Below are 138,626 nucleotides of genomic sequence, written 5' to 3' on the forward strand. Positions count from 1 at the left end.
ACACTGAGGGTGGCAAGACACTGGGTCCGGTTGCCCAGAGAGGTGGTGGATGCCCCGTCCCTGGAAGCATCCAAGGTCAGGTCGGACGGGGCTCTGAGCAACCTGATCTGGTGGAAGATGTCCCTGTCCATGCCAGGGGGGTTGGACTAGGTGGCCTTTAAACGTCCCTTGCTACCCAAACCACGCTGACTTACGACTCTCCAGCTCCGACCGCCTGGGCTCGGCCGGGGCCACCCCGGGGCGGGCCGCGCATGCGCGGAGGCGCCGGTTGGCGGCGGCGCTGCCGGAGGCGGCGGCCGCGGGAGTCGGCGGCTGCGGGGCGATCGCGGGCGAGCGGTGAGTGCGGGCGCAGCCGCCGGTCCCCTCCCCGCGGGCAGCTCCTCTCCCAGCCCTCCGGGGGTGGTGGCGGGGGGAGACGCCCCGCCGTGGGGGATGCGGCACGGCTCTTTCTATCCCCCGGGGAGCCAGCTCCGGCGTCCCCGCCCGGGTACCGCACCGCGCCGCATCCCCGCCGCGGCGAGGAGCATCCCTTCCCCACGGGGAGCCGGGTCACGCAGGGGCAAAGCGAACACCCCCGCGGCCACCCCCAGGGTGGGTCCCCCGCGGGGGTAAAACACGCATTGGACCTCGAAATGCTGGGGCGGGGAGGGATGCGTGATCTTCGCCCCCGCCGAGAACAACCGGGGTCCGTCGAGGCGGGGTGGGTCCTGCAGCGGGGTGGGCGCTGGGGAAAGAGCGGGAGGAGAAACTCATTTTTGCCATAAAATTCCCCCCTGACCCGTATCTCAAGGGCTTCATGGAGGAGAGAGGTGGGCAGTGGTTGTCCTCCGTGTTTGTTTGTAATAGCTGCGGGTGGCTTTTCCTTGCCTGACTTTGACCCTTGGGCTGTTGTGGAGGCCGTGGCGAGGAGCCATGGCGTAGTTTAGCCCTGAGCTGGGTGAAGAACCAGCTCCTGCCGTTTGCTTCCGAGCTGGTACCTGCCCGCTTGGCTTGACGCACCCCAGCGCATGTCTCGAAAGGGTCAATTAAAGGTTTTTCCCTGCTTGTCTTCTCCAGGACGCTTTGGGGATTGTTGGTCGTATTCCCCTAATTTCCCATCTGGATTTTTCCTGAAAACACCATGAGCATTTCACTTTTTTGGGGGGGGGTAAAAAAATTGCGGGCAGTCTTGAACCATTCTGGTTTTCATTGAGAAAAAAAAAAAATATAAATAAGTTTGGGCAAACACGGAAGTTGTTTGCTTAGTGTCAAACCGACTCATCCCTGGCATGAGCAGGGTTGAGTACGGAACCTCCCGGTCGCTGTGCCAGGGCGGGAAATGCTGCGGATCAACCGGCGCTGGGTACGCAGGACCACTAGTCCCGCATCCGCTGCTCGTTTAATAACTGGGTAGCTCCAGCCCTTCATCGCCAGGCTGCTTTGGCTGGAGCACGTGGCTTTTTACTGCGCCGCGGGATGGAGATGCGTGGTTGTCATCAGATGCTGCGGGATCATCGGGAAATGCCCCAGCATGCTTTAGGTGCCGTGAGCTGGGGTGGGGTGGGGGGAATTGCCAGCCACGGGGTCAGGAGGAGGATGTGTGTGATGCCACCCCAGCAACGGTCGTTGAAAAAGAGTGAAATCATGAAAAGGTGATGAAAAAAGATGAAGCCCGTAGGCAGGAGTGAAATCCAGCGGGTCTAAAGCCTGTTTTTGCTCTCTGCCAGGGCAGGGAGGGGTGAGCAGCCCTGAATTATACCGTCAGACCGTGTCCCTGCCTTCATGTTGGGGTGTGTGTGTTGGGGGGGTGATACGTGTTGCAAACAATTCCTAGAAACCCTCCATGGGGCTCTTCGGGCCAAACCACAAGCCGTTACACACTTCCTCCCGCTCTGCCGGTGAAGGTGTGGGTTAACAGCCCCGCTCGCTGCGGCATTTTCTGTTTTCTGGGCATCATTGCTGTTATTTATTGACGCTGAAGCCGTGGCCAGAACCTACGGGCGAGAAGAGGGTTGTGTCCCTCCGGACTCAGGGAGGGAGCTGCCATCATCGGGTCACGTGATGGCACTTGCCGCTACTTGCGCTTCTTGAGTCATGCACCAGCTTAATTTTTAGCTGCCGGTGTACGTGATAACCCCCGCTGTCGGGGTCAGGCGAGCGGTCTTTCCATTGCAGTATCCATTTATGCTCAAGAAATTCCTCCAGAGGAACAAATTCCCAGAAGGCTCCTGGAGGCTGCGCGTTTGGTCTGCAGTTCGCCATACCTTGTGTCCTCCATCCTTCCAGAGCGACCAAGTGTAAGCTTGGTCCCGGTTGCTTTTTTATTCCCCAGTGGATCCTCAGGACCGAGTAGAGATGTATTCATGTGGATGCAGCACAACCCACAGCCCTTGTTTGGGAGGGAATCTGCCATCTGGTCCTTGCTGGGAGCTTTGTAGCCCCCCGGAAGGGCAGCACTGCTGTCATTGCAAACCTCGAAGCTTGCTGGGAGAGGCCACGGGATTAAATAGGAGGAGGTCCCGGATGGGGACAGACTTTTAGTGCAGGGAAGAGAAGAGCTCGCAGCTCCGGGGGGTTGGCACAGAGCTGCAGTCTCTCCCCGGCAGCCTGCTCTCTGCCCGCAGCAGCGGCAGTGGTGTGCATGATTTATATACATTTTTTTCTAATGACCGAAGCTCTAAAATCTGCAACCTTAAAAAAAAAAAAAAAAAAAAAAAGATGTTTTTGTGCAACAGGCTTTTGTGGAGGACTGCAAAGCTAAGCAGTCTCAGCTTGTAGGCTCTGGGACACCTTTTGGCAACGGTTCGGATCCCCAAAGAGCGCACGGCCAGTTTGGTTTGGTGGCTCTGCCTGCAGGCAGACCGCTCCTGGGTTGTCCCATCAGCGGATAGATCTGAGCAGGGAGGGATTTGCTGGCTCGTTGCGGTCTCCCTGCGCTAGCAGGAGTTCCCGTCTCCAGCAGATCTGTGCTGAAAGATTTGTCCCATGGGTGGATGCTGGTCTGGTGGCTTTAGGAAAGGCTCACGGCAGTGACCTCTTGCTCGCAGGGTGTGCATGCAGAGACTTGGTGGTTGAAGGGACGGGTACCGTATCCCACAGACCTTGCAGGAGGAAATTTTTAAGGTGAAAGCAGGATGCAGCTGAAAAAAAAATAATCCAGGGTTCTTTTTCAGTCAATGGGGGGAAAAAAAAACCCAGGCACAATTCCAGCGTTGGCATATGAAGTGGGTCAATCGTCCCACTCCAGCGGTGGTCCCGGCACGACTGAATGCAGAAGGCAGGGACCAGTGTGGGCGGCTGGAGCGAAACTGCCTGGGGGTGCGCTAACACTTCAACCACCCAATGGTCGCAGGTCACTGATCAGGACCGTGCCCTTGTCTTTGATTACTCGGTCCCACCCGGGGATCTCGCACCCATCTGAAATCGAGCCCCAAAGCATTGGGGGCTGGGTTAGTTGTGTGTGGGAAAAGGAAGTGGTGAGCTGCTCTGGAAAGTGCAAACAGCAAAGGTTTCGTGAGATCAGGAGGAAAAGCTGCGGAATATTGCTGTGATCTGGGGGAGCTGGGGGTGTTCAGCCTGGAGAAGAGGAGGCTGAGGGGAGACCTTCTCGCTCTCTACAGCTCCCTGAAAGGAGGGGGTAGTCGGGGGGGGTCGGTCTCTTCTCCTGAGGAACAGGCGATGGGACAAGAGGAAACGGCCTCAAGTTGTGCCAGGGGAGGTTTAGATGGGATATTAGGAAAAAATTTTACACTGAAAGGGTTATCAAGCATTGGAACAGGCTGCCCAGGGAAGTGGTTGAGGCACCATCCCTGGAGGGATTTAAAAGACGGGTAGAGATGGTGCTGAGAGATATAGTTTAGTGACGGTTTTTGTCAGAGTTGGGTTGATGGTTGGACTAGATGATCTGAAAGGTCCCTTCCAACCTAGGCGATTCTATGATTCTGTGATTCTGTCTGAGCAATTTTTGATAGGGGAGGGATAGATTTGCCAGAGGAGATAATTCTCACCCAGGGTCTATGGGTAGAAATAACGAATATTACCATTTTTGCAGCTGGTGCTGCAGATGGTTTCCTTTTTCACACATTGAGTGTAGTGGCTGTGTATCAGTAGCCTCGCCAGGTTGTAACCCTGGTTAGGCATGAAGAAACTGCAGCTGTGTTTATTGCGGCAAAACAGAAATGTGCCGTGGTGACCCACACCATTCCCCAGCATGGTTTGGGCGTTAGCACAGTCCAGAAGTTCTTCCCAGCAGACAGTTTGCATCTGGCCACCCATTTCACGGGTGTTGCAGCATGGGAGCATCCATGCCAGCCCAGCTGGCCTCAGAAACAAGGGCTTGGTGATGTCTAGCTCAAGGTTTGGATTCTCGCTGTAAAGCCAGAAGCCTTGTCAAGTCTTTGGTTTCCTAACTTTGGATTTCCACTGCCCTGCTGTGACGACACCAAATTGGGTGGGAGTGTTGGTCTGCTTGAGGATAGAAAGCTCTACAGAGGGATCTGGACAGGCTCAATTGATGGGTCAAGGCCAACGGTATGAGGTTCAACAGGGTCAAGTGCCGGGTCCTGCATTGGGTCATAACAACCCCATGCACCATTACAAGCTTGGGGCAGTGTGGCTGGAGAGCTGCCCGGCAGAAAAGGACCTGGGGGTGCTGGTCAACAGCTGGCTGAATATGAGCCAGCAGTGTGCCCAGGTGGCCAAGAAGGCCAACAGCATTCTGGCTTGTATCAGGAATGGTGTGGCCAGCAGGACTGGGGCAGTGATCATCCCCCTGTACTCAGGACTGGTGAGGGCCCACCTCCAATACCGTGTCCAGTTTTGGGCCCCTCACCACAGGAAAGACATTGAGGTGCTGGAGCGTGTCCAGAGAAGGGCAACGGAGCTGGTGAGGGGTCTGGAGCACAAGTCTTGTGAGGAGCGGCTGAGGGAGCTGGGGGTGTTCAGCCTGGAGAAAAGGAGGCTGAGGGGAGACCTTCTCGCTCTCTGCAGCTCCCTGAAAGGAGGGGGTAGACAGGGGGGTGTCAGTCTCTTCTCCCAAGTACTAAGTGATAGGACAAGAGGAAATGACCTCAAGTTGTGCCAAGGGAAGGTCTAGGATGGATATTAGGAAAAATTTCTTCACTGAAAGGGTTGTCAAGCATTGGAACAGGCTGCTCAGGAAGGTGGTGGAATCACCATCCCTGGAGGTATTTAAAACCTGGGTAGATGTGGTGCTGAGGGACATGGTTTAGTGGTGCTTTTGTCAGTGTTAGGCTGATGGTTGGAGTCGACGATCTGAAAGGTCCCTTCCAACCTAGACGAGTCTATGATTCTATGCTTCGCTCCCCCAAACAACTGCAGGACCTTGGGGGCTCCTCCTTCTTGGTGGGATGCTGTTGACCCCCCTCGGCTTTGCTGCAGGGATGAGGTAGTTGCCAGCAGCTTTGTTTTGCTCTGTCCCCTCCGAGCACAGCGTTCATCGCTCCATCTCCGCTGCTCTCATCCCCTGGACCCATCCCAACGCGCAGGCAACGCCGAACCCATGTCAAGAGGCACTTGCTGCTCAGCACGGCTGAGCTGGCTGCCGGCCCGGCATTGCTTCCAGGCCAGAAATTGCAGGGGAGCTGACACTGCCATGGCTTCCGTGGGGGATCCTGCCACCTCCCGCCGGCTTTAATGGCTCATCTCCCAGCATCACGGGACGTTGGTTTCCTGATTAATACATGCTTGGACAAACCCGGCTTCAGCTACACGCTCTGTGTGTGTGTATATGTGTATATAGAAAGGTAGAATTTGAGCCATATTATTTTATTTGAAATTTTCTACAAGGTGGCTTTGACCCTTTTTCTTAGAACGTAAGGTTATTTTCAAGCGTGTTCTTCCAGGTCGCCAGTAAATCACATCACATCACCTTTTACCTTCCAGAGCATCCTAACCCATGCAGAGTCCCTGTTGGATGAGCGCTTGTAATACACCCATTGGGCTGATGTAGATGTGACTGGGTATGTAATTGAGTCAAGAGAAATAAAATATTCTGTGTAATGTGCTGTTAAGTAGTCCCAGCGCTGCCTGGTGCATTACAGCAGTGCATTAAGAGCCCCAAATCTAGTTCTCATTATGCAGATGAGGACTGGTATCCCCATTTAATCGATGGGGAGGTGGAAGCCCAACTTACACAAGTCCTGAGCATCTGGCCCCTCTCTGGTTGTGGGGATTTCCACTTCTCCGATGCTGGAGTGTAAATCCGTCCTTCATACCCTGCTGCCTGCTCAGGCAGGGCTCATCCCTGGCACAAACCACCAAATGCCACCTCTTCCAGTTTCTGGCCTCTGTGACACCCTCCTAAATCCCAGTAACTCCCTGCAGAGGGGATCTGAGCGCCGTGTGAGTCTGTCGCAGTCAGGAGGAAGGTTAATGCTGGCAGGTTGAGGTGCAGCAGGAGAAGGAAGCAGGAATCCGCAGGAATTGCTGCGACGAGCCGGTCCCTGGTCTCTTAGTTCCTCATCCCTGGTGGAGCCTTTCCAAAACACCACTTGTGCTCAAGTAGAACCAGCCTGCAGGCAGCAGGCTTTGGGATGGGGCTTATCCACCACATCTCAGCTGGGTGCAGCCTTGGTGAAGCTTCTCCCAGCCCTGGAGAGGCGAGCTGAGCTGCTCTCTGCCATCCTGGTGCTTGTAGGAGCTGCGACACCAAAGTTAACCCCATGTAGGAAGGGGTCAGAATAAAACCCCAGGCTTCAAAATGACCTGGAGTCTCTCCAGGGAGTTTTGCTCCACTCCCAGAAGAGAAGGCATTCAGGAATTAATCACCTGCATCTCTCAAAACTGGCCTGTTGCCCACTGCTGCACGATCACTGCTGTTATTTCCATGCTATTCACAACCACTTGTTTGGTTTTTTTTAAATGCAATGCATTTATTAAAGACTTCCCCACAGGCTGAGTTCCCGGGTCCTCTCTGCTTTGTTTACCAGGGATTACTGCCTTTTTGGAAGCCTGTGTTAACCTCCCATGCCTGAATACTATTCTGGAAGCAAATATATCACGTTGGTACTGTCTCAGTCCCAGCCAGTTAACGCTGAGGTCAGACCGGTGGGAAAATCAGCCGTACCCTGTAGGAAATTTTCTCATTCAAACCCTTCCATCAGCCTGTGACCAAAACAAGCACAAGAGCTGGGAAAAGCTCGGGTTTCCAATTACTCGCTTCAAAAGGGAGAGGGAAAAATTGGAACGGGATCGTTCTCCTCCTGTGCGGCGGTTCTTATTGTGGCTGTCATGATACAGCCTGGCCATCATCCACCCCCTCCTTCTTGCCTTGCAGCTCCCTCCCCGAACAAACGATACTTGGTTGCCGTTAATTGGGAACAGCCAAAATAACTGAATCCCCCGGAGATGGAGGGGGGGGGGGCGCGGGGGGTGAGGACAGAATCTCAACGAGACACCCTGCGGATGAATGTGGCTTTCAGCCGCTCCTACGCCCCCGTGAAGGGAAAAGAATAGGGGCTCTGTGAAAGTGAAACAGCCAGTGCTGACCTTGGGTTTCTGGGTTGGGTTTTTGTTGTTGGGTTTTTTTGTTTTTGTTTTTTTTTTCTTCCCCTTTCTCTTTTTCTAACGTTAATTGCTCGTCGCTTTGTCCATCACATGATCGCTGGAAATTGCCAACTTGTTCTCAACTCGTTAATGTCACAAGTTCGGTTTAAAATAAGCGCTCTACCAGGTTCCTGATTTAGCACTGTTTATCCCAGTATCAGATGTGTTTCTTGTGATTTTGGACTATTATTTTGAAAATCTCTGACTCTCCCTCAGCTTGTTAAAAAGTGGCATTTTCCAGCTATGAAAGCCTGCCTGGAAGAATCTCTCCCGACTGCTGGTGTCAGGGAGACCTGCAGTGTCTAACCTCTCCCTAACTCTGCTCAAAGGCGACGCTCACTCTATACACGGAGCTCTCGGGATGCGAGACAGTGGCAGAATCCTGGCGCTAGCCCACACCGTGCAAGCCGGAGCCAGGCTGTGCCTGGTACAGAAGCTGCCTGTCTCTCTCGTGTCCTTGTCAGCATGCAAAGCAGGCAGGCCACGGATGGTGGAAGGGGCGACGTGCCCCTCACATTGCCGTGCATCCATACGCCCAGGCTTGACTGCCATCTTCCCGGGTGTCTTCTTGGTTGCCTTTGCTCTTTATGGGCAGGTTTCAGCGTATTTCTGCCTCTCTGCGGGAGATGAGTGCTCCAGCCCTGCTCCTGTGCAGTTCACCTGCCCAGTCTGTGCTGTATCTGAGCTGGTTTTTGGTTCCTGATGACCTGGGATCCACGCTGCATTAGCCTGTGTTCTCCAAGAGGTGGGGAGCTGCAGCATGCCCTTTCTTCTTGTACCTTGCCACCATGATCCCCATCTTCACCATCAGTGTCTAAAAACCTTTTTGGAGGGTTTTCCAGCATCCTCCTGGGATGAACGGGGATGAAGATTCAGCACTGAGCCCCCTGTAGTGGGCCCAGATCCTTGGACCACATTTAGTTAAGGGGAAGCTGGGAGATGGTGAGCGTGGGTCTAAGCCCTCTTGCTTGGGTTGTATCGGAGCAAATGCTGGCAGAAGTGTAAAACACATTAACAGGTTAACAGACAGGGTGGAGGAGCTTAGGACACATAAAACGTTTCAGAGTCTGTACTCACACCTCTGCACAGGGCAAAACCTGTGCATAAGGCCTGGAGATCATCAGCTGGAGACGGCAGATGTCTTGGCATTGCAGTGAAGGAGGTGCAGTTCGACTTGGGCAGGGAGCTCTTGCCTGTGCATCTAGATCAGGAAATCAAACACTGTCTTAGTACAGACACGTCCATGAAACTTCCCTGTCTTTCCCACCCCAACGTGCGCAGCTTCCAACCAAGTTCTGGCCAGATCATCCAAAGGAGATATAGGGCAACAGAGGGTGAGTATTACATTGCTGCGTGGCCGAGGATGGTCTCTTTGCTTGGGCTTTGTCTTATCCTGAAGCTGAGGTCTAGAGTAAGTTGGATGAATGAGCCTTTCTTTCTCCGTTGGCTATAAGGAGCCAGAATAGACTGGCTGTTGCCCCTTTTTCACAACATCTCCTCCTAGGAGTGCCCCAGCGTCAAAATTTGCCTCGCCTTCCTAAATTTTGGCATGTGTCCCCAAAGATACACAAGCTGCTGAATGAACTGCGTTTCCCCATCACAGATCTGGACCCCGCAGACCCTTAGGAGAGAGAAACAAAGCCTTTGTGAACGCGCGCAATGTCAGCTTCCCCTGCAAGAGTGCTATCTTCAGTCTCATGCATCTGCAAAACTAAAATACCATTTGCAGAGACCATCTTCCGCCTTTTGTGGCTAAGGCAGCTCCATCTAACTCAGAAGGCAGATTGCCCCGTGGCAAACAAGGAAAAAAAACCCAGCCCTGAGAGGTGCTAAGGGAGAAAGCCTGGAAAGCGCAGGGCGAGAGAGAACTGGCTGGAAAGTGTCACTCTTAGTTATGACAACTGCCATCTGCTAAAATACGGAAGCAACGTGAAAAATATTTTGTCTGTTATCAGTGGCTTTGGGTTGCGAGAGGAAGTGGGACTTGCAACCTGGTTCAGAGTCTGCTCTGACTTTGCTCTTTGTGCTTTCTCACCCTGGGACTGTTTGATAGGTCCCGTCTCTGCTTTCACTCTCAGTGTTTAACACCTTCCCATCCCCTATACCTCCAGATGGGTCTCCCATCATGTGCCCATGCAAACTATTCCTTTGTCTCACCTCTGGCAGCAGTTGGTATCTGATGCAACGGAAGAAAAAGAAGCCATTTGCCACACTTGGGCAAAATACTCATTTGCATGTACTTATTTTTGGCCAGCTTCATCCACTGCAGCTCTGGTTGGGTGCATATAAGCACAGGAGGCAGGCTCCAGTCCTGCAAACATGTATGTGTTGGCTGCACGGGGGTAACCACAGCCCTACAGAGTCTGGTGGGGCTCCGTCAGCATCAGATTCAATTCAAGCACGGGCATCTGTGCGATGAGCTCTCCTCTTTTTTTGTGCCATAGCAGGGAAAAGAAATATCTAGGGTAGAAGGGGAAACAGAGGGTATTGGGAGTGAATGCGATGCTGTGAGGGAGCCTCCAGACGTTAGGATCCTGCTGTGCCCTGAAGCTGAATCTTTCCAGCCAGAGCTTAGCAACTCCGGAGGTTGCCAAGGAGCAGAGCAGAGCAGGCAGAGGAGTGCCCAGCGCTGGGCTTTGGCTGCTCTGAGCATCCAGGCACATCTCCTCCGGCAGCCCCTCAGCACGGCTCCGTGGATGCTCCCAAGGCTTCGATGCTATACCCAAACTGCGGCCAGCTCTTATGCGGAGCCTCTCCTTTCTCCGTCACCTCCCAGTCCCGCTGCTTTTTACACGTGAAGGAGGCTGCAGGTTTGGAACTGTGGGCTTCTCCCCTCCTCCCTCTGCCCCACTCACCTGCTACCCGCGTGCAGGTTGTGTGGCAGGGGAGCCGAGCTTATTCGCAACCTCCATGGTTTCGGTTGGGACCCTCTTCACTCAGGTGCAGAAAGGCAGGTTATCCCTTAGATGAGTAATTACCCCTTCAGTTTTGTCCCTGAGCAGTTTGTTCTGGGGAAAGGGGTGAAAAATCCCCCCCGCAAATCATCAGGTGCTTTCTTGACATCTGACTTCTTCTTGCAGCCCCTTATTGGCAGCTCCTGGCTGCTCCTGAACATGCTCCAAGCTGAATGCCTGAGGAAGTGGGGAAGAAGGGCAGGCTTGTGACATTGCAGTGCCCATCGGAGTGCAGGGACAGGGCTGTGCCATCTTTCTCCATGCTGAATTTGGGTCTGCCAAGTCAAGAAAAGCCCCTTTTCCCTAAAAGCAGGGCCAGCATCTCTATAGTGCCATGGCTCATCCCACCCAGGAATATGGCTGCATGCTCTCCTCCCTGGTGCATCACTTTTAACATTTCTTCTTTCTCCCTCCTTGCAGGGCACAAAGACGACATTCCCCAGAGCCGGGCTCACGGCCATCGTACGCAACAAGATGACAGCCATCCTGGAGCGGATCAGCACGCTGTCCCTCAGTGGGCAGCATCTCAGCCGTCTCCCCAGGCTGCTGGAGGATGGCTTCCCCAAGATGCCTTGCACGGTCAAAGAGTGCGAGGTGCCGCAGCTCTTCCGTGAGCCATACATCCACACTGGCTACCGTCCCACCGGCCAGGACTGGCGGTACTACTTCCTTAGCCTCTTCCAGAAGCACAATGAGGTGGTCAATGTGTGGACTCATCTCCTGGCAGCGCTGGCTGTGCTGCTGAGATTCAAGACGTTTGTGGAGGCTGAGCAGTTACCCGTGGATGCGTGGTCCTTGCCTTTGCTCATCTTTGTCCTCTCCTCTGTCACTTACCTGACCTGCAGCCTCTTGGCTCACCTACTGCAGTCCAAATCGGAGCTGTACCATTACACCTTCTACTTCGTGGACTACGTTGGAGTTGGCATCTACCAGTATGGTAGTGCCCTGGCTCATTTCTACTATAGCTCTGACCAAGCCTGGTACGACAAGTTCTGGCTTTTCTTTCTGCCGGCAGCTGCTTTCTGTGGCTGGTTGTCTTGTGCCGGCTGCTGCTATGCGAAATATCGGTACCGACGGCCTTACCCCATCATGAGGAAGATGTGCCAGGTGATCCCAGCCGGGCTGGCCTTCATCTTGGATATCAGTCCTGTCGCTCACCGGGTGGTTGTGTGTCATCTGGGGGGCTGTGAGGAAGATGCTGCTTGGTACCACACGTACCAGATACTGTTTTTCCTTATCAGTGCTTATTTCTTCTCCTGCCCAGTCCCTGAGAAGTACTTCCCTGGCTCCTGTGATATCGTTGGCCATGCCCATCAGATCTTCCACACCTTCCTGGCCATCTGCACCCTATCACAGCTGGAGGCCATTCTTTTGGATTACAAGAACAGGCAGGAGATTTTCCTGAAGAGACATGGACCTTTCTCCGTTTATCTCTCTTGCATCTCTTTTTTTGGCCTGGTGGCTTGTAGTGCCGTCACAGCTTACATCCTGCGATGCAGGATCAAGGCCAGCCTGGCTAAAAAGGACTCCTGAGAGTCGTGAACGTGGCAGGCATGACATCACCAGGGTGGTGAAAATCAAGAAAAAGGGCATAACATATTAGAGACTGTCTTACTTGCCTAACACACTGTGACTAACCGGGACCCTGAACTCGGGTGGAGGGCTGGAGACTTCATGCTGGATGCATTTTCACAGCAGGGAGTGCCTTTTGCCGTCCGGGGGGACATGGGGTGTTTTAAGCCAGAACAATTCATTTAACCAAGGATGCTGGAATAGGCAGAGGTTTCTTGTTCATTCTGGTAAACCTGTGGGTGATATCTTGCTGAATGTCAGGGAGGGCTGTGGGACTCTAGAAGGGTCTGCGAGGGCTCACAACGCAGTGGAGAACTCACCATGAGGACCACAGCTGGATGTGGTGACCTCTCTGGGTTTTGCCATCTCTGCCGTCAGTGGGAAATGTGTTATTATCAAAGGCAGTAGCAAGGTTTCAGGAGAAGTCTGCATTTCTAGGGTTCAGCTGCAAGGACATGTGTGACACAGTGGCTGGTATAATCCTTCTCCTGCTCCACCTGAGCTAAGCCCGGTTCTCTCTACGGTCCCCTTGTCAAGTATCTCAACAGCAGGTTGCTGAGGTGCCTTTGGCAAAGCATGTTTGGAGACTTAGACCTGACCTGGGGTCCTCTGGGGCGAACTGGGTCTGAACCTGAGCCCTCTGTCTGCCAGTGACTGGTGTGGGTCCAGCACAGGTGGAGATGCTAGGTCAGCTCCATCTTCTATTTCTGTCTGACTGCGCCATTTGCAGCGGAGCTGCTCATCAAAACCAAGGAGTCAGTGTCTTTGGGGTCACTGGGGTCTTTCACAGAAGTTTGAATCTGACCTAAGGTAGTGGCAGTGCTGATAGCTGTTTGATAGCCTGTAAGACAGGTCTTCGAAGGCTCTTCATTTCCATTTTAAGTGCTCCGTTGCCTTTGAGGAGCTGGGCCTGGGTCAGGTTGGAGATGGTTTTGAGCCTTCCTCAGTAGCAGTGGCAGAGGTTGAGCACCCCTGAGGCCATCCTGGCCCCAGGAGGGGACATGCTTTTGATGCTGGGTGTATTGTTTTGGCTGCTTGTGTGATGGGTTCATGCATTCCTTCATGGACTGGCTCTGTGTCGTCTGTCTAGGAAGTCTGACTGACCTCCAACATTGTCCATGCAGTGTTAGAGTAACTTGGGTGTGACCTGTCTGATACGGAAAAGGCTCTGGGCCTCCCATGGCCTACTGTGGTCATGGCCAAAAGGGTATGAAAGTGAAAGGGTGTGAAAGGGTATGAAAGTATGAAAGTCTTTATTCCCCTCTTAATGGTGCTTCCAGGACACCAAGCAGTCCTTGGTGGGCCTCGTAGGAAAGCTGACCTTGAAGCTGCAGGGCTGCTTTTCTCTGACCAATGGGGTTGTGAATCTGGCATGTTTTTATCAGCATTAGATGAAGGTAGAACAGCAAAAGGCAAGAGCAGGGTGAGAGTATCAGGGTCCTGTGCAATCTTGGGATGGGTTTGTCCTTGAGACTTGGTGGTTCTTGTGTGGAGTAGCAAAGATAGCGATCAGGGACACCTAATGTTCATGGGTCAGTCCTGTCCAAGCTATAGAAAAGGTCGGTTTACTGCATCCCCCACTAGATGAGTCTCTTCTGTGCTTGCTTGGGGGGAACATCAGACATGGAGCCACACTGTTGCACTGAAGTTGGCACCACTTGCAGGAGAGGATGCTCAGAGCCAACGCAGAGATACGGTCCCATGCAGCCGAGATACCTTCTGCTTGACCCACTGCTTGCTTTCCACAGTAAATCCTGGCACGGCTCCTCCCAGCTATACACCATGCAAGACCCACAGCCTCAAAGGCCTTGACATCTGGCAAATTCCTAGGAGGTATAAATCTTTGCTGAAAGCAAGGAAGTCATGGGATCTATTCCAGCCACAGATTTGTCTCACTGAATCCAAGGGCAGGCAAATGAATTGTGATTGCGGGGTCTGAGCAGGCAGAGTTTAGGGTTGGGGATATGATTTGTCACGACAAGCACTGATTTCTGTACTTGATCTGTTTTTTAACTATTGAGATGCGTGTGTGTTTGTGTGTGTGTGCGCGTGCATGATTTATTATACAGAAAGGCTTTGCCTCTGGCTTTTCCTTCTGCAGAGCCTCCTAGTTGGGTCAAGATTAGCCTGAAGGAGACAGTGCTATGCTGCTGGAGGAGCAAGGTGGGCCAGACAGCGGCATCTCTGATAATAGGTGCTTTGCTGTGTCCTGTGTTTTGCGGACAAATTTGAAACTCATGACCCTGTTAACAAATATTAAATACAAAGGGGGAGGGAAGTAAGTTTTGAGTACAGGAGAAGAAATCACTGGAATGCCTTCAGGAAGTCATCTAGTCCACCCTTTCTCATTACTCTAGGCCTCCTGGTTTACATCCAGTCCAGCTTAGAAATTAATTACTTCATTTCCTACGGTGTGTTCTGACGGTGTAGCCATGCTGACCTAACAGCAGCTTTGCCTCAGGGGAGTGGCAAGTGGGGATGGTCCCACTTACACCTCGTCATTCCCCTTCCCTTGCACAGAAGCTCATCTCGCCACAGAGCGAGCCGGTGCCGGGCGATGGACCAGGGGAAAACCAAGCCTACTGAAAAAATGTCAGTAATTTTCTGCTGGTTTTAATTTTCAGCCAGCTTGGACAACACTGCTGCCTGCAGGGAAGGGCCGGAGAGGAGGCCAGCAGCAGTTCCTTCTTGCACAGCAGCTGGTTGCTCAAGTAGCTTAACTCCACTGATGGATGGCTCCCCCCATGATCTCCGTGGCTTTGCTTGTGGGTCTTCCACCCAGTTTGGGGAAAGACTTCCAGTGGGAGCAGTGCTTTTCCGCACAGCCTAATTTGCCTTTTAGGTAAAGCAGAATAAGGCACAGAGCGTGGATCTGGCTGGATGGTATCAGTGGGCTCCTGTGCAGGAAGGGGAGTAAACCAGGCTGGTCCAGGGCTCTTTTCTGGAATAAAACTGAGAGGGAGTGGGCACTGCTGCTAATAGCAAACCCTGCTCTGCTGCTGCCTAGAGTTACACTGGCACCAAAGGAAGGGATCACCCAGCTGTTTCCTTTTCCAAGGGTTTGAAAATAGATGACATGTCCTGCCCTTGTCAAAGGAGCATGAGTACAGTAAGGCCATCTAGTTCAGGGACAGGGAGAGGAGGTGTCCACATGGCTCTTCTGCGGTATTTCTGGTCATACGTCTTCTCCTCCCTGGTCTGGCAGAAGTGAAACTTCTCCTAGAGCAGTTGTGTGATAGTGGTGGTGTTTTTACATATTCTCATGTTGCCCCTCAGGTAAAGACACTCACGTCCCCGTGTGGCCCTGCACTCAGGCCTGGAGCTGACCTCCTGGTTACTATGATGGGTTGATTTAGCAGGGAATTTCAATACAGATAACTGCTGCTGTGAGGATGCACCCTTGTGTCACAAGGGGCTCACCAACACTGGAGCTTTCTTCATCCCCGTCTCCATCCTCCTCCTCTTCCTCCAACGAGCTTATTTCTTTCCCTCATCCCCGAACTTCATCCTTGTGCCTTATGCAGCTGGCTGCCTAACTGGGCGGACTCCACATGCCGTGCAGTCTGCTGCACCTCAACTGGACCAGGGACTGGAAAAGTGGCTGCCAGTGCCCTCCTGAAAGCCCCACCGTTGATCTAGGGGAGACCAGGGCTGGGTCCGGAGAGAGTAAAAGTGCCGCTGTGATAAATGCTCAGCTTGTCTGAGAGCCTCTCAGGGCCTTCTCCTTGGCTCACTGCTTGGAGCACACCTCCTTCCATCCCGGCGTTCCTCTAAGGAGGCACGGCTTGGTAGGGGTGTACCAGTGGCAGGGCTGGTGAAGAGCTGACCACCAAAGGTTGAGCATATCCGAGATCCTGAAGGGACTGAGGTCCTAACCCTCTCCCCTAGGAATCTCTGGTCCTGAGATAGTATTTTTGCAGATCTTGCAACCTGGATCCGCACAGGACAACTCCAGAGAATTCATCCCAATGTGCCTTATGCTATTTCTTTTTGGGATTCATCCTGAAGGAACCTGAGGCTCAGAGGCAGCCTCTTTGCAACCTGCTGGTCAATGGTTGCTCTTAACAGCCGATACCCACTGACAGGACTTTCTGGGTGTATGGAGCAGAAGGGGAGGATGGAGAGAGGTGCCTTAAACTTGTATTTATGCCTAATGATTTGTGTTAACAAGGCAAGGATGGGTTCCTCATGTGCCTTGCAATTTACGTCTTTTACTGACAAGATGATTTTTAAGCACTGTTTGTTACTAAACAGAAGTACAAAAGAGTTTGTATTTTTTTTTCCCTGGGAAACAGGGAAGGGTATGAGTGTTACATATTAACTCTCCCCTTCCCAACTCCCATCTGCTGACTTTGTATTGTTGAAAACATTGACAACATTTTAAGCTTTGTACTGTACTGATCATTATTTAAAAACTTTAGTAAAAAAAAAAAAAAAAAAAATCTGTAAAACCAAAACGACTGGTGTAGTGTGAAATTCCCAAATGCACAACTACAGAAGGTTATGAGTCGTTAGGAAGAAAAGTGGATAATAATTATAGAGCGGATATATTAGAGTGGATAATAATGATATAACAATAATGAACAATAGGGTGTGGGTTTATCTGTGCATCTCAAAGGACTTCCCAGGTTTCACAGTAGCTGTGATTTTCATTCCCTTTTCACAAGGGAGGTGCAGAATGGCTGCCCTGACACTGATTAGAGGGATTTAAGTTCATCATCTACAAAAATATTTCAGTGTCCAGTTTTCCTTAGTTTCTGTCAGAGGTGAGTACATGGTGGTTTGGTGGCCTGGCCCAAAGCATTGCAGCTTCAGTAGCCAAGTTGTGAACAGAGGTGCCTGTTCAAACAAATCATTTGAGCGTGTGCTTAAAATTAAACCGAAGAGACACAACCATTGATCGGCAGAAGAAGGATATCAATCAGTTAGACGTGAGCCTACATGAAATAAGGCCAGAGCTTCTGTTCTTTTGTGGTGTAGAGTCGCAGAATTGTTGTGGTTGGAGGGGACCTCTGGAGGTCATCTAGTCCAAACCCCCTGCTCAAGCAGGGCCACCTAGAGCCCGGTTGCCCAGGACCATGTCCAGGTGGCTTTTGAGTATCTCCAAGGACGGAGACTCCACAACCTCCCCAGGAAACCTGTGCCAGTGCTCAGTTGCCCGCACAGTAAAGTCTTTCCTGATGTTCTGAGGTGGCCTCCTGTGTTTCGGTGTGTGCCCATGGCCTCTGGTTCTGGCACTGGGCACCAGTGAACAGAGTCTGGCTCCATCCTTTTTGCCCTCTCCCTTCAGGTATGTATGTATGTTGATGAGATCCCTCCTGAGCCTTCTCTTCTCCAGGAAAATCAGTTCCAGCTCTCAGTTTTTTCTCATAGGAGAAATGCTCCAGTCCCTTCATTGTCTTCATGGCCTTTCGTTGGACTCTATCCAGTATGCCCATGTCTCTCTTGGACTCCTGAAGGCTGGTCTTGCTAGTAAAGACTGAGGTGAAGAAGGCATTCAGTACCTCAGCCTTTTCCATGTTCTGTGTAACCAGCTCCCACATCTTGCTGAGCAACGGGCCCACATTTTCCCTAGTCTTCCTTTTGTCACCTATGTACCTATAGAAGCCCATCTTGTTGTCTTTGACATCCCTGGCCAGATTCAATTCCAGTTGGGCTCTGGCTTTCCTAACCTCATCCCTGTGTGCCTGGATAATGTCTCTGTGTTCCTCACTATCCGTGTCCTTGCTTTCACCCTCTCTATGCTGTTTCTTAAATTTTGCCAGTAGCTCCTTGTTCATCCATGCAGGCCTCCTGGGATTTTTGCCTAACTTCCCGATCATTGGGATGGACCGCTCTTGAGCTTGGAGGAGGTGATTCTTCAGTACCAGCCAGCTTTCTAGGGCCCTGTTTCTCCCCAAGCCTTATCCCATGGGACTCTACCAAGCAGGTGGAGGTCTTTGAAGAGGCCAAAGTCTGCTCTCCTGGAGTCCAAGGTTGTGAGCTTTCTACCCTCCTCCCTCCCCCTGGGATTCTGAACTCTGTCATCTCATGGTCACTGCAGCCAAGGCTGTCTTTGACCTTCACATCCCCAATGAACCATTGTTGGTAAGTACAGCGTCCAGCAAAGCACATCTCCTTGTTGGCTCCTCTGTCACTTGGAGGAGGAAGTTATCACTGCACTCCAGGAAATTCCTGGCTTGCTTATGCCCTGCTATGTTCTTCCTCCAGCAGATGCCAGGGTGGCTCAAGTCCCCCATGAGGACCAGGGCCTGCAAACATAAGACCGCTCCTATCTGCCTGGAGAAGACCTCATCCATTTGTTCTTCCTGGTTAGGCAGCCTGTAGCAGACACCCACTACAATGTCACCCATATTGGTCTTCTCTTTAATCCTTATCCATAAGATCTCAGTTGGATCATCATCCAGGCAGACCTCCATGCACTCCAGCTGTTCTCTCACATAAAGGGCAGCTCCCCATCGTATCTTCCTGACCTGTCCTTCTTAAAGAGCCTGTATCCCTCCACTGCAACACTCCGGTCATGGGAGCCATCCCACCACATTCTCCCTGATCCGAGCAAGATGATAGTCCCACAGATCTCTAACTCATCATGTGTAGTTCTCATGCAGCATGCATTCGTCTACACGCGCTTCAAAGACGCACCTCAGCACACTGATTTCCCAGAAGGGATTTTGAGTATTTCTCCATAATGGTGCCTTGTAGGCACTTCCTTGCTTGCATGCAATTGCTGGAGGTGACCTCGCTTAAACCCTGTTTTGTTGATTTTGTGATCCCTTTCGTCACATCCCTCCAGGCCCTCTGCTTATCAGCCTTGTCCATCACTCCCTGACAGGGCTGCTGGTAACTGTTCCTCCCCAGTCAACTAGTTTAAAGCCCTCTTTACTGGGAGGATCATGTGCGATCATGTACATACACTCGGTGTGAATTTCAGTCCTCTAAAAAATCTGCTCTTTTTCCTGCTATTACCACCACACTCATAATTTTAATTATTATTTCTTAATATGCAGACGAAGGCTTCCATACCGTTGTGGTTTTACCCACCAGAGGGCGAGATGTCTTCATCTGCGGCTGCAGAGAGGCCTCCAGTGCCACGAAAGCAGAGCCTTCAGCGCTAGCTCTCCAGACAGGCTTAGGAAAAACTGCTCCCACTCAAGCAGGCATGCGGCCAACTCTGCAAAGAGATGCATTTCTGAGCGAGGGATGTGCTCTGCTGACGTCTCGCCGTCCGTGTAAGTGACAGGGATTTCACCAGACGAGTTAGGCCAAAGTTTTAAGTTTCCGTGAAGTAAAAACTGGAGAGGAATGGGAGAAAATACCAAAAGAGAAAACCAGGGCTGTTAAACTTTTTTAACTAGACACAAAAATAGAGACTTGTGGTATGCTAAGAAGAAACTGCTTGGTGATAGTGTTTTAGGGGACATATTTACTACATGCCCGTTGTTATCCGATATTACACACACAGATCCTTGATGCGTGAAAAAACAGAGATGGTTATTAGCAAAAAAGGGAACTGGCCTATCCAAAGCACATGAAGCCAAATGCAAGAAGTAAAAGCGCTTCCAGGTGAGAGGCATTTTGTTTTGGTCATTTTGTGTGTCACCAGCCACAGAGGAGAGAATGTGAGAGAAGGTAACGATTTTTACTTCAAGCACCAGATATTGCAGCAGCTAGTCGCATCAGAAGAGGTTCTTTTACCCAACGGCAACCTTTATCTGGTCTTATCCTTGCAGCTCACTGATAATGTGGGCTAAGAGGCAGAGCACTACCAAACAGCTCTAAGTGAGATAGTTCCTTCTTTGTTCTGTTAACCAGCTGTTGACGATGGTCTCAGAGACTGGGTCAGGGGAAGAATTACTTCCCAGTGCTGCTCCTGTCAACTTCAGAGAGAGAAGTGGAGCCTTAAGAGCCCTGGAAAAAAAAAAAAACTGAACTGCCCAAAGTTTATGGCATTAAGCTGCCTGCTGTGTCTTAAATTCTGCAGCTGTTCCCAGTGATGGCTTATACTTTATCCTGTAGTTCTTTGCTTTGTTCTGGCTGAAGGTAAGACCTACTCTCAGTCCAAAGCAGTTCCTCTTGCTACGAAGTGAAGAGCACTAAACCCATTCCTTTGCAGTATCCTTTCTAACACACCTGAAACAAGCATTTGTCCCTTGGGGGCCAATAGGTGGGGTGGAAGAAAGGAAAAAATCCAAGCTCGTATTGCTTCAGAGAATCACAGAATGGTTCGGGTTGGAAGGGACCTTCAAGATCATCTAGTTCCAACCCCCCTGCCCTGGGCAGGGACACCTCCCACTAGACCAGGCTGCTCAAAGCCTCATCCAGCCTGGCCTTGAACACCTCCAGGGATGGGGTATTGGCAACTTCCCTGAGCAACCTGCTCCAGTGCCTCACCACCCTTACCATAAAGAATTTCTTCCTGATATCCAACGTAAATCTACCGTCTTTCAGTTTGAGGCCGTTACCCCGTTACCTTCATCAAGGTGTCTGTTGGTCAGTTGGACAGATGCTGGCTACAATGACAAAGCAGTGTAGAAAGTGGTGTGGGAGAGCAGTCTGATCTCTGAATCCCTGAATATTTCACTAGATGTGTGGATGCTCGGGTAGCAATTTCAGCCTACTGCCAACAACCCTGGGCCTCTGAGTGTGTTTTAAGAGACCCATTAGAAGTAGCCCTTGGATCTCTCAGACCACAGATGGGGCATATTGAAACAACCATTCCTCTTGCATGAGGAGTCACAGGTTGGACTTTTATTGCTGCGTATTACAGTAGTGTATACACACATAATAGCACAGTCTTTCCTCTAAAATGCATAAGCTTTAAACAGATAAGAGATAGGAAATCTTGATAAACAGACTTCCTTTTCTCTTTCACAAATACAGAGTAGAGATGCAGGAAGCTAAAGAGGCTCGTCTTAACCTTGGCAAGTTGGACTTGCCTGTACAGAATTTGATGTCAAAGATGATGCTGAATCCAGATGTTCTGAGTTCCACTTCAATCCTTATTCCCCATTTCTCCTCTCTCCTGCTTTATGGTCACTATTCCTAAGAAAGCACCGACTTCTGCTATGCCTCTCCTTAATCTTCCTTTCTTTATTCCCATCTCCCTTAAAACACCCAGGAGGAATGCACAGGGGCCACAGTCTTCTGATCCTGTCCCTGCGTATATCCAGAGCCTAAGATACTATTTTATGACCCTGGATAAATCCCCTGGCTCTAATTCCCCACTCACGCAAAGAGCAAGACAGCAGCACTCCTGCCCCATTGCAAGCTATGCACAGGGGCACTCTGCCGCACAGCCTTATTAAAAAGTTGTTGTCACTCTCCTAGAGGATGACCCATGGCCCATGGAGGCAAGTTTCTTTCTCTGAAGAAGGCTCTGGTTCTCGCTAAGTTCAAGAAACTTGCTAAACAGTGCTTGGATATCACAGCAGGAGAAATCAAAGAGAGTGCTTCGATCCCAGCACCTGCATCTGAGTCAGCAGTCACATTAGCAGCTCACTGTCTTTCAGATCCAGCTCTTTCAGCCTGGCTTGGCCTTCAATCTATTATTTTCCTTTCTAAGCTCATCAGACTCATTCTTTATCTCCCACCGGCTGGCTTTCTTCTCTCTCCCACACTGTGCTTAGACAGACAGTCTGGCTGCATTTCGCTCTGCTTGACTTCTGCTTACAAAACTCTCAGATCCTGCTGCCTGCCCTTGAATCGCAGCCTGGCATGTCTTGTGTACTCTTGATAAAGAGACCAAGGGAAAGACATACAAACCCCTGTTTTCTCCGTGGCGATTGGCTTGGCTTCCTTTTATCTCTTACATTTGGGAGTGACTTTTGCACAACCACCTTTTCCTTGATGGCCCTGCTGCTGCTTCTTTTTTTTTTTCTGTTTCCTTCAGGAAGAGATAAAAATGGTGTTTAAAATAAATGAACTGTGGCAGTGCTACATATGAAAGAACGCTCTATTCACAGCTAATATACATAGTATATACATAATAAACCGTAACTCCGGTTAAAATGTTCTGAGCACTGCAGCTATGGATTTGGTCCTCCATGGCTGCTCCTCTCCCTAGGCACAGCAGCAGGCACGACTCACAAAAGGCAGCCCAGATGCCACGACCCGTTTTGGAGATTTTAATAGGACAGACACAGCCCAGCTGTGCCGAAGGAGTGAGGGCCTGCCAGAGGCACTACCGAGTTGACGCTGTGGGATGCTGAAAGGCCTCGGATGGGCGTGAGGGGGGGGAGGAACATGGCGGCGGGCTGCGTTGGAGCAGGCGGAAACGCGCTTAAATCCGTAAGAAAGCAGGATTAACGCTTCCCACCCCTCCCGAGACTGCTTCCTTTCCACACTGCGGGAACGAGGGCATCCTAGGCCCTCCCTTCCCAGCCTGCCGGGGGCGTCCCGGCCGCCCCGGCCCCCGCCCCGCGGCCCGGCCAGGCCCCACCAGCCGCGCTCCCGCCCTCAAGTTGCCACGGCAACAGCTCCCCGTCGCTCCCCGCGCCTGCGCGGATCCGCGCCCTGCCCCAGTGCGCATGCGCAGCCCGCCTTCGAGCGCCTGCGCACCGGGCGAGCCGGCGGTTGCCCTGGAGACGGCGTCGCCGGGGCCCGCGGAGGGAGCGCCTCCGCCGCCATGAGCTCGGAGCCGTGGCCGGGCCTGCCCTTCCTCCCAGGCTGCGCCTTCAGGGATCTCATGGTGAGCGTAGCCGTCCTCCCGAGGACTCCCTGCCCCCATTTCCCCCGGGACACCCCCCAGCCCCGGCCTGGCCTGGCCTAGCACAAACCCCCCTGAGAATCCCCCCTCTACACCCGCCACCTGCTCTAGGGTCCTGTCAGTGACATGCGACCTGTCCGGCTTCCCCCTTGAACGAACCGCCAGGGAACCTGGTTCTCCCTCAGACCCTCCCCTAACTCCTCAGGAGACCTAGTACCCCTAAACTCACATAATATTCCCCCAGGGGACATGTTACCCCACGAACCCATCCCGAGGGAACAAACGATTCCCTCAGACTACTCTCTCATTCCCCCAAGAGCTCTGTTACCTCCCAAATTCACCTAATATCCCTGAGGGGACTTGATATCCTGGGAACCCATGTCCTCAGAACCCACATCCTGGGAACCTTCAAACCCTTTAAACTCACCAAACACCCTTCAGGGGACCTGGTGCCCTTTGAAGTGACCCCCAAGGGACCTGGTGCCCTGTAAACTCACTTGATGCTCCCCAGCAGATCTAATTCACACTGAACTCTCCCCCAGGGGACTTGGTGTTTCCCAATGCCAACAAATATCTGCTGAACTCATTTCTGGAGACCTGAACTCTCTGCACCCACGTGGTACCCCCTGACCCCACCCACAGCAGACCTGGCACTCCCTAAGTTCTCCCAATGTAATTTAAAGTCTGTTCCCAGGGGACCAGGTATCCCTGAGCCCAGCCTTCAGGGGACTTGGTACTCTTAATCTTGTCCCCAAGGAACTCATTGCACCCACCTGATAACCCCTGAAATTGTCATGATAGCTTTGGAGAGTTAGGTTCCCCCAGCCTCATTTGAGACACCAAAAGCTTTCCCTATAACTGCAGAACTACTATCTGCAAACCCATCCCATGAAGATCCAGTACCCCTGAATCCATCCAATAGTTCCCCTGCCAGTTCATGTGGTACCTCAAGGGAAGAAATATCCCCATATTCACTTTGCAATCTTGAAACCTGATTCCCCCAGGGAAACTCCTGTTTCTCTGAACCATCTCAGTTTTCCCAAAGGGATGTGTTCTCAACCTCTACTCATTCTGATACTGCCCTGAACCAGGACCCTTAAGCACACCTGATATCCCCTCAACTGACTTGATATACTCAGGAGAACGAACACTGTCCTGGACCCACCCACCACCCTTAGTGGGACAGTTACACCCTGAAGTCACCAATCTCCTGAATACTCTCCTGATACCTCCTCCTGCAAAGCTCTGATAGTTCCACAGATGGTCTCCCAGTATTGCAGGGAGAAATGAATCCTTGATAGTCCATACGGAACTAATGGTCTGGAACCTGAGAACATGATAGTCTTCAGAGAACTGGTATCCTTCCACAGAACTGATACCCCCACAGCCTCCAGGTTCCTGCCAAGGAAGTGAGACACTCTCAGCTTCTCCCAGGTTCCTTGGAAGAAGTAGTGTCGTCCTCATCCTCCACACTTGAATTGATACCTAGATGAGGAAGCAAGCTGTCCTTTTCCCCATTCCCAATGGCCCCCACATTGAGGATCTGGTAACACCAAGTCCTTGCAATATCATCTTGAGGAAGCAGTACCACAGATGAGAACTGATACCCCCTGAGTTCCTTCCAGTACTGTTTCAGAGCAGCTGACAGCTCCGCCCTTCCTTCTCCCTGGGGAACTAATATCTTGGGTCTTGACACCATTGCTCAACTTCAACTCAATGCTACTAGTGTCAGTTTGAGAACCCAGTACCCTGACTGCTTCCCTCAGAAGCAATGCTCCCAGACTTCTGTAGCGAACAGGTAGTCCAGGGCATGCCTTATATTTCCCTGAAGCTTAGTATCTTTAAGAACAGGCTCCTCAGTTTCCATAAGGCTCCGTCTTCTGAGTGAGGTCCCTTCTTCCTCCTGCTCCCTGCCAGTACATCCAAGTTGCCTGGTCATCGGGCAAACAGGGCCCCGGTATGCTCTGGTATTGTAGGATAAAGAATCTCATGTGAACATTGAGCATGTGAACATTTGTCACGGGACATGTTCTACTGCAAAAGAAAGACATAACCTTGGGACAGTAGTCCTTGTCCTTGATATTCCCATTGAAAACTGACACCTGCAGTACAAGCACCTCTCTGTCTTCCTGATATGTCCCCTAGATTGTACAGAAAAGAGAACCTCTTACCAGTACGGTCTACCCTTTGGCAAATCTTCTCAAGTGACGGTAAGCCCCGCTGCAGGTCAGCCCACTCTGCTCTTCCCATATCACTCACAGAGCCTCTTAACTTCCTGGGACACAGACTTCATACTTATTTGACGTTTCAATGGAAATGCTTATTCTCCCAAATGAGGAAAGCTTCCCTTTCATCTCCTGCCACCACAATGCTCATGATATTTTGAGAGGAGTCTAGAGTACTTCCTAGATACCCTTGTGACAGAAATTTCTATAGCTCTTGTTTGCTCCTCAGATGGAGTGGGGAAGAACCTCTAAAGGATTTTAACAACACTGAAGGGATCTAGTGCTCCCTTAGGAAGATATTGTCCTATGTTTCTTAAACCAGTGGTGGTATTGTCACTAATTCCTGTTGGACAGACTTGTTCTTGACATGATGTGCTCTTGACAAGGACTGTGTCATGATGGGCTTTGGTAAACCCAGTCCGGATCATTCTGGATGCTTTTTTGAGAGCCCAGTTTTCTCTGTTTTCCTAAATAGGACCCTCTCTTTTCCTTATTCTGCTTTTGTGTGGATTAGGATTACCCAAGGATAAATTTTCACTGTAGCAGTCTTAGTGGTGTCTTCCAGCATGAACAGTCAAACTGTTTTCTAAGTCAGTGACAACTGAGTTCTTCAACAGGAAGTAGAGTCATTTACTCATAACAAATGCTCCTAATCATGCAGTAATAAAAGTTATCTCAGAATTATTTTAACAATAGTATTTCCTCAATATAATTTATAACATCTTGGAAATCTGCAATGCAAATTTCTGCCCCTAGCAAAATATTATTCCCTCTATCAGTAAAATCCTGCCTGCTTTAGTCAAGTGAATGCTTGTACTGACTTCAGCAGTGCTGTGTGTATGTAAGAAACACCCACGGGACTTAGCAAAGCAGATCGTTATTTTAGAGTAACTTGAAGTGTTGGTAATATTTTAAGGAGATGTGGACTCCAGAATTGGTTTTGCAGTGTTCCTCAGGATGAGCCCTAGTGAGTGCCAGCAACCCACTTTGCCTCAATTTTCCAGTCTATAAAATGGGCATCAGGATACTTGTTTCTCAAGTGAATGCTAAGGAGTGCTGAAGAAAATCTCTGTGTTCAAATAAGATATAGTATTGTCATTGCTTAGTGTTCAAGTGACAGAGGAACAGAGCCACTGGGAGGGGGAACGGCGTTTGTATGAAGTGGTATAGGCTTGGCAAAAAGAAAGACTTAATTCAGTGGAACTTCTTCAGATATGGACTGGCAGCAACTGAGATTAGGAGTCTACTTTCTGGGTTTTCCCTTTTAAATTTACATTAGTCACCTGATACTGTGAGATGTTATTGGCATCCATGCTCACTTGGGAGACCCTATCAACTTTGGGAGTCTTATGAATTTATGAGGTGTTTTCTTTAGGTGACGGTGGTCCCTTAAAAGCCTGTGCACTTCTGACAAACACTGATATTGCCCAATTTAAAGACAAACTTCCTGGTTCTCCTTGAATATTTTTCCCACAGCTTTCCCTTGGTATTTATTTAACAGAAGGAAATGGCAGTTCTGTGGCAGGGCTAATGTTTATAAGACATTCCATTAACATGTCTTCAGTAAGCTCTCTTGTTTTCACCTGAACCTGTTTTCCTAACTGCTCCGTCCACAGCATTGCAAGATCTGTAGTACCAGTTTAAAGAGAAAACAGGCAACTATGTGAAATTCAAGTGGGGCCTTCAAGGTATAAATAAGATTAGAGGCTTAACCATGAGGGGTGAAGGAGGGGGTGGAGACGTGGTTCATATGCTTGATGTTGGACAGATTGCAAGTCTGGGTCTGTAAAAGGAGATGAAGCTTGTTCCTTCAGCGCTAGAAATGCGTACAACTCTGTTTTACTTGGCAAAAGTCGAGGTAAAGTCAGGGATTTTATTATCAGGGACTCACCATTTCTCCTGCTTTCTACGGAGCATTAAGTGTTGAAAGCCCAGTGGGAGCAGCCAGGCACGTGTTATTTCAAATGCTTTCAGGGTTGCAGGCTGGGTACCAGGCGTGATGGATTGAACAGCAAGTTGCGTAGCTTGGTGTCACTCAAGTCTGATCCTAATCTTCAGTAGTGAAGAACGGGACTGGGCTGACAGAGATCAGGTCCTTTTCACTGACATTTTCTTGTTGTGTGTCCTTAAGCAAAGCAGGGACCTTCCTGTGCCATCTGGATAATTATTTAGCTTGAAGAATGGCTCAGTAGCTGGCATCAAGCAGACAGCAAAGATAGATGAAAGGCTCCAAGAAGCTCAAAACCAAGGTTAAACCAACAAAAGAAAAAATAGCAGGCGAATCCTATAGCCAACAGTATACAGTACTCCCACAAATAGAATTCTTCTTGTCTTATAAGGTCTTACACTGTGGTAGAATAGAATAGAATAGAATAGAATAGAATAGAATAGAATAGAATAGAATAGAATAGAATAGAATAGAATAGAATAGAATAGAATAGAATAGAATAGAATATTTCAGCTGGAAGGGACTTACAATGACCATCTAGTCCAACTGCCTGCGTGACCCTTGCATAGACTGTGGAGAGAGATGATGAAACAGCTAATGTCCTTTGATACGTTTCATAACAGCAGTGCTGTGAGCATGACACACCTTGATTTAGCTCAGCGAAGAAAACCCTGTGGATATCATCCCCAGGAGAGGGTTAACAAAATAAATAGTGATGGAAAACACAGAAGGTGTACAAGGTGTAATAGTCAAGGGAGGACTGTAAGGCAAGGACAGGTCCCATGGTGCTCTGTACTGTCATAACACAGAGTAGGGAACAAAGAGTTTGTGAGATAAATACTAGGGCAGATAAAGTGCTGTCACCCCATTCTGGGCACTGAGAATGGTGGCAATAGGGAAAGTAAGCCATTTATGCTCTTGGGGAATCTCTGTCAGCGCTAGGATTTGAGTTCACTCTGATGCTTTCTTCCTCCAGCCACTCACTGTTTTTTCAGCCTTCTTGATCTAAAGTAAAATCTGTAAAATCAGTAAAATTTGATTGTAAATAACTACTGCAGTAGGTTCTAATAAAATGCTGGGGGGGGGGCGGAGATTCCGGATATTACTCCTTTTTACTGTTTTTCTGTGCTTTCAGTAGCCGTATCTACTAAGTGCATGCAGTAATTTAACAGCTGGATTTCCTTCCACAGAAAACATCTTTTCATCGGTCCCAGACACTGGGCTACAAAAATGGATTTGCCTTTTCTCGGCTGCCAACAGTGGGGATTGGCGGGGAGCGACTGTATGTGAATCAGCTTTCTCAAGCTGAATTAGATGAATTATCCAACGTGAGACCCACGCTGACCTATGGGCAAGCCAAGCAGGCTCCACCTTCAGGCTTCATTCCAGCACACGTGGCTTTTGACAAAAAGGTATAAAGAAGCTTATTCCAGGAATATCGCTGGCCAAGTTCGGAGACATAAACAGTCAGCTCCAGGGTTCATGGGACAGCGTACAGCAGTTTTCAGATGCCATAGCCCTTAGTCAGAGACAGCTGAACCCCAGACTGAAAGAGGCTTTCTTTACTCGGGAGGAGGATTATAATACGTAAACGATGTAAGACATTCCCCACAAGTTACGCTAGAGCATTTCCAGCAGGCGCTGGAAAAGAGGTTTGATTAACTCTGAAAAGCTTCAGTTTATAACCATTGCCCTGTAAACCACAGCCTGGCCTTCTGTGTTTCCAAAACTATATTGAGATTGTAACTGAGTTTAAACTGTAAAGGACAGTCTGCAATGGGGACCTTGTGGTCTATCTATTTGTGCTTGTGTTTGTCATCACAGCGTGTTACAGCCTGTGTTGCTCCATTAGTGCTTTCTGCGTTATATCTTGGTGATTGTATCAGACTAGAAGGTGGCTGTGTGTCCGCTTGGAGCAGCCCTGAGTTGACCCTTGATTTTTCCATGTGCCAGCGGCAGAGGCTGGAAGCTGGCGAGTACAGCCGCAGCCGTGGACAGAGCAGTCGCTGTGGAGCGTGCGAGGCTCAGCAGATCTGAGCACATGCAGGGGTTTGGAAAGGCAGCCAACCCTCACCCCATCTGTGAGACAGTCTGGGGAACAGATGTGCCATGTTAATTACTGAGGCTATTCCTTCGGAGTAATGTAGATGTTGCTGTTTAATCTGCCAGATACTTCTCTGCCCCTTCATTCAAGCCAGAGTAGCAGCAGGAGCCCCAGTGCTGCTGGGGGAAATCATGGACCCTTTTGAAGCACTTTTGCTGGATAGCAGGGACTTGCTGCCTTTATCATCACTTGATTACCTAGGCCTGTGGGCTGATGTAGGCTGCGCATGCAAGGCCTGATTGGTCTGCAAAGCTGACGATAGTAAAGTCATGTACATCAGAAAACTAGATTATTGTCAGTAACCAAGCCCTTGGCAGTTGGTGAAATAGCGGGTGATCAAGGAGGAGCAGGGAAAAGGCTGTATTTTTTCCCCCGTCTCAAGACTACCAAATTTGTAAAAGGCAGGTTTTGATAAAAGCCCTCACGATGCCTCTGCCATCGGTCACAGATTAGGCTGCAGCTGGCTTTGATGATTTTATAGATTATAATCCCGTAATTTTGCATTGCCAAAGCATATTACAAATAAATTATTTGTCTTAGTAAACTAATGATGGTGTTCAAATTGTTCCTCTCTTTCTCCCTTTGGGATATTGCCCCTTCGGCAGATTTTGAAGTTTGATGCCTATTTCCAGGAAGATGTTCCTCTTTCCGCAGAAGAGCATTACCGGATCCGCCAAGTGTGTATCTATTACTATTTGGAAGATGACAGCATGTCTGTCATAGAGCCTGTTGTGCAGAACTCTGGTCTTCCTCAAGGCAAACTTATCAGACGCCACCGGGTGCCCAAGAATGACCATGGGGATCATTACCACTGGAAAGATCTGAATCGGGGCATGAACATCACCATGTATGGCAGGACGTACCGCATAGTCGACTGTGACCCCTTCACACAGGTGTGTTGCTTTTATGGACAACACTGACACAAAGAATCCCAGGAGTTATAGGGGGACAGACTTCTTAGAGTCCAGTAGTCTGCATCTGTAGCTTTCACAATATGGTTGCTCGAAATCTTTCATTTTGCTTCTTGTGAAGGCTTCTTTCTTCAGATTAATGGGGAGTTCAAGGTATGATATTTGCTGTGGGCATATAAATTGCTCAGTATTTTTGCCGCAGGACTGCTGGGATCCCATCCTTTGCCATCAGGACTTCTCCTTACAATGCAAATTCTAAGTTCATTTCCGTGTATACAACAGTTTAATTGCTTAGAGTCCAGATGAAACATTGTGCATGCATGAGAGGAAAATTACTGATCCTAAGTCTTTTCTGATTTCATACTTCTCTGTTAGGAATAGGGGAAGGGAATGCAGTCAGTAACTCTGCACCCATCTACAGCCAAGCCACAGGAGCAGTCATGATCTGTGGGTTGAGAATCGTGGTATGAACTGACCTTTCTAAGAGAGCTTACTCATTGCCTGCTTTTCTATTTCTGGCTATTTCTGTACCAGTAAATGAAATAATAACAACCCAATAACAAATAATAAAAAATACTAGTATAATGGTATCCTGTTAGGTTGTCCCTGGTATAATCTCAGCCTTGGTTGACTACTATTCTTCCAAGCAATTCCCAGGAGCAGTTCAGCAGATAGAATGCTCCAGGGACCATTCCAGATAGGTGAGTTATGTGCAGCCAATCTGTCCTGGAGGCTGAGAGAGTTTAGATGCAGGCGGTTCCTTGCCAATTGTCCTGAGCGCCCAGGAATGTTCCCAAGCATGTGTAATATATTGGTATATATGTGGGTGTTGAGAACGTGTGGGGCCAGCTCTGCTGGTCAGTCAGTTGACATCAAATAAAGAGCTGGTTCTCATGTTAATTTTGGTTGGTTGACGGAAAACATGAAATGAGCTACATGGGTCTACATCTCAAGGCCATCATTAACTGGCATCCTCCAGACAAGAAAATAGTGAGTCTGGAAATGTGAACCTGCCTTGTGAGTCTTCAGGGTGATCTCACATGCCTGGTGTAGGTGTTTGCATAGGTTCTTCCTGGGCTGAATGTTTTCACGGGCCACTTCCCAAGGCCAAAAAGGGAAGAAGTCCATTGACTGAGAATTTTGGGTCACTGATGTGAGTACACAAGTAATACCCTAGAGTTTGTTGATGCATCCGAGGTAAGCAAAAAATCTCTTTATAAACAAACAGATTGTCCTCTTTCTGTGGGAAAAGTACTCCTCCTGAAAGACAGACTGAAGGTGCCACTCTGGCACATATCCTCATGGCCTGAAGGGCCTTGGTAGGCGTGGTATGGGTAACACTAACTTCCACAGTCTGACATAATGGGGTCTGACATATAGGTCTCTTGCAAAATCAGACTGACTACATCCACAGTTATGCACTAATCTAATCTTTTTTGTTCACGCGAAAGAGGCCAACAGTTATCCTCTATTTAAGGCCAAGGAAAACTGTGCTCAAGTAAAGTCTGAGTTAAGATTCTGAGGACAGGACTGCGCTAAGTGATTGAAGGGTGAACAAAGTTTAAACAGAAACATCTTGGTCATCTTCTGTTGTATTTCCTATTGCAGTAGAACTAATACTCCTGCAGCCTGGTGGTCTGTGAGGAATGAATTGCAGTGTTCTGTCAACGCTCATCTCAGCTCACCTGTAATCTCTAATTATCTCTTACCTTCAGAACTCATGGCAGCATTAATACCTTAGATGACCTTCCTAGGTGTTCCTGGAGAGCCAAGGAATTGAACTGAACCCTCCAGAGGAAATGGTTTTTGATCCTTACACTGAACTGCGTCGGATGCCTGCGCGCAAGTATGTCACACCATCAGATTTTGACCAACTCAAACAGTTTCTGACTTACGACAAGCAGGTGAGAGAACTGGTAGTGATCACCCACGTTACAGACTATAAGTGTTATTGAAACCCGAGTTTTGTGATTCTAAAAAATCTCAGTCCACTGAACAAAGTCCTATTTTTCTCCTTTCTTGGCTTTTGTAAGAAACAAAATCTTTTATCTTTTTACTGGGCTTTATGCCTTGTGAGCAGCTTCTCTTTGGATTGCAGAGCCTATGCTCTAGATCCTCCATCTCTCTCTTGCTTTCTGTTGGGGTGAGATAAGCCACCTGCCGCAGGAAGTTAGCAGATAGGGCCAGATGCAGTTCTAATACGAACGGGCATGGTGCATCCACTCCTCTCTTCCCCCAAAACATTGATGCCAGGTGCCAGAGTGGACAATTTCAGACAAACACAAATGCCACTTGCTCTGACTGAATTCTCCCTGTGCACACAGTTGACTAACACTCTCCTGCCTGCTCCTCTGGATCCTCTTCATCTAGCAACAATGTAAGAAACCCTATAGACTACATCTATACTAGAAAATAAAACAGGCCCAGGACATGACCTGAGTTCTGCATATTGTTCCTGGCCATCAGCTAGGTGTTAGTTAGCACAGGTCAGGATCGTATCCAGTTGCCATTTTGGATATGGTCCCCCGTTTAGAGGGGAGGAGACGGTTTTGCTGCGTGGATGCAAGCTGGGCCATTCCTGCCATTTTACCGCCAGTTTAGCCTTGGTGACTCAACTCTGCACTGGGCCAACTCTGCCTGCAACAGCCATTGGGCTGCCTGTTTCGGAGCTGTACCTTGGGGAACTCTTATAGAATCATAGAATGGCTTGGGTTGGAAGGGGACCTTAAAGAACATCTAATTTCAACAGCCCTGCCCTGGGCAGGGGCACCTCCCACTAGACCAGTTTGCTCTTAAGCATTGCAGTGTGAAGAGTTTTATTTCTGTGGCATTACAAGATGATATTTCCACTCGGCAGAAATAAGATGGGGTCTGCAGTGAATGCAGCCTACCCAGGACTTCCGAGTGCTTTCCCCTCTGCCTTCCTCAGCATGAGAGTAGTAACAAATTGGCCGTGAAACCTCTAAGAGGTTTAAAAGTCAAAACAAGATTCTGTCTTGCTGTGTTAAATTTAATTTTAAAAATCACTTCCCTTTGGAATACTTCTCTACTTATTCCTGGGCAATTGTTTTCTGCTACTTTTTCTTCATTCCCCCCCCCATTTTTCCTCATGCTTCCTGAACTAAGTATCATGCCTTAGCATAAGCTGTTCTCTCTCATTTGCAGCTTTCAAGGTAAGCCAGGCCTGTCCAGCTCTCCAGACCCCTGCTGCCCTTCACACTGCTGCCTCAGTAGCCCATTCCTCCTAGTACCCACAGTACAAAGGCTTGGTTCTTCTGTCGCTGGCAGAGAAGTTTGCTGAGATGCCTCCAATCACCCAACCCATTTCAACCCACTTTGTTTGGCCAAAGCATTAGTAATTCTAATCCATGGTTTGTTTTCTCTGTCTCTTTTATCTCCACTCTAGGTCCTCCGCTTCTATGCCATGTGGGATGACACTGACAACATGTTTGGTGAGAATCGGCCTTATATCATCCATTACTACTTGGCAGATGACACAGTGGAGGTTCGGGAAGTCTACAAGCAAAATGATGGTAGAGACCCCTTCCCAATACTGATAAAACGCCAACGCTTGCCCAAAACCTTCATGGAGAAGAAAAGTAAGTTTAGATTGGCCAGCAAATCTGACTATGCTAAAGTACCTTGGTGGGTAGACACATATGTGGTGGCTGTCTCAGAGGTATCACTGAGTCTGGAGAATTTTTGCTGAGAAGAACAACGACTCCCCAAGTGTCGTTGGTTTCTGGCCAAAGAAAAGTTCTTTAAATGATCACTAAATTCTTTATATTTTGGGAAACAGTGGCAGTACTGCAGTGCCAACAGCTTGCTATAGTATCCCTTTTCACCAGGAAATGCTAACATCTACCTGATTGATTTATTTTTCGTTTTGCTCTCTTGTCCTTAGAGACCTTCCCAAGCTGTGTGCTGGAGATCTCTGATCAGGAGGTGCTTGAGTGGTACACAGCTAAGGATTTTGCTGTCGGCAAATCTACCACCCTCCTTGGACGCACCTTCTTCATCTATGATTGCGATGAGTTCACACGAAACTTCTATCGTGACAAATTTGGCATCACAGACTTCCAGCCAGTGGAAATAAAGAAGAAACCACTTGAGGAAGTTCCACAGGTACTGCAAACAATTTCTCAAAGAGGGGGATGAAAGGATACAGTAGGTATACACTTTTAGAGTAAAGTATAGTTTCAGCTCAGTAAGAACCTATAGTAAACAAGTTCAGCTTAAAGAAAAGAGCAAATAACTTGAAAAAGACAAGGCAAGAATGGTCATAATCGATATTAAAGTGAAAGTCCTCTGAAACTGTTGATTTCTGATGCTGTAAAGGCCAAAGCACTTGTTAATAGTGATAGAAAGATCTCTGGTTATGTCTATAGTAGAAAATTAAACAGTGTCAGGGTTTGGTTTTGGCTCGGAAGCCAACAGGCACAGTCTGGCTGCACTCATACTACTAGTCTCCCTCACCCTCCAAAACAGGGTTGCCAGGCCCAGACTGCCTACTGGGGATGGTCACAGCCCTTGTTACCTCCCAAACCGAGCCTAGGAATGGTTTGAAGAGCTAGCTGGCCTGGACCACAAAAGCGATGGATATTAGGTTAACAGTGTAACCATATAGATTGTTGAGTTTCTGTTTACAGGAAGGTTTAGTTATTAGCATAGCCATAGTCTCTTTATTCCAAGAAATTACTTGGCTTTCTGAATTTCAGATTTTCTTAATTCTCCTAATTATTTTCTATAAGTGAGGGGTCCAACACATAGCCAGGCTAGTAGCATCTCTGCTGGGCAGGATTTCACAGCTATTGCTATCTGGTGACAGAAGATTTCTGATAAGCTGTCTTGCAAACATTGTCTTGTTCTTAGTTTCAGCTGCTTATGCTTGATATCTCCTCTGCACGCAGGTAATTCCTCCCTATAATGGTTTTGGCTTCCTTGAAGACTCTCTTCAAAACTGCTTTTCTCTGCTTCCAAAGCCTCCCCGGAAAGATATAATTAAGATGCTAGAGAATCACCACAAGGTGCTGCGATACCAGGTGGCCCTGGTAAGTGCTTTCCTTGATAGTATAGTGCCAGTTCATGTTGTCGAGTCAGGATGGGAGGAACAGCCTGCTCAGACAAGGCTGTTAGCAAATTCTCCTCTGTGCTGGTGAGAAAAGAGAGTTCCCCAACCCAACACGAGTGCCCCTCGGGGGATGCCGTTGGGTTATTGCATACTTGCTGTGACAATTAGTAGCACACAAAGGTAGAAAAAAGAAACCCACAAAAAAAAAAAACAAGGCCAGAAAGTACAAACCAGACATGCTATAAAACCACAGCCATTTATGGAAAAACTCCCACTGACATCAGCACGTGACAGATGGCCCTAACTGAAACAGCATTGCAACTGGGCACTGCGCCTCTGCCTGCCTTCAACCGCCGCCACAAGCGTCAGCTTCCTTTCTCTCTGCTGCCGGCCCCCAGCACCTTGTCCTTCTCCAGGCTAGTCCTGGCCACAGCAGCCAGCCAGGGGCTGTGCTAGCAGAGCAGCCACGTGCCAGCGGAGAAGCCAGGGAGTCCACGGGGATGGTGCTTTCCACCCACGGCAACGGCATTCAGGCCCTGGCCTTTGTGCCAGCTTTACAGTTGGTTTATGCAAGGAGCCGCTGGCACGTCCAGCCGTAGCGATGGCATTTCCTGTGCTGCCTGGTGCCTGCCCGCTCCAAACACTCAGGGTGAATAAGGGCTGATTTCTTTTTCCTATTGTGCAGGAGTTCCTAAAGGTCACAGCTGACGAGTTCAGATCCACTTAATTTTAAACTAAGCACGTAAAGCCACTGATGTGTCAGGGGAGTGTCTTCCTGTGACTAAGAGCTGGCATGCTCTCAGGCACCCATTATAATGAAAAATATAACTTTAATACTGAATTTTACAGCCAGTCTCTCTCTGTGATGAATCATTCCATATAGGATATTCCTTTCTCTTGGGTTACTCAGCCTGTGGAAACATTGAATATGTTTGGCCACTGCGGCCCAGATTCTGCTTCTGTTAGCCTGGCGAGAGCAAGTAACCTTTGAAATTCAGATACTTAACGCTGTCTAGGGCTTTGTTACACTACGTCAGCATATCTGTAGCTTTTTGCCTACATCAAACGCTTTGTTTAGTCAGTTCTAAAGAAAGCTATGAACTCTGAGGTGCTTATGAGTGGGTTACTAGGTGCTCCTAAGCACCCCAGGAAAGAAAAACCTGGTTGAAATGTTCTTTTCCAAAGCCACTCCCTTTCCTCCAGGAATCACCAAACCCCGAGGACAGAAAACGTCGTTTCATCCTCTCTTATTTCCTCTCCAATGACATGATCAGCATCTATGAACCCCCAGTCCGTAACTCTGGCATCATTGGAGGCAAATACTTGGGAAAGACAAGAGTTGCCAAACCAGGCTCTACTGCAGACAATGCCATGTACTATGAGCCCTCTGACCTCACCATCGGTTCTACAATTGAAGGTAAAATCCAGCCTGGATTGATAATACTCTCTGAGCATTGGTTTTCAGTGCCTGCTCTGGTGTGTCATTTATTGCACGGACAGTGCATGAACTTTTCTTCCCTTGAAAGATCTGTTCCTTCTGGCTCTCATCACATTTGAGTTTCCAGACCACCAGCTGGTGTACATTGATATAACTCTGTTATTGTCACGTTTGGACCCTTGACATAATTGGGAGAAGAGCTAAGTTTTCCATCGTATGTGTTCAGTTTACATTTTCAGACCAGCCAGGATTCAGAGGCTTAAAGCTATGCCAGATGACTACCAGCAGCAAAGGCCATAAATCTACCCTGTAAGGAAAATAAATGTAATACTGAAATATTTAGAAACACACCAGTGCTAATGGGGGAGTCGTAGGCCCAAGCATGGGGCTTTTGCTCTCAGCAGCTGCTTTTCTTGCAGCAAAACTCCCTTTGAGTCAGTGAAACTATTCTCAAGGACGGAAACAAATAGCAGAGCTCGCACAAACTTGAGCCCAGCCAGAAGAGAGAATCTGTGGTCTCTCTTGGATGATGAAGTGACTTACCCATGCTGAAAAGCAAGTAACTCTGCTTTCTTTAATGCCTCTTCCCCAGTGTTTGGCCACAGGTTTGTTATCACTGATGCTGATGAGTATGTGCTTAATTATATGGAGAGCAACGCGGAGAGTTTCCCTGCGGCCACACTGCAGTCCCTGAGGGATCATTTTCGCCCACGGCAGGTGGTAAAGGAGACTGCCAACAGGTAGGCTTCAAAGAATGGTGTTGTGGAGCTAAATAAGACTCAGGGTTGACATCTAAGGGCGTTTCCAGCAGCCTCCATGGGCTCCAGCCCATACCTAATGGCTGCTCAGCTGGTTGTTCAGCTCCAAGAGCCTGTGTTTGGACACATACAGAGGGGGTCAACTGTGTACAATGTAATGTACGGCTGCTGATGATCCAAAACCCTTGTGGGACAGCTCTGGCTCAGCAGCAGAGATACTTTTGGCTAGAAGTCATCTTTTCCCAAAAGACAGCAGTTAACTGTAACAGATGCTGCTAACAGTATCTGTGTGAGCCACTTCAGAGTCGCAGGGTCAGGTTGGTGGAGCCTTTTTTTTTTTTTTTCCATTTGCTCTGGCTGTGCTTATCAGCCCATCAGAGCCCAGACCAATTCCTCTTTTTTAGCTGTCTGGACCTGTTTTGTGTGACCCAGTAACAACCCTATTACCTCTCATGACACTTTAGAGTCAGATAGTATCATGGTAGTTCAGGGGCTCTGGTTGAAATTGGAGTTGCATACAGTTCCTGGGACTGTATGGAGCGCACAAGGAAACGCTCCTTGTTCCAGAGCACTTGCAGACAAAAGGGGCGTGGGGGAAATGTCCTGCAAAGGGAAAATAGTTTACCTAATGCTCCAAGATGAAGACTGAGCTTCATCTCCAAGTTCAAGCAGGGATGAGCTTGCCATAAATACCAAGCACCCCAGAAGCCTGCTGCCTATTCAGAAATACAGTCTGGTTAGCCATGGTGGGCAGCCAGTACCCAAGTGTCACAGTAAAGCTGCCAGAAGTAGCTTTTACATGGAGTCCCGTTCTTCCTTTCTTCTACAGTGACATCGCCACGATTGGGACCAGCAAGCAGGAACTGGATGAATTAATTAGGCAGGTTCAGGAAGAACTGAAGCTCCATAAGTCCTTGAACAACAAGAACATTCGTGAGGCGTTTCTTCAGTGCAACAAGGATGGTTCTGGCATGCTGGACAAAGCCAAATTTTTAGGCCTTTGTGACAGCTTGGGTGTGCCAACCAAAGCCTTTCTGGTTAACAAGGTCAGAAGGAAGGGGTGCTCTGCATATTGAATTCCTCTCTTATAGTTCTTCCAAAAGATTTCTTCTAGAAACCAACCCTAGCCAGGCGAGAACGAAAGCTGCTCTACCCTACAAAGGGGAACAGCTTCAAGAAAAGGGCAAGAGAGCCCCAATTCAGAAAGGCCTCTGAGCTGTTGGACTGACCCCGTGTCTTAAAGGAGGAGATAATAATTGCTGTCCTCTAAGTAAAGGGAAGAAATGTTACCCAGGTTGCCCCCAAAACGAGCAGCCTAGTGTTTGGCTACGCTGTTATGTGGAATCTGAAAATGCCTGCTGGCCCAGGGCTGAGAGATGAGCAGAAGAGGTTGTATATCATGATAGAGACCAGGCATAGGCTACTGCAGAGCTATGGAGTATCTGTCATGACTTAAGCACACCTGGGCTTGAGTCGAGATGACACTGAGGTGCTTTAGGGGTCAGCCTTAGGAAAGCTTAGACACATTCTGGATTTAACAGCAACTGAATTGAAGATTTGAGAACTAAGTATTGTACCCAAAAATAATAATCACATAGAAATCAGAGTCATAACCGCTTGGTTAACACAACTAAAACATAGGCTTGCTGGGCACTCTGAGCATTAGCACATGGAGATCACAGTCTGCATAGCAGAGAACGTGAGGGAAACTGAAGAGGAAAAAACTCCTGAAATGGGGATGGAGGATCCTTTCGGGAATATGACTGGCAAGGATGCTTTCTTAGCATAATGTGATACGCAGTAGATTAGTGGCCAATAAAGGCAGACTCAGAGTTTAAAGAAATCTAGAAACCAGAGGGAGTATTTCCCCTGCTAAAAAAAACCCAAAACCCACAACATGAGCACCGATATAGGCTGGGCAGTGACTGGCTTGAGAGCAGCCCTGAAGAAAAGGACTTGGGGGTGCTGGTGGACGAGAGGCTCAACATGAGCTGTCAGTGTGCACTAGCAGCCCAGAAAGCCAATCGTATCCTGGGCTGCATCAGGAGAAGCGTGGCCAGCAGGTCGAGGGAGGTGATTCTCCCCCTCTACTCCACTCTGGTGAGACCCCACCTGGAGCACTGCGTCCAATTCTGGAGCCCCTATTACAAGAAAGATATGGGCGTGCTGGAATGTGTCCAGAGAAGGGCCACGAGGATGATCAGAGGATTGGAGCACCTCTCTATGAGGACAGACTGAGAGAGTTGGGGTTGTTCAGTCTGGAGGCTCCGAGGAGACCTTCTAGTGGCCTACCAGTATCTTAAGGGGGCCTACAAGAAAGCTGGTGAGGGACTTTCTAGGACGTCGGGTAACAGTAGGACTAGAGGGAATGGATCAAAACTAGAGATGGGTCGATTCAGACTGGACGTTAGGAAGAAGTTCTTCACCATGAGGGTGGTGAGACACTGGAACAGGTTGCCCAGAGGGGTGGTGGAAGCCCCATCCCTGGAAGTTTTTAAGGCCAGGCTGGACAGGGCTCTGAGCAACCTGATCTAGTGGGAGATGTCCCTGCCCATGGCAGGGGGGTTGGAACTAGATGATCTTTAAGGTCCCTTCCAACCCTAACAATTCTATGATTCTATGATTTTCTAAACCAGCCAACAGTAAGCATCACAGCTGTGGTTAGAAAGGTGCACAGGCAGGCTATTTATATCTCTGAATGTGCGCTGAAAAAAGGCCTTTGATGGGCACCCAGGGATTATGCTGTATTAGAGTTCATCGGAGACCACTCTGCCCTGAGGAATTTACAACATGGTGACAGTCCTTCCTGTTCCTGCGCCGAGAATGGGAGATGAAGTGACGTGCCCAAGAGCATGTGGGGAACCTGTGGTAATTGAGGCTGAAGCCCCGTGTTTGAATCCCCACCTACTCATTAAAAGCATCCCTTTTCTCTCTTTAAATCTTAATAATAGTTTGCTCGGAGCCCTCAGAATTGTGGCAGTGCTATTTATGAAACATATGGCAGATGATAGTTAACTACTGTCTGGATTGGCGAGGAGCACAGCTGTCAGTCACACAAGAGCAACCCTAGTAAATCTGTCTCCAAGCGACAAGGGGAAGAAGAATCCTTTCAAAGAACTGTGATATTAGACCTTTTCCATCTCCCTGGGTGTCAGAAGGAGATTAGTTATGCAATTAAAGAAACAAAACCCCTCTTTCTTCCCCTTAAACATACAAAGGCTATAGCTCTGTAACACAACGCAGGGTCAGGCACGGATACCAGAGCCGGCTCATTAGCATGGCTGCGGCTGAGCTCGATTATCTGTGCCTCCACTTTATGCCATGTGCACACACCAAAGTGACACCACTGACCGGTAACTGTTCAGATACGCTGCCCCCGTCCCACTTTTGGCAGGGATTTCTCTGGGGTTTCTGAAAGATTTGCCGTGGCTTATGTCAGTCTGTGGCCATGCTTCGGTTTTTTTTGTGGATCTATTGCCACTGTGGTGATACTCAGAAAGCAATCAGGATTAAACTCAAACACTTTAATTCTTCTCCTTGCATAGATTAGTGTCACCTATAAGCATTCAAGCTTATCTGTGATTCAGGGCTACTGACGTGGTAGGCTCTTCCACACATGGGAATCAGATCTGCTCTGTCACACAAGGAGTACTTCTGGGCACTTTCCCCTAAAAAAAAATATTTGTAACTTCTTCCAACTCTTTATGGTGTTTGTTTGTTGTTTTTTTCCCCCAGCTGATTGACCTGTGTTCTTGTGAAGACAAGATAAACTACCACGACTTCCTTAGAGCCTTCCCCTCGTGATCTTCACCCAGAAGTTGAAGCACGAGACCAGCAATAAAATTCTTAGCTGAGTTGACTTGAAGACGTTGTACCTCAAAAAGGATGCTCTAGTTTTCACCTTTGCTTCATTCGTTCTCTCCCTCCCTTCCTTCCCAGCTAATTTCGTGCTCACTTTTGTTAACCTTTATTCCTTCCTAACCTCTACCTGCCCTTTTAGTCATCACCAAACTCAACCTCACAACTGCCGGATATTGAAATGAAACTCCCGGCAATAAAAAATGCAGAGAACCAAAGCCAAGTTCTCCTGTTGATCTCTCAACTTTTTAATGCACTACAGCAAGCCTTGCTAGAGCTAAAGCCCTCTAAAGCCTGGAGTGATAACCACTTTAGATTTCTCTTACAGAGTCGAAAGCCGCCTTTCACCTTCAAGCAGCGAAGACTGCCACTTTAAATTGTTATTTGCATTGCGAGAAGATCTAAGAGCCCTGCCACGGACCACGATAAACTCACGCTTGCTAGTCTGAATGTAAGCAAGTCATGCATGGCTGCTATAAAAGTATTAATAAATCTGCTTTAAAGAGAAGTACTTCGATGTCTGGAATAGCCATGGATTAAACTAAGGGGAAAAAACCCCACAAAACTGTGATTCTGGGTTTACTTGAAAGGGAGTGGTGAGTTTAGCTGTCGCATAGCTATGGAAATAGCAGGGGTCTGTACACAAATTGCTGGCAGCTGCTATACATTTTTTAATCAAAAAGGTTGGGAGGATGGTTTTAGGGCTGAGATATTATCTAAACCCATCTTATGCAACCTGTCACCTTACCAGACAGGTCCAGTGAAAAGGGAAAACTAGCGATTGGCACAGCAATAGAGTTATGACACTCGGGCTCTACTTAGAATTACATTTCTCATCTCTGCATGAAGGTAAAGGTGGCAGGGACCTTCTCACCCCAGATGACACCTGCCAGGTGTTGCCATTGAGCACGCATGAAAGGCAGCTACCATGCACGCAGCAGAGAACAAAGCTCTTTGGAAGAAAACGCTGATTTAAATCAGCTTTTGTGCTGTGGATTCCCACTTCCCCTCAGAGAGCTGAGAGTCTCCACATGACAGCTCCCTCCTGCCTGCTCCGAAAGGTCACCACTGTTCTTCCTCTCTGGGCCCGTTTTGTGCTGCTGCTCACTCCGACCAAGAATCGTTACGGCTCTCTCTGGTCCACCTGGGATCTCAAAGCATGGCTTGGCACTGCACAAGGTGCCTTCCATGCAGCAGCTGACAAAGGTGAACTTCTAAAGGCCACCGTAATCAGCTTTTCCAGAGCCCCAGAACTTAAGAGATGAAATTACTGGAGCTGTAGGCTGTGGAAAAGAAAGTCAGAAACTGTTTTCTGCACATGCCTCGAAACTGTAACCTAATACTCAGCCGAATGATGTAGCATGCCTGGGGCCAGCTGCAGAAAGTATACAGTTTGGCTCACCATAAAGTATGCACCTAAACCACATCAGACAAATCATATCCTACAAATGCCCTCATCCTCCCCTCCCAACGATGAAAGCAGCCACAGATAACTAACTCAGAAGCAGCTGCCCGTGCTGTAGACATGGGAAACGCGAGAAGATGAACCCCAGCTGTGGGGAATCCGAGGACACCGGATTTAGAGGCTGCACCGAAGGGAACAGACTGGTCTGGTGTGACAAGACGGAGACAAGTCCAACCCATCACAGCCTCCTTTGGAAACTCATAGAGCTTAGCAGGGTGATAAAGCATCAGCGGACAGCAGCAGTGGAAGAATCTAGGCCTTTTATTCATTTATTTCAGAAAAATACTTTTGTTGAGTTTATCACAAAAGTCATTTAACAACAAACAACAAACAAACAAAATCCATACAAAACTTGAAGTGACAGGAAGAATGAAATGAACGGGATAACATATCAGAGACTGTTACTTCCCCCCACCCCCTCCAAAATTAGGAAATTTGCACTAAAGTATAAATATGGAAGAACAGAAATTTTCCTCGAGTTCCTTTGCCGAAGTTTGGTCCATCGAGTTCAACGTATTCAAAGAAAAATGACGTGCCTCCGCCTGGCTTCGACAACAACCATTCTTCCCCGCTGCCAGCAAAACCCCGCACGCAGACGCAAGGCGAAGTAACATACTTCACAGTTTGAGTACAAAACCCGCCAAACCATCTATTACACACTCATGAAGTTGACCAGGAGGCTGCAAATCAAACCCCATAATCTCCATCTACTGTTGACGCAAGTCGGGGTCCATCTAGCAAGACTTTAGCTAAGGCAAGAGGGAGAGGCTGCTGTAAACCCCCATGCGCTGCAGTAAAGGCAGGGTATCTACAGGCTTCGAGAGTCACTTGGAGGCAAGGGGGAGGCATCCTAGAGTAGTCGTTCTTCCCTCCAACCAGGAAGCCTACCAAAAATACATTTTCAAATGGTGAATTAAAAGTAGAGGAGACCTACAGGGCAACTGGAACTTGTCTTCTTGACTACCAACCCAAACACGATGAGGAAAAAGAAAGAATCCTAAACAAAAAAACCCCAAACAACCAAACAACCGCAACTGTAATGCCCCATAACACAAGAGTCACTCAAAAATTATATGTGAAATGCTACATCTGTTCTTCCTCTGCCCCTTTCTCTTCCCAAGCCCATTCCCCAACTAAGACAAAAAGAGAGAACTACTGCTCGTATTCCACAGCTCTTCTAGGCTAGGGCAGGAAAACGCTATGTTTCACACCAAAAATCACAGACTACTTGATCCCCGACCTTCTCAGGTTGGATAATGGACACAGACTACAAAAGCAGCCTCAAGCCCATGGGAAGGGTACAAGCAATAGCGTTACACTGAAAGTAAAGGCTTACACAGTCTAACACTTGCTGCACTGTGCTGGACAAGAGCTCCTGGTTGGGGTTTGATCTTTTTGGCAGAAGACACAGGGCTTGAGAAGATGGGGCACTAGAAGAGCATCCACTCAAAGAAAGTGGACTTACGGCATCTTTGTACGCAGAGCGGTCAAGGAAAGACTGACCACTAAAGGCTTGCTATGAAAATACTCCGTTTGGGAAAGAAAAAGCTCTTTGGGCTGAAGAGAAGTCTCGGTCTGCTGAGAAATGACGTGGACGTAGAAGCAGCCAAGGGATGACGAGAAGACAGACAGAAGCAGCCCGTGGCAACCCCTCCAACGGAGGGTGGATTGCAGACCTCTGGGATGACAGCGCATATTGCCTTGCAGCAAAGGCTCAGCTCAAAAAATAAAAACCAAAAAACCTGCCACATTTGGGCACAACAGGAGAAGGATGGGGATTTCTGAGGACTAAAGACAGGAGAGGGCAAAAAAAGCCCCACCATCTACAGGTTAAAATAAAAAATTAAAAAAAAAAAAAGAACACATGGAAACGCTTCCAAAACAAACTGTCCCTTTTACTGATAGCTCTATCACAAAGAAAACAAAAAAACCACATAAATGTAGCATACGTTGTACATACGTCGTAAAGAGGGAGAGCATTCAGCTACTGATATAGTACATGGATCAAGCGTACGAGAGACTACACGGCAACATAAGGCACTTGGGATACAAAGCATAATTAGCTACTTTATGAAGACGCAAGGATTGTGCAAGTGGAAAAAACTGCCTGAAGCGAAGCAGGCAGGAGGAGGAATCATTCAGCAGCCAGTTTTTTTGGGGGACTGTATGTGTCACCTGTTAACAGAGTCAATATCTCAGCTGCTGCCAGGCACCAGCTTTGCAGAACGGACCGGCTGAGGCTCTGGAGAGATGCCGGCCAGCAGTCGCTCTCGGAGGGCACGTGGCAGTGGATGGCTGGGGATGGGAAGAGGCAGCAGAAAGGCAAAAAAACCTCTCACACTGGACCTTTTCCATGTCCTCCCTAACTTAAAGCTCTTTTCCCCTCGCTTCTCATCACGTTGCACTGCAGGTACTGTCGCTTCCTCTGAGCCAAAATGTGTATTATCGACCCAGCAAGGGCGACAAGGAGCAATGGAAGATACCACCAAGGACTCTGCTCCAAAGTCTCCTTCCTCAGTTCCCCTGAAAAAGGGGTAATCCCTCTCCTGGAGTCCTGCTGACATCTCTCGTTTGGGACTCAGAGGTCGTGGGGATGGAGGAACAAGTAGAGTTTGACCAACTGTCCCTCGTGTCCCTGCACATTTTCTCCCCAGCGTTAGCTGGGGCTCAACAAGGAGAGGGGGAGGAAGGGAGAGAAGACACCTATAGAAGGAGGAAAAAAACCTGACCCAACTCAAAGAGGGGCAGAAAAATCAACTGTCACCCGTTCCTCAAAACACAAATGATGCGAAGGATGACTGCGCCAGCCTCAAGCTAGAATTGCACTGAGAGAGCCAGAGTTCAGCTGCCCAAAGGGCTGAGCAAGAGGGACACGAAGGACCACGTGCTCCCCTCACCTGCAAGGAAGGTGGACCTCAATCCTGGCTTGCATATCGAAGAGTACCCGAGCTCCCCATAACCCTGCGCCCCCTCTTCTCGCCCAGCCAAGGGAGAACACCACTCGCCTGCTCCTGCCATGGCAAAGAACAAAAGCTATAGCCGGCTTTGCTGCACAAGAGGCACCAACAGCAAAGCCCAGCTACAGAAACTGCCCCGGAGGAGAGCTGTGGGGTGAGAGGTGCCCACCTACTGCACGCCTACCAAATCTAGATGGGTGCATGGCACCCCGAAGAAGCTCGGCGAGCTGGCACTGACCCACAAAGCCCTGGACAGGAGATGCTGCTCCCCAGCAAAGAGGCAGCAGGGGACTGAGCTGGCGGGATCTGGGGTTCCCATCAATCTCTTGCCACCACGTACAGGTGGCAGTGGGCAGGAGCAAGAGGGGAAAGTGGTCTGCAGCAACAGATGGCCTCTGAGGTAGATTTGAGACAACTCCATCTGCCAACAGCTATGCGTCACAGGTCAGGCTTTTCCTAATATGCAAGCTGCTCCTTGCAGCCCCGGCTTCCTTCCCCTTCCCTGTCATCTTGTTCACAGCTCAGAAAAGGATGAAGGGGCTAGGTTTTTTGGAAGAAACCCTGCATTTGATAGCACCTTGGGTGGATACAAGCTCTGTATCCTTTGGAAACAAAGAGTGAAGCTGGTGGCTGCCGATGACACGGCTGGACTGGTACAGTAGGGATGAGGAAGGCTGAGGTGACAGCCTGAAGGGCACAGTCCCATTGATGCAAAAGCCTTTACAGCAGCCAGTTTGTCATCTGGACGTGGTCGCAAGTCATGAGAAGACCAGGTCCACGAGGCACAAGAAAGCTGGCAAAGGGCCTGGGCAGACAGGCGACAGGCCAGCGCTCAGGGCGGGGTGGGACTCAAGGTTTCACGTGGACCTGAGGATCCTGCTGCCCCACGACAAGGCACTGCGAGCTGCAGAGCCCTGAGCCCAGCTCTTGGGGCTGGGAGGTCCAGAACAACTACGGGGCAGCCCACCTCCCGCAGCCAAGAGGGACCCAGTTGTACCAGAAGAGCTGGGGCAAGCAGAAGCTAGGACATGGGTCCTATATGAAAAGGGAAATTCTCTCCCTTCTCTGCTGCCCAGCTCTCCAAAATTAGCTCAAAACCAAGGGTCAGAAAAACCCCACTTAACCAGAGGTCCACCATGAGACAAGACGCGGTTGAGGTTCCTCCCTCAGACCCTGGTCTCTATTTGCAGCATCACCATCCTGCGGCACTTGCCAAGCACTGGCCAGACTGTGCCCCAGGAGAGACAACCCTCGCCCAAGAGCACCCCTGAGCCTCAGGGTCAGAGAGCCCCAGCGCATTCCCCCAGGAGCCTGTTCCCATAACAGACACGTGGTGCCTTCAAGCTGCCATAGCCCTGACCCCGGGGCTCAGGGAAGCACCACGGAGAGAGGGGAGGAACATGCTGTAGAAGAAAAAAAAAAAAAAAAAAAGGTTTGGAACCATCTATGATGCATTTGTAACAATAACCCAAAATAACGAAACACTAAAATAGAAAAGAAAAAAATTGCACACTGATTTACAATGAAAGAGAAGAAGGCAAGATCAGGAGGGATGGGAAAGGCTCCTACAAGGGGAAGGGAGCAAGGGAAAGGGACCTTTTTGGTTTTATTGCAAATGGTTCAAGAAAGCAAGAAAGGAAGGGAAGAAAGCGAGAGACACCTTGGGAAGATGACCGGTTTCCAAGCCGTTCAAGACGACGCTCGTGTGGACCGGGAGGAGGGGCCGCTTCTTAGTCCCGGTATCTCGCCCTCCTCCCCAGGAGACAAGCCTTGGCTTCTACGGCGATTTCAGTTTCTTGGTTCGCGGCGAGGTGCCGTTCTCCGCTTTCACCACTCCGTTTTCATGGTAACCTGGGGATGGAGAGAGAAAACATCGTCCCTTGCACAGGCCAAAACCTTAACCCTCCTGGGGCTGGCCCATAGATATGGGGAAATACCCCACCATGGCACGACCCAAGGCCAGGTTGGACGGGACTTCGAGCAACCTGGTCTAGTGGAAGGTGTCCCTGCCCATGGCAGGGGGTTGGAACTAGATGATCTTTAAGGTCCCTTCCAACCCGAACCGTTCTATGATTCTATGACCCTGCTGGGGATCCCCTGGGCTCAGTGTAGAGCAGGAGGCACCACCGCAGCATCGCCTGTATGGGCAGCAGCCTGCCCGAGGGGATGCTGAACCACAGGATTGATGCCTCCCATGGTGTCACCCCATGGCACGCCAGCCCTGGCACTCACCCGAGTCCCTCTTGAGCGGCTTGGCTTGCTGCTTAGTGCCGGTAGCAGCTCGCTTCCGACTGCTCTGCTCGTTCCAGTACTCCCGCCAGCGCCGCAGCTGGAAGTGGATGAAGCGCCACATCACCGAGGCCTGGAAGAGGCACACCAACAGCAGCACACTCATTCTGGTAGGGGCGGAGAAGAGGCAGGCTGAGAACAGAGGAGCGAAGCCACCACCAGCCCAGCCTTCCACCCACACCAGGGCTGGTGGCCAAGGTCTCCCTGGGTGGGAGGTGCCGTCCCTCCAGCCACGATCTCTGCTTTCTGCCATCTCCTGAGCTCAGGGCAGCCACTTCCCTTTCCCTCCTCACTACAAAGCTCTCAGGTGCTCAGGGCATTCCTGGCTCCTAAGACTTTAGGGCAAGAATGGATGAATAGGATCATCCCAAGCAGCACTGCCCAAACCACAGTCTGCATGATCAAGGTAAGATGTCCCCAGCTGCTCTGTACAACTAAAAGGTGGATGTGGTTGGAAGTGAGCTAAGGAAGTCCCCCAAATCCTCAGGTGCGCCCATAGTCCATAGCTCCAAAAAGCTTGGGAATGACCAGGCACCTGTCCTAGAAACTTCTGGACTGAACCTACAGCTGCTGTATGGGTGAGAAAGGCTCCCACTCTTGACAGACAGACTGCAAGGCATGAGGAATCCATCCCGTCCCGTCTCCCACGTCAACAGGCAGCAAAACACACCCAAGCAGAAGGGAAAACGCCTTTTCATTGGCTGCATCCCTGTAAGCGCAGTTATGGGTGCAGAACAGAAAGCCTGTAAGCCTTTCTCTAAGATAGGCTCATGCTTTATAACTTCACTCAGTGTGCAACTCATTTGCTGGCTTTGCCCTCCTGTCGTGGCTCCACAGCCTTTAACCCTTCCTCGCTCCCTCCACACCCTCCCAGCTTACAAGGACCTTCCCTGAAGAGAACCTAGATCAGAACCCCACTGGCATTTCCAAACTCAGCAAAAACCACCTTGGGATAGCACAACCAAGGAACATGCCAAGGGAGGAGATTTCCACAATTCAGCCTTCATGTGAAAGGGTGCATTAAAAAAAAAAAAAAAAAAAAAAAAAAAAAAAGGTGGTAGATATGATAGGGAATATTCCTACCTGAAGAGGATATTGTTGAAGAGAAAGCTGAGGAAGTTCCCTCTCTCGGGGTCGAGGGCCTGGTTCTCCACCCGTGGCAGCCCGAAGCCAATGACCAGGATGTACAAGGTGAGGGTGAACAGCCTGGTGACCACGAACACGACGGCCCAGACATTAAACCTGCAGGAGGGCAAGCAGAGGTGTCAGCAGGAGCAGCCTCCAGAGCTGAGCTGGAAGATGAGAGCAAGCTGCCATCATGCCGACAGCTCTCCTCGGCACCGAAGGATGGAAGCCGTAGCCAGCTCGCCTGCTTACAGCTTCTCGTTGTTCTCATCCGTGAAGTAGACCAGCCGGGCCATGTGGAAGAAGAATTCGGCTAAGTACTGCAACAGCAAGAGGATCAGCCCCAAGCGGGTTAAGCTAGGAGGTAATAGAAGAAAAAAACATCACTGGGCTGGGTCAAGCTTGGTCCTTCATATCCAGCAACAGCATCTCCCCTGCTATCCCTGAGCTGCAGCAAGCACCAGCCCAAAGCCGGACCTCTCTGCAGCAGCAGGAGTGGGATTGTGATGGGGGAATCCCTGTCCCAAAAACATCATAGAATCACAGAATGGTTTGGGTTGGAAGGGAACTTTAAAGATCATCCAGTTCCACCCCCTTGCCCTGGGCAGGGACACCTCCCACCAGACCAGGTTGCTCCAAGCCCCATCCAACCTGGCCTTGAACCCCTCCAGGGATGGGGCAGCCACAGCTTCTCTGGGCAACCTGGGCCAGGGGCTCACCCCCCTCACACCAAAGAGTTTCTTCCTAATATCTCACCTAAATCTCCCCTCTTTCAGTTTAAGACCATTCCCCCTCGTCCCATGGCTCCCCTCCCTGCTCCAGAGTCCCTCCCCAGCTTTCCTGGAGCCCCTGGAGGGACTGGCAGGGGCTGGAAGGTCTCTGCGGAGCCTTCTCTCCTCCAGGCTGAACCCCCCCAGCTCTCTCAGCCTGTCCTCCCAGCAGAGGGGCTCCAGCCCTCCCAGCATCTCCGGGGCCTCCTCTGGCCCCGCTCCAACAGGTCCAAGTCCTTCCTGTGCTGGAAGCAGCCCAAACCAGTAGCAGAGCTGCGATGGGTCTGACACAAAGCCCTAACCGCTGGCATTGCTGCTCTGTGCAGAGGAAGGATATGAGCTTGCTTACCCGTGCTGTGCTGGGAGAGCACCCCAGGGTGCTTCCCACAGCCAGGGGAGATGCACCCATCAGCCTGGCTCCCTGGTTAACGTTTGCTTTGCAGCACCTTGTGAACAGAGACCGCCCATGCACTCGTGTAACATCGCTGAACTCCTTCAAAACTCAGCTCTGTGGGTCTGGGCAAACTGTTTCCCTATCGCCCCGCAGTCGGAGGCTCAACTTTGAGACCATCTGCTTTTTACACACTTGCCTTTATCCCCCCTTTAAGCCCCGCACTTGGGTGACTGGCCCTGCAAAAGGACCTGCTCAGCCCCATCCGCGGCGCGGGACAGGATGCCAAAGCAGCCGACTCACTTGAGGAGGTAGGCGCCGGCGATGTGTACCAGGTAGAGCGCGATGCACCGCAGCTGGCGGGGAATCTCCTCCTGGATGGGCCAGAAAGCCACGTTAACCCCTCGCCCCTCTTCGCCCACCCTCTCCCAAAGCTTGCTTTCCCCAAAGCCCAGCGGGCAAACCGCCTCAAGCATCCCCGAGGCACACGGGAGCACCCACCCGGCTCTCACCTTGCGAACTTTTTGGAAGTAGAGCTCCGGCAGGGCGTGCAGCCAGTATGCCAGCTGGCACAGGTAGAAAAACTTCACCTGGAACCTGAAACGCAGGGACGAGCCGCGTGAGCCAGCCCAGGGCACGGCAGGACCCCGGGGATCCCGACACCAGGGAAAATGCCCAGCCGCACAGCGCCAGGCAATCCCTCCGCCGCTTTGAAGCCACGGGATTTAGGAGGCATCATTTCAGGGCTGAAATTATACATTGAGCCAAGCTAGACATGCCTGGAATTTACCCAGATGCTTGCGCTGCGGTCTCCGTGCTCTCAGCAAACCTCACTCGTGCAAAAACCCAAGAAGGGTGGCTTATCCCCCACTTCGTTTCTACTATGAAAAACGAACGGCAAAGCGACTTGCCCAAGGTGATGCGGGCAGGAAGCATCCAGGAGGAGGAACCAAGCCCACAGGACCCTCCTCATGGAGGAAACCCTCCGGGAACACCCTCCCCGGCGCCACAAACGAGATGTCCAGCGTCCCCTGGGATCTCACTGCGGTGTCCTTGCAGCAGGGTGCTGCGTGCAAAAGGGTGCTGCGCTGTCAGCACCCTGCTCCCAGCCACAAGGAAAACCATAGAGAGGAAGGAAGTGGTCAGCCCGAGAACAAAATGCCCTTGCGAGTGCTTACGGAAGATAAACATGCGGGTAGTTTTCCCACAAACTCCGAGGGTTTGATATGTATCCTTCCTGCAAAGAGAAAAAAGATGCAAGCCTTCAGCAAAAGGAAGAGGCAGCGCATGGTTACGACGGGGCAGGTTAATGCTACAGTGAAACAAGGAACTGGGGATGACACCCCGAGTCCTTTCGGCCTGCAGTAAAAAACTGCGTGCCCTGCACAAGCCAGGGCTGAGGTCTCCAAAGCCCAGCCACATTCACAGCTCTCTACCGCCCCGCTCAAGTTTCATGTCTGGGGGTTGCTTGGTTGCACAGAGGGCCCCAAGTTGAGGATGGGATGTTTTGGGGTCCAGGCAATGCAAGAAGGATGCTCTGGAGGCGTGGGGGCAAGATGCCAGCATCACAGCTACAAGCAACCACGTACATGGTCCAGGGGTGCTTCTTCCCCACTGGCATTTCCAACCCAAGTATCACTTAAGCAAAAAGAAGTCCTTCTGAAGAGAAATGGGAACAGAAAACGCCTACAAAAATAATTTAATATGCACCACGTAGTTTAATTTTGCACCTGCCTGCATTCCCCTACAGCCTCTTGCCTTACGCCCACGGGGCAGGTTACAGGATGGGGCTCCCTTCTCGTTCCACCCCTGCCACAGAGGTGCTGCACTGGGCTTCGCAAAGAGACGTTGGCATGGAAAACTCATCCTGCCCAGGACCTATCTGTCACCATCGCCCATCCTCTGTCTGCCCTAAGCCCTTTTTTTGTCCGGGGAGCCCCAGGGAAGTACAAGCGCTGCAAAGAGTGACCTACTTTGCACATGTGGAGCATTTGTGGAGCTCTCGGTGGCAACGTGGCTTTGCACAGGAGGCTGCAGCCTCAGAGCCAAGAGGGATGGATCTGACACTGGGCAACAGCAGCCCAAAACCAGTGGCACTGACTTTTTTGCCAAAGCTTCCCTCTCCGCAGCCCTACGGGACTAGGAGCAGTGCCAGCAGATTCCCAGAAATGCTGGCCTGGAGGGGGTAGCAACCCTCTACGGAGGGCTGGCAGGACACCCGAGCAACAGGGAGGGGACCTGCCCCTGAGCATCCATCGCCAGTGCCACCAGGAACCACAGCTGGACCTCAATGGCCACCGGTAGCAAAGCATCAGCATCCCTTCACACTGCCAAAATAGTTGTATCTCTCCACTGCTGCCTGTTCTTCCCTCCTCATTCCTCCCCAAAACGAAACATTTCCACTTCCAATTTTCCTCCCAGAGGTTACAGGTTGAAACACCCTCAACACAACCCAAGGCACGGCATGGTTTCCCTGCTCTCAGTGTTCCCCTCACCGCCAGCTCACCAAGAGAGGGATCACAGAGAGAAGGATCACAAACATCTGCCCGTTCACCCCACACTCCTGTAAAGGGCATCCAAAAACCCCAAGGCACTGAACTCAAATAAGGAGGAAAATAAGGCTGAGAAAGAAGGCAGGTCCCAGATGGAGATGACAGGGTCAGGCAGGATTTCTGGGGTCCAGCTCCGAAAATTTTTTACAGCCCATTTGTTTGTTCCTTGCATGAAGCAGGAGAAGGATGTCCTGAAACTGCCCTCACTCCATGGCTGGAAAGACCCACCACACTTGTAAACTAAATTTGCTGAAGTGTGCCCCATCTTGGACCAGGGACTGGCTGGGCACTCCCCGCTGCTGTTGGGGTTTTGCGCTTCAGAAACCCCAAATCCCACCCAGGGAACCCAAATCACAGCCAACCCCGTGCCTTACCGTCACCACGACGTACAAGCACCAAACCATGGAGGTGAGGTGGAAGGCAACCAGCTGTCCCGATTCATTGAACTTGCTGTGTTTGACCTTGGAGAGATGGAGACGCCTGTTGATTTTCTGGGAAGGAGCAGAGGGAGAGAAAAGGAAGAAGAAAACGTGAGCCACTGGATCAACAATCCTCCCTCCTCCTCCTCCCCATCCCAAGCAAGCCCCAGAGATGAAGGCTAACTTATCACCCAATGGCCCCTAGAGATGAAGGCTCACTCATCACCACCTCAACCTCCACACCACCCCCGGAGCAGCGTTAAATTGCAGCAGGACCAGGTCCCCCCAGGGTATTTGAGATATTTTGGCAACTCGAGATGCTAAACAGCACTCACGTCCAGGGCATACTCCTGCACCACTGCATGCAGGATGATGGCGATGAAGATGTAGAAGAGGATGGTGACCAGATCTTTCAGCCCGTAGTGATACTGGACCAGCTCCCCGTCTGCAAAGAGACCAAACGGTGGGTCAAATCCCCGTGACCCAAACAATTTCCAGTCAAGGGCTTAAGGGTTAATGGAAGTTCAGCGGGGGCTATTCCCAACATGCAGCTTGGATGGGGCCACCAGAGACGTAGAGGGAGAAACAGGTCGTGACTGTGCCAGTGGCTGCAGGGCTGGGAAAGAGGTCTCTATCTTGGGTCAGATAATTGGCAGAGGGTGGATGGTTCCGCCTCTAATAGTTACACACCTCAAGGGAGGTGACAATCAGGACGCTTCAAGCTTCTCCTGCCAGACGTGAGGGGCTGGGGACAGCCTGGCTGCGGAGATGGGAATTTATCAGGGACAAAGATATGGAGGCAGCGCTGAAGCAAGTGATGGGCAGGAAGAGCTTGCTGTCACCTTCAGGGACACCCTGCTGGGACCACTAGGGCTTGGGATGGGATTTCCACCGCCCTCAGATATCATCCAACACCCTTCTCTCCCACTCAGCCCCGAGAGCTGCCGGAGCAGGATTCAGCTGCCTAAATGCGGATGCCTTGTGCTATTAAGAGATCTGAGACAGCAGCACGGGGCTGGCGGATGAGAAATAGGACCCGTGGGAGGTCCTACTCTTTCAGAGCAACAGGAGACCCAACAGCACCCAAAATACCCCAGACATCTGCATTTAGGCAACTCTTTGCAGCCCCGCAGTTTACGGGGAAGAAGCAGAGTCGGGAAAGCTGCTGCCCTTGTGGCACGCTGCAGAAAGCATCGCGACGCGAAGCTCAGCCCACCCCCCAGCTGCTGCTCTCCTTTACCCTCATCCCGGCCATCCCCTCCTAATATCAATGCTGGGAAGTGACTGGTCTGTCACCGACCCCGTTTACCCTCTAAGATTCGAGAGGCACGAATGAGGTTTGAATAGGATTTATGGAAACACCTGGCATAAGGATGTGAAAACGCTTGGTCCTTAGGAGCCCCTCGGCTGGGCACTGTGAAAACCCAGAGGTAAAAACGTTGCCTGTATCACAGAGCTCATAACCCCTGCATAAAAGAATTACAAGGCTAAAGGAAATAACACCATGCTGTGTGCGGCTGCCCTGCCTCCTCTCCTCTCTCTAGGGCATTTCAGAAGCTGCTCTAGCAGGAGCTGTGCGTGCGCTGAGCACGGGAGACGAGAGCGAGATCTGCCGACTGCCAGGCAATGGCATCCTTGTTGCGAGGGACGTGAAACAAGCCTTTTTTCAGGTGAGCTTTTTCAGGAAAAAATTCAGGTGAGCGATAACCCTTCCCACGAGCAAGCTCGCTGCACCAAGGTCTCTTTCCCCACGGCCTCAGTTAGCTCATGCCCTGTATCGATATCCCAATACCTGACCCTGGCGAGGCGGTTATGAGCCCCCCCCCTCCCCGAGATGTGTGGTAGCAGGAAAGAATAAATCACTTAACACAAAAGCAGCGGAAGCTGTCTGGACTGTGCCATAGGGCAGCGCGGACCACAATTTAATCTGGGTGATTTCTTCAACCATGACATTGATAAGGGCGGACCTTTTATCTTCCTCCTAGGATGTCTGCCTCATCCTAGTTTCACTAATCCCGACAACCCCGGCTCTTCCCTTGGATGATTACTCAAACACTTCTAATTAACTGCAGTTTTCTGCCACCAAGCCAAGCTCCGTTCCCTGGGCGTTTGGCTCATCCTCAGCCCAGGGCTTTATCCAAACCACCTCCTGCTGCCCTCACACCGGTGCTCAGATCGCCGCCAGCCCCGCAGGGGCTCTCAGCCAGGAAGGTGACAACTAGCAGCCAAAATACAAACAGGGACCGAGCCTCCAGCTGCCTCCTGGCTGGGAGCTGAGGAACATCTCCTGGTCCACGGGGCTCGGACCTACGCCAGCTCAGAGCCTCCTTGAATTACTCCCCATGGGCGCCAGGACCATAAACTGCCCGGTGCAGGGATGCTGTCGCACCATGTGCATCTCTGCACCCTCACCTTGCCCCATCCCAATAAATAATGCGAGACGGGAATTATCTGCGCAGCCCCTGCTGCTCAGCAAAGAGCTAAATCCCTCCTGCTCCTGGGCAGGGCACAGAGCTGCTCTGGGCACGCAATCAGGCAATTTGATCTTGCCTGACCAGCCTTGGAGGTGGATCCTCACCCTGCAGAGCACACAAAGCAGCCTGACCACGGCAGGAACAGGAGAGGAAGCCCTAAAACCTCTGGAAAGCATTTCTTCCCAACCCCAGCCAGCAGCAAGAGGGCTGGCAGACAGGATCAGTGTGCTCTGAGCCACCCGAACTTTGTTTTTTCCCCCACGTTTCTTATTTTTCAAGTCTCCTTTAGTACCAGACAAGGGCCTGTACAGTGTGCGTCAGCAGAGGGCGAGTCCAGGCCAGCTGGCAGCGAGGGTTTGGGGCAGACCACGACTCGACCCTCCCTTTGGGGTGCCCACAGCAGAAACATCTCTTACCTGCTGTAGGGACGCTGACGTTATACTGAGGTAAGATAAACAGGAAGGCAGTCTTGGCTGTAACCTGTCAAAGAGACACGGGGGGGGGGGGGAAAAAAGCAAATCAGTTGTTGAATCTATTCCTGTGGCACCATTAACTCCCCTTTCCTACAGCACTGGGAAAGGCAAATCGTCCAGGGAGATGTGCAGGCACCAGCTTCACTGGCAGAAAAGCCTTTCAGCAAGGAGATTGCTAGGGAAGAGGTTTGTCAACAGGGACTTGGGAAGGAGAAAGAGGTGGATAAAAGAGGGAGAAACCTGAAAAAGGAATGCAGCTGCAAAAGCCACCAGCCAGCCTGACGGGGGAAGCTCCCCGCTTCCCCTCCAGGATGAGCATCCCTCCAGTAGCATAGGCCACCGTCACGTGCGACTGGCTGCTCAAGGGACCCCAGGAGCCTGACCCAGTGGGCTGTTAACTAAAATCATCCCTCATTCCCATCCGCTCCAGGCAGCCACACAGGGAGCCTGGCCCAGGTAGGGATGGCAGCACCCAGCATCCGAGCAAGCTCAGAGGCTGCAAAGCACCCAGGGCTCCGCATGGATTTAACCCCTGCATCTTTGTGGAGACTTTTCTAGTAACATCAGCCATGGGACCAGTGAGGCTGGACCCCTTTAGAGACCACTCAGGTGCTCAGGAGGGTCCCACGGGGCAGGCGAAAAGCAGCTTTGGCAAAAGTGCTGAACCTTATGCTGGCCACACAAGAGATCCCAGATGCATGTCCAGCATCGCAGGCTGGTCCATAAAGTGAAAAAAAAAAAGCCTGGGATGAGACACCAGCCCCCCTCCAAATCAGGGCTGTGCTGCTCGCCCTTCATTTATTGCTTTGAAGTCAAGGGGACGATCCTCCCCAGCAGTGAAGCAGGAGGCTTTGTGGGGATGGGGCAGAGCATCCCATCCCATCCCATCCCAGTGCGTCTGCAGGACGCCCCAAAGCAGCATCTCTGAGACCAACGCACCCTCGAGCTGGAGCCACAGATGCCTGACACCAAAAATGCCTTCATCCCATCCAACCCCATACCAGCAGCAGGTCACCAGAGACTTTTACCTTTCCGATGGCTCCTCAGCCACCCTTCCAAATGCTTTGCAAGTGCCCAGCCTCATACGCAACCAGCCCCAAAAAAATCCCGTGCCCGTCCAACGCCGATGAAGATGAGCCGTGTTTCACACAGACATAGCTGCAACCGTTTCAGAGCTGCAGGCTATTAAAAACCCGGCTGGAAATATTGCTTCACGTCTTGCGGGATGTAGCTGTGGGGGGGATGGATGCACGGGGGCTTTGCCAAGCGTTCCCATCCCGCCCCCACGAGCATTGAGCAACCGGCCGGCGGCTCCGCTCTGCCGGCGCAGGCAGCGCTGCCCATCCTCCTGCAGCCTCGGCTGGGGGAAGGTAAACTCCACGGCGTGTTTTCATGATGTTTGGGGATTATCTTTTTTTTTTTTTCCCCCACACTTAAAAAAAAGGAATCCCACATGTTGTGCTCTGCTTGTGGAGGAGTAGAGGTGAGAAGCACTATGCCGAGAGAGACCACGGGCAGAGTGTGGGGTGGTAATGGAAAAAGCGCGTCGCCTGGCCTCATGCTGGCTTAAGGAGACACTTCTGGCTCTTGGAAACCTTGCTGGCTAGGAAAGCAAAGTTGCTTCATCCCAGAGCGGTACGGCACAACCAGGACCTGGACTTTATATCCAAACCTCATCACAAGCTGGCGCAGGGCATGAAACAAATGCACGCACCCAGTGGGGGCCGTGATGCTGCAGGGATGGGTGGCCGTGCCATGGATGTGCTGATGGCAGCAAGCCCTGAAGGTTTTACATCCTACCCGAGTACCCGGCTGATATCCAGAGGTGTAAACAGCTGGAAACAAGGCATCACCTCCAGATGAAGTCTCTTAACCTGATGGAGGGGCCATAAGCCAAACTTGTGGGTCGGAGAAAACCTGGAGCATCTCCCAGCTGGGGAGCAATGCCCACACGGTGCTCAGCCCCAACGTGGTTTGCAAGGACTCTCCTAATCTTCTTTTCTAGAGGGCCTGGTAGGAAACCTAGAGGTTTCCTCCATCCACTCAAGGATCAATCAATGCTTTGTCCCATCTCCACACTTGTCTTTGCTTCCCGTGGGCCAGAGGACCACCAACAGCTTCAGGGGCCACCTCTGCGCTCCTTCACCCCTCCACCTTTCACTACAGAGAGGTAGCGGGTTGTTTGCTAAAGCCTGCATAAAATGTTTTACATCCTAAGATAAATGTAACCTCCTGGGTGTAGGCATGCTCCAGACAGACTGACTTCCAAAGACAAACTGCCTCTCTTCTCCACCTGATGGATGGGGAGGCCCAGGCACGCACCTGCCGCCACTCACTGAAGGCTACGACAGCAGCTCCGGGGGCCAAATTTGAACCTCCGGGCACCCGACCTCCCTGTCCACCTCTGGACATCTCACAGACCTTATGTGGAGGGAAGGTCTCCTCTTGGGCATCAAAGGCATTCCTTTCTCCTGCAAGCGGTCGGGAAGTGTTCACACTCACCACAGAAACGCCTGAACACATGCAGGATTTCACCCTTCGCCCTGGCGCAGACCCCAGACACGCTCTCCTGTGGGCACCAGCAGGACTTTAATGGCCAAGGCAGCATTTTCAGAGGTGGGTCCCTGGCCTTTCCAAGGGCTCAAAAGACTGGTCGCATCTCATTTTGTGAGCACTTGCGCCTCCGTGCTTTCCTTGCTGCAGTTCCACAAGAAACCCAGAACAACGCACTTATCATCCAGCTTAGCTCTGTCCTCTGGGACTCACCACTTGAGAAAGCCACCAGGGTCCTGATCGCATCGCGCACCCTTGGCTGGGTCACCTCCATCTCCTTGCCACCACTGCGAGGACATCTCAGTCCAGATAGAAAAAGAGCTGTGGTTTCCAGCAGCCGAGGCAGATGGAGCATGAAATACATGGGACGAACCACCTTGAGCAGGACACTGGTGTCATCCCTCCAGCCTTGAAGGTGAAGGACACCCTGAACGTCTATGGAGGGACCTGCATCTTTTTGCCATTGCGCACAACACGCTCCTTACTGGCAGGCATGGAGGGATAGGTGACTTGACCGAGGTTGTAACTGAGCTCCATCAAGTGAGCACCAGGCTCCAAAATCCCACACTGTAGCCATAAAGCTCCCACAGCATGTCCTCCACCACATCAACTGGGATCACCCATGGTGCCCCCACTGCTACACAGCCCTGCGTAGCACAGAGAGACAGAAACTCCACCGAGCAGCTTAAGCCTCCAAGAAAATGGGGAACACTTGAACCACGACCTCCAGCAAGGCCACCTCCAGCTCCCCTGCAAGGCAGAAACCAGGTTTCCCCCGCTCGGGAAGGAGCGACGAGCACCAGCGATGGCAAAGCTTTAGAGCTCACATCGAGCGTTTCGCAGGCAGCCAGAGAAAGGAGAAGTTTGTAACGGGAAGAGCAACGTGAGCGTTATTCAGAGGCACAAGATGCTCGCTCTCTGTTTGCTCTGAGACAAGATGTTGGTACGGGAAAGGAAGCACCAGGCACCCTCCTGTCTCGAGTAGAGCCGGAGCTGCCACCAAACTGCCACAGGCAGGGGTGGAATTGGGCCTCTCCAGGTATTATTATATTTTTTTGGTTATGCTGTGAGGCCAGCTCCTCAACCTGCTTCTTTGCTTTTCCCCTCTTATCTCCAGCCAGCCAGCAGCCCAAATCCTACAGAGCATCACCGTGACTCGGGGAGGGATTTTTATAGGGTGGGAGAGGGATTTGTATGCATGGGACCATATAGGAAAGGCTGTGTTTTCCTCATTCGCTCCCTGCCCTGCATTAAGGGCACCTCTGTGCAACCCGCCGCTGCCCCAGGGGGTGATGGGGATGCTCCTCATCCAGGCCTCATCCTGCCTGGCATGACAGATGTGCCTGAACCAGCTAAATTTGGGAAGCAGTTCTCCTGAGGGCTCCCTACAGCCACGCAGAGGGAACAGCATCTTCAGCAGCGAATGGGTTTCTGGTGATTTATGACATTAACCTGAGGACCAAAGGGCAGCTGGACGGCGAAGAGGCAAAACCCAACGCATCCATAAGGACCACGGTTTCCCGCGATGCTCAGAGCAGCCGGGACAGGGTTCGGGCTGTTTCTCAGGGAGCAACGCCAAATCAGTGCATCCCCCTCGCAGCCCTCGATGACGGGACGACGGAGAAAGCCCAAACAATCCCACCAAGCTAATGCACCTGTTCCCCGATAACGCAGCGCCTGGAAAAATCCACACACCCCCGCTAGCCCGGAGTTTGCTGCCTAATACAAAGCAGCAAAGCTCCCCCCACCCTTTTTAGAAGACGCTGGGTTTTTTTCCCCACCACGAAACACTCTTAAGAGTCCGAACCAAAAGTCCCAGTCACGCTTTCGCGGGCACGTGAGTGGCTTTTAGTAAATTCATCATCCGAGCACGGGCATCCCGACAGCTTAGCACCTCTCCCAAAATCTACCCGCTGCCACACTCAATCCCTGACATTTTCCGGAGCGAGGGGTAATTTTTGAGCATCCTTCGCTGAGAGGTACCAGGTCACCTCTCTGAACAAAAGCCTCAGCTGGGTGGGGGATTTGCGGGGTCTGGTGCCGTCTTCACCCGAGCCGGGATCCCCCAGACACGGCGTCATCCCCACGGTCCTGCCTGGGTTAAAACAGCTTCGGAGGAAGGAAACGGCTCCAAATCTCTGGCGGGGGAGGCTGGGGGAGTTTCTGCAGGCTGAGCTGGGAAAATATTTCCAGGGCTTGAAAAACAACTCGAACTAATTAAAGATAAAATGCTGTCCGAAGGCTTTTCTCACAACTTTGGGGTTGTTTTTTTTTTTCTCCCCCGGCAGCCCGAGCGCTTATTGAAAGAAAAACTTGTTGATCCACGGTATGGATTGACACAAGCCCTATATGTAAACTCAAGAACAAACTTTGGACCAAAGCCTTTAAAAGTAAACAACCAGCTTCGACAAAAAAACCTTCCCGAGGGCAGCACAGCCCCCCTGCTCCCACAGACACGCTGGTCCCCCAGCACGACACCATTATCATTGCCTTGTTTATTCCCTTTTTTACAAAACAGACCTAAATTTTACTCCACCCCCCGCCCTCCCCCCCCAACTATTCAGCCTTTACGCCGCCTGCGTGCCTCAGTTCCCACATCTGGCAGAGAGCGGGAGAGGCAGAAACACGGTTTGTTTTCCTTCGTTAACGACGGGAAGGCCTTAATTTTTGCAGAGTACTACGGAGGGGACCGGGGAGGGGAAAGTATATTTAGCAGGAAGCCTGGAAATAGCAGCTCATTCGTCAGCCGCCTTCGTTTGACGGTGTCACAACCCGGTGTTTGGGAGACCGTGACTCACTGCCGTGGCTCTGCACACAGGGGGAAGCCCGGCAAGGGCACGGCATCTCTTATAACATAACGTTTTATAAATTTTATTACCGTCACCCCATGTATAAGCATCGGGACCTGCCCCTCTGCTTTGTCCCTGAGCTCATGGCAGCCACTTTGGGGCACAAAGGAGAAATAAGATTAAGCCTGTTTCCCCCATCTTAAAGAGATGATGACAGCAGCCACCGCCTAATATAGAAACCCCCCAAACCAGCAAGGTTTGCCCCAAACTCAACCCCCATGGAGGCTGATGGACCCCACACCGTCCCAGACGGGACACAGGTCACCAGGCAGCTGCAGGTTAAACCCAGCCCGGCCTTGGCTTCATTTTTCTGCAAAGCAGGGTGGAAAGAGATATGCAAAGCAATTTCTGCCCGAGGATGGAGAGCACCTGTTTTGCGTTGCTATACCCGGTCACTTAAAATGGGTTTTAACCAAAAAAAAAAAAAAAAAAAAGAGGGGGGAGGGATTTTTCTTTCCGGGCTCCAGCTCGCTCGTGGATGAAGCAGCTGCACACACGCGGCAAAATCCCTGCCTGGCCACCACGCAAACTTGCACCAGGAGTGTTTTTACACCATGAAGGCTTAGGGCTGGCTGGCAAGGCAGAAAACCCTGTGGCGCCCAGCTCAGGACAGCTGTTTTTGGGGGGGACCTCCTCCAAACCCTGGGCTTCCCTCCCTGACCAATGCTATTATCACCTTAAAAAGTCCACAAGACTCGAATCATCAAGTCCAACACGCCCGTGCCACTGGCGAGCAGCACACCTGGATACCCACCCACATCTGCACACACCTACTGCGCACATCTGGATGTCTGCCCATATCTGCACCCACCTACCACGCACATCCAGAGACCCACCCACATCTGCACACACCTACTGCGCACATCTGGATGACCATTCACATCTGCATCTCCCAAATCCCCTTTCTGGAGCCGAGACGGTGCTAGCGGCGCAGCCGGGCATCAAGCGAGACGCAAACGCTATCTCCATCACGACTGATACCCGCTCCCCGCTGCGGACAAAATACCAGGCTGGCAGAACCCATTGATCCATTTGGATGGGGAAGAGGTTGCGCATCCAAAAGGATGCTCAAGGCGTATCTCGCGCCGCATTTTGGGATGGGGAGACCCCCAGCAGCCCTCAAGCATCACCAGGAGCACGGTACCGGAGCAAGCAAGCACTCAACTCCCGGGGGCCGCTTGGGAAAAGGTTAAAAATCCCGGCTGTGCTCCCCCAAAGAAACCTCCCCTGCAGGAAACGGCCTATTGTGAGCAGGATTCGGCTGTTTCCGCTGAGCCTGAGCTCGGCCGTGGCCACTGGCATTGGGGAAGGTGGGAGCCCAGCAGTGAGCGGGGTGGGCAACAGGGTGGTGAGGAGGAGGAGGAGAAGGGATGATGACATGTCCTGCCCACCATCAGCGCTGAAAAGGTGTCAAAAGGCAGAAATATCTTGAGCTGCCACCAAAATTCCCTGTAGAGGTGGTGCAAATGGGCAGGGATGGTTTGGAGAGCTGGGGAAGAGCAGAGCCTGATTTCTCCATCAGGGGAAAAGCATCACAGGGACCAAAAGAGTTGTCCCAAACCCCATGCCGAGGGGAAGAAGAGGGCAGATGCTACGGATGGATGGTGCAGAGGGAGAAGGGCCGAAAGCCACCCCAGTACGGCACGCATCGTGTCCCTGAGGTCTGCCGGGAGAGCGGCGGCACCAGCAGGAAAGTGCTGGCTCTCAATCAGGGGAAATTTAATAAAAAGCCATTAAAAAAAAAAAATAAAAAAAAAAAATCAGAAAAGCCACAAAAGTCTCCCTGCCACCACCTCCATGGGGAGGGTTTCACCCCATCGCGTTTCAAAACCGCCCTCGGAGCATCGTGTCAACCGAAAGCCCTCGCAGCAGCGAGTCCAGGTACCACCTCTCCGGGACGGGATTCCCGACACACAACCGCAGGCGCCAGCACCCCGAAAAGGACAGCTGTAGGGAGAAACCCTGACAGAGATGCAACCTCAGTGACTTTTTGGGTGTTTTTTTTGTTTTTTTTTTTGTTGTTTTTAAAGAACAACTACGAAACTTGCAGCCCAACTTCGCAGCATTTGCATGCGGTTCTGGAATCCAGCTGGCTCTCTCGGGTGAGTTTTGAAAACTCCCCGATCCTTAAACAAACATATATATATATATATATGGGCACAAACACATCGAAAGGTTTTGTGCACTAGAAGCGACTCGCTCATTCAATCCGAAAAAAGAAAAAAAAAAAGAAAAAAGGGGAGAGGGGAGAAAAGAAAAAAGAAGGGGGCTGTCACCGGGAGGGTATTAAGGAAATGGATTTCCTCCTCTTGCGATTTGCTACAGAAGGAGCCTTTCCTCCTCCGCCAGGCCCCCCGGCCACCCCTTTCCCATCCGGATTTGCTTTGAAACGTGGCACTTGCGCCGAAGGGGAGGGTTTGCGCGGGGGAAGCAGGGAGCGGGGGGTCCGATCCGGCCGAGCTGATGACCACGGCTCGGCTCGTCGTCGTAGCCGCCCGAGGTGCTTCGGCGTAGGGTGCCGGGAGCCGAGGGAAGCTGCAGGGTGGTGGTGGCCTCCGAGCCCTTCCCCGTCTCCTCCCCGAAAGAGGAGAGGAGGAAAAAGAAAAAAAAGGCAAGCTGGGAGGGAAAGGAGAGGGAGCAGGGAGAAAGCGGCATTCCCGGCATGGCTTTGCACGGCGGTGGGGCGGCAGCGGCCTTCCCAGGGGGGCTCCAGCCATCCGGGCTGGGCAAAGGTTTCCCGTGGAGGAGCCGGGATGCCTTCTCATGGCCCGGGATGGCCGAGATGGGGAAAAGCTGGGGAGACGCTGGCATCCGCAGGAGGCCCAGAAGCCTCCGGTGTTTGTCCCACGGCGCGGGGGTCAGCAGACTGCGGAGAAAACACCTGGAAAAGGGCTAACGTTGAATTAAAAAAAAAAAAAGGCAAAAAAATACTACCCCCATTTCCAGTTGTTGGAAATATCAGCGAGGGTTTGACTGCTCCCTTTCCCGGCACCCCTCCGTGCAGGGGAAGCTGTGCGGGACAGGGATCGTCCCCAGCAGTGGTGGTGGGACGGCGGGAGATGGGGGGTTCAACCCCCCCCGTGCTCCCCCTTCCGCAGCCGGGGACCCCCGGACAGGGCTGGGGGTGGCAGAGGGATGCGCCACCCCCAAACCCAGCACCGGGCTGGGTCCCCACTGAGATTTTGGCGGGGGGCGGGGGGGAGAAGAGAGACGGGGAATGAATGGGGCGGCACTTGGCACCCCCAGGGACGGGGAAGGGGGTGGGGGGGGGTCCCGCACCCCCAGCGGGATGGGGTGACCTCGCCGGGGCGCAGCACCCCGGGGCATGGCGGGGGAAAGGAGGGTGGGGAAGCGAAGGGATGCCCCGTCCGCGTCGGGGGTGCACAGGGGTGGGGGGGACACACAGAGAGCCGGTCCCGGGTGAGGGGGGGGGGGGGGGGGGGGGGGCGTCCTCCGGTGGGATGGCGGAAGAGGGCGGGGGGGGGGGGTGGGGGGGTGGGGAGGGAATGTCTCACCTCGAACATGAGGGCGATGAGGACGCCGAGCACCAGGCAGAAGCCGATGTCGGCGTGGTTGTGGATGAGGAACTCCTGGCTGAAGAGCGGGTGGCTCTTGGCCCGCCGGCGGAAGGCCATGGCCGCTCCGGGAGGGCAGCGGGAGCCGCCGCCGCTGCCGCCGCTCCGCCGTTCCGCCGCCGCAAAAACTTCCCCGGGCCCCCGCGCAACTTCACGGAGCTCCGCCGCGGCCCCGCGCAGGCGCCGCCTGACCCCTCCCCGCCGCCCGCCCCGGCCCCCGCCTCCCCCGGCCGCCCACGGTTTCCCCCCCCCCGACAACCCCGGCCCCGCGGCCGCGGCCGCTCCCCCCACAGCCCTGCACCGTCCTGCCCTCCGCCGGGGTGGAGGGGGGGGGCAACCCCCGGCCTCGGCACCCGCCGCCCGTGTGCGTCCAGACACCCCCACCCCCCCTCCATGCTTGTGCCCCACCTTACTGTGCACATCTGGGCACCCACTCACATCTTCACCCCCCTACCGTGCGTGTCCAGGCACCCACCCATGTCTACACCCAGCTGAAGTGCGTGTCTGGACGCCCACCCCCATCTGCACCCACCTACTGCGCGCCTCTGGATGCCCACCTGCATTTGCACCCCACCTACTGTGCACGTCTGGATGCTCACCCACATCTACACCCACCTACCATGCACCTCTGGATGCCCACCTGCACCTGCACCCCACCTACTGTGCATGTCTGGACGCCCACCCACATCTACACCCACCTACCATGCACCTCTGGATGCCCACCTGCACCTGCACCCCACCTACTGTGCATGTCTGGACGCCCACCCACATCTACACCCACCTACCATGCACCTCTGGATGCCCACCTGCACCTGCACCCCATCTACTGTGCACGTCTGGACGCTCACCCACATCTACACCCACCTACCATGCGCCTCTGGATGCCCACCTGCATCTGCACCCCACCTACTGTGCATGTCTGGATGCCCACCCACATCTACACCCACCTACCATGCACATCTGGATGCCCACCTGCACCTGCACCCCACCTACTGTGCACGCCTGGATGCTCACCCACATCTACACCCACCTACGTGCACATCTAGATGCTTACCTGTATCTGCACCCACCTACCAGGCACAGCTGGACACCCACCCACATCTGTGCCCAACTACTGTGCACATCTGGATGACCGCCCGCATCTGCACCCACATACCATGCACATCTGGGCACCCACACACACCTGCACCCACCTCTCCACGCCATGACTGCACTCATCGCCCATCCGCGGCCCAGCACCTGCCTCCCTATGGGCACCTTGACACCTCCCCACCCCTCCCCCCACCCCTCCCCGAGCCCACGGAACCCCAAATCTCCATCCTCATTAACCATGGGGAGAGGCATGGGGTGCCATCCCCATCCCATCCCACCCATCCCATCCATCCCATCCTGTACCATCCCATCCCACCTGTCCCGTCCCATCCCATCCATCCCATCCTGTACCATCCCATCCCACCTGTCCCATCCCATCCCATCCATCCCATCCTGTACCATCCCATCCCATCCCACCCATCCCATCCCATCCCGTCCCGTCCCATCCTTCCCATCCTGTACCATCCCATCCCATCCCATCCCATCCCAGCTGGGGCTGGGGTACAGCGGCTGCCAGATGCTTCGCAGCATGGATGGAGAGACGATTGAGCCGAGACTCCGGGTCAGAGCAGTGGCACGTTCGCTGTTATTTATTGTAGCCAGCCCCTAAAAAAGCCCCCCAGCCCCCCCAGGGAGCCCGAGGGACATTAAGGGGACCGGGCAGGGCCCTTCGGTGGCTTTGCTTAGCAAAAAGCAAGGCGTGAAAAAGCCTTTTTGTTTTAAATATCTCCCTTCAAACAAAACAAGCTCTGGATCCTTCAGTTTGCGGGATGGAGCTCGGCTCCTCCAGCATCCCTGGATCCTCACGGGTCCCTCGGAGCCGCAGATCCCCGTCCCGTGGCTATCGAGGAGGAGCGTTTGAGGGAACTGAGCCGTCTCAAACACGGTGCTGAGAGCACAAAGCGTTTTCCTCCAGCCAGATCCAGCACAGGAAGCGCAGTCCCTGGGTTCTCATTAAGTGTTCGCTCCTATTAGGCGAGTCCTGATTAGCCGTGTTTACCCTCCGCGACGCCTCTACCCCCCCCCGTGTTATTGTTTAGCCTCAGAGCGACGGGCACGGACATGCAGCCGTTTACAGAAACCGTGAAGACACCAAAAAGGGATCTGAGACAAATCAAAACTGCTTAATTGCGGGGCGGGGGGAAAGAAAATGTCCAAAGTTTCATCTTGGAAAAATCCAAGCAAATAACGACCACCCCAGGGCAAATACTTACATTTTCTGTAACGTCCAAGTATTGCGCTTCGATATTTTTGGAACTGAAAAGATGTTTTTCTGGGTAAACCTTTCCTGGGTTAGTTCGAGGCCGGGGGGGTGGGGGGGTGGTGTTTACATCACCTGGGAGCCGGAGGGAATGTTTTTCACCATGCCTTGAGTAAAAACGACCCCGAAATGTGGCACCGGCACTCGGAAAAGGGGCTGCAGAGGGAGGCGGAAAATGACGATGCTGCAAACCCTCGTGCCCTGCCGGTACCTTTCCAACCCACTTTATTTTATTCACCTCGAAAGAGGTATGAGAGTGACCTGCTAAAATCAACAAGGCAAGGGGACGGTGCCAGCAGGCCGGACGGCCATGTCCCCAAGCCCACGCGCTCGCCCGGGTATTGTTTAATTTGTCAGGGACGTAGCCTCCGTTCCTGCCTGTTTGCTCCTTTTTTCCAGATCGCCGGCGAGCGGCACAGCCAGTTCTCCCCGGGAGCCCATGGTACACTCCCTGCATTGTCAAAATTCACCGATGATTCCCGCTCTCCGCTCCCTTGCTGCCCTTTCGCAGCCCATGAGAGGTCCTCTCACCGGTGGCCCTGACCTCTCCTGTGCTGGGACATGTTCTTCTCTCTCTGTCAAGCACTGGAGAGGGTTTCCTTAACAAAATAAAACAAACAAAAGAGGTCCAGAGGAGGAAAATGAGCAGAAATCTTCCATTCTAGGATAGGTGAGAGCGCAGGATGATCTGGCCAAATGTGGTGGGATGGGGACGTCCCCCACTCCAGACCTTCTGTGGGTGGCTGAAACCCAAAGGTTGGTGATGAGCATCCCACAAGGCTGGGCAGATCCTAAGGTCTAGCTCAAGATAACGTATCTCATCTGAAAAGAGCTTCACAGGAAATGCTGAAGAAGTAGCCGAGGGTCTGGTTGGGTGTCCTCAAGCCTTTGGGACACAGGGAGGAAACATCAGCTGGTTCCCCTGAGCAGCTGGTTCATCACTGCTCTGTCACACTTTCCCCCAGCTGCAATTTCTCATGGAGCTTCACATCCTGGGTTTGGACTGGGCCCAGGACAACATTACTCCACATAGAGCAAGAATCTGGGCTTTGTGGGACCTCTGCTGCCCACGGGTTGATGTGAAGACGGACCAGAGCAGGGAGTGACCATGTCACCTGTCCAGGTGCATGTGCTGTGCTCCACGCATATAACATGGAATATCGGGACTCACCACCATGGTGGCAACAGCTGGAGCCGGTTCTACCAAACCAGCAGGTTCCCACGTCGCATCCAATGTGGTCGGTGACACCCCCTTGCACACCCACCTTCGGACTTGAAGTCACCATGGGATATTTGCATATGGATATCACCCTTCCCGACCCTCAATACTACCTTGGTGAGACCCTGGTGGAGGCTCCCAGACTTTACCTGTGGCCTGGTGGTGTCTGCAGAGGTGGAAGCAGCCTGCTGCAATTATAGCCAAGTTCCTCCAGACACCATATCGGCCACCTCCAGTATCCCAGAGCCCTCCATTTCACTCCCATCTGCGATGCCACAGCAGCATCGGTCCTGTGCATCCCTCTTTTCCCATAACCCGGCCGCTGGATGGGAACGCAGCCTCTGGAACAAGGCATCCGCTTTTGTGGCCTTGAGCAGCATCTCCCTCTGGTGGCTGAAGAACAAGAAGCTACGGGGAAAAACACCTCCCCAGCGCGACTCCTTCGCGCTGGCAGTGCTGGATGTGCACCAGGTCATTGGGGCATCTTGAGTTCCGCCCCCTCCCAGAGATGGGAAGGGTGGGGAGAGGTATCTGGAGCTGTGATTTGCAGCTGGATAGTCCTCCTACTCCAAACAGGGCTTTAGATTTAACTAAATATAAGTCCTTCTTATAGGTGGAGACCTGTGGTTTGGTGCTGGGGTGGTGCCCAGCATGCAGGACTTGGACCCTGCATGCAACAGGGCTCTCAAGCAGGCTGGATGTCTTTGAGGACAGATAATCCACATTATTTTACCTCATTTTAGAAGATGACAAGATGAGAAGATTCAGAAGATGAGAAGATGAGGGGCAGCACAGCAGGATCTCACCAGTGACCATCTCCCATCACGGGTGACCAAAGCCATGGAAGTACCCCCACTTACACCCCCATCTGTACCCCAGCCATTATGCCCCCTCTGGTGCTGTCTTCAGCGTCCTCCCCTCTCTTGGCCACTCCTAGATCCATCTGAGTTTTCCACAACCAACTTCTCCGGGGGCAGAGGTGTCAGCTCGTGGTGCACCTCCCGGCTCTCTGTGCATCGTGGATGTGCTCTGAGTAATGAAACTCCTTGAGTTTCATTAATGAAACTCCTGTGCCCAAAAGTATTTCTCTACTCTCTTAAAATTGTCTGTTTGGCCATATTTTCTTTTCTGACTGGTCCATGGGGTAGTCTCACGACGGTTGCTCAGTGCTGTCAGACCTTTACCATCTACAGTTAGCCCATGCCACCACGAAGCTAGCATTAAGCTGTAGGATATAGCCCTCCCAACCATTTAATGACCCTTATCAAGTGTTGCAGACCCATGGTGGTTCAAGGCAGAACCTGGTAAGCCCAAGTTTAGTCAGCACAAAGCCTTCTGTTAGCAGCAGGAACCCTGTATTTATTGGGTGAAAAACACTTAAATTGCTCACAAGTGCAGCAAGGATGGTGTAGATCCTTCTGTGTCTCAAGGTCCTGGACTCGGACAGAACAACAAACCTTCAGCGCATTGGCTTTTCCCGCCTGATTGTGCCTTGTGATAACCAGCACAAGTCTGAGGGCAGCCCATAATTTGGATAATCATCGCTTGACCTACTAAGCATTTGAATTTTGTAGTCGATGCAAGCTACCACAGCACGTAGGGTTACAACCACCGGGCGTAGAGCCAAGGTCAAAACATCTGCAGCTGGAGGGCATCAAGAAGAGATTCACACCAAGCACAAAATGCCATGCACTGGGATCCTTGAGTTGGTGGCTTGTTTTCCAACCTGCTGGACTAACAGATGTTAGGGTTGGATGCTCTTTCCATCTACAGCAAATGCTCAAAATCTACTCCAAATATTACCAGTCTTAATGTAGTGTACAATTTCAACAATTCTTGTCGTGTTAATGTTTCTTCTTCAGGTTGCATGTAACTAAGATCAGATCTCTTGGTCCAAGTTAGGACACAGCCCCTTTCATGGGACCCCTCCAACCTAAAGGGAAGGCTCTGGGTTCGGAAGAGAATGATCCTGCTCAGGGAGGGAAAGGATTTCCTCGCCCTAGACCTAGTTTGGTCCTGGTTTAGGGAATGGGGTGAGCAAGCACCACTGCCTGGTTCAGCATCACCCACCCTGCTCTGGCTCAGGGGGTGGGGGACAGGGACAGCCACCCCTAGCCACCCCCTAGTGAACCTGGGTTCCCACCTTGGCAAGAGGAACGGGACAGGGAAGACATAACCAGTCCTCCCAACAACCATTACCTGGTAGAGAATTTTACCAGTAGAAGTCTGCATCCCCATCTGTCATGGGCACCATCCCAAATGTCTACCATCATCCCAGCTTGCCATCTCCACTCCTCCTGAGCCGTTACTCAACCAATCTCACCCAACCCACTGCTACCTGCATGCCACATCGCAGTGCCCAGGTCTCCCAGACTGAGGTAGCCCCAGATAGAAAGCTGCTGGGTGCAGACCCTTCTTCATCCTCCTGCTGCAAATCATAGAACGGTTTAGGTTTGAAGGGACCTTAAACATCATCCAGTGCCACCCCCCTGCCCTGGGCAGGGACACCTCCCACCAGACCAGGTTGCTCCAAGCCCCGCCCAACCTGGCCTTGAACACCTCCAGGGATGGGACACCCACAGCTTCTCTGGGCAACCTGGGCCAGGGGCTCACCACCCTCACACCAAAGAAAGTCTTCCTCATATCTCACCTAAATCTCCCCTCTTTCAGTTTAAGACCATTCCCCCTCGTCCCATGGCTCCCCTCCCTGCTCCAGAGTCCCTCCCCAGCTTTCCTGGAGCCCCTTTAGGGACTGGCAGGGGCTGGAAGGTCTCCGCGGAGCCTTCTCTCCTCCAGGCTGAACCCCCCCAGCTCTCTCAGCCTGTCCTCCCAGCAGAGGGGCTCCAGCCCTCCCAGCATCTCCGGGGCCTCCTCTGGCCCCGCTCCAACAGGTCCAAGTCCTTCCTGTGCTGGAAGCAGCCCAAACCAGTAGCAGAGCTGCGATGGGTCTGACACAAAGCCCTAACCGCTGGCATTGCTGCTCTGTGCAGAGGAAGGATATGAGCTTGCTTACCCGTGCTGTGCTGGGAGAGCACCCCAGGGTGCTTCCCACAGCCAGGGGAGATGCACCCATCAGCCTGGCTCCCTGGTTAACGTTTGCTTTGCAGCACCTTGTGAACAGAGACAGCCCATGCACTTGTGTAACATCGCTGAACTCCTTCTCTGTGGGTCTGGGAAAACTCTTTGACTAACGGCCTGTGGTTAGAGGGTCAACTTGATATCTAATCTAAATCTCCCCTTTTTTAGTTTAAAACTGTTCCCCCTTGTCCTATGGCTCCTCTCCCTGATCCAGAGTCCCTCCCCATCTTTCCTGTAAGTCCCCTTTAAGTACTGGAATCCCAACAGCCAGTTCTCCTTGGGCAAAGTGGGAAAGAGAGAAAGTAGGGGATGTGGACTCTCACGCCGGCGAAGGAGAAAAACCCTGCTCAATTAAACAAACAACTTGACTGGGGGCGGGTAGAACTGGAATGGGTGGAAAATCTAAGAAAACAGGAAAGTAGAATTGAAAAGGAGAGGGGAAGAGGCAATGTCACATCCAGCCAGGAAGCCATGCGGCGCTTCGCTTGGAAAGCAGCAGGAGATCAAGGTCCAACATCCCCTACAGCAAGGTCCAGAGGACCTCTCCGTGCAGCCCTAACACGAGACACAGACACAGCCAAGGCTGGTTTGTTTTTCAAAGCGTCATTATTTATTATCAAAGGTAGAAAAACAAACGAGATAAAAATTTCCATAATGCCACGGCAGCTCTGCTGCCTTCTGGGTGATGCAGGTGGCGAGGAGGGCTCCGGAAAAGCTGCTGCAACTGGTTTCTCCCCGCAGAGAAGAGCTGAGAACAGAGGAGCTGGGCTCTGAATGGAGACACGGAGCCTTCAACACGTCGGAAAGTGGCTTCACTCCGAAACCGGCACCAACTGAGTGTTCACTGGTGAAGAAGCTTGAAGGAACATCTGGCTGGGTCGATCCTGCGCAGTGAATGCTACATGGAAGCTTTTTTTTTTTTAATAATTCATGGCATGCCTGGCCTTCCTGCTGTCTTTCCTGCCCTGTGGTGCCACCGGAGTCCTGCCCGCAGTGGGACAACAGCTGGAGGATGCAGCCAGATGTGCACCAGCTGGCACCCATGAGCTCGCTGGTGAACCCAGCTTGACCAGAACTCAATCAACATGTCAAGCCACGTCCTGGGCACAAACCCACCTCCAGCCAGCCCGGCTGGAAGCATTAACTATTCCCTGAGACCACGGTATTGAGGCTTTTGGTTTCTGCTATAAAGAAACCCTGTCTGCACGGGGGATTTTAGGGTGTCAGGAGTATGTAGATCTGTTTTGAGATTTGGCTTGAGGTTAAATTTAGGAGGGAGCATCCAGTCAGATCTGGATTATCTGCAATTGGGTGGAAGAGGGCAAGGAAGAGGCTGGGCAGAAAAGGCCGCTTGAGGAAGCAGGGTGGTGGGCAAGCGAGAAGGACATGGCTTTTGTCTACAACTCAGAGTCCTGAAGTTGTGGTCTGCTGTATGAAGAGAGTCTGGGCTCCTATTTGGCCCCAGCAAATGGAGTTGGAAGTTCTCAAGATGAACCCAGTGGGGGAAAAATAAATCAAGCACTGCTGAGCCTTGCTTCAGGGCTTATTCTGCCCAGAAGGAAGGGCATCTGAGAGTAAAACTCATTATTTTTCCAGTTTAGGCACTTATTTGTCCTGAGAAGACTCCTGCTTGGCCAGCGTTGCAGCTCCTGGAGACAGCAGTCAGATCTTCATGTTGGGACAGGCCCGCAGCTTGTAGAGACACTTGTTAAAGGACGTGCTTCAAGGCATTATCAGAAATATGTCAAAGGCAGCATGCTCCAGCTGCCTGGCAGGACTGTTATATAAATAAGTTTAAAAAACACTTAAACCTGGACTTTTAAGGCTTTTTAAGACCTTTGAGGCTCTCCAAAACTGCAAGCAGAAGATGCACCAGGAGAGAAGGTGATGTCCTAGTCATGGAGTACCATGTCCGCCCAGCCGCAGGGTCACCATGGGGACAGTCTTCATGGCCAGCATTAACATCCCACCACCTCCTGCCGTATCCTTCCAATGAGGCAGTCACCCCAAGGCTGACCCAAAGTGACGGTGCAGCAATTTCAGGGTCACTCCAGCCACCCAGAGAGGTCTGTCCCCTCTCCCAGCTCCCCCAGTCCTTGCTGTGGGTATCTAGAGTCACCTTTGGGGGTGGAGGTGAAGCACGGTGGCCTCAGCTTGCTCGTCACTACAGTCTCTTGTGTGCCACAAGGGTGGGTGTCCTGAGGGTGATGCCACCCCACAAGGGCACCCTCTGGCCCCACAGGCTCTTTGGGGGGACCCGTCACCCCACAGACGCCCACGCTTCCGAGGCAAGAGCTGCTCTGCAGATCCTTGTGGGCACAAACGCCCAGGATTGGGCTGATGCTCGCCATCCCAAGGGATAAATCCCTTCCTCCCAGGCAGCCGGGGAGAGGCTGGGTTTCTTTGTCCCTTTGCACCAGGGCCACGCGTGTAGCCATGGCTGTCCCCACACCAGGAGAGGTGATTCCTCCCGCGGTCGCGCTGAAATACACAGAGGAGCCCTCGGCTGGATCCGGAGAGAAGCTGCTGGGAAAGGATACGGCCGAGTGAAAGCCAGGCTCCTGCCCTGCTCCGTCCTCCCGTGCCGTTCTCGCAGTGCCAGTGATGGGTTGGCCGCCTCCTCCGGTCCCCACCGCCTCCAGTTTCTCATCAGTCAGAGCAGGTTCAACACCCTGAAGACCAGTTTCCCTTGTGGGGAGGGAAAGGTGGGCCCCAGGCTCAACGCTGGCATGTTTCTCCATCATCCGTCCTCCAGGGTAAACCTCTCCCATGCCACCGTCTCCAAAAGCTGCGTTGATGGTGGACGTATCTCCTGTCTTCAAGGCCAGCTTCACCAGCAGCCAGTGGTGATGGTTTGTCCAGCTGTCCTCCAAACACTCTCTGAATTGTAGGATCAATGAACTGTTCCTGGTTTTGGGATCTGCCGTGGTCCCTTCCCCTGCCAAGGACCCGCTGTGTCCTGAAATTTCCAAGCTCTGCCCTGCTTGGGAGCCATCTCCAGCCACCTCGTCACCACCCACAACCGCAGCACTGCAGGTTGTCTCCAGGAAGCCCTGCCGGATCTCTGTGGATTTGGGATGGAGCAGACTGTAATACACCACCAGAGCTGTGGCACCTGGAAAAGAGCAGAAAGGTGTCAATGGAAGAGTTCCCAACAGCGTTCCAGCGAGATGTGCCATCTCCAGATCAACATGCGCTCTGCAGAGATGCTGCTGGGCATCAGGTGTCCAAGCAAGACGTCTTTCAAACATTTTTAGGGATGCAAAAATTCCACCTGAGCAGCCTTAGGGAAAGTGCTGAGCACACTCTCAAGACCGAATTTAATCTGGGTTGATTTGCAGACTGATGGATGGACAGCGAGGCAGCCGCTGACCCCGGCAGACAGGGAACGGGGCAGGGAGGAGATGTGTGATGCAGGAATCCTTCCCATTTGCAGCATCCCAGTCCTCTAGCCATTATGTGCAGCAGGATTTTAAGACACCTTCCTACTTCTATCCTAAACTCATTGAAGGCCAGAGGAATTGCTCCTTTTCCACCCCAAATGTGCCCTTTCTCCAAGCCCCCTGCAGCCTGGGCTGCATCCCCAGCAGCGTGGGCAGCAGGGTGAGGGGGGGGATTCTTCGCTGTGAGGGTGGTGACCCCCTGCCCCGGGTTGCCCAGAGAAGCTGTGGCTGCCCCATCCCTGGAGGGGTTCAAGGCCAGGTTGGACGGGGCTTGGAGAAACCTGGTCTGGTGGGAGGTGTCCCTGCCCAGGGCAGGGGGTGGCACTGGATGATCTTTAAGGTCCCTTCCAACCCAAACCATTCTGTGATTCTATGGCTGATCTGCATGCAGCCCATCTGGGGAGATGCACAAAGCGCAGCATGTGGATGTTACAGCTTCCCTCTACCCCCATTCCACTGGGAAAACACGAGCCTGGTGGGGACCTCACCCAGCAAAAAGCAACTCCCATCCTTGCCCAGTGCCCGTTTTGCAAATAGAGGTGCCGATGGGGTGTTTGCAAGCATCATACAACCTCTCCCCTCCTTCAGCGGAGTTGTGCATTAAAGTTTTAGGGAATTAAATGCACCAGCTGGTGATAGCTGCTGCCCGCTTTATGGCAGAGCATGGAATAAGGCAGGGCATGGGCAAGGTGTGGAGTACCTTCTCCATCACATACCAAAGATTCCTCCCCACGAACACAAAAAGCTTTTCCATTTATGGAAGCAGCACCAATCTTTGAAAGAAAACAGTGCTGAAGAAAGCTGCTGTAGTTCTGCATGGTCCCACACCAGCGTATTTCCAAAACACATGCAGTGATGGGTGATCAATCACGAGCCACCTTCAGAAAACCTCAATATATCCTCAAATGCTTCCCATCCCTGGAGGTGTTCAAGGCCAGGTTGGACGGGGCTTGGAGCAACCTGGTCTGGTGGGAGGTGTCCCTGCCCAGGGCAGGGGGGTTGGAACAAGATGATCTTTAAGGTCCCTTCCAACCCGAACCATTCTGTGATTTTAAATGAAAACGTTTCCCTGCAGCGATTCCCTGGGTTACACCACTGCCTGCACCGATTGCCAACCACCAAGATCCCAGAGAGCACCAACAGACGTGCTTCAAAATTGCATATATTGTATTTGGCGGCGGCACCTGAGCCATTTGGTGACGTCTTGATCGTTTCCGCAAGCCCTCTTCTTCAGGGATGGGCTTTTAAGACGTGCTGAAGAAATGAAACGCAAGGTGGGTTTACATATTATCAAATAGATCCAGACGCTTAAGCTGGAAGGAATAAAGCAAACAGTCTGACGCAACTGAAATAACTCATGATGCTCATTTACCCTCCAAACATGCAATCCAGGCCCTAAAAACCAGACCTTACCTATCACAGACCCTGACATGACGGCCCCGGTCACGCACAGGCTGCTCCTCAGCTCTGCCTGCAGGAAGCGGGTGGCCAAGAGCAGCAGGAGGGTGTTTTCCATCAGCATTATCTGCAGAGCAGAGGGAAGAGAGTTGTCACTTTTGCCCTTCTGATGGTTTTAGCCGTGCTTCCGATGGCAGAGAACACCCACTTTCTAGATTTTGCTGATTTATTTTGCACCTGAAGTTATCACTTACAACATAAGGGTTGCTGAACAGAACTTTCTGCGAAGTCTTGACCTTTTCTTACCATGAAAAATGACTCTGTCAGAGCCGCACAGCCACTCTGGTGTTCTTGAGATGTTTTATGGCTCCTGCTAAGAACATGAGGCCAGTGCAGAAGGCTAGTGACCACAGGGTTTTGTCAGGGCATGGGAAATGCTGGATTTTTATCAATTGGTGATATGAGAGATGAGAACAGGTCTGAGCTCCCACTACTCCCCAGCAGCTGCATCCATGTGGAATATTGAGTATCCTGGATACTTACTGCATAAAACACGGCCACCCTGTGCTTGGAGGGACCGGGCCGGACATTAACGTAGCAGAAGATGTACACGGCTCCCACCACGCAATTGAACAGCCTCCAGCGGCAGGGCTGGGCCACGATGTCCGTCTGCTGGGCCACCAGCCAGAAGGCCATGAGCAGCCAGTGGACACCTGCAAGGAGACGGGATCAAAAAGGCAAAGCCATTCCTGGAGGAGGCTGGAAAGCCCTCCAGAACCAGGAGCATCCCCGCGGCTGACCAGCAGGATGGGACATGGAGAAGATGATCACGGGTCTTACCTGCCACGGCAAAAACCCAGAAGGAGTACAGCCTGGTAAAGAGCACCAGGGCCAGGACCCTGGTCCCCAGCATCCCTGTCCTCCAGAGCAGCAGGCAGAGGATGGCCGCGGCTGGCGGGCAGAGGTGACCAGGTTTCAGCAGGCAGGAGAAGCGGCTGTAGGAGACTAAAGCCCAAGCAAGGGAGAGCAGAGACAGCCCAGCGCTGACACCTGCACAAGGACAAGGGATGTCAGGAGCTCTGAAGGACACCCAACTGCCTTGTAGGACCACATCTCAATGCTAAGGAGCTGTTGGTAGCATGGCACCCCGTCACAAGCCAGACACCCTGGTGTCCTGTCAACTGTAGTATTTCATAGAATCATAGAATGCTCTAGGTTGGAATCATAGAATCATAAGGTTGGAAGGGCCCTCTGGAGATCATCTAGTCCAACCCCCGGCCAGAGCAGGGTCACCCAGAGCAGGTGGCACAGGAATGCATCCAGGGGGCTTTGGAATGTCTCCAGAGATGGAGACTCCACCACCTCTCTGGGCAGCCTGTGCCAGTGCTCCGCCACCCTCACAGGAAAGAAGTTCCTCCTCATGTTAAGATGGAACTTCCTATGCTTGAGTTTGTGCCCATTACCTCTTGTCCTGTCCCTGGGCACCACTGAAAAGAGCCTGGCCCCATCCTCCTGACACCCACCCTTTCACTATTTATAAGTGTTGATAAGGTCCCCCCTCAGCCGTCTTTTTTCCAGACTGAAGAGACCCAATTCCCTCAGCCTTTCTTCATAAGAGAGATGTTCCAGTCCCCTCATCATCTTGGTAGCCCTTTACTGTTCCCTCTCCAGCAGTTCCCTGTCCTTCTTGAAGTGGGAAGCCCAGAACTGGACATGGCACTCCAGGTGTGGCCTCCCCAAGGCAGAGCAGAGAGGGAGGATGACATCCCTCCACCTGCTGGACCTTTCAGATCATCAAGTCCAACCACCAACCCAACACTGACAAAACCACCACTAAACCATGTCCCTCAGCACCATGTCTGCCTGTCTTTTAAACACCTCCAGGGATGGTGCCTCAACCACTTCCCTGGGCAGCCTGTTCCAATGCTTGATAACCCCTTCAGTGTAAAATTTTTTCTTAATATCCATCCTAAACCTCCCTTGGTGCAAATTGAGGCCATTTCTTCTTGTCCTTTCGCCTGCTCCTTGAGAGAAGAGACCAACTCCCCTCTGGCTACCCCCTCCTTTCAGGGAGTTGTAGAGAGCGAGAAGGTCTCCCCTCAGCCTCCTCTTCTCCAGGCTGAACACCCCCAGCTCCCCCAGCCGCTCCTCAAAAGACTTGTGCTCCAGACCCCTCACCAGCTCCATTGCCCTTCTCTGGACATGCTCCAGCACCTTAATGTCTTTCTTGCGGTGAGGGGTCCAAAACTGGGCACAGCCCTCGAGGTGGGGCCTCACCAGTGCTGACCAGTTCCTGATGAGTCTGGTCTCCTTTGCACACTTGGCATCTCCCTGCTTGAATCCTCCGAGCACTCGCTGCCATGTGCAGAGCTCTCTGCCAGGGCAGGTCCCTCTCTGGTCACTGCGCTCAGACCAGAGGCTGACACCGATTTGAGTGAGACCTTGCACACACCGTGACTCCACACATGCCAGCTTCTCCCTCTGCACACCTGAAAGTTCACGTTTTCTTTACAAAGCAGCCCCCAACCCCTAAATGCTCAGCATTGGTCTGTGATTAGGGCTGGACCAGCAATAGGAACATGTGTTGGATTCGAACCCAGGCAAGCCACTGTCTGGCCATGGAGGTGCCCTCTATGGGGGACTGACTGTACTGGCCAGGAGAAGCCATGGATAGCTCAGAGGCGCCGGGTTCAGCCACTGACCTTTAAGCCCCCTTTGTTCACACACATGAGATTCAACCAGGCCAAGTGCAAGGTCCTGCGCCTGGGTCAGGGCAACCCCAAGCACAAATCCATGCTGGGAGGAGAATGGCTGGAGAGCAGCCCTGAGGAGAAGGACTTGAGGGTGTTGGTGGGTGAGAACCTCCACACGAGCCAGCAATGTGCACTGGCAGCCCAGAAACCCCCCGCAGCCTGGGCTGCATCCCCAGCAGCGTGGGCAGCAGGGCGAGGGGGGGATTCTGCCCCTCTGCTGCGCTCGGGGGAGACCCCCCTGCAGTGCTGCCTCCAGCGCTGGGGCCTCGGCACAGGAGAGACACGGAGCTGTTGGAGCGGGGCCAGAGGAGGCCCCGGAGATGCTGGGAGGGCTGGAGCTCCTCTGCTGGGAGGACAGGCTGAGAGAGCTGGGGGGGTTCAGCCTGGAGAAGAGAAGGCTCCGTGGAGACCTTCCAGCCCCTGCCAGTCCCTCAAGGGGCTCCAGGAAAGCTGGGGAGAGACTCTGGATCACGGAGGGGGCTTGGAGCAACCTGGTCTAGTGGGAGGTGTCCCTGCCCAGGGCAGGGTGTTGGAACTGGATGATCTTTAACCAACCCAAACTGTTCTATGATTCTATGATTTGTCCCCTCTACTTTGCCTTGGGGTTTCCCAGCCCCTTTGCAGCATAGTCCTCCATCCAGAGCCTGCCCTGTCCCCTGCCAGGTGGACACATACATCCCCCAACCAAATACACCACCCCTCTGCATCTCGCAGCAGCATCCTGGGACCTCTCTACTCACCGGGGATGAAGCCCGCTGGCTCGACAGCCACGACGATATAGGCCTGCAGCAGGAGGTGAGGCAGGGTCTGCAGCAGAGCTTCCAGGAGCCGCAGCACACTCACGTCCCCATGCTGTGTCAGCACCTCCCCGGCACAGTCACTGCCACCCGTCTTCGCTGCCATCCACAAAACATCCCAGTACCTGCAAGAGTCCCTGTGATAGGATGCCCACCCTGGTTTGGGCAGGTTTGGGACTGACAACCAGGTTGGGGGGACAGGGGGGCTGGATGGACCGTGAGGAACATCTCTCACCGCTTCCAGAGGCCCAGCTGCAGGAGGTGGAGCACCAGGAGCCAGCAGCCAGGTGGGTGGCCATCTGCTCTGAACCAGAGGATGCTGAGGAACTGCGCGGCATAGCCGGGTACCACGCAGGCGATGGTCAGCCCCAACCAGCCCAGTTGCCCACGGACAAGGTAGTGGATGATGGTGCAGAGCCCTGGAGAACGGCAGAGAAGGACCACTGAGGGATGTCACAGCCAGCCACTGAAAGGTACTACCCACAACCCAACCCCAAATTCACCTCCCAGCCACCGAGGGGGGGTTCGCAGCCCTTGTCCCCCATTGTCCCCCATCTTATCTCCAGCTGCGGGCTCCCGGTGGCTTGTCAGCTGTGGCACAGCCATCACCACCGAGGGGCCTGGCCCAAAGAAGGGCTCTCTGATAACAAGCACTCGCACTCAAAATAAATAAATAAATAAGAAAATAAGTAAGTAAATAAATAAATAAATTTTTTTAAAAAAATTAATTTTTCAAATTAAAAAAGAAAAAAAGAAAGAAAAGGACCAGGGTGTGCATGGATGAAGAAACCCCGCACTGCTGTCCATAAGTCCCGCTCACGCTCCAAATAAACAAACAAACAAACAAATAAATATATATTTTTTTAAATAGTCATTTTTTCAAATTAGAAAAAAAAAAAAGAGGAAAGAAAAAGGCTGGGGTGTGCGCGGATGCGGAAAACCCGCGCTGCCGTTCATGAGTCCCGGGGGCAGAACCGCGCAGCCTCCGCGGGGGCGCAGGGACGGACACCCCCCCCCACCCTGGCTGCAGGGGGGTGTGTGGGGGTGTGTTACAGCCGCCCCCGCGCCGCTCCCCCCCCCCATCTCCGCGGGTGCGCAACCCCACTCCCCCCGGTCCTCCCCCCGCCCCCGCGCATCCTGCGCGCTCACTCACGCGCCGCGCGCTCCGCCGCCAGCAGCGCCAGGCAGAGCCCCGGGAAAGCCCCGCGCATCCTGCGCCCTCCTTCCGCGGCGGTGCCGCGCAGGAGGAGGAGGAAGAGGAGGAGGAGAAGGAAGGAGGCGCCGGTCCCTCCCCGCCCGCCCCGGCCCGGCCCCACCGGGCACCTCCCCTCCAGAGCCTTCCCCCGCCCCGCCGCCGCGCGTCTCTCCCGCCGCGCAATGTGACGTCACGCTGTTTGCGTCACGATCGGGCTCCTCGGCTTCCTGCGGCCACACAGGTGGCACCAGCCCGAGACCGCCCCCCCCCTCCCCGGGTTGTTGTGCCCCTGCATAAACCTATCCCGGTGTCCCCCAAGCTGTTGTCTACTTGCACAAGTCCATCCTGATGGTCCCCAGGCTCTCCTGCACTCGCACAAGCCCGATCTGATGTCCCTCAGGTTGTTGTGCCCCTGCACGAGCCCATCCTGATGTTCCCCAAGCTGTTGTCTACTTGCACAAGACCATCCTGATAGTCCCCAGGTTGTCGTGCACTTGCACAAGCCCGTCCCGATGTCCCTCAGGTTGTTGTGCCCCTGCACGAGCCCGTCCTGATGTTCCCTGGTTGTTGTGGCCCTGCACAAGTCTGTCCCGCTGTCCCCCAGGTTGTTGTGCGCCTGCACAAACCCGTCCCAATGTCCCCCAAGCTGTTGTCTACTTGCACAAGTCCATCCTGATGGCCCCTAGGTTCTCGTGCACTTGCACAAGCCCGTCCCGATGTCCTCCATGTTGTTATGCACTTGCACAAGTCTGTCCTGATGTTCCCCAGTTTCTTGCGCACTTGCACACGCCTGTCCCGATGTCCCTGGGTTCTTGTGCACCTGCATAAGCGTGTCTTGATGTCCCCCAGGTTGTTGTGCACCTGCACAAGCCCATCCAGATGTCCCCTTGTGCAATGCCCAAGTGATGCGTGCATTCATCACGGGCCTGAGCACTAGGTGGCAGCCGGGACACGATGCACACGGAGCCGTACGTTAATTCAGTTGCTATTTTCCCCCCACCCAGAAGACGAAACCTTTGCGAAGTGTGACCCCAACTGCTGGTGGCTGGAGAGACGTGTCCTATCTCTTTTTTTTTCCCAGTCTCCAGTGCCGCAGACTCTGTCCCCTGAGAAGCAAGTGCTTTTTAGAAAATAAATCCTCGGCAAGTCACTACACAAAAGCCACAGAGGGGTTTTTAAATTAAGTCCAAATACCATCTAGGGTTTTGTCATTGCTTTTGCAAAACCGTGCAGGAATCCCCCAAAGCTCTGTACACCCGCCAGGCTGTCGGGATGTGTGTGTGTTTCGGGGCTTTCACGCATTTGCTCTTGTTTTTTGAAATTTTAACGAGCTTCTTTGCAACCATGGGAACAAAATCTGCTGCTGAACAGGAGCAATGTTTCACCCATCCAGCGGGGACTTTGTGAAATACGAGCACTCAGTTTCCAGGGCTCTCTGTAGGTCCCCAGTACGTTAAGTCTGTCCCCACCATGCTCTGTAACACCCCTCCTCGACATTTGCATGTGAACAATTAACGAAACATCCCGCCTGTGCTCAGAGATGTCATTGCCTGATTGTCCCTCCTCAAGGGACCCTCACCAGTGACTCCGCTTGGCCTCCAGCACTGGTTTTCACCAGGCATGTAAGAACTTCGCATCTTTGCAACCCCAAATCCAGTGTTTGAATTTGGTGGCCAGTGGGTTAAAGAAGTCATGGCTGGGAGGGATCTTCTACTTCTCTTGTCCTGCTGCCATGACCCTATTTGGCAAAGTGTTTCATTGACTAACGATGTTGAGCTGTTGGGCGCAGCTCCAGCAAAGCATTTTAATAAAATTAGGGGTGTAAACAGGGCTCTGGAACCAAGTGAAGCTCAGTCTTGTCTGTCTCCAAGCCACATCCTTGACAGTTGATGATAGTGCAACAAACACCACCGCTGCCAAACGGCCCATTGCTGGAAAACCCAACTTTTTGCATGCAAAGCACAACGAAGCCTCTGATGGGCACCAAAGCCTCTTCCAAAGCTGAGGGTGGGTTGTTGAAGAACTGTCTTTGCTCGCAAATCCAGCAGTGAGGAAGTTGCAAGGATTCGTGCAAGTTGCAATGCGGCGTGCCCCTTCTTGTCACCCACAGAAGACGCGTGAACCTCATGGTCTCATCCCCCCTGCCCTCCATCGTCATCATTCCCAAGAAGGTGCCACCCTGCGGTGCCTCAATGGCCTTTTCTCAGTCTCAAAGTGACTGATGACAAAATTGGTCCCTCCTCCTGCCCAAAGGCTTTCTTCCCAGCCAGGAATAAATTCTCATGCCACATGAGACGTGCCATTACCACCCCGAAACATCGCTAAGCAAAGAAGGAGACAGCCAGAAAGCCTTCCAGAAGATATTCCCAGAGCTAGCCACCCTCCCCAGTTTCACCGCCAGCTCCCAGTTGCTCTGGCTGCCATCCAGCCACTGGTTTGGCTGCACTTTTCTCTGCTGGATTTCAGCGCCCAGGAGCCTCTCTTGCCGAAAAAACCCAAACCCTTCAGGTCTCCAATGAAGCTACATACAGAGGATGGGGAAGTCACCTCTCCAGGTTTTATTTAGTGAGCTTAGGAAATGAAGGTTCTCCATCTCCTCCATGCCAAGCTGTTTCTCCATCCTTCAAGGGATTTTTTTGGGGACTCTTTGCTGGACTTCCTTGTATTTTCACCCCTTCTTGAAGTGGGAGCACAAGGAGTTGCAGAGACCTGCTGCTGGAGCTGCACATGGAGAGGTAGAACATCTTGGTGGGGCTCATTCTGGATTCAGTCTCTATGTGGCTTTGGGCGATCTTTTTTTGGGGGTCTGACATGGGAAGAAATATTCCTTTCTGTGCGGAGTCTGGATTTCTGGAGGCAAAGATGCATCTTGTTGAGATTTGAGTGTGCAAGCACCTGGAAGTGAACGGGCCCCTGTGCTCATGGTCATTGCTCTGAGTAAATGGTTGCTGAAATATCTGCCTGTCTCTGCTATTCGTGGAGAAGACGGTGCTTTGGATCAGGACGTGGGAGCCAGCAGGTGTTGGTGTTAAGAGGATGACTCCTCTGGGGGCGGGGAGGCGTGGTGGTACCCATAGAAGAGTTTGTAATTAGAGGTTACAATGTTGATCCTTTAAATATATTCTTTGTATCCAAATACCATTGCTAAATCCCTGCACTCATCAAAGCCTTATAAATACAGGTTAACTGCTTCCTCTTGCAGTGTCCCTTGGTCTCAGCACCTTCGTGGTGGAGCTCCACAACGTCAACAAAAGCCATGAAGATACTCTTCCTGCTTCTTCTTCTCCTCCCCGTGGTGTCCCAGGCTGCTGCGGGTAAGTGTAAATACAACCAATGGGCATTTTTGTGTTGGGGGAACAGGGAGCGATTCCATAAATGAGGAACGGACTTGTGATACGTGCGCAGTTGATGTGATACCTGACATTGAACCTGCCTAGCGCCGAGTAAACTCCAGTTAGCTTTTTCAGTGCCAAGGGGAGAGAGCACCACAGTTTGCAGAACTCACGAACGCTTTCATGAGTTGCTCTGGAACAGGCTGCCCAGAGGGGCTGTCCTCTGGAGATATTCAAAACCCACCTGGACGTGTTCCTGTCCAGCCCACTCCAGGTGAACCTGCTCTGGCAGGGGGTTGGAATAGATGATCTCCAGATGACCCTTCCAACCCTGACCGTTCAGTGATTCTGTGTGATTCAGACATCGCAGCAAAACTCAACGGCAGGTTGACGATCTCCCCAAGATGCCACTTGCGTTATAGAATCATAGAATGTGTTGGGCTGGAAGGGACCTTTAAAGGTCATCTAGTCCACCCCCCCTGCAGTGAGCAGGGACATCTTCAACTAGTTCTTTATACTACTACTACTACTACTACTACTACTACTACTACTACTTTAACTATCTTTATCTACAGCTCAAGCTGTTGCGAACATAGGGACAGGCTTTTTTCATCTGTACAAACCCAAAGAAAGTTGCTTACCAGCTTTTTTTTTTCTCAATTATAGTGTCAGACACTGTGACGTGTCGGAAGACCAAGGGCAAGTGTTCATTCCTACTCTGTCCCTTGTTTAAGAAAGCCACTGGTACCTGCTACAATGGACTGGCAAAGTGCTGCAGGCCTTTATGGTGATCCTCCACTGTCCACACAAGGGTGGTAGCATCGGTAGCATCCTTAGCAGTGGCAGCAGTAGCATGGTATTGTCCTTCTTTATGTGGGTATCTGTTGGGTTTGGTGTTGTCTTTCTTCAGAGCTGGTGGAAGTTACTTTTGCTTGTGGTCATGTGTCTGCTCTTGGGTATCCACACCTGGGAAATCACTGTGTGGCACCTCCTCATCCACTGGACCCTGTCCCTCCACTGTCACCAAGGCAGGGTTGAACTGGTAGCCTGAAACTGGGAAGCTTCTCTCCTCTCCCTGCCAAGCATGGTTTGTAGTGGGAATCAGGCAGATTTCCTCCTCGTGGTGGGGGAGAGTGTGATGTGTCCCATGTGATGCTGAGATACCAAAGACCTCACCCTTCCCACATGGTCTCCTGTGGTAGCCACCCATGAAGCCCTGATGGCTTCAGTTGCCACCCTGGTGTCCCAAGGCGAGAGCACAAGGCTAATTTCCAGCCACTGAAGAAGTTTAGTTGTGAAGTGGCTCCTTGTTATGGCCCTGCTGCTTCACTTTGGTCAATCCCATGGAGGGGTGAGGTGTGGAGGGCTGGTCCTAGGCAAGGCTCAGAGCTGACAATGCAACACCCTGAGACCTTCCTCCACCTCTCGTACTTCTCCATTGCCCTTTCCAGCCACCACATGCCAAAGGGATGCAGGGCAGCGACACCACTGCTTTCTCTCCTCACGTCTCTCCCCCCTTGTTCCTGCCTGTGATTTGTCTCTCTGCCTTCATCCTCACCAGCCAGGTGAGGTCCCATCTCCTCTGGCCAGACCTCATATCTCTCCCCAGGGGCACCGAGTTGCTTCTGCCAATGTAATATTTAGATGTAATATTTAGAAATATCTTGGTTAACGTCTGTTAATGTGTCCACCTTCTCCTTGCAGAATGGCTCTCTTTCCTGAATAGATGGATAAATGTGAAATATAACCCTCGTTTTCTCACCTTCTCTGTAGGACCCCTTTTCTCTTCCATAAGACTATTTATTTCCAATATCCCCTTGTAACCATCTCAAGAGAAGGTCTTTTATCTTCTGCCTTTCCCATCCTGTATCCTCAGAAGATGCTGTCCTGGCTCGGTCATCTGTCCAGCTTCTCAGAGGACGTCTGGCTGATTCAGATCTGGTTCTAGAGGGGAGGTCAACTCTCATTTGACCTCTATCATGATACAACAAGGGCTGGAAACCGAAGTCTTCAGGGATGTTCTGCTGCTCTTTTGCAGGCTCTGCAAAAAATCTCAGCCTTCCAGAACTGACGTGATCTGTGTAGTTTTTCTCTCCCCCAAAACACATTCGCTGTGTCTAAAGAGACTGTGGTTTGCAAATTCTTTGAGATGTGTAAATATCTAATAAAGCATGAGTAATAACAAAAAGGCCTTTAAACAGTTCATTGGGGAGGAGTGTTTTGATCCCTCCAGTTTCTGAGTACTAGGGCCTAGGTCCTGTGGATCTTCCATCCAGCCACTTCTCATCGGCAGGCACCTCCAAAATCTGGGAAAGGTTTTCTAGATCATCTCCTACCCAAGCCCAACTCAAGAGGAGGTTTGATTACGTCCACAGTCAGGGAGCTCAGATTTGTTCAGCCCAGGAAGGTGGATTAAAAAAAATCTAATGAGACATCTGTGCTGCTTTTGGTGTAGCAGCTTCTCCAGGAATGGCTACTCCTGCAGCTGACATTATTGCACAGCGTGTTGCCACGGCCAAAGAAAAAAAATCATTAATAATAATCAAGCTCTCCAAGCAAATGGTGCTATTTGAACCTTAATCACTCCTTCCATCTAGCGATTTGGAAGCCTTTTCTAGTCATGAACTGGGTCTTGCACTACCCGTAAGAGGTAGCCAAGCAAACAGAAGGTACCTGATGTTGTAATTAAGCCACATTCTTCCATCCAGGATTAATTTTAACCCTTTTAGTTCAGGAATCAGAAACAATAATAGCAAAAAGCAGATATTTGGTGGTATGCCAAAAAGTTGCAGTGACTCTGCACAGGGCTGGCTTTCAGGAATAATTAGTGAGACTCCTCACTCATATAATCATTGCAATTAGGAAATCAAGAGCTTTGCAGAGGATGCAAAGTTCGCTACTCACGTAGCACTGATGAAGAAACTGGGGCACAGAACAAGGAAGTGTTAGCAAAGACGTTGCCTTCTGGTCACTCACAGCCAGGAGCAGGAGAAAGATCCCAGGAATTGTGCTCTGATCTCCTAAATTGTTTATCCCCTTTGAAAAAAAAAATGCAGGCATCATTAATGAAATAGCATGCGAAATTGTTCTTAATCGTGGACAGCAACTGTGGACAATTGATCCTTTGGTGTAGAACACGATTGCTGACCACCACATCCCAGAAATCTGAATAGCCATGTCATGGCTATAGTGGGGCAGGCATGGAAACACCTCTTCTTCACCGAACTTGGGAAGATTCACTCCATGGGAAAGAAGTCTAATGTAAGAGTTGGGGCTATACTGAGCTGGAAATGCCTTCCATTTTTGAAGGGGGTTCACAATCTGAGGCTCAGAGAAGGCCAACAAGGCTGGGGAGCCGGACAGCCCGTGCTTTACTCATGCAGTGGACAGGAACAATGAGAAACATCAAAACCACCTGCACAACCATGTTCCCCAACTAGCATAGCCCCCGTGGGTAGGAGAGGAGGTAGCGAAGGCAAAGGGAGTCTTGGCTTGCCTACAGATGATGTTGTATGGATGAATCTGGCCCTCATGTGTTGAGTGAGCTACCTGTGTGCACCAGTTTCAACCCATATTTTGCTACCCACGCTAGCTGCAAATATTTCTCAACACCTCAGAGAAGGGTTTAAACAACAGTCCCTCCCTGATGGACCCAGGTCACCTCTTTTGCAGATCATTCCCCTGCTTGAGGTGATGCAGCAGAGTGGTTGCGAGGGATGATGGTGGGTGATATTAGGAGATGCAGAGCTCAAATTTTTGTTGCAGTAAAAGGGTGATTCTTAGAACATCTAATCCTGGCACCCACCGGAAGAGTTGCCTTCCTGGATTTGGCTGTGAGTAGTGCGAAGGACCTAATTCAAAAGTTGTTTGTGAAAGAGCTGCTCTGTAAAAGTGATAACAGTACAATTAGGCTTAACCATGTTGTGAGACCAAATAGAAGCATAGAATGGTTTGGGTTGGAAGGCACCTTAAAGATCATCTTGTTCCAACCCCCTGCCCTGGGCAGGGACACCTCCCACCAGACCAGGTTGCTCCAAGCCCCGTCCAACCTGGCCATGAACCCCTCCAGGGATGGGGCAGCCACAGCTTCTCTGGGCAACCTGGGCCAGGGGCTCACCACCCTCACACCAAAGAATTTCTTCCTAATATCTCATCTAAATCTCCCCTCTTTCAGTTTAAAACTGTGACCCCTTGTCTTATTGCTAAGGTCCCTGATAAAGAGTCCCTCTCCACCTTTTCTGCAGGCCCCCTTTAAATACAATCAACATGTGAATGTTTAATTTCAAAAAAAGCAAAAATGCAGAAAGAAAAGCACCAGCAGCAGCAGTCCAGAGGAGCGAGAAGACTGCAGGCAGCCTGAAAGATGTTAAAAAGGCTGTGCTAGAAACCTCAACAAAATATTTGCTTTGACTGGGAAAGAAAACAGAGAGGTCTAAGAAAAATCCCCACAGGGCATGAAGGGCAAGTCAAGGGAGGCTCTCGAAGGGAAGAGCTCAGTGGTAAACAAACGGCTGACAGAGGAGAACGGCAACTCCCATAAAACGTGGCAGGGCAGATTCAGGTAGGAAAGAGGGCTAAAAAGGAAAGTGAAGATACCTTTGCAACAGACGACCTGAGCTGATAGTAGAAATACCAGTAACTGCATGGAAAGCGGGAAGCCGTTGGGGGAGTTCTTGGTGAGAAAGAAGTAGGAGGGCTCTTAGGGGTCGTATGCTGTAGCTCATCACACTCTTCTGTCTACGGCAGAATAGTAAAGCCTATAATAAAAATGAAATTGCCGAGCATGGGCAGTGCGTTTCTGGACATTGCTGGCCGTCACAGGCGGAGTGATTAACTTCACTCGTAAGAGAGAAGTAGTGAAATATTTATTAATATAAAACAGTGATTTAACAAAGTTAGTAGTGAACGTGACAGTATTTTATGAGATTTGGTGGAAAGATACACTTGATTATTTACTGCATAGAGGCTAGGGTCAAACAGAGCTGTCAGGGAGACCCTCCCGTTGAGTCATGATGTTCAGAAAGGACCCCCGTTCTTTCTAAACTCCTTCTCAGAGGGGAATCTAGGTGCAGCTGGATCCAATCCTAGTCCTAGACTTGGTCAATGGTTTATGTCTGAAGGATTATACATGCACAATCAATCCTTTACATCACTTAGCTAAGATTTCAAAGTTTAGCATGCTATTAACCACTTACCGAGAATCTGTTGCAGCAAGGAATCTCTCAGCCTCGAGGAGTAGAACCTTAAGTGAGTGTCCCCACTGATGGGGAGATGCTGGCGTGCAGCCCGCTGCCGTGCAGGAGAGCTCAAAGGGCTCTTGGGCTGTCCACTATTAATAGAGCAAGATAATAGACCTATGGTCGTATTCGCATGGGAACAAAATATCTGGGTCCCCACTCCAGACAGTGTTTCGACTGTGTTGCCAGCCATCCCCCAAAGTTCAAGTGCAACTCATAACAACTCCCACTGATGGTTGTGGCTTGAGCAGGAGCTGGGGGCAGGGGGGAAAGGGGGAAAAGGGGAGAACACACAGTCACACTGGCACAGGAGGCTGTGGAGGCAGAAAATGCCAGCAGGCCCAAAAAGGATTAGGCAAATTCCTGGACAGCAGGTCCTTACATGGGTATTGAAAGGATGGGCAAGGATGCCCCTTGCAACATCCCTGCTTTTGCAGTTACAGATGCTGGGGCAAAAGGGGAGGACTTAAGAAAGCCAATGGTGTCCTGGCTTGTATTAGAAATAGTGTGACCAGCAGAAGGAGGGAGGTGATTGTCCCCCTGTACTCAGCACTGGTGAAGCCACACCTTGAGTATTGTGTCCAGTTCTGGGCACCTCAATACGAGAGAGATCTCAAGGTGCTGGAGCGAGGGCAGAGGAGGGCAACGAAGCTGGTGAAGGGCCTGGAGAATAAATCTTATAAGGAGCGATTGAAGGAGCTGGGACTGTTTAGTTTGAGGAAAAGGAGGCTGAGGGGAGACCTCATCACTCTCTACAACTACTTGAAAGGACACTGTAGAGAGGTTGGTGCTGGTCTCTTCTCCCAGGTAATTAGCGATAGAACAAGAGGGAATGGATTCAAGGACATTAGGAAAAACTTCTTCCCAGAAAGAGTGGTGAGACACTGGAATAGGCTGCCCAGGGAGGTGGTGGAGTCACCATCTCTGAATGTGTTTGAGACTCGTTTAGATGTGGTGTTAAGGGATATGGTGTAAGGGAGAACTTTGTAGAGTGGAGATGATGGTTGGACTCAATGATCCCAAGGGTCTTTTCCAACCTAAATGATTCTATGATTCTATGACTTGCCCACAGATAACACCCAGGCTCACGTGTTTCCCCTGAACAACAGGGAAGAGAAGGCAAAGAGAAGCACAGAGAAGGCATAGAAAAGATTTGCAAAGAAGGAAAACCAGCATCCAGAGACAGGCAAGGGACAGTGAGCGGTGTCTGGAGCCAGGCCAGCAGCAATATCCTGCTGACTGCGGTGTTTGATTGCAAGCAACGAATCTGTAAACCATTTTTCTCCTCAGTTATGAGCTGCAAATCAAAATGCGTAGCCCTTGGAAGAGCCCGTGGCCTGTCCTGCTTGATGGCAATTCCCGTGCAAAGGTGGCAGCACGGACTTCAGCTGCTGAGAGCTTTCTCATGGAGAAGCCTCTGGGAAACACCCTGGTGAGTGTTTCCCAACTTTTATGGGTTGGGTGTCCATCGATGCAAGCCTCCATGGGCTTTAGCTTTGGTTGAGAGGCTGAAATCCTTTCCATACTCAAATCATTAACTATTTAATTAATTCAGATGCTCTCTGGAGCACCTCTCATCACATGGCTTTGCTTTGCAGAGCTGTGATCCCAGTAAGTCCCTGTTTTGCCAACAGTGACACCTGAGTGTTGATAGGCTCATCACTCACAAGACCTAAGTTACTGCTTCATGCTCTTGGAGGTGCAGAAACTGCAGTGAGCTCAGGGCAGGCAGTGAAGAAAGTTTCAACCACAACTAGGTTAACCCTGAGGTCTGTAAAAACCTCTGCAGAGAGATCAGGAGTAAATACATTGAAGCTAAAATGGCAAATGTAACCAGAGCAATGTCTTCTGCATTTTAAGATCATACTCTGCTCCTCACTATGCTGAGAGGTGTAAATCAGAAGAAACTCTGCTGAAATCATTGCACCAAATACTGACGTCATGAAGGTCAAAATCCAGCCATGGCTGATCATGGAAAGACTCACCAAAAGAAACAGTGGGGATCTTCCAGCCACCTTCTTCTTCATAGCCCATTGCCAAAAGGTCCCAGGGTCTAATCCTGCTCGGCACCTGAAAATTCAGGCAGAAGGAGGCTTTCCCCTCTTTTCTACCCGAGAGGGACACTGAAAAACCTGCCACAGTTTTGTCGAGGCAGAGATTGCTTTCCCCTCAACTCTGGCAATATGGCAGGTGTCCAGGAGACTGTGCTGTAAGACAGAAGGGATGAACTTATCATCTACTCTAACGAAGGCTTGCACAACTTCTATATCTGCCCCTGAGCTTGTGGCCAAGCTCAGCCTACGGGGCATCACAAAGCATAGAAGATGCTTTTGCACCACCATGTCAGGCACACACTTTGGGGTCCTGTGAGACACCCAAAACTGCCTTTCTTTGTCTTTTGCCCCTCTGTCCCAGCCTGGTGATACCACCCTGCTCAAGCACAGATGATAAGCAGCATTGTCTGACCCCTCAAATTAATTGAGAAAAGCTGGAAAAGCCTTGCAGTTCCTTTCCAGGTGTATGGTATTTGGAGCATCCAAGCACATGACAGTCTTTATGCATAATCCTTGAAATACGGAAGACAGCAGTTGTTTCTCCAGTGTCTCCTTGAGAGACACTGCACAAGCTACAGAGGAATAAATGCAAACTCCTGCCCATGTCTGACAGCTTCACCCAGCATCGGTTTCTTGTCCAAGCTGGCCAGGGCTCATTCCAAAGAGGAAGGTCCCTGAAAAAACAGAGTAAGGGAAAATGAAAAAGAGATTTAAAATATCCCATTGCTGGGGTGGTTCCAGTAATGATTTTCATAAATAGGTGTGGCTAAAAAAGTCTTACATACAGTGCAGGTAGCGCTAAAAATTTTTTAGTGCAAAAGTTTAAAAATAACCAAACCATCTTTTCTTTTTTTTTTCTTTTTTACTCATAACTATTAGATTTCTGTTTTACTCCCTCACTTTTTTCCCTGCCATTCCCCCTTGCAGACCTTTTTTCTTGTTCTTAATCAAAACAGAGAGAACTCTCCAAACTTCCCCTCCCAACAGCAGAAATAAGGTAATATTGATGACAGCTCATCAATCCTCCTTCTGAATTTCCAAAGAAGCACTAACTTCCCATTTAATGCAGTTCTTTTTAACCTAATTCCAGCTGATGATTATTTTTCTTTTTATGGTGACATATTTTTCACATTTTTAAAGGAATGAATACAAAACCTCTGAAAACAGATGGAGAAGGTGCTTCCCCACTAGAGAGTTGTGGGCATTTAAAGAGAAATTCCTGCTGGGATTTATTTGGTCAAAAAAATAAATGTCTGGTTTATTAATAACACTCAGATACACATGACTCCCCTCATCAAAACCCGAAGCGCATTGCTGCAAAAGGCAAAACTAATACCTAGAGCAAGAAATCATTGCATATCCCTCAAATGACTGGATGGCATTATATTAAAATCTACTTTTTTCTTCTCTTTTTGTTTCAAGTTACAAGAGCAAAGGCAAGGCTCCGTACCTTTCCATAATTTAACTGTAGAGCTGCCCCGGCACAATCTCGGCTCTTGCGCTCTCCCTGCAGTTTCCGGATGCAGTCTCAAAGCTGGCGGAAACCAGGGACCATTCCCAGCAGGCAATTTAGGTGAAGCCAATCCATGCTGGAGGCTGAGTTTAATGGTACGGACATGGCTAGACTCTGCCTTTTGGCCTGGAGATAAACCTGGTGCGGGTTAGCTCCCTAGCAGAGATATGACCATCAGGTAGCAAATGTACTCAAAGAGCAGTTAAATTGAGTAACAGCAACTAGCGCTGCTCGTGCCAACCACGAAGCCTACCCGAACCGAACAGCTTCAAGACAGCGTCAGGTTTATGATTTTCTTCCATGCCACAGGGACTCAAAGTTGTGAAAGAGGGTCACGGCTTTGTAAAGTACCTGCTCTGTGGGCATCTGAGTGGGCATCTGCTGGGTAAATCCCACCAGACCCCACTGTGTACCATTTCATAGAATCATAGAATCATAGAAGGCTTTAGGTTGGAAGGAACCTTAAATATCACCTAGTTCCAACCCCCTGCCCTGGGCAGGGACACCTCCTACTAGACCAGGTTGCTCCAAGCCCCGCCCAACCTGGCCTTGAACCCCTCCAGGGATGGGGCACCCACAGCTTCTCTGGGCAACCTGGGACACCGTCTCACCGCCCTCAGAGTGAAAAATTTCTTCCTAATATCTCATCTAAATCTCCACTTTTTCATTTTAAAACCATTCGCCCTCATCCCGTGGCTCCCCTCCCTGCTCCAGAGTCCCTCCCCAGCTTTCCTGGAGCCCCTTTAGGCACTGGAAGGGGCTGGAAGGTCTCCCCCGAGCCTTCTCTTCTCCAGGCTGAACCCCCCCAGCTCTCTCAGCCTGTCCTCCCAGCAGAGGGGCTCCAGCCCTCTGATCATCTTCATGGCCTCCTCTGGACCTTCTCACATAGGTCCATGTCCTTCTTGTGCTTGTGATTCCCTGAGGGATCCCATCACATAGCATCAGCTTCCAAATGATCTGCACAGAATGACCATCCATGAGCACAGCAGCGTATAGCTTTTTTTATCGCGCTGTAGAGTGACTGCCACCAAGCCTCAGCAGGCAAGCACAGGACATATGACACAGAAACGTTGATCGAGCTGCTGTGGCCGAACACGTTGCACAAATGGAGGTGTCCCAAGGCGGTTTGCTTGCAGCTCAGCACATTTCCCAAAGCGATGCTGCAATATTTTGAAAGCGATACCTCAGTTCCTTATAGGAGGATGGTAACGAAGAGGATTCATAGGACCTCCCCAACACTCTCCAAAGCTGTGGGGACTGTCTGATTCGCCAACAGAAGGCTGTGAAGACCAAGCGTCCTTCACCACCCTCCAGAAACAGTATAAAACCAAGCTCTGCTCTTTCATCTTAATGCATCTGAACGGCTGACACAGATCCAAGGACTGTTCCAACCTAGAGCTTCCTCTTACCTGGTAATGACTGAAATCTTCTCATTATTCATCCTCTCTAAAGAAGTTCTGTCATTCTTAAATGGGCTGGAGACTTTATATTTTTCATGTATTTCACTGTTACTGCCCTAACTGTGCAGTGACTCTGGTCTACAAAGGGTCATTTCTAGAGATTTCAAATATCAATAAGGGAGAAGAGTTTTTGTTGGCCGAGGGAAGAGAGCTGAGAGGAAATGCAAACACACAGAAATTTATCTTGGAAATCATGTAATTCTTGAGGTGAAAGAAATGCAACAGCCTGTAAGCAAGAATGGAGAGAAGCTGGATTTTAACGGTGAAGGAGCTTTTTATGCCTTTTTTTTTTATTAGAAAAGTTTGATAATGCACATTGGGTTGTTTTTTTGTATAAATATAGTAAAAATTGTCTTATTTTTCTTACTGAATTAACAGCTTTATCTTCCATAAGTCAAATCAATTTTATTGCAATGTATTACAAAGGATCAACTAATCTAGGATAAATGTGTGATTAATTAACATGGTAATTAAAAGGGGATTTTCTGCCAGAAGTTTCATGCTGTGACACAATCTTATGTACGCTCCAGGGAACCCTCAGGACAATAGACATTATTAAAGAGAAAGTGCATAATAACTCTTGTAAATAACACTTGGTCTTGAAGAACATTTCTGTATGTCACTTCTCAGCCCACTGGGACTGTGGAGGGACAACCCCCTCACTAATGTCTTGGTCTTCTTTCTCTGTAGTGACGGGAGTTCCCAATCCACCCTCTGCCATGAAAATCTTTTGCTTTCTCTTTGCTCTCCTCTTGGTGATATTTCACGGAGCTGCAGGTAAGGTGTAAATGAAGATGAGGGGCTATAGAGAAGGAGAGACTGGTGTCTTATAAAGGTCTCCTATCTCCTTTGGGAAGCGGCCAAGCTGCTTCTAGCAAAGAAACTTCGCATACATCACCAAAACTTGGTGGCAGATTACTGATGATACATGAAATTAGCATGTAAACGTTCCAATCATCAATTCAGAGCATTTGCCACCCCTCTGAAAAACCAGTCTAAGTTGAAAGCACTAAGAGCAAGCCCAAAATACCATTCAGCACCAGCATTTTCCCCATTAAAGCTTGCCAACTCTTGTACTTAAATCACTTACATTGTCTCTGGGTCACCCTACAGCAAACCACTCATAATCAGAGAGTCTTAAGCCACACAGAAAAAAAGCAATCTGTCTCTGTGCTCTCCAAAAATCCTTTGCTTCAGGACCTTTTTCTGGGGTGGGGAGGCAGAAGATCATGAGTTAAAATTGAAATGCTTGCTGGTAGCTTCTGCTCAGTGGAGAAACCAGTGCAACCATAAATGATAAGTGTAAGGCTGTGCCTGTTGGGGGGATGCAAGGGGGTCTGGAACCCAAAATCCACCTTATTGTCCAGCAAAAGGGACTGTGTTTAAACACCATCCCTGAAAACTGCACAAGTACAGTGCAGGGCACTGTTTGCACAAACAAGTGCCAGGGGATGTTTGAGGTTGATCTCTGTGGGAATAGGATGGGAAGTGCCCTCTGGGGAGTAAGGATGGAAAAAGACTGTGATGAATTGCAGAAGACCAGAACCATGAAAGAACTGTCATATATACTTGCCTGATCTTATTCTTACCCGGGTCTCTATTAGTAGCTGTTCTCATAGAAAAGACACTGGGCAAAGCGTTCCTTTGGTCTAGACCAGAATAGTTGCTTCATGTCCTTATTTAATATATGCACGGTGGACATTTGGGCTGTTTTCCATAAGACCTATCTTCTGGGTATGGTAAAGCAAAAAATTTATCTGGAAGAAAGTGTTTCTGAGAGCTGAGGCTGCTCACAATCATCTCTGCAATGTCCCACAGATAGTTTGGGACCAGAAGTGCTTTATTCAGCCTTCCCAATGTTCCTTTAACTGCTGCCTGGGATTTTCTGGGTACTGCTGTGTGTGAATGCACCACAAAACTCATGTGCTGCGAATCTAACACACCAGGGATGCAGTGGATCTCCTCTACACGCATAATATTCATGGTCTGTTTGCTGAAATAAGCTCTCCACTTTCTGGATACTCTGGGCTTAGTGCTGTTGCATGGGCAACCTGTGAAACTGGAGTTAACTGGTTCATGTGGAGGCAATCAGGTGCATCCAGAACGCATCAGCCTCCCAGGCTACATCCAAATCAACCAAACAGGGACAGGCAACATGCTGCCTAATTGGTAGTCTGCTCCCTAAGGTAATTTTGACCCCTGACAACTAGCACTTTCATGGATAAAAACTGTTCTGGGAATAGCACAAGGTGGTGGCCATTCCCAAAAGGCAGTTTGTACGTGGATATGTTATTTTCATGGGTAAGAAAGTTTATCCATGTGGATAAGAGCAATGCCACGCTGCCTGGCCTCAGACCCAAAGGGCAATGCCTGGAGTGCTGTATTTCCTAGCATGGAAGTGGTCATTCTGCATGCATTGTTGAGTTTATCCATGTATGATGGCCATCTATATGGACTGCTAGACACCAGGACCTGTTTTGAGGCCTGGGTGGAATTTATACGGAGAGAAATAGGCCAAATCTATGGAAATCCAGATGCACAGAAATCCTCATATTTCTGCTTCTGGAAGTGGCAGCCCCTCAGCTGAGCTGGTGCATCTCTCCTTAATTGTGACCTGCAAGACTTTAGGAGCTGCGAAGTGTCCACATAACCAGGTCTCTGGTGCCTGTCCCTGAAATCCAAGTTCCTAAGGGAGTCCTGGGCTTGGAGACGGAGTTCTTACATCTGAAGAAAGGATTAGAGCATTTAGAAGCAGAGCTTGACTGTTCTGCCTGTAGACATCCTCCCTGAGGGTTGCATTAGGACCTTCATGACTTCAGGCACCGGTATGACATGGTGTCAGTGACCAGGAATGTAGAAAAATGCAAAACCCTGCCAGAAACAACTGAAACAACTCTCTCCTGCATTTGTTTGTTTGTTTGTTTGTTTATTTGTTTGTTTTTCTTTTAAGGCACAGGCTTTGCACGACCTCGAAGACCTTTTTTGAGATGTGGGTATCGTGGGACTTTCTGCATCCCTGGGATGTGCCCTCATGGCAACGCTTATCTGGGGGTGTGCCGTTCAGGTTATTCTTGCTGTAAATGGTAAGTTTATGATTCAATCAGGGCAAAGAAGACTTTCTAAATTTTCGGTAAAGTTCTGTGTGTGGGGATTTTCCCCATCAACATAAGCCTGAAAACCCTGAAATATTCTTTCCTTTGTGTAGGTTGTAGAGTGGCTAATTACACAGGATCTCCAGGGATCTGGGGATGGTGGCTTCTCACGTCATTGGATTCAGAGAACCGTTGTACCAGTCATCAAAGATTTGTCATTCTTCTTTCAATAAATGCAAGATCTGGGGAGGTTGTATGACTGCTGTGTGTGGTAGTGTCATTCTTCTCTCTAGAAGTGTTATTTCCCTTTAGAAGTTTGAACAAGAATTCTGAAATCGAGTTAAACCTACCAGGAATGCTTAGTTCACCAAAATATTTTCCCCTCCTGGGCTGCTGGTCGAATGAGCGCTGGCATGTTCTCCACCCATGCTTGCTAGGAATCTTCTCCCATGACCAAAGCTGGGGTCAGTCACTTTTTCCATAGGGAGTATGAAATTCCTCTCTGGTGTGATTCTTCACAGCACCTCTGCTCTGAAAACTTTCCCACCTCCTGGTCTAGAGTTTCCAGACCTGGGAACAGCCTCCTGGTTTGTTATGGGAAATAAGAAGGATACACTGAGGAGAACAAAAGGAGGTAGATTGACCCCCTTTTAAGATTTGAAACCTGGTTTTACTTTTAGTTGTTTTGGCTGACATAAATTTGGAGTTAATCTGCAAAATTCTTATCAGCTGCAGTAGCAAATCAGGAGATAGGAGTTAGACCTACATCATTTCTTGAGACAATGTCAGCATGTATGAAAGGCCAAAACTCCTGCTACTTTAATCAGTCCTCTTGCAAGAGTGTTCTCCTGTCCTGCCCTGAACCCTGATAGAGAACTGAGAAGGTGCAGGTTGCTCAGTGAGCTCCTGTCTCTTGAATGGTCAGGAGCTTCCTTGTGCAGACGCATCACCCTTCAGATTAGCACTTGGTGCCTGCAGGCAGTAGATAGTTTTCTGCCCTGAGACCAGGTAGCTGGGCAGAGTTCCTGAATGTGCAGCCAAACTCAGCCTCCAAAGCAGGACAACCTCAGCCTGTCCACAACCACCCTGTGCTCATGCTGTCCCTTGTTGGAGTGGGGCCAGAGGAGGCCCCGGAGACGCTGGGAGGGCTGGAGGCCTTCTGCTGGGAGGACAGGCTGAGAGAGCTGGGGGGGTTCAGCCTAGAGAAGAGAAGGCTCGGGGGAGACCTTTAAGCCCCTTCTAGTCCCTCAAGGGTCTCCAGGAAAGCTGGGGAGGAACTCGTGATCAGGGGATGGAGTGATAGGATGAGGGGGAGTTTTAAACTGAAAAAGGGAAGATTTAGATGTGATATGAGGAAGAAATTCCTTGGTGTGAGGGGGGTGAGCTCCTGTCCCAGGTTGCCCAGAGAAGCTGTGGGTGCCCCATCCCTGGAGGGGTTCAAGGCCAGGTTGGACGGGGCTTGGAGCAACCTGGTCTGGTGGGAGGTGTCCCTGCCCAGGGCAGGGGGTTGGAACTAGATGATCTTTAAGGTCACTTCCCACCTAAACCATTCTATGATTTTATGAGTCCTGCCCAGTTTACCAGGGACTGAGCCCAGGCCAATGAGCCCTGTGCAAGAATAACTCCAGGGCTAAACACAAGGCAAGGACCTTTTCAAAACAGCAATATGGATGTAGCCTCCCTTCTCCAAGCAGAGGGAATTTAATAACAAACATGGCCTGTGTGAAGGGCAGCACTCGTAGATGCTCAGCAGACGCAGGAGCAGTAATGGTTGCCTTTTTAAGGGAAACAACCAACACGTGCACCTACATGCAAAGGTCTGGCTCAAAGCCCCGAGCTCGCCATTTGTTGCAGAGCCTTTGGCCTCCCTTCAAAGCAGATGTTTCCCCAAATGACTCTGCCACCATTGAAACCACACCCTTGTGAAGGGCAGGAAACTGGGCCAACGGCCACCTCGCAGGGATTCCCCTGGATGGAAACCTGAGGAAGTTGCCAAATGGAACCAAACCAGCAATTTACAGTTTATGTCCTAAGAAGTTTTGCACAATCTGCAGTAGGTGAGTGATTCTTTCACAAGCTGGAATGGCACAAGATGTTTTGCTCAAGGACCGAGGACTTTGCAGAGAAGGTTCAGCCCTTGTTATTTTAGATTCAGCTCTGGAGATGGTGCAGTATTTGTAGCCAGCATCATGCAGAGTACTGTATCATCAAGCTTTTTTAACTCATTGCCACAAATAGCTGCCCTTGCATTTAGCACTGGGGAATGGCTTCGAGAGCCAACTTAGAGTGAAAAACAGGCTGAAACCTCACTCCGTTGGATGGGTGCTGCACGTCCCCCCCCGCTTCTTACCCCAGTTCCACCTCCCCAGCATTCTGGGTGTGTTTGAATTCATCTCACAGCTTTTCCCAGGAGGTAGGGATGCTGCCGAGGATGGAATAGAAAATACTAGACGGATAGCAGCAGAGCTGGTGGAGTGGGACCTCCCACGCTAAATGCAAGGGTGGGCAGCACCTAAAGCTTATTTCAAATACACGTCAAGCCCTTGGTGGAATGGCTGGTCATGCAAAATCACAGTTTGTGCCACCAGGACTGTACTACATCCCCCAACGGTGCTGCTGTCACTCTTTTAGCACTACTCCTCTTTATCTGCTCAGGTCTGAGAGAGGACTTTTTTTCATGGCACAGAGGCATGAAGAATAGGAAATCTGCACACCCCAGTGCCCCAGCAGCCCTCTGCATGTGAAGCTTCACTGGAGAAGACAGATGCTCCCAGCACCTCACTGGAGGCACAGAAGTGCAGGCAGCACTTTCTGGGTCTCTCTTTTCCATGGTATTTTTGCTTGGTCACAGCTGCTTGGTGTGGACTCACATCCATCTAGAGGTGATGAACGTGGACCAGGATGTGGAGTTGTGAGCTCAGCCTGACCTCAGTGTTCAGGGAGGGCTTGGGTGTGTACCAGTCCCCATAAACAGCTTGGATGCAACTCCCAGGATTAAGACTGAGGTGGCTGGCCTCAGGAACCGGCTGGTTTAGTGTTTGTTTGCACGAGTCCGAAATATCATGGGAGGTGACTAACTTTCAGTGTCTTTCTTGTAATCACAGTACACAGAAATAACATTTTCTTAGAAGCAGGCTGCTGAATTAGCAGTTTTCTCATTTCAGGAGGGATGGTGAATAGATGGGAAGTCTGTACAGAGCAGCCACTGTCATTTGGGGTGGTTTCATCTGTACTTAACATTAGACGACAATGACATCTGTATAAGAGTTGGTCATGCTAAGTTCCTTTTATAGACTATGGCAGAGAAACTGGAGTTTTTTAAGTGGGATTTGCCAGACCTATTTGGGACATCACCATGAAGATGACGTGACTTGTGCTCCATCTGCTATGGAAGGAGTGGGAGGTGAAGAGTGCAGCCCAACTGCTTCATCAGTGCAAAAATCCTCATGTGGCCAGCTGAGTCCTTCCCCTGGTATGTGTTGACAAGTGCTCTTGTTTCAGCTGTGTCACCTCCATCCCCTTGCACACAGCAGCCGGCATTGGCAAGCTGCTCTGCTAAGCAGGATGGTACTTCGGAAGAGCAAAGGCTGGTGGGCTCCTCCTGCACCCTCCACGGCTCCCAACCTTGTGTCACACACAGGTGGGTCACTGCAAGAGGACATCTGTCTCCTGGCAAAGTCCTGGACCAACCTGCTGGGTCCATGGCTCCTCTGCTTCTTCCAAACATGCAGCAGCTGTCTCCCACCATTTCTGCAGTGATTGGATTATATAGGCAGTTGGCATCTTGACAAGGTGGGAGAAGGAAAAACCCAGCTGCTGATCTCCACTGCTGAAATCCCCAGCCCCTGGTAGCCGGGAGGATCATGAGTACTCTTCCAAACATCAGAAGAGGCAACCCAAAACTCAGGCATGAAGCACAGCTCTCTCCAGACAGGCAAGGACTGTCACTTGTCCTGGTGGCATGCTGATCCTACAGCTATAGCTGGAAAAAGCGAAAAGGCCTTGGCCCTGATTTTTTTTGTCTGCTGACCTCTTGTGGCACCAGAACTGGGAGCAGCTGCATCTGGTGGTCAAGCTTCGTTAAGGCGGCAGTTAACTACCTCTTTGCAGTGTTGCTCTTCAACACATGCAGTAGGTCAGTTTTGGGGTGGTGGAGGAAACGAGAAGCCCTCTTGAGCGCCCTGCTCCTGACCACCATGGCAGATTAGCGTTGCCTGCCAAGAGATCCCCCCCAGAGTCAGACCCTAAAATACTTTGTGCAATTTCCCTCACTGGGGAGAGAAATTGAGGCAGGAAAGAGCAATGAAATATGGTGAGGCATTGGGATAAAAGGTATATTCATGTAACTACTCAGCAAATATACATTATGTAGGAGTATGTTTTTTACATATATATACACACATACATATACTTGATGAATATGCAACAAGGCTGAAAAAATATACAAAGATGGCACCATCAGTATGTTGAGAACCAATAAAGGGTTACACACAGCAAACTCTTAACAAAGTCACAATTAAAGCCTGTCTTTCATGGGACTGCCAGTTGGACGGAGATGTCATCCCGTGTGGCGTCTTCCCCAGTTATTTTCAAGTGAAGCATAGAGAGCACGCTTCACTTGGGGGGAAGAACACAGAGCTCCTTTGTGTTGCAAAAGCCGATTGCTTGCCAAGGTCTAACGAACAGGGATGCAGTGTGTCCCAAGACGTGTCCAGCAAACCACAGCGCCGAGTGGCCCTTACGCAAATCAAGATGACACAAGAACCCGGGCTGGAGGTCTGGGAATCCTTCTCAGAGGCGTCAGAAGGGGAAAGCGATGCTTCTTTTTCTCTGGCAGGGGGAGAAGCAGGAAAAGAAGCTTTTGGGCTGGAAACTTTGAGCTGTCAGTGATCCCAAGGGACGCTTTGCCACGTGGAGAGACCAGCTGGCTGGGACCAAACTGCTGCTGTCACCGCCGGGAAGCAAGAAGCTGCGGGAGGCTCCTACCCCTTGGCTTTTGAGTGTGTCATCCCACTGGTGACTGGTCTCATCTCCTCCTGGATGGGCTGTCCCCTCTCCTCAGTCCTGTCCCTGTGCAGATACTACATGACACGCAGGCAGGGACCCTCTCATTCATCTCTGCCTCCTTCTCTTCTCCCCAGAGCTGCCGGCGACTCCCAGCCATGCAGATCCTGCCTCTCCTCTGTGCTTTCCTCGTCCTGATGCTCCAGGGAGCAGCAGGTAAGAAATGGTGGGGGGGAACATGGAGGATTTGTCCTTAGTCAATTACTTGTAGGGAGGATTTGCCATCTGTGATGATGAGTCACATGTGACTTCTCCTGTTTGCTGTGGCATTTCCCCTGGGGTACCTCACACCCCATAACTTTGAGAAAAGGCTCCTGGCTGCAGATTCTGCAGCTGGGACCTTGTAACAAAGCTCTTGCACTCCACAGATGAGGTTTTGCTAGATTGTCCGTGCCTCCTGGCCCCTGCCTGTCCAAGTCAGCAGCACAGGGCACAGCAGCCCTGCAGGAGAGGAGGAGGAGGGAGGAAGGCAGATCCTACTTCCACCTTTGAATCCTCCTTTGTGCCATGTGGGACCCAGTAAATGTGTTGGAGACCCTCTCCCAGAGGCTACTGAGGGATGGTAGAGAGAGTCTCCCATCCAAGTGCCGCAAACGTCATGGCTGATTTCTGCTGCAGACACCTGCCTGGGCATTCGTGGCAGGGGATAGACATGGGTTGGGCTAATGCTGGCCACGCCAGCACCAGGGTCTGCTCTCAGAATCTCGGCAGGGCCATGCTGGAAGTCTCCGCTTTCTATGCTCTGCAGGGCTGTCCCGAGCTCGAGGATCACCCCAGGACTGTGAGCGCCGTGGGGGCTTCTGCTCTCACGGCTCGTGCCCTCCAGGGATCGGTCGCATTGGCATTTGCTCCAAGCAAGACTTCTGCTGTCGGAGGTAGGTTCGGGGCTGCCTGAAGGGCTGGGGTTGCTGCCTGTTGGGGTTGGAGGTGAGGCTGATGGAGAAAGAGAGGATAATATGCAGCTTAAGGGCATGGGGACAGCCCTGAGTCCTCACTGCTGCCCTGGTTGGGACAGGCACTGCCAGACGTTTTCTCCTGCAGCCGATGGTATCCCTGATGGCCTCCTGGGTCCCTGGCACCGATCTCTGAGCAGCCCTCTGAGAACACCCTGAGCCCTGCAGTGTGGTCAGGATGATGCTGCACGAAGGCACTAAACACTGCCAGGAGCGGCAGCAACCTCGGACAGCCGGACCATGGTCCAGTGGGAATCCTGTACCCCAGCATCCCCAATACAAGGTGGTGGTTTGCATTCCTGCCAAGATGTGTGGGTTTTTTTCCCAGGGAGCAGCGTGTGCGTGTGTACGTCTCTTTTTTCCCATGTGTGGGGAAGGGCAGAGAAGATGGGGTGAATTCCTGGTAGGCAGAGACCAACATACACCCCTCCGCCCTCACCTACCCTCTCTCCAAGTTGTCCCCGAGCCACAGCAGCATCCCCACCATTGTTTGTGTGGGACCTACAGGGACCTCAACACCAGCCTCCCCTCTCAGCAAGGACATCCCTGCCCCGCACACTGAGGGTCAGGGATGGGGGTGCTGCTGTGAACCCCCGAACTTCAGTGGGTACCTGCTAGTTCCCATTGGGTCTCATACTTGGTCAGGAGTCCCTGTGGGGCTGTTTCAAAGGACATGGTGCTCTGGTGGCCTTGGGTCCATACCCAGCTCTGGTGCATGGCACCAGGGGGTGTTGTGAGGGTTCAGGGGTAGCTGGGGGGTAGGGGAAGTCATCCTTCCCCTGAGGAAATAGGGGATGGTGGCTGGATCAGGGGGCCACTCAGGAACTTGGGATTGAGTTGGGGGTCAGCGCTGTATGTAGAGGTTCAAGACCTGGGGTTTGGCTGAGGGGGGTCACTTAGGAGCCCAGGACCGTGCTGGGGGTCAGCATTGCTGGCAAGCCTAGGGGCAGACTGATGATGCTCAGATCAGGAAGGCCATGATGGTGTTCACTGCATTGCCATGGGGCAATCATCATGGGGACTGGCAGGGCAGTGGGACTGGGACTGCCTGGGGCATTGGGCACCTCCATGGGCACGGACCAAGGCCAGGCTGGGAAGTCAGCCATGGGTCAAGGACCAGGTCTAGATCAGCAGGGCCAAGCTACAGCTCTGGTAGGGTCCAGCACAAGATCTCCAGCTCAAAGCAACTCCCCCGGGCAGGGGCTGGCCCCAGCCATGGTCTCCCTGCAGAGTGGGCTGGAAGCCCTCTCCACACCATAATCTGCAGCCCTTGGCTGTTCTGGCCCTGGACTCGTCCTGAACCTGGTACCACACCTCCAGGAGTGAGGACGCTCCCAGGACCCTTACACCTACAAAGACACCACCATGGATACCTATTCCTTCTTCTGTGGATTGCTGCTCATATTCCCATTGCACATCTCTCTGGTAGGTGGCACCAAATCCCTGGTCTCTGCTGTATCCAACCTCAAGACCCTTTATCTCTCCAGGATCCAACTCCCACAGCTTTGGTCTCTCTGGCCAAGGCACCAGCGCTCTTGGTACTCTCTCCTATACCTAGTAGTCCAGCGCAAAGTTTTCTAGAGGACTGCACAGCCATGTAGACACACCATAGACAGACGGTTTGTACAGAAAATCATTAGAAATAAAGTTCACTAGGAATATAGGACAGATTATGGTGATCAGATGTAAAGCATGTCCAGAGAAGCAAATTGACCATCAGCCTGCTTACATGAGCTTAGCCCCTTTCATCCCTGGCTTCTCAGTTTCTCATGACCCATTCCTCCATAGAATCATAGAATCATAGGGTTGGAAGGGACCTCTGGAGATCATCCCGTCCAACCCCCTGCCAGAGCAGGGTCACCTAGAGCAGGTTACACAGGGACACGTCCAGGCGGGTTTGGAATGTCTCCAGAGTTGGAGACTCCACCACCTCCCTGGGCAGCCTGTGCCAGTGCTCTGCCACCCTCAAAGGAAAGAAGTTCCTCCTCATGTTTAGGTGGAACTTCCTGTCCTCAAGTTTGTGCCCATTACCTCTTGAGCTGTCACTGGGCACCACTGAAAAGAGCCTGGCCCCATCCTCCTGACACCCACCCTTTCAGTATTTATAAGTGTTGATAAGGTCCCGCCTCAGCCGTCTTTTTTCCAGACTGAAGAGACCTAAATCCCTCAACCTTTCTTCATAAGGGAGATGTTCCAGTCCCCTCATCATCTTGGTAGCCCTTTACTGTCCCCTCTCCAGCAGTTCCCTGTCCTTCTTGAACTGGGGAGCCCAGAACTGGACCCAGTACTCCAGGTGAGGCCTCACCAAGGCAGAGTAGAGGGGGAGGATGACCTCCCTCCACCTGCTGGCCACACTCTTCTTGATGCACCCCAGGATGCCATTGGCCTTCTTGGCCACAAGGGCACATTGCTGACCCATGGTCATCCTGTTGTCCACCAGGACTCCCAGGTCTCTTTCCACAGAGCTGCTCTCCAGCAGGTTAGCTCCCAACCTGTCCTGGTGCGTGGGGTTATTCCTCCCCAGGTGCAGCACCCTACACTTGCCCTTATTGAATTTCATAAGGTTCCTCTTTGCCCGAATCTCCAGCCTGTCCAGGTCTCTCTGGATGGCGGCAAAGCCATACAGAACCCCCCCCAGCTTTGTGTCATTGGCAAACTTGCTGAGGGTGCACTTGTCCATGTCATTGATGAATATATTGAAGAGGACTGGACACAGTACTGACCCCTGGGGAACACCACTCGTCACTGACCTCCAACTAGACTCTGTGCCCCTGACCACGACCCTCTGAGCTCTGTCTTTCAACCAGTTATCTATCCACCTTACTGTCCATTCATCAAGCCCACTCTTCCTAAGCTTCCCTATGAGGATGCTGTGGGAGACCGTGTCAAACACCTTGCTTAAGTCAAGGTAGACCACATCTACCGCCCTCCCTCATCTATCCATCCAGTCATGCCATCATAGAAGGCTATCATAGAATCATAGACATATAGAATTTTCATGGTTGGAAAGGACCTTTGAGATTATCGAGTCCAACCATTTTCCTCATGTTTAGATGGAATTTCCTGTATTACAGTTTGAGCCTGTTGCCCCTTGTTCTGTCTCTGGGCACCACTGAGAAGAGTCTGGCCCCATCTTCTTGCCATGTGCCCTTTAGATATTTATAAGCATTGATGAGATGCCCTCTCAGTCTTCTCTTCTCCAGGATGAACAGCCCCAGGCCTCAGCCTTTCCTCACAAGAGAGGTGGTCCAGTCCCTTGATCATCTTTGTAGGCCTTTGCTGCACGCTCTCCAGCAGTTCCCTGTTCTTCTTGAATCGAGAAGCCTAGAATTGGACAGAGAACTCCAGATGTGGCCTCACCAGGGCAGAGCAGAGGGGAAGGATGACCTCCCAAAACCAGCTGTCCATGCTTTTTTTAATGCACCCCAGGTGACCATTGGCCTCCTTGGCCACTAGGGCACATTGCTGGCTCATGGTCATCCTGTTGTCCACCAGGACGCCCAGATTCCTCTCTGCAGAGCTGCTTTCCGACCTTTCAGGGCAATTGAAGCGCTAACCTGTACTGGTGCATGTGCTAATTGCTCCCAAGGTGCAGGATCCTGAACAAAAATCCACAAACTGTCTTGATCAAGTTCACATCTCCAAGGCGTATTAAGTCCTATACACCTTCATTCAATAGTCTCCCTTAGTTTGCATACCTTTGCAAAGAGGTGTTTTTCTATTGAACCAAATTTGTGAGTTTAGTACAGTTTTAAGAGCAGTGAATTCAAATGGTATTAGGTGAGCTGTGATCTCCCCTGATTGCTCTTCCTCTATTCACTGTTTCTTGATCTGAGCAGTCATCCGAAAAGTACCATTATGCTAGTAACTTCCTGGAATGTTGAATGCAAATCACCTTGACAAGGATGAAGCTCTCCTTGTAATGTTAAAAGAGGAGAAAACTAAAATATTTTGCATGATCCTCCATGTCACTCACCACTTCCTTACCAAGGAAACTGATGGGAAAGGAAGAAAGAAATATTTCATCCTTTCATGGCCCTGCTTGCTACTGGTGTCTCCCCCAACCACTCTGCATTGTCCATCCCAGGCAGTTCCTGCAAAGGTGCCGCAGCACGTGTGCCCGCTGTGAGGTGGGGTGTCACAAGAGGTGTTGCATGAGGATAACGGAGGAAGGGAAAAGTGAGTTACAACAGGTGACGTGCTCATCTCCTTTCTTCATACAGCGCCTGGGGTTGAGACCCTGAACTCTGCAAGCAGGACGTCCCCCTCGCTTCTGGCTCCTGGACCCATCTCGTGATGTCCTCCCCGCTCCCTCCTCTCCCCGTTTGTGATTGGGCTGCCGTGCCCTGTACTGCTGACTCAGAAAGGCAAGAGCCAGGAGGTTCGGAGAAGGTAGCAAATCCTTATTTGTGGAGCACAAGAGCTTTGTTACAAGGTCCCAGCTCTGGTCCCAGTCGCAGAACCCACCGCAGGAACATTTCTTTAAAGAAACAGGGTGTGAGAGACCCCGGGGGGATGCCACAGCAACCAGGAGAAGTCACACGTGACTCATGATCTCACTGGAGGAAAATAAATATCTGTACCCAAAAGTCGGGTTTCTGCCTTCTTTCATCTGCATTATGTCTATAGGGAAACCTCATTATCTACTGGGCAGCTTCACTGTAGTATCAGATAAATCCTCCATTTTTACAGACACTTAATTCATTCAGATCTTACCTTCTGCTCCCTGGAGCATGAGGAGGATGAGGACACAGAGGCCAGGCTGGAGTTGCTGGTACCTCAAAATGTCCATCTCAAAAGCTCCTTTTCCTGCTTCTCCCCCTGCCAGAGAAAAAGAAGCATCGCTTCCCTGTTCTGACACCTCTGAGAAGGCTTCCCAGGCCTTCAGCCGTGGGTCTTGTGTCATCTTGCCTTGTGTAAGAACCGCTTGGTGCTGTGGTTTGCTGGACGCTTCTTGGGACACACGCACACACACATGCACTGCATCCCTGTTCATTAGTAACCAGCACCAGGCTGCTGCTCTGCCACAAAACGGAACTTCTCCTGCTTCTCTTCAAGAAGCTCTCCCAGTAAAATCCAAGACCAGCCTTCTGGCACTGGGCCCTCTTCTTCTGCTAAGCATGCAGAAGCCATCTTCCACTTTTTTCATGATCGTTATCTTGACACCGTGTCTTGAAATCTCAATGGCGTGTGAGGGGAAAAGGCTGAGAGGCCAGGCTCCACAGCCAAAATCCCCAGCAGGTAACCCCTTGGAGTGGGAGCGACCAGATTGCTCTTCCATACACCTTGGGAGGCAGTTGCCAAGTTGGGCATGCAGCACAGAGCCCTCCTGCCCAAAAAGAGCAGCCACTTTACATAAAATCATAGAATCATAGGATCATAGGGTTGGAAAGGACCTCTGGAGACCATCCCGTCCAACCCCCTGCCAGAGCAGGGTCACCTTAGAGCAGGTGGCACAGGAACGCGTCCAGGCGGGGTCGGAATGTCTCCAGAGACGGAGACTCCACCACCTCTCTGGGCAGCCTGTGCCAGGGCTCCGCCACCCTCACAGGAAAGAAGTTCCACCTCATGTTGAGATGGAACTTCCTATGGTCAAGTTTGTGCCCGTTACCCCTTGTCCTGTCCCTGGGCACCACTGAAAAGAGCCTGGCCCCATCCTCCTGACACCCACCCTTTCAGTATTTATAAGTGTTGATAAGGTCCCGCCTCGGCCGTCTTTTTTCCAGACTGAAGAGACCCAAATCCTTCAGCCTTTCTTCATAAGAGAGATGTTCCAGTCCCCTCATCATCTTGGTAGCCCTTTGCTGTCCCCTCTCCAGCAGTTCCCTGTCCCTCTTGAACCAGGGAGCCCGGAAGAACTGGACCAAGCACTCCAGGTGTGGCCTCACCAAGGCGGAGTACAGGGGGAGGATGACTCCCTCGACCAGATGCCCCCCAGCATCCATTGGCCTTCTTGGCCACAAGGGCACATTGCTGACCCATGGTCATCCTGTTGTCCACCAGGACTCCCAGGTCTCTTTCCACTGAGCTGCTCTCCAGCAGGTCAGCCCCCCAGCCTGTACTGGTGCGTGGGGTTATTCCTCCCCAGGTGCAGCACCCTACACTTGCCCTTTTCTCGATTACAAGAAGGGCATCAAACACATTGGCTTCACAAGCGATGGCTACGTCCATCTTATATTTCTTCACCTTGCATGGCTTTAGGAGGAGACACAGATTTGTTGGATCACCTGGTTTACAGACCTTAACGTGTACCCTGGTGTTCCTCTCACTTTCTCTGAACAGACAGCAGGGAGATAGTGTCATGGTCAGGTGCACAGACATCTTGTTCCAGAAGAAAGGGTTCTTGCAGTGTCTAGAGGTGGGAAGATTTTCAATATTTCACATTTTCTCGCACATCACATGCTAGCTGAGTATTCAATCTGATGAGAAGAGACAAAGAAGGACTCCTTTCTTTTGGGACCAGGCTAGTGCTGGTTGGTGTTTGCACCAACCAGTTACTTTGTGCATCCCAAAGATTTTTCAGCAAGCCACCACAGCCCGTGTGCCTGCTGTGAGGTGGGGTGTCACAAGAGCTGTTGCATGAGGATAACGGTGAAGATTGCAACAGCCCCCAGGAGGCACCTCAGCCTCTCCCATTGCTTCAGAGAGGGATCGTCCCCACACAGCTGGGTCGCTTTCTCATTGGCCAAGGGGAGATGGGTCAGCAGGAATAAGCGCACGTCCCACCCCTCAGCAATGGTATAAAACCCAGGTGTTTGAGCCAAAACAGTACTCCTTGCACCCCAGGGCAGCTGGACGCCAGCGATTCCTGTTGGGTTCTTACTGCCTGAACAGCAAGACCTTCATCAGGTAGGTAATTGCTGGCTCTCTTTCTGGAAAAGTGACCATTCAGCTCCTCTGTTCAATTCCCATCACTCGAGACTCATCTGCATGGCCAGCTGCTGGAAGTATCCATGCATGTAATTAGGCCACCAGAGATGTCTGGGAAAAAAGAATCATTGCAAGACATGCAGAGTGGTACGGAGCTCAGAATTGTTCTTAAGCCAAAGGTAGAGGGAACACCATCTGCTTGAGTTGGAGGTAGGCTCTCTGCAGTTTAGTATCCTGGGCAGAGTGCCCAGGCTTCTGCACCACCTGGGTCCTCCATGTCCTTATTGCCGCGGTGTCCCTCTCCGCAGCCCCGTCCAGACCCGGGACAGGTGTCAGCCATGAAGATCCTGTACCTGCTCTTCTCCATCTTCCTCCTGTTGATCCAGGGTGCTGCAGGTGAGAGGGAAAGAAGGGAGGTGGGGGAGGGGTGAGTGCCCATCAGAGGGGTTTCCCGTGTGCCGCAAAGTCTCCACGTCACTTGCAGTGATGCAAAGGTTAGCGGGGATGGAGGAGAAGGCATTTTCCACATGCCCTTCCAAGAGCACATGGTAGAGCGAGCTCTTGGCAACAGAACCCTGGCTTCTTCTGTGCGTCAGCAAGGGGTTTCCTTTCAGGTTCCAGCCCTGCACCCAGCTGTTCCTCTTTGGGTGTCCCTGGAGGATCTTTTGAGCTGTGCAGGGATGGGAGAGCCCCAGGGGGTTGTTGGCTCTGTGGGTTGTCCGCGGCACAGAGCGGTCCCTTCTGGTCTAGTGCCGTCTCAGCAGCGTGTCCCAACACCTCATTGCCCCAAGGCACGATCCCTGCAAGGGCTGGGCAAGGACTTTCCATCAGAGGTGACTCCAAGGCAAGGGTGCAGCCAGGACAGGGAATTGGGCCGCAGGCAGTGCTCTGCTTGCCAGCTCTGCTGGTCCAGGCAGTGGTGGACATGAAGCTGGGGAGCCACCATGGCTCTTCCTCGACCTCATGCTGTTCCTCCCCACGGTCTGTTCTTTTGTGCACCCACGCTGGTGTGAACGAGTCCTTCTGGGTGAGACAGGTTGCCATTGAAGCTGTGGCTATGGTGAGCTTGAAGCTGAGCCCATTTATTGGCCTGAAATGCAAGGGGGGTTGTGAGCATTTCTGCAACCACGTGCTGCTGGACCAGATTATCCCTTTAATGTTTTGTGTAGCATTCCCCATGGAAACAAGAAACGCAATTCAATGCAGAATAAGAGGGGGACAGTGCACTTTTGGGCATTGCCAATACCCTTCAAGACCTTTTGGGAGATGTTCCGGATTTCAACGCTGCTGCAAAGGGTAAGGTCCTGAGTCGGGAAAGAGTTTCCTCCTTTCTCCAAAAAAATATCCGTTAGAAATTTCTTTCCAGCCAGTGCCTGGTAAATTCTCTCCTGCATTTCTGCTTTGTGGGAGAGGCCCAAGAAGGAAGGGAAAAGCCCTTGAAGGTCTGGTCCTGCCTGCTGTAGGACTGCATGAACCCTGGCACACACAGCACCCCCCAACACTCCTTCAGTGCCGCGACACTCATTCAGGCTTTGCAGAGGGCTCTCCCAAGCCAGCCAAGAGCAAAGCACGCACTGTCCTTGGACAGTATCGAGCACACGATCCTGCTTTTGCTGCATCTGGATAGACGTGGAGTCAGGGCTGCCAGCACTAAGACAACACAGGTCCAAAGTGTGTGCAATAAGGACGGAACCTCACCTCCGTGGAGCCTGATGCTCTTGCAACATAGACCTGTCTTGTCCTTGCAGGGGAGGTGTGAAAGGGTGGGAGGAAGGGAAAAGTAAGTTACAAGAGGTGACGGGCTCATCTCCTTTCTTCATACAGCATCTGGGGTTGAGACCCTGAACTCTGCAAGCAGGACGTCCCCCTCGCTTCTGGCTCCTGGACCCATCTCCTGATGTCCTCTCCCCTCCCTGCCTCTGCCGTCCCCAGGTGCTGTGACAGCAGGAGTGGAAGCGCTGCTCCTGCTTGATGCCCGGGTGCTCGTGGGCCAGAGCCATCCCGTCACAGACCTGGTGCTGTTGGGGCAGAGGCTGCTTTTCCCGGCTTGAATAAAGATGAGCAGTTTGGCATTGCAGCGTGTGGGACGTGTGGCTATTCTGTTGTGGTGGAGGGTGTTTTGTGCCTGCTGGCTCTGGTGGTGGTGGTGGGTTGGTGTCAGGAAAAGCACCGGGACTTGCTGGGGGTCACAAGCATGGCTGTCCGTGGGGTGCTCTTAACTGGCAGTGGCGTGTTGACACAGATCCTGCCAGTCCCTGCTGGGCCAAGGGCTTTGCTGTGGGTGTGATGGAGGTGCTCTGCGGATGGTCCCTCCTGGGAAGTGGGAGGCCTGTCCTGCTCCTGCCAGTCACGGCTGTCCCTTGCCCCTGACAGCCATGGGAATCCCTCACAGGATTCATGTGCAGGGCTGTGCTGGGTGGTGCGTCCCTTGGTTGGGCATGGCCAGGGCCACCCTCCCAACGAGCCCTAGAGGCCCTGAAGTTCCTCCTTGTCCTGCTCCAGCATGCTGCAGCCCTCCTGGCTGTGGGCCATGTGGGAGATGCCTTGCACCACTACTTGTCTCAGCAGGCAGGAGGAGGAGGAGGAGGTCATGCAGGTCCGGCTCCAGGTGACCTGTGAACTGTGTCCTATTCACTATGGCCCTGAAATGTCCAAATTTGTAGTCCCACAGGGAGTAAGCAGGTTGACTTCTTCTCTCTGCCTGGCTGGAGGCAATCTGCGATGACAATGCTCTTCTCCATCAAAGGCTCTGCTCCATCATAGGCTCTGCTCCATCAAAGGCAGTGACCTCTACCTGTCTGCAGAAGCAAACCTCATGCTTTAGGTTCCCTGGGTGGTTCCATACCCGCCTGTGTCTACACACATATGTGTGTGTGAGCAACTACTGAACTATCTCATGTTATGGACTATCACAGAACTCCTATAAAGCCAAAAAGTCTCTTGATCAAGTCCACACCTCCAAGGCCTAGTAAGTCCCCTAGTCCCACTTCATTTGCATAGTCTCTGTTCACTGTTTGTATCTCTGAGCAGCCATCAGGAAGGTAGCCTTATGCTTGTCACTTCTTGGCATGCCAAATGCAAGGATGAAGCTGTTCTTTTACGTAAACAATTTTGTACGATCCTCCATGGCACTCACCACTTCCTTACCAAGGAAACTGATGGGAAAGGAAGAAAGAAATATTTTATCCTTTCATGGCCCTGCTTGCTACTGGTGTCTCCCCCAACCACTCTGCATTGTCCATCCCAGGCAGTTCCTGCCAAGGCGCCGCAGCACGTGTGCCCGCTGTGAGGTGGGGTGTCACAAGAGGTGTTGCATGAGGATAACGGTGAAGATTGCAACAGCCCCCAGGAGGCACCTCAGCCTCTCCCATTGCTTCAGAGAGGGATCGTCCCCACACAGCTGGGTCGCTTTCTCATTGGCCAAGGGGAGATGGGTCAGCAGGAATAAGCGCACGTCCCACCCCCAGCAATGGTATAAAACCCAGGTGTTTGAGCCAAAACAGTACTCCTTGCACCCCAGGGCAGCTGGACGCCAGCGATTCCTGTTGGGTTCTTACTGCCTGAACAGCAAGACCTTCATCAGGTAGGTAATTGCTGGCTCTCTTTCTGGAAAAGTGACCATTCAGCTCCTCTGTTCAATTCCCACCACTCGAGACTCATCTGCATGGCCAGCTGCTGGAAGTATCCATGCATGTAATTAGGCCACCAGAGATGTCTGGGAAAAAAGAATCATTGCAAGACATGCAGAGTGGTACGGAGCTCAGAATTGTTCTTAAGCCAAAGGTAGAGGGAACACCATCTGCTTGAGTTGGAGGTAGGCTCTCTGCAGTTTAGTATCCTGGGCAGAGTGCCCAGGCTTCTGCACCACCTGGGTCCTCCATGTCCTTATTGCCGTGGTGTCCCTCTCCGCAGCCCCGTCCAGACCCAGGACAGGTGTCAGCCATGAAGATCCTGTACCTGCTCTTCTCCATCTTCCTCCTGTTGATCCAGGGTGCTGCAGGTGAGAGGGAAAGAAGGGAGGTGGGGGAGGGGTGAGTGCCCATCAGAGGGGTTTCCTGTGTGCCGCAAAGTCTCCACGTCACTTGCAGTGATGCAAAGGTTAGCGGGGATGGAGGAGAAGGCATTTTCCACATGCCCTTCCAAGAGCACATGGTAGAGCGAGCTCTTGGCAACAGAACCCTGGCTTCTTCTGTGCGTCAGCAAGGGGTTTCCTTTCAGGTTCCAGCCCTGCACCCAGCTGTTCCTCTTTGGGTGTCCCTGGAGCATCTTTTGAGCTGTGCAGGGATGGGAGAGCCCCAGGGGGTTGTTGGCTCTGTGGGTTGTCCGCGGCACAGAGCGGTCCCTTCTGGTCTAGTGCCGTCTCAGCAGCATATCCCAACACCTCATTGCCCCAAGGCACGATCCCTGCAAGGGCTGGGCAAGGACTTTCCATCAGAGGTGACTCCAAGGCAAGGGTGCAGCCAGGACAGGGAATTGGGCCGCAGGCAGTGCTCTGCTTGCCAGCTCTGCTGGTCCAGGCAGTGGTGGACATGAAGCTGGGGAGCCACCATGGCTCTTCCTCGACCTCATGCTGTTCCTCCCCACGGTCTGTCCTTGTGTGCACCCACGCTGGTGTGAACGAGTCCTTCTGGGTGAGACAGGTTGCCATTGAAGCTGTGGCTATGGTGAGCTTGAAGCTGAGCCCATTTATTGGCCTGAAATGCAAGGGGGGTTGTGAGCATTTCTGCAACCACGTGCTGCTAGACCAGATTATCCCTTTAATGTTTTGTGTGTAGCATTCCCCATGGAAACAGGAACCTTCCTTGGATGCAGAATAAGAGGGGGACAGTGCAGTTTCAGGCCCTGCAGCTATGGTTTATCAAGTATTGGGAGATGTCCACCATTTCAATACTGCTGTAAACGGTAAGGTCCTGAGTAAGAACGAGTTTCCTCCTTTCTCCAAACAAATATCCGTTACAAATGTCTTTCTAGCCAATGCATGGTAAATTCTCTCCTGCATTTCTGCTTTGTGGGAGAGGCCCAAGAAGGAAGGGAAAAGCCCTTGAAGGTCTGGTCCTGCCTGCTGTAGGACTGCATGAACCCTGGCACACCCAGCACCCCACAACGCTCCTTCAGTGCCGCGACACTCATTCAGGCTTTGCAGAGGGCTCTCCCAAGCCAGCCAAGAGCAAAGCACGCACTGTCCTTGGACAGTATAAAGCACACGATCCTGCTTTTGCTGCATCTGGATAGACGTGGAGTCAGGGCTGCCAGCACTAAGACAACACAGGTCCAAAGTGTGTGCAATAAGGACGGAACCTCACCTCCGTGGAGCCTGATGCTCTTGCAACATAGACCTGTCTTGTCCTTGCAGGGGAGGTGTGAAAGGGTGGGAGGAAGGGAAAAGTAAGTTACAAGAGGTGACGGGCTCATCTCCTTTCTTCATACAGCATCTGGGGTTGAGACCCTGAACTCTGCAAGCAGGACATCCCCCTCGCTTCTGGCTCCTGGACCCATCTCCTGATGTCCTCTCCCCTCCCTGCCTCTGCCGTCCCCAGGCGCTGTGACAGCAGGAGTGGAAGCGCTGCTCCTGCTTGATGCCCGGGTGCTCGTGGGCCAGAGCCATCCCATCACAGACCTGGTGCTGTTGGGGCAGAGGCTGCTTTTCCCAGCTTGAATAAAGATGAGCAGTTTGGCATTGCAGCGTGTGGGACGTGTGGCTATTCTGTTGTGGTGGAGGGTGTTTTGTGCCTGCTGGCTCTGGTGGTGGTGGTGGGTTGGTGTCAGGAGAAGCACTGCGACATGCTGGGGGTCACAAGCATGGCTGTCCGTGGGGTGCTCTTAACTGGCAGTGGCATGTTGACACTGATCCTGCCAGTCCCTGCTGGGCCAAGGGCTTTGCTGTGGGTGTGATGGAGGTGCTCTACGGATGGTCCCTCCTGGGAAGTGGGAGGCCTGTCCTGCTCCTGCCAGTCACGGCTGTCCCTTGCCCCTGACAGCCATGGGAATCCCTCACAGGATTCATGTGCAGGGCTGTGCTGGGTGGTGTGTCCCTTGGTTGGGCATGGCCAGGGCCACCCTCCCAACGAGCCCTAGAGGCCCTGAAGTTCCTCCTTGTCCTGCTCCAGCATGCTGCAGCCCTCCTGGCTGTGGGCCATGTGGGAGATGCCTTGCACCACTACTTGTCTCAGCAGGCAGGAGGAGGAGGAGGAGGTCATGCAGGTCCGGCTCCAGGTGACCTGTGAACTGTGTCCTATTCACTATGGCCCTGAAATGTCCAAATTTATAGTCCCACAGGGAGTAAGCAGGTTGACTTCTTCTCTCTGCCCAGCTGGAGGCAATCTGCGATGACAATGCTCTTCTCCATCAAAGGCTCTGCTCCATCAAAGGCAGTGACCTCTCCCTGTCTGCAGAAGCAAACCTCACGCTTTAGGTTCCCTGGGTGGTTCCATACCCGCCTGTGTCTACACACTCGCACGTGTGGGTGCAGCTACTCACCTTGAGTGTTTGGTGGTGCCTTTCCCTGCCAAGAAGGCAAAACCTTCTCTGCCATTGTTTTTCTGATCGGGCAATGTGGTGAGGCATGTTCAGGTCATCCCTGCCTGCCATGGCCTTTCCTCCCCCTGTGCTCACCTCTCATTATATCGAGCCAGCAGCATTCCCCTTGAGCACCTTTCACCTCTGTAGGGAGAACTTGTTCCACTCCCGCAGGAACTTCTTGGCCCACAACGTCTCAAACAGAGAAAGACTGTCTTTTATCTACAATACATGGCCTTTTCTGTTGTCTGTCATGCGTCAGATGACTGATTGTCTGGGTGAGTCAGTGGTTGTCAGAGCCCAGAACACGCTGAAAGTGAAACTGGGTTTCCTGACTACAAGAAGGACTGGAAATGTGTTTTGAAACATGAGGAAGGTTCCTGAGACCTCATGTTGTGGTGTGCATGGGGACTGTCCTGGACAAAGCAGGGAGATGCGATTCAAGCAGCAGTGCAGAGATTTCCCAGCCTTTCAGACTTACACTCACTTGGAAGGTGGCTTTGTACTGACCGTACTGGTCACCAGGGGCCTCCCTCACCAAGTGCCGGGCACCCCCCGGTACATACATTTCCCTCAACTCCAGAACCTGGGTCAGTCCTTGACCCCGGTTTGAGTATTGGCATTGCGTTGAGTGTTGGCACGAAGACCTCCTGATATGTAAACCTTCTCTGCTTTAGCCCTTGGGTAAGGAGAGGCGGAAGTGCAAAACCAAATGCACTAGCAATGCATAACTGCCTCTAAAAGTCCATCTTGTCTCCCCTTTTTCTCTGTCTCTCCAGAAGTGTAGCTCTCCTCAAGAGCTGAGTCTTGGATGCAAAAGGCCTGAGGGATGACTCCTTCTGAGGGAAGATATTCTGTTTGCATTGTCCACGTGTCTTTGAAGGTTGCTTTGCTTAATTGTGCAGTAGTCAGGCATTACTTCTCCCATGTGTCCTCTAAGAAAATACAAAGAGAAAAGTGAGAAATAAGACGATGGAAAAACATCAACTGGATTGCCACACAGGCCAATGCTTCCCCAGCTGCTCCCAGGATATCCAAAAGGTGCGTATCTGACAGACATCCTTAGGAACAGGCCACAGAAGACATCACCCTCCGTTACTTGAGATAGCCCCTCTGCAGTTTGGAATATTACTGTGTGCTGTCATCCCCAGGAGATTCAGTCTATCCTTGTCTGCAGCCCTGTGAAGACCCAGGCCAGGTGTCAGCCATGAAGATCCTGTCCCTGCTCTTCCCATTCTTCCTCGTGTTGATCCAGGGTGCTGCAGGTGAGAGGGCGAGAAGGGAGATGGCGTGAGGTGTGAGTCCCCATCAGTAGGAACCTCCTTGTCCTGGGAAGTGAACACTTTTGCCAAAGACAAGGAGGGGAACGTTTTTGCAGTTGTCTCAGAGCTCCTATGTAATGGCATACATCTGGGTGTGGTTACGGCTGTTACCATTTGCAGTGCGTATAGAGGAATCCAGCCCAAAGAAAGGACTTTGTTTCTTCTGAGGTTTAGGGAGGGAATCAGCCCTGGGCTCCAACTCCCGAGATTTGCTGCTGCTCTGGGAGGTGTCTCTGGATGAGCTACTCCTGAAGTCACTGTAGGCACAGGCTACACAGACCATCCTAGGTGTCCAAAATGTGGGCACTCTGGGGCAGAGTTTTCTGAGCGTGATATGCAGTACAGTTTGAGGGCCCTTTGACCTCTTAGACCTCCAATCCATCCCGGTACTGTGTGACTTAGCTGAGAATTTCTGGTGGAGGTTAACAACTTAGAGGGTGGCTGGAGGCCACGGCACAGCCTTCTGCAGCCCTACGGCCGGAGACAGCTAGACACCAGGTCTTTAGCTTAGAACTCTCCAGGATACACTGCTCATGCTGTCCAGTAGCATTGAACCTGAGTGTCCCGAAGCACTATTGTCCCGAGCCATGACCCCTGCAAGGGCTGGGCAAGGGCTTTCCATCAGAAGTCAGCCAAAGGTGGGGTACTGCCAGGACGGGGATGTCGAATGGGAGAAGTGCCCCGCTTGCCAACTCTGCTGCTCAAGGCAGCGGTGGACACAAAGCTGGGGAGTCAGCGTGACTCTTACTCAGCCTCAGTTTGGTCCTTCCCACGGTCTGTTCTTGTGTGCACCCACTTGAGAGTGAGAGAGTCCTTCTGGGTGAGACACGTTGCCGTTGAAGCTGTGGTTATGGTGAGGTTGAAGCTGAGCCCATTTATTGGCCTGAAATGCACAGGGAGTGTCAGACTTTCTGCAACCACATGCCGCTAGACCAGATCAATGTTCTAATAGTTTCTCTGTTCATGACCTTCCATGGCACCAGGAAGTGCAAAATGATGCAGACGACAAGGGGGATTCTGTGTTTTTGGGGGATGCCGTTTCCCCTATAGATTCATGGGAGTTTGTTCAACATTCAGGCACTGCTGCAAAAGGTAAGTTCTGGAAACAGTTTGCCTCTATTTATATAGTTATTATTGTCTTTCAAGCCAGCTCCTGGTTGGCAGCTTTGTGCATTCATGCCCAGAGGGAAAAGCCAGGGAAAGAAGGGAAAAGTCCTTGTGGGTTTGGACCTGTCTGCTGTTGGTGCTGAAGGAGCCCAAGGTCAGCCAGTGCCTCCCCGCCCTCTTTCAGCCCCATGGAGGCTTGCCCACTGACAATACAGAAAGCTCAGCCTTGTTGTCCAAATGAGAAGGCTGTCCCTTGGGTAGTGTGAGGCACAGGACTCTCCTCTTGATGTCTCTAAAGAGCCTTGGAGCCAAGGCTGCCAACACTACGGAGAGCACAGGACAAGCCAACTGGAATGGCTGGAGTTTACATCTGTGAGGTTGTCTTATCCCCCTGCACTTGTTTGTCACAGGAGAGGAGGTGGGAGAGAGTGGGAGGAAGGGAAAAGTGAGTTACAACAGGTGACGTGCTCATCTCCTTTCTTCATACAGCGCCTGGGGTTGAGACCCTGAACTCTGCAAGCAGGACGTCCCCCTCGCTTCTGGCTCCTGGACCCATCTCGTGATGTCCTCCCCGCTCCCTCCTCTCCCCGTTTGTGATTGGGCTGCCGTGCCCAGTACTGCTGACTCAGAAAGGCAAGAGCCAGGAGGTTCGGAGAAGGTAGCAAATCCTTATTTGTGGAGCACAAGAGCTTTGTTACAAGGTCCCAGCTCTGGTCCCAGTCGCAGAACCCACCGCAGGAACATTTCTTTAAAGAAACAGGGTGTGAGAGACCCCGGGGGGATGCCACAGCAACCAGGAGAAGTCACACATGACTCATGATCTCACTGGAGGAAAATAAATATCTGTACCCAAAAGTCAGGTTTCTGCCTTCTTTCATCTGCATTATGTCTATAGGGAAAACTCATTATCTACTGGGCAGCTTCACTGTAGTATTAGATAAATCCTCCATTTTTACAGACACTTAATTCATTCAGATCTTACCTTCTGCTCCCTGGAGCATGAGGAGGATGAGGACACAGAGGCCAGGCTGGAGTTGCTGGTACCTCAAAATGTCCATCTCAAAAGCTCCTTTTCCTGCTTCTCCCCCTGCCAGAGAAAAAGAAGCATCGCTTCCCTGTTCTGACACCTCTGAGAAGGCTTCCCAGGCCTTCAGCCGTGGGTCTTGTGTCATCTTGCCTTGTGTAAGAACCGCTTGGTGCTGTGGTTTGCTGGACGCTTCTTGGGGCACACGCACACACACATGCACTGCATCCCTGTTCATTAGTAACCAGCACCAGGCTGCTGCTCTGCCACAAAACGGAACTTCTCCTGCTTCTCTTCAAGAAGCTCTCCCAGTAAAATCCAAGACCAGCCTTCTGGCACTGGGCCCTCTTCTTCTGCTAAGCATGCAGAAGCCATCTTCCACTTTTTTCATGATCGTTATCTTGACACCGTGTCTTGAAATCTCAATGGCGTGTGAGGGGAAAAGGCTGAGAGGCCAGGCTCCACAGCCAAAATCCCCAGCAGGTAACCCCTTGGAGTGGGGGCGACCAGATTGCTCTTCCATACACCTTGGGAGGCAGTTGCCAAGTTGGGCATGCAGCACAGAGCCCTCCTGCCCAAAAAGAGCAGCCACTTTACATAAAATCATAGAATCATAGGATCATAGGGTTGGAAAGGACCTCTGGAGACCATCCCGTCCAACCCCCTGCCAGAGCAGGGTCACCTTAGAGCAGGTGGCACAGGAACGCGTCCAGGCGGGGTCGGAATGTCTCCAGAGACGGAGACTCCACCACCTCTCTGGGCAGCCTGTGCCAGTGCTCCGCCACCCTCACAGGAAAGAAGTTCCACCTCATGTTGAGATGGAACTTCCTATGGTCAAGTTTGTGCCCGTTACCCCTTGTCCTGTCCCTGGGCACCACTGAAAAGAGCCTGGCCCCATCCTCCTGACACCCACCCTTTCAGTATTTATAAGTGTTGATAAGGTCCCGCCTCGGCCGTCTTTTTTCCAGACTAAAGAGACCCAAATCCTTCAGCCTTTCTTCATAAGAGAGATGTTCCAGTCCCCTCATCATCTTGGTAGCCCTTTGCTGTCCCCTCTCCAGCAGTTCCCTGTCCCTCTTGAACCAGGGAGCCCAGAAGAACTGGACCAAGCACTCCAGGTGTGGCCTCACCAAGGCGGAGTACAGGGGGAGGATGACTCCCTCGACCTGATGGCCACACTCTTCTTGATGCCCCCCAGCATCCATTGGCCTTCTTGGCCACAAGGGCACATTGCTGACCCATGGTCATCCTGTTGTCCACCAGGACTCCCAGGTCTCTTTCCACTGAGCTGCTCTCCAGCAGGTCAGCCCCCCAGCCTGTACTGGTGCGTGGGGTTATTCCTCCCCAGGTGCAGCACCCTACACTTGCCCTTTTCTCGATTACAAGAAGGGCATCAAACACATTGGCTTCACAAGCGATGGCTACGTCCATCTTATATTTCTTCACCTTGCATGGCTTTAGGAGGAGACACAGATTTGTTGGATCACCTGGTTTACAGACCTTAACGTGTACCCTGGTGTTCCTCTCACTTTCTCTGAACAGACAGCAGGGAGATAGTGTCATGGTCAGGTGCACAGACATCTTGTTCCAGAAGAAAGGGTTCTTGCAGTGTCTAGAGGTGGGAAGATTTTCAATATTTCACATTTTCTCGCACATCACATGCTAGCTGAGTATTCAATCTGATGAGAAGAGACAAAGAAAGACTCCTTTCTTTTGGGACCAGGCTAGTGCTGGTTGGTGTTTGCACCAACCAGTTACTTTGTGCATCCCAAAGATTTTTCAGCAAGCCACCACAGCCCGTGTGCCTGCTGTGAGGTGGGGTGTCACAAGAGCTGTTGCATGAGGATAACGGTGAAGATTGCAACAGCCCCCAGGAGGCACCTCAGCCTCTCCCATTGCTTCAGAGAGGGATCGTCCCCACACAGCTGGGTCGCTTTCTCATTGGCCAAGGGGAGATGGGTCAGCAGGAATAAGCGCACGTCCCACCCCCCAGCAATGGTATAAAACCCAGGTGTTTGAGCCAAAACAGTACTCCTTGCACCCCAGGGCAGCTGGACGCCAGCGATTCCTGTTGGGTTCTTACTGCCTGAACAGCAAGACCTTCATCAGGTAGGTAATTGCTGGCTCTCTTTCTGGAAAAGTGACCATTCAGCTCCTCTGTTCAATTCCCATCACTCGAGACTCATCTGCATGGCCAGCTGCTGGAAGTATCCATGCATGTAATTAGGCCACCAGAGATGTCTGGGAAAAAAGAATCATTGCAAGACATGCAGAGTGGTACGGAGCTCAGAATTGTTCTTAAGCCAAAGGTAGAGGGAACACCATCTGCTTGAGTTGGAGGTAGGCTCTCTGCAGTTTAGTATCCTGGGCAGAGTGCCCAGGCTTCTGCACCACCTGGGTCCTCCATGTCCTTATTGCCGTGGTGTCCCCCTCCGCAGCCCCGTCCAGACCCAGGACAGGTGTCAGCCATGAAGATCCTGTACCTGCTCTTCTCCATCTTCCTCCTGTTGATCCAGGGTGCTGCAGGTGAGAGGGAAAGAAGGGAGGTGGGGGAGGGGTGAGTGCCCATCAGAGGGGTTTCCTGTGTGCCGCAAAGTCTCCACGTCACTTGCAGTGATGCAAAGGTTAGCGGGGATGGAGGAGAAGGCATTTTCCACATGCCCTTCCAAGAGCACATGGTAGAGCGAGCTCTTGGCAACAGAATCCTGGCTTCTTCTGTGCGTCAGCAAGGGGTTTCCTTTCAGGTTCCAGCCCTGCACCCAGCTGTTCCTCTTTGGGTGTCCCTGGAGCATCTTTTGAGCTGTGCAGGGATGGGAGAGCCCCAGGGGGTTGTTGGCTCTGTGGGTTGTCCGCGGCACAGAGCGGTCCCTTCTGGTCTAGTGCCGTCTCAGCAGCATATCCCAACACCTCATTGCCCCAAGGCACGATCCCTGCAAGGGCTGGGCAAGGACTTTCCATCAGAGGTGACTCCAAGGCAAGGGTGCAGCCAGGACAGGGAATTGGGCCGCAGGCAGTGCTCTGCTTGCCAGCTCTGCTGGTCCAGGCAGTGGTGGACATGAAGCTGGGGAGCCACCATGGCTCTTCCTCGACCTCATGCTGTTCCTCCCCACGGTCTGTCCTTGTGTGCACCCACGCTGGTGTGAACGAGTCCTTCTGGGTGAGACAGGTTGCCATTGAAGCTGTGGCTATGGTGAGCTTGAAGCTGAGCCCATTTATTGGCCTGAAATGCATGGGGAGGGTGAGCATTTCTGCAACCACGTGCTGCTGGACCAGATTATCCCTTTAATGTTTTGTGTGTAGCATTCCCCATGGAAACAGGAAACCAATTCGGATGCATACAAAGAGGCGGATACTGCACCTTGGGGCGCTGCCGCCGCCCTCATACGTCTATGGGAAGATGTTCGATATTTTACGCATGCTGCAGATGGTAAGGTCTTTATTCGTGGCTAAGGAAAGAGTTTCCTCCTTTCTCCAAAAAAATATCTGTTAAAAATGTCTTTCCAGCCAATGCCTGGTAAATTCTCTCCTGCATTTCTGCTTTGTGGGAGAGGCCCAAGAAGGAAGGGAAAAGCCCTTGAAGGTCTGGTCCTGCCTGCTGTAGGACTGCATGAACCCTGGCACACACAGCACCCCCCAACACTCCTTCAGTGCCGCGACACTCATTCAGGCTTTGCAGAGGGCTCTCCCAAGCCAGCCAAGAGCAAAGCACGCACTGTCCTTGGACAGTATCGAGCACACGATCCTGCTTTTGCTGCATCTGGATAGACGTGGAGTCAGGGCTGCCAGCACTAAGACAACACAGGTCCAAAGTGTGTGCAATAAGGACGGAACCTCACCTCCGTGGAGCCTGATGCTCTTGCAACATAGACCTGTCTTGTCCTTGCAGGGGAGGTGTGAAAGGGTGGGAGGAAGGGAAAAGTAAGTTACAACAGGTGATGTGCTCATCTCCTTTCTTCATCCAGGAATTAGGGTTGAGACCCTGAACTCTGCAAGCAGGACGTCCCCCTCGCTTCTGGCTCCTGGACCCATCTCCTGATGTCCTCTCCCCTCCCTGCCTCTGCCGTCCCCAGGCGCTGTGACAGCAGGAGTGGAAGCGCTGCTCCTGCTTGATGCCCGGGTGCTCGTGGGCCAGAGCCATCCCATCACAGACCTGGTGCTGTTGGGGCAGAGGCTGCTTTTCCCGGCTTGAATAAAGATGAGCAGTTTGGCATTGCAGCGTGTGGGACGTGTGGCTATTCTGTTGTGGTGGAGGGTGTTATGTGCCTGCTGGCTCTGGTGGTGGTGGTGGGGTGGTGTCAGGAGAAGCACCGGGACATGCTGGGGGTCACAAGCATGGCTGTCCGTGGGGTGCTCTTAACTGGCAGTGGCGTGTTGACACAGATCCTGCCAGTCCCTGCTGGGCCAAGGGCTTTGCTGTGGGTGTGATGGACGTGCTCTACGGATGGTCCCTCCTGGGAAGTGGGAGGCCTGTCCTGCTCCTGCCAGTCACGGCTGTCCCTTGCCCCTGACAGCCATGGGAATCCCTCACAGGATTCATGAGCAGGGCTGTGCTGGGTGGTGTGTCCCTTGGTTGGGCATGGCCAGGGACGCCCTCCCAACCAGCCCTAGAGGCCCTGATGTTCCTCCTTGTCCTGCTCCAGCATGCTGCAGCCCTCCTGGCTGTGGGCCATGTGGGAGATGCCTTGCACCACTACTTGTCTCAGCAGGCAGGAGGAGGAGGAGGAGGTCATGCAGGTCCGGCTCCAGGTGACCTGTGAACTGTGTCCTATTCACTATGGCCCTGAAATGTCCAAATTTATAGTCCCACAGGGAGTAAGCATGTTGACTTCTTCTCTCTGCCCAGCTGGAGGCAATCTGCGATGACAATGCTCTTCTCCATCAAAGGCTCTGCTCCATCAAAGGCAGTGACCTCTCCCTGTCTGCAGAAGCAAACCTCACGCTTTAGGTTCCCTGGGTGGTTCCATACCCGCCTGTGTCTACACACTCGCATGTGTGGGTGCAGCTACTCACCTTGAGTGTTTGGTGGTGCCTTTCCCTGCCAAGAAGGCAAAACCTTCTCTGCCATTGTTTTTCTGATCGGGCAATGTGGTGAGGCATGTTCAGGTCATCCCTGCCTGCCATGGCCTTTCCTCCCCCTGTGCTCACCTCTCATTATATCGAGCCAGCAGCATTCCCCTTGAGCACCTTTCACCTCTGTAGGGAGAACTTGTTCCACTCCCGCAGGAACTTCTTGGCCCACAACGTCTCAAACAGAGAAAGACTGTCTTTTATCTACAATACATGGCCTTTTCTGTTGTCTGTCATGCGTCAGATGACTGATTGTCTGGGTGAGTCAGTGGTTGTCAGAGCCCAGAACACGCTGAAAGTGAAACTGGGTTTCCTGACTACAAGAAGGATTGGAAATGTGTCTTGAAACATGAGGAAGGTTCCTGAGACCTCATGTTGTGGTGTGCATGGGGACTGTCCTGGACAAAGCAGGGAGATGCGATTCAAGCAGCAGTGCAGAGATTTCCCAGCCTTTCAGGCTTACACTCACTTGGAAGGTGGCTTTGTACTGACCGTACTGGTCACCAGGGGCCTCCCTCACCAAGTGCCGGGCACCCCCCGGTACATACATTTCCCTCAACTCCAGAACCTGGGTCAGTCCTTGACCCCGGTTTGACTATTGGCATTGCGTTGAGTGTTGGCACGAAGACCTCCTGATATGTAAACCTTCTCTGCTTTAGCCCTTGGGTAAGGAGAGGCGGAAGTGCAAAACCAAATGCACTAGCAATGTGTAACTGCCTCTGAAAGTCCATCTTGTCTCCCCTTTTTCTCTGTCTCTCCAGAAGTTTAGTTCTCCTCAAGAGCTGAGTCTTGGATGCAAAAGGCCTGAGGGATGACTCCTTCCGAGGGAAGATATTCTGTTTGCATTCTCCACGTGTCTTTGAAGGTTGCTTTGCTTAATTGTGCAGTAGTCAGGCATTACTTCTCCCATGTGTCCTCTAAGAAAATACAAAGAGAAAAGTGAGAAATAAGACGACGGAAAAACATCAACTGGATTGCCACACAGGCCAATGCTTCCCCAGCTGCTCCCAGGATATCCAAAAGGTGCGTATCTGACAGACATCCTTAGGAACAGGCCACAGAAGACATCACCCTCCGTTACTTGAGATAGCCCCTCTGCAGTTTGGAATATTACTGTGTGCTGTCATCCCCAGGAGATTCAGTCTATCCTTGTCTGCAGCCCTGTGAAGACCCAGGCCAGGTGTCAGCCATGAAGATCCTGTCCCTGCTCTTCCCATTCTTCCTCGTGTTGATCCAGGGTGCTGCAGGTGAGAGGGCGAGAAGGGCGATGGCGTGAGGTGTGAGTCCCCATCAGTAGGAACCTCCTTGTCCTGGGAAGTGAACACTTTTGCCAAAGACAAGGAGGGGAACGTTTTTGCAGTTGTCTCAGAGCTCCTATGTAATGGCATACATCTGGGTGTGGTTACGGCTGTTACCATTTGCAGTGCGTATAGAGGAATCCAGCCCAAAGAAAGGACTTTGTTTCTTCTGAGGTTTAGGGAGGGAATCAGCCCTGGGCTCCAACTCCCGAGATTTGCTGCCGCTCTGGGAGGTGTCTCTGGATGAGCTACTCCTGAAGTCACTGTAGGCACAGGCTACACAGACCATCCTAGGTGTCCAAAATGTGGGCACTCTGGGGCAGAGTTTTCTGAGCGTGATATGCAGTACAGTTTGAGGGCCCTTTGACCTCTTAGACCTCCAATCCATCCCGGTACTGTGTGACTTAGCTGAGAATTTCTGGTGGAGGTTAACAACTTAGAGGGTGGCTGGAGGCCACGGCACAGCCTTCTGCAGCCCTACGGCCAGCGACAGCTAGACACCAGGTCTTTAGCTTAGAACTCTCCAGGATACACTGCTCATGCTGTCCAGTAGCATTGAACCTGAGTGTCCCGAAGCACTATTGTCCCGAGCCATGACCCCTGCAAGGGCTGGGCAAGGGCTTTCCATCAGAAGTCAGTCAAAGGTGGGGTACTGCCAGGACGGGGATGTCGAATGGGAGAAGTGCCCCGCTTGCCAACTCTGCTGCTCAAGGCAGCGGTGGACACAAAGCTGGGGAGTCAGCGTGACTCTTACTCAGCCTCAGTTTGGTCCTTCCCACGGTCTGTTCTTGTGTGCACCCACTTGAGAGTGAGAGAGTCCTTCTGGGTGAGACACGTTGCCGTTGAAGCTGTGGTTATGGTGAGGTTGAAGCTGAGCCCATTTATTGGCCTGAAATGCACGGGGAGTGTCAGACTTTCTGCAACCACATGCCGCTAGACCAGATCAATGTTCTAATAGTTTCTCTGTTCATGACCTTCCATGGCACCAGGAAGTGCAAAATGATGCAGACGACAAGGGGGATTCTGTGTTTTTGGGGGATGCCGTTTCCCCTATAGATTCGTGGGAGTTTGTTCAACATTCAGGCACTGCTGCAAAAGGTAAGTTCTGGAAACAGTTTGCCTCTATTTATATAGTTATTATTGTCTTTCAAGACAGCTCCTGGTTGGCAGCTTTGTGCATTCATGCCCAGAGGGAAAAGCCAGGGAAAGAAGGGAAAAGTCCTTGTGGGTTTGGACCTGTCTGCTGTTGGTGCTGAAGGAGCCCAAGGTCAGCCAGTGCCTCCCCGCCCTCTTTCAGCCCCATGGAGGCTTGCCCACTGACAATACAGAAAGCTCAGCCTTGTTGTCCAAATGAGAAGGCTGTCCCTTGGGTAGTGTGAGGCACAGGACTCTCCTCTTGATGTCTCTAAAGAGCCTTGGAGCCAAGGCTGCCAACACTACGGAGAGCACAGGACAAGCCAACTGGAATGGCTGGAGTTTACATCTGTGAGGTTGTCTTATCCCCCTGCACTTGTTTGTCACAGGAGAGGAGGTGGGAGAGAGTGGGAGGAAGGGAAAAGTGAGTTACAACAGGTGACGTGCTCATCTCCTTTCTTCATACAGCGTCTGGGGTTGAGACCCTGAACTCTGCAAGCAGGACGTCCCCCTCGCTTCTGGCTCCTGGACCCATCTCGTGATGTCCTCCCCGCTCCCTCCTCTCCCCGTTTGTGATTGGGCTGCCGTGCCCAGTACTGCTGACTCAGAAAGGCAAGAGCCAGGAGGTTCGGAGAAGGTAGCAAACCCTTATTTGTGGAGCACAAGAGCTTTGTTACAAGGTCCCAGCTCTGGTCCCAGTCGCAGAACCCACCGCAGGAACATTTCTTTAAAGAAACGGGGTGTGAGAGACCCCGGGGGGATGCCACAGCAACCAGGAGAAGTCACACGTGACTCATGATCTCACTGGAGGAAAATAAATATCTGTACCCAAAAGTCGGGTTTCTGCCTTCTTTCATCTCCATCATGTCTATAGGGAAACCTCATTATCTACTGGGCAGCTTCACTGTAGTATCAGATAAATCCTCCATTTTTACAGACACTTAATTCATTCAGATCTTACCTTCTGCTCCCTGGAGCATGAGGAGGACGAGGACACAGAGGCCAGGCTGGAGTTGCTGGTACCTCAAAATGTCCATCTCAAAAGCTCCTTTTCCTGCTTCTCCCCCTGCCAGAGAAAAAGAAGCATCGCTTCCCTGTTCTGACACCTCTGAGAAGGCCTCCCAGGCCTTCAGCCGTGGGTCTTGTGTCATCTTGCCTTGTGTAAGAACCGCTTGGTGCTGTGGTTTGCTGGACGCTTCTTGGGACACACGCACACACACATGCACTGCATCCCTGTTCATTAGTAACCAGCACCAGGCTGCTGCTCTGCCACAAAACGGAACTTCTCCTGCTTCCCTTCAAGAAGCTCTCCCAGTAAAATCCAAGACCAGCCTTCTGGCACTGGGCCCTCTTCTTCTGCTAAGCATGCAGAAGCCATCTTCCACTTTTTTCATGATCGTTATCTTGACACCGTGTCTTGAAATCTCAATGGCGTGTGAGGGGAAAAGGCTGAGAGGCCAGGCTCCACAGCCAAAATCCCCAGCAGGTAACCCCTTGGAGTGGGGGCGACCAGATTGCTCTTCCATACACCTTGGGAGGCAGTTGCCAAGTTGGGCATGCAGCACAGAGCCCTCCTGCCCAAAAAGAGCAGCCACTTTACATAAAATCATAGAATCATAGGATCATAGGGTTGGAAAGGACCTCTGGAGACCATCCCGTCCAACCCCCTGCCAGAGCAGGGTCACCTTAGAGCAGGTGGCACAGGAACGCGTCCAGGCGGGGTCGGAATGTCTCCAGAGACGGAGACTCCACCACCTCTCTGGGCAGCCTGTGCCAGGGCTCCGCCACCCTCACAGGAAAGAAGTTCCACCTCATGTTGAGATGGAACTTCCTATGGTCAAGTTTGTGCCCGTTACCCCTTGTCCTGTCCCTGGGCACCACTGAAAAGAGCCTGGCCCCATCCTCCTGACACCCACCCTTTCAGTATTTATAAGTGTTGATAAGGTCCCGCCTCGGCCGTCTTTTTTCCAGACTGAAGAGACCCAAATCCTTCAGCCTTTCTTCATAAGAGAGATGTTCCAGTCCCCTCATCATCTTGGTAGCCCTTTGCTGTCCCCTCTCCAGCAGTTCCCTGTCCCTCTTGAACCAGGGAGCCCGGAAGAACTGGACCAAGCACTCCAGGTGTGGCCTCACCAAGGCGGAGTACAGGGGGAGGATGACTCCCTCGACCAGATGCCCCCCAGCATCCATTGGCCTTCTTGGCCACAAGGGCACATTGCTGACCCATGGTCATCCTGTTGTCCACCAGGACTCCCAGGTCTCTTTCCACTGAGCTGCTCTCCAGCAGGTCAGCCCCCCAGCCTGTACTGGTGCGTGGGGTTATTCCTCCCCAGGTGCAGCACCCTACACTTGCCCTTTTCTCGATTACAAGAAGGGCATCAAACACATTGGCTTCACAAGCGATGGCTACGTCCATCTTATATTTCTTCACCTTGCATGGCTTTAGGAGGAGACACAGATTTGTTGGATCACCTGGTTTACAGACCTTAACGTGTACCCTGGTGTTCCTCTCACTTTCTCTGAACAGACAGCAGGGAGATAGTGTCATGGTCAGGTGCACAGACATCTTGTTCCAGAAGAAAGGGTTCTTGCAGTGTCTAGAGGTGGGAAGATTTTCAATATTTCACATTTTCTCGCACATCACATGCTAGCTGAGTATTCAATCTGATGAGAAGAGACAAAGAAGGACTCCTTTCTTTTGGGACCAGGCTAGTGCTGGTTGGTGTTTGCACCAACCAGTTACTTTGTGCATCCCAAAGATTTTTCAGCAAGCCACCACAGCCCGTGTGCCTGCTGTGAGGTGGGGTGTCACAAGAGCTGTTGCATGAGGATAACGGTGAAGATTGCAACAGCCCCCAGGAGGCACCTCAGCCTCTCCCATTGCTTCAGAGAGGGATCGTCCCCACACAGCTGGGTCGCTTTCTCATTGGCCAAGGGGAGATGGGTCAGCAGGAATAAGCGCACGTCCCACCCCTCAGCAATGGTATAAAACCCAGGTGTTTGAGCCAAAACAGTACTCCTTGCACCCCAGGGCAGCTGGACGCCAGCGATTCCTGTTGGGTTCTTACTGCCTGAACAGCAAGACCTTCATCAGGTAGGTAATTGCTGGCTCTCTTTCTGGAAAAGTGACCATTCAGCTCCTCTGTTCAATTCCCATCACTCGAGACTCATCTGCATGGCCAGCTGCTGGAAGTATCCATGCATGTAATTAGGCCACCAGAGATGTCTGGGAAAAAAGAATCATTGCAAGACATGCAGAGTGGTACGGAGCTCAGAATTGTTCTTAAGCCAAAGGTAGAGGGAACACCATCTGCTTGAGTTGGAGGTAGGCTCTCTGCAGTTTAGTATCCTGGGCAGAGTGCCCAGGCTTCTGCACCACCTGGGTCCTCCATGTCCTTATTGCCGTGGTGTCCCCCTCCGCAGCCCCGTCCAGACCCAGGACAGGTGTCAGCCATGAAGATCCTGTACCTGCTCTTCTCCATCTTCCTCCTGTTGATCCAGGGTGCTGCAGGTGAGAGGGAAAGAAGGGAGGTGGGGGAGGGGTGAGTGCCCATCAGAGGGGTTTCCCGTGTGCCGCAAAGTCTCCACGTCACTTGCAGTGATGCAAAGGTTAGCGGGGATGGAGGAGAAGGCATTTTCCACATGCCCTTCCAAGAGCACATGGTAGAGCGAGCTCTTGGCAACAGAATCCTGGCTTCTTCTGTGCGTCAGCAAGGGGTTTCCTTTCAGGTTCCAGCCCTGCACCCAGCTGTTCCTCTTTGGGTGTCCCTGGAGGATCTTTTGAGCTGTGCAGGGATGGGAGAGCCCCAGGGGGTTGTTGGCTCTGTGGGTTGTCCGCGGCACAGAGCGGTCCCTTCTGGTCTAGTGCCGCCTCAGCAGCGTGTCCCAACACCTCATTACCCCAAGGCACGATCCCTGCAAGGGCTGGGCAAGGACTTTCCATCAGAGGTGACTCCAAGGCAAGGGTGCAGCCAGGACAGGGAATTGGGCCGCAGGCAGTGCTCTGCTTGCCAGCTCTGCTGGTCCAGGCAGTGGTGGACATGAAGCTGGGGAGCCACCATGGCTCTTCCTCGACCTCATGCTGTTCCTCCCCACGGTCTGTCCTTGTGTGCACCCACGCTGGTGTGAACGAGTCCTTCTGGGTGAGACAGGTTGCCATTGAAGCTGTGGCTATGGTGAGCTTGAAGCTGAGCCCATTTATTGGCCTGAAATGCAAGGGGGGTTGTGAGCATTTCTGCAACCACGTGCTGCTAGACCAGATTATCCCTTTAATGTTTTGTGTGTAGCATTCCCCATGGAAACAAGATTATCTGAATGCAGCCGAAGAGGGGGATACTGCACTTATCAACCCTGCCCTCCTGGTGGAAGGCACTTTGGGAGATGTCCAGCATTTCAACACTGCTGCAGACGGTAAGGTACTGAGTAAGGAAAGAGATTCTACCTTTCTCCACAGAAATATCCGTTAGAAATTTATTTCCAGCCAGTGCCTGGTAAATTCTCTCCTGCATTTCTGCTTTGTGGGAGAGGCCCAAGAAGGAAGGGAAAAGCCCTTGAAGGTCTGGTCCTGCCTGCTGTGGGACTGCATGAACCCTGGCACACCCAGCACCCCACAACGCTCCTTCAGTGCCGCGACACTCATTCAGGCTTTGCAGAGGGCTCTCCCAAGCCAGCCAAGAGCAAAGCACGCACTGTCCTTGGACAGTATAAAGCACACGATCCTGCTTTTGCTGCATCTGGATAGACGTGGAGTCAGGGCTGCCAGCACTAAGACAACACAGGTCCAAAGTGTGTGCAATAAGGACGGAACCTCACCTCCGTGGAGCCTGATGCTCTTGCACCATAGACCTGTCTTGTCCTTGCAGGGGAGGTGTGAAAGGGTGGGAGGAAGGGAAAAGTAAGTTACAAGAGGTGACGTGCTCATCTCCTTTCTTCATACAGCTTCTGGGGTTGAGACCCTGAACTCTGCAAGCAGGACGTCCCCCTTGCTTCTGGCTCCTGGACCCATCTCCTGATGTCCTCTCCCCTCCCTGCCTCTGCCGTCCCCAGGCGCTGTGACAGCAGGAGTGGAAGCGCTGCTCCTGCTTGATGCCCGGGTGCTCGTGGGCCAGAGCCATCCCGTCACAGACCTGGTGCTGTTGGGGCAGAGGCTGCTTTTCCCGGCTTGAATAAAGATGAGCAGTTTGGCATTGCAGCGTGTGGGACGGGTGGCTATTCTGTTGTGGTGGAGGGTGTTTTGTGCCTGCTGGCTCTGGTGGTGGTGGTGGGTTGGTGTCAGGAGAAGCACCGGACATGCTGGGGGTCACAAGCATGGCTGTCCCTGGGGTGCTCTTAACTGACAGTGGCGTGTTGACACTGATCCTGCCAGTCCCTGCTGGGCCAAGGGCTTTGCTGTGGGTGTGATGGAGGTGCTCTACGGATGGTCCCTCCTGGGAAGTGGGAGGCCTGTCCTGCTCCTGCCAGTCACGGCTGTCCCTTGCCCCTGACAGCCATGGGAATCCCTCACAGGATTCATGTGCAGGGCTGTGCTGGGTGGTGCGTCCCTTGGTTGGGCATGGCCAGGGCCACCCTCCCAACGAGCCCTAGAGGCCCTGAAGTTCCTCCTTGTCCTGCTCCAGCATGCTGCAGCCCTCCTGGCTGTGGGCCATGTGGGAGATGCCTTGCACCACTACTTGTCTCAGCAGGCAGGAGGAGGAGGAGGAGGTCATGCAGGTCCGGCTCCAGGTGACCTGTGAACTGTGTCCTATTCACTATGGCCCTGAAATGTCCAAATTTATAGTCCCACAGGGAGTAAGCAGGTTGACTTCTTCTCTCTGCCCAGCTGGAGGCAATCTGCGGTGACAATGCTCTTCTCCATCAAAGGCTCTGCTCCATCAAAGGCAGTGACCTCTCCCTGTCTGCAGAAGCAAACCTCACGCTTTAGGTTCCCTGGGTGGTTCCATACCCGCCTGTGTCTACACACTCGCGCGTGTGGGTGCAGCTACTCACCTTGAGTGTTTGGTGGTGCCTTTCCCTGCCAAGAAGGCAAAACCTTCTCTGCCATTGTTTTTCTGATCGGGGCAATGTGGTGAGGCATGTTCAGGTCATCCCTGCCTGCCATGGCCTTTCCTCCCCCTGTGCTCACCTCTCATTATATCGAGCCAGCAGCATTCCCCTTGAGCACCTTTCACCTCTGTAGGGAGAACTTGTTCCACTCCCGCAGGAACTTCTTGGCCCACAACGTCTCAAACAGAGAAAGACTGTCTTTTATCTACAATACATGGCCTTTTCTGTTGTCTGTCATGCGTCAGATGACTGATTGTCTGGGTGAGTCAGTGGTTGTCAGAGCCCAGAACACGCTGAAAGTGAAACTGGGTTTCCTGACTACAAGAAGGATTGGAAATGTGTCTTGAAACATGAGGAAGGTTCCTGAGACCTCATGTTGTGGTGTGCATGGGGACTGTCCTGGACAAAGCAGGGAGATGCGATTCAAGCAGCAGTGCAGAGATTTCCCAGCCTTTCAGGCTTACACTCACTTGGAAGGTGGCTTTGTACTGACCGTACTGGTCACCAGGGGCCTCCCTCACCAAGTGCCGGGCACCTCCCGGTACATACATTTCCCTCAACTCCAGAACCTGGGTCAGTCCTTGACCCCGGTTTGACTATTGGCATTGCGTTGAGTGTTGGCACGAAGACCTCCTGATATGTAAACCTTCTCTGCTTTAGCCCTTGGGTAAGGAGAGGCGGAAGTGCAAAACCAAATGCACTAGCAATGCGTAACTGCCTCTGAAAGTCCATCTTGTCTCCCCTTTTTCTCTGTCTCTCCAGAAGTTTAGTTCTCCTCAAGAGCTGAGTCTTGGATGCAAAAGGCCTGAGGGATGACTCCTTCCGAGGGAAGATATTCTGTTTGCATTCTCCACGTGTCTTTGAAGGTTGCTTTGCTTAATTGTGCAGTAGTCAGGCATTACTTCTCCCATGTGTCCTCTAAGAAAATACAAAGAGAAAAGTGAGAAATAAGACGACGGAAAAACATCAACTGGATTGCCACACAGGCCAATGCTTCCCCAGCTGCTCCCAGGATATCCAAAAGGTGCGTATCTGACAGACATCCTTAGGAACAGGCCACAGAAGACATCACCCTCCGTTACTTGAGATAGCCCCTCTGCAGTTTGGAATATTACTGTGTGCTGTCATCCCCAGGAGATTTAGTCTATCCTTGTCTGCAGCCCTGTGAAGACCCAGGCCAGGTGTCAGCCATGAAGATCCTGTCCCTGCTCTTCCCATTCTTCCTCGTGTTGATCCAGGGTGCTGCAGGTGAGAGGGCGAGAAGGGAGATGGCGTGAGGTGTGAGTCCCCATCAGTAGGAACCTCCTTGTCCTGGGAAGTGAACACTTTTGCCAAAGACAAGGAGGGGAACGTTTTTGCAGTTGTCTCAGAGCTCCTATGTAATGGCATACATCTGGGTGTGGTTACGGCTGTTACCATTTGCAGTGCGTATAGAGGAATCCAGCCCAAAGAAAGGACTTTGTTTCTTCTGAGGTTTAGGGAGGGAATCAGCCCTGGGCTCCAACTCCCGAGATTTGCTGCCGCTCTGGGAGGTGTCTCTGGATGAGCTACTCCCGAAGTCACTGTAGGCACAGGCTACACAGACCATCCTAGGTGTCCAAAATGTGGGCACTCTGGGGCAGAGTTTTCTGAGCGTGATATGCAGTACAGTTTGAGGGCCCTTTGACCTCTTAGACCTCCAATCCATCCCGGTACTGTGTGACTTAGCTGAGAATTTCTGGTGGAGGTTAACAACTTAGAGGGTGGCTGGAGGCCACGGCACAGCCTTCTGCAGCCCTACGGCCGGAGACAGCTAGACACCAGGTCTTTAGCTTAGAACTCTCCAGGATACACTGCTCATGCTGTCCAGTAGCATTGAACCTGAGTGTCCCGAAGCACTATTGTCCCGAGCCATGACCCCTGCAAGGGCTGGGCAAGGGCTTTCCGTCAGAAGTCAGCCAAAGGTGGGGTACTGCCAGGACGGGGATGTCGAATGGGAGAAGTGCCCCGCTTGCCAACTCTGCTGCTCAAGGCAGCGGTGGACACAAAGCTGGGGAGTCAGCGTGACTCTTACTCAGCCTCAGTTTGGTCCTTCCCACGGTCTGTTCTTGTGTGCACCCACTTGAGAGTGAGAGAGTCCTTCTGGGTGAGACACGTTGCCGTTGAAGCTGTGGTTATGGTGAGGTTGAAGCTGAGCCCATTTATTGGCCTGAAATGCACGGGGAGTGTCAGACTTTCTGCAACCACATGCCGCTAGACCAGATCAATGTTCTAATAGTTTCTCTGTTCATGACCTTCCATGGCACCAGGAAGTGCAAAATGATGCAGACGACAAGGGGGATTCTGTGTTTTTGGGGGATGCCGTTTCCCCTATAGATTCGTGGGAGTTTGTTCAACATTCAGGCACTGCTGCAAAAGGTAAGTTCTGGAAACAGTTTGCCTCTATTTATATAGTTATTATTGTCTTTCAAGACAGCTCCTGGTTGGCAGCTTTGTGCATTCATGCCCAGAGGGAAAAGCCAGGGAAAGAAGGGAAAAGTCCTTGTGGGTTTGGACCTGTCTGCTGTTGGTGCTGAAGGAGCCCAAGGTCAGCCAGTGCCTCCCCGCCCTCTTTCAGCCCCATGGAGGCTTGCCCACTGACAATACAGAAAGCTCAGCCTTGTTGTCCAAATGAGAAGGCTGTCCCTTGGGTAGTGTGAGGCACAGGACTCTCCTCTTGATGTCTCTAAAGAGCCTTGGAGCCAAGGCTGCCAACACTACGGAGAGCACAGGGCAAGCCAACTGGAATGGCTGGAGTTTACATCTGTGAGGTTGTCTTATCCCCCTGCACTTGTTTGTCACAGGAGAGGAGGTGGGAGAGAGTGGGAGGAAGGGAAAAGTGAGTTACAACAGGTGACGTGCTCATCTCCTTTCTTCATACAGCGTCTGGGGTTGAGACCCTGAACTCTGCAAGCAGGACGTCCCCCTCGCTTCTGGCTCCTGGACCCATCTCGTGATGTCCTCCCCGCTCCCTCCTCTCCCCGTTTGTGATTGGGCTGCCGTGCCCAGTACTGCTGACTCAGAAAGGCAAGAGCCAGGAGGTTCGGAGAAGGTAGCAAATCCTTATTTGTGGAGCACAAGAGCTTTGTTACAAGGTCCCAGCTCTGGTCCCAGTCGCAGAACCCACCGCAGGAACATTTCTTTAAAGAAACAGGGTGTGAGAGACCCCGGGGGGATGCCACAGCAACCAGGAGAAGTCACACGTGACTCATGATCTCACTGGAGGAAAATAAATATCTGTACCCAAAAGTCGGGTTTCTGCCTTCTTTCATCTGCATCATGTCTATAGGGAAACCTCATTATCTACTGGGCAGCTTCACTGTAGTATCAGATAAATCCTCCATTTTTACAGACACTTAATTCATTCAGGTCTTACCTTCTGCTCCCTGGAGCATGAGGAGGACGAGGACACAGAGGCCAGGCTGGAGTTGCTGGTACCTCAAAATGTCCATCTCAAAAGCTCCTTTTCCTGCTTCTCCCCCTGCCAGAGAAAAAGAAGCATCGCTCCCCTGTTCTGACACCTCTGAGAAGGCTTCCCAGGCCTTCAGCCGTGGGTCTTGTGTCATCTTGCCTTGTGTAAGAACCGCTTGGTGCTGTGGTTTGCTGGACGCTTCTTGGGACACACGCACACACACATGCACTGCATCCCTGTTCATTAGTAACCAGCACCAGGCTGCTGCTCTGCCACAAAACGGAACTTCTCCTGCTTCTCTTCAAGAAGCTCTCCCAGTAAAATCCAAGACCAGCCTTCTGGCACTGGGCCCTCTTCTTCTGCTAAGCATGCAGAAGCCATCTTCCACTTTTTTCATGATCGTTATCTTGACACCGTGTCTTGAAATCTCAATGGCGTGTGAGGGGAAAAGGCTGAGAGGCCAGGCTCCACAGCCAAAATCCCCAGCAGGTAACCCCTTGGAGTGGGGGCGACCAGATTGCTCTTCCATACACCTTGGGAGGCAGTTGCCAAGTTGGGCATGCAGCACAGAGCCCTCCTGCCCAAAAAGAGCAGCCACTTTACATAAAATCATAGAATCATAGGATCATAGGGTTGGAAAGGACCTCTGGAGACCATCCCGTCCAACCCCCTGCCAGAGCAGGGTCACCTTAGAGCAGGTGGCACAGGAACGCGTCCAGGCGGGGTCGGAATGTCTCCAGAGACGGAGACTCCACCACCTCTCTGGGCAGCCTGTGCCAGTGCTCCGCCACCCTCACAGGAAAGAAGTTCCTCCTCATGTTGAGATGGAACTTCCTATGGTCAAGTTTGTGCCCGTTACCCCTTGTCCTGTCCCTGGGCACCACTGAAAAGAGC

At 51.7% G+C, this 138,626-nt stretch overlaps 7 protein-coding genes and 2 long non-coding RNA genes across 12 annotated transcripts; 7 read left to right on the forward strand and 2 right to left on the reverse strand.

The window, feature by feature from the left end:
* Nucleotides 1-243: 243 nt before the first annotated feature.
* PAQR8 (progestin and adipoQ receptor family member 8) lies at nt 244-16,501 on the forward strand. The gene is made up of 2 exons (XM_063330670.1): nt 244-336; nt 10,920-16,501. The coding sequence occupies exon 2, from the start codon at nt 10,974-10,976 to the stop codon at nt 12,030-12,032; it is 1,059 nt and encodes a 352-aa protein (XP_063186740.1). The 5' UTR covers nt 244-336; nt 10,920-10,973; the 3' UTR covers nt 12,033-16,501.
* Nucleotides 16,502-22,641: 6,140 nt separating this feature from the next.
* On the forward strand, nt 22,642-41,580 carry EFHC1 (EF-hand domain containing 1). Of its 2 annotated transcripts, XM_063330671.1 has the most exons (11): nt 22,642-22,758; nt 28,140-28,361; nt 29,659-29,946; nt 31,719-31,868; nt 33,371-33,563; nt 33,869-34,089; nt 34,875-35,015; nt 36,239-36,452; nt 37,066-37,213; nt 38,061-38,277; nt 40,967-41,580. In XM_063330671.1, exons 1-11 carry the CDS (start codon nt 22,696-22,698, stop codon nt 41,033-41,035), a joined length of 1,926 nt encoding a protein of 641 aa, XP_063186741.1. In that variant the 5' UTR covers nt 22,642-22,695; the 3' UTR covers nt 41,036-41,580. The 2 variants fall into 2 exon arrangements, with proteins under 2 accessions (XP_063186741.1, XP_063186742.1); XM_063330672.1 differs by lacking the exon at nt 38,061-38,277.
* A 1,226-nt stretch (nt 41,581-42,806) lies between these two features.
* Nucleotides 42,807-65,146, reverse strand: TRAM2 (translocation associated membrane protein 2). Of its 3 annotated transcripts, none has more exons than XR_010070477.1 (12): nt 64,922-65,146; nt 55,948-56,011; nt 53,393-53,502; nt 53,013-53,129; nt 51,265-51,323; nt 50,599-50,683; nt 50,390-50,460; nt 49,178-49,282; nt 48,884-49,042; nt 47,744-47,907; nt 47,172-47,362; nt 42,807-43,438 (listed from the first exon to the last, which is right to left on the reverse strand). XR_010070477.1 is itself a non-coding variant. In XM_063330673.1 (11 exons), the coding sequence occupies exons 1-11, from the start codon at nt 65,039-65,041 to the stop codon at nt 47,289-47,291; spliced, it is 1,128 nt and encodes a 375-aa protein (XP_063186743.1). In that variant the 5' UTR covers nt 65,042-65,146; the 3' UTR covers nt 46,925-47,288. The 3 variants fall into 3 exon arrangements, 1 of the variants encoding a protein (XP_063186743.1); XR_010070476.1 differs by having other exon boundaries at nt 42,807-46,914; XM_063330673.1 differs by lacking the exon at nt 42,807-43,438 and having other exon boundaries at nt 46,925-47,362.
* Nucleotides 65,147-72,061: 6,915 nt separating this feature from the next.
* On the reverse strand, nt 72,062-81,264 carry XKR5 (XK related 5). The gene is made up of 7 exons (XM_063327824.1): nt 81,176-81,264; nt 80,258-80,441; nt 79,966-80,147; nt 77,313-77,522; nt 77,016-77,185; nt 76,488-76,599; nt 72,062-74,746 (listed from the first exon to the last, which is right to left on the reverse strand). The coding sequence occupies exons 1-7, from the start codon at nt 81,231-81,233 to the stop codon at nt 73,677-73,679; spliced, it is 1,986 nt and encodes a 661-aa protein (XP_063183894.1). The 5' UTR covers nt 81,234-81,264; the 3' UTR covers nt 72,062-73,676.
* A 2,079-nt stretch (nt 81,265-83,343) lies between these two features.
* On the forward strand, nt 83,344-85,340 carry DEFB1 (defensin beta 1). Its single transcript, XM_063330927.1, has 3 exons — nt 83,344-83,388; nt 84,420-84,531; nt 85,216-85,340. Exons 1-3 carry the CDS (start codon nt 83,344-83,346, stop codon nt 85,338-85,340), a joined length of 282 nt encoding a protein of 93 aa, XP_063186997.1.
* A 9,273-nt stretch (nt 85,341-94,613) lies between these two features.
* On the forward strand, nt 94,614-97,900 carry LOC134512453 (gallinacin-4-like). Its single transcript, XM_063327825.1, has 3 exons — nt 94,614-94,765; nt 95,504-95,590; nt 97,764-97,900. Exons 2-3 carry the CDS (start codon nt 95,533-95,535, stop codon nt 97,898-97,900), a joined length of 195 nt encoding a protein of 64 aa, XP_063183895.1. The 5' UTR covers nt 94,614-94,765; nt 95,504-95,532.
* A 4,737-nt stretch (nt 97,901-102,637) lies between these two features.
* LOC134512454 (gallinacin-5-like) lies at nt 102,638-108,453 on the forward strand. Its single transcript, XM_063327826.1, has 5 exons — nt 102,638-102,905; nt 103,047-103,125; nt 103,718-103,844; nt 104,011-104,205; nt 108,146-108,453. Exons 2-4 carry the CDS (start codon nt 103,068-103,070, stop codon nt 104,024-104,026), a joined length of 201 nt encoding a protein of 66 aa, XP_063183896.1. The 5' UTR covers nt 102,638-102,905; nt 103,047-103,067; the 3' UTR covers nt 104,027-104,205; nt 108,146-108,453.
* Nucleotides 108,454-110,692: 2,239 nt separating this feature from the next.
* LOC134512455 (uncharacterized) lies at nt 110,693-111,131 on the forward strand. Its single transcript, XR_010070124.1, has 3 exons — nt 110,693-110,771; nt 110,890-111,002; nt 111,101-111,131. It is a non-coding gene; the product is annotated as an uncharacterized LOC134512455 (long non-coding RNA).
* A 20,143-nt stretch (nt 111,132-131,274) lies between these two features.
* Nucleotides 131,275-133,451, forward strand: LOC134512461 (uncharacterized). The gene is made up of 4 exons (XR_010070128.1): nt 131,275-131,354; nt 131,684-131,771; nt 132,547-132,670; nt 133,199-133,451. It is a non-coding gene; the product is annotated as an uncharacterized LOC134512461 (long non-coding RNA).
* The last annotated feature ends 5,175 nt before the right edge of the window (nt 133,452-138,626 follow it).

The sequence above is a fragment of the Chroicocephalus ridibundus genome, chromosome 3, assembly GCF_963924245.1.
Source record: "Chroicocephalus ridibundus chromosome 3, bChrRid1.1, whole genome shotgun sequence".
Lineage (NCBI taxonomy): Eukaryota > Metazoa > Chordata > Aves > Charadriiformes > Laridae > Chroicocephalus > Chroicocephalus ridibundus.

Bases quoted from the DNA above. Each gene is read 5' to 3' on its own strand.
- EFHC1 (XM_063330671.1), top strand. From the start codon at position 22,696: ATGAGCTCGGAGCCGTGGCCGGGCCTGCCCTTCCTCCCAGGCTGCGCC. The intron at 29,947-31,718 runs GTGTGTTGCTTT...TGACCTTCCTAG, and splicing joins ACTGTGACCCCTTCACACAG to GTGTTCCTGGAGAGCCAAGG. The intron at 36,453-37,065 runs GTAAAATCCAGC...CCTCTTCCCCAG, and splicing joins CATCGGTTCTACAATTGAAG to TGTTTGGCCACAGGTTTGTT.
- PAQR8 (XM_063330670.1), top strand. From the start codon at position 10,974: ATGACAGCCATCCTGGAGCGGATCAGCACGCTGTCCCTCAGTGGGCAG.
- LOC134512454 (XM_063327826.1), top strand. From the start codon at position 103,068: ATGCAGATCCTGCCTCTCCTCTGTGCTTTCCTCGTCCTGATGCTCCAG. The intron at 103,126-103,717 runs GTAAGAAATGGT...TATGCTCTGCAG, and splicing joins GATGCTCCAGGGAGCAGCAG to GGCTGTCCCGAGCTCGAGGA.
- DEFB1 (XM_063330927.1), top strand. From the start codon at position 83,344: ATGGTCTCATCCCCCCTGCCCTCCATCGTCATCATTCCCAAGAAG. The intron at 83,389-84,419 runs GTGCCACCCTGC...TTCCTCTTGCAG, and splicing joins TCGTCATCATTCCCAAGAAG to TGTCCCTTGGTCTCAGCACC. The intron at 84,532-85,215 runs GTAAGTGTAAAT...TCTCAATTATAG, and splicing joins GGTGTCCCAGGCTGCTGCGG to TGTCAGACACTGTGACGTGT.
- XKR5 (XM_063327824.1), bottom strand. From the start codon at position 81,233: ATGCGCGGGGCTTTCCCGGGGCTCTGCCTGGCGCTGCTGGCGGCGGAG. The intron at 77,186-77,312 runs GTAAGACCCGTG...GTCTCCTTGCAG, and splicing joins CTGGGTTTTTGCCGTGGCAG to GTGTCCACTGGCTGCTCATG. The intron at 74,747-76,487 runs GTAAGGTCTGGT...GCTCTTTTCCAG, and splicing joins CATGTCAGGGTCTGTGATAG to GTGCCACAGCTCTGGTGGTG.
- LOC134512453 (XM_063327825.1), top strand. From the start codon at position 95,533: ATGAAAATCTTTTGCTTTCTCTTTGCTCTCCTCTTGGTGATATTTCAC. The intron at 95,591-97,763 runs GTAAGGTGTAAA...TTTTCTTTTAAG, and splicing joins GATATTTCACGGAGCTGCAG to GCACAGGCTTTGCACGACCT.
- TRAM2 (XM_063330673.1), bottom strand. From the start codon at position 65,041: ATGGCCTTCCGCCGGCGGGCCAAGAGCCACCCGCTCTTCAGCCAGGAG. The intron at 56,012-64,921 runs GTGAGACATTCC...TCTCTTTGACAG, and splicing joins TCATCGCCCTCATGTTCGAG to GTTACAGCCAAGACTGCCTT. The intron at 49,283-50,389 runs GTGAGTCGGCTG...ATTACCTCCTAG, and splicing joins GCCGGCGCCTACCTCCTCAA to CTTAACCCGCTTGGGGCTGA.